Raw genomic sequence first — 144,179 nt, 5'->3', positions numbered from 1 at the left:
TCCATTTCTTGCATTTTTTGGAATTTTTTTCTTCCATTTTTTGAAGGATTTTCCTATATCCTCTTTTAGGGCCTCTATCATTTTCATGAAGTTGTTTTTAATGTCATTCTCTTCTGCTTCATTGCATTGGAATGTTGTAGTCCTGCTAGTGTGGAGTCTCTAGAATCTGACGGTGTCATATTTGTTTTTCTGTTGCTGAGTGCATTTTTCTTTTGTCTCTTTCCCATCCCTTCTTCTAGTGGGTGCAGAAAGAGCCCCTTTCTGGTCTGGTGGTTAGGGGACCAGAGTTCCCTTCTGGTGGGTGCTAGCAAGTCCAATACTCTGGTAGTTCTCCTCTTTCTGGTCCTAGTCCTGGTCCTGTGGGTGGAGAAGAAGACAGGGAAACTGGGGTGCATAGGCTCGTGCTGGGATGGAAGGCTCACTGGCAGTCTGCAGGCACTGGTCCAGTGGGTGGAGAAGAAGACCAGGAAACCGGGTGCATTGGCTCCTGCCAGGAGGGGAGACTCTATGGCAGTCCCCAGGCACTGTAAGGCAGGCCTGGATACAGGGCCTGGTTTACCTGGTCCCGTTGGTGGAAGAGAAGACCAGGAATCTGGAGTGCATGGCTCCTGCCAGGAGTGGAGGCTCTGTGGCCAGGTGGTCTTTAAAAGCACAAATGTTTTTAGGGGAGCAAAGAATTTAGAATCATCTCCACTTACTATACTATTCTAAGCAAGAAAACAAAATTGCTTCTAACTGAAAACTGGGAGGGCTTGGACACTTGGAATATGTAGAGTATCTATTTGTGTGCCTGTGGGGGGTGAAGGGTGAGGGGTAAGGGGCTGTTTCTCTTTAGCAGAGCCTGGACAGTGAAAGCCCTTGGGAGTTTTGGCAGGAAAGGCAGTGGATAACTCTCAAGGACTTCTCTGGCTTGGACAAGTCCTATAAGGAGATGTTTTTGTTTATTTTAATTATTTTTGAAGTTTTGCTTTAGTAATTTATTCGTTGTTTATTTGTATGTGTGCACGTGCATGCATCTGGAGGTCAAAGTACAACTTCACATGTCACCCTCAGGATTTCTGTCTACATCCTTTAAGACACAGGAGCTCATCAATGCAATTAGAGTAGACTGGCTGGCCAGTGAGCACCTGAGATCTTCCTGTCTCTGTCTCTCTAGAGCTGGGCTTACAAATGCACACCACTGTGTCTGGTTTTATTTTTATTTTTATTTTATTTTTAAACAGATGGCTATTCTTATCTTGTCACACCTTGACATGGCCAAGTCCTTCTAGCTCTGAAGAGCTGGCAAATGGTGCTGTTCTAGTGGAAGCTCCACCTCAGCCCCTGGCATCCACATACCCAAAGGGTCTGGAATGTTCTGGTGGAAGTTTCACCTCAATCCCCCTCCCCGATCTTTCTCTCCTCAAACCCTGCCCCATCCCAGAAAGCCCACCCAACAGGAATCCTCCCCTAGAGATGTTTAAGACCACTCCCACGGGTATTTAAATTGCCCCCCAGAAAACAGGCAGGTGGTTTTCTGTTCTGTCTTTTCTGTCTCCTCTCTGTGGGGCTGGAAAACCAAACCAGGAGTCTTTTATCCATTAATGTGGGTCTTTTCTAATTTCGTTTAATTTGTTCTGATTCAGCAGAGAGGCTTATCAGAGTATTTGTACTAAAGGCTTCTTTCCTAACTGCTTTTGACAAGACAACATGGAGGGCCAACCAGATACTTTCCTAACTACTAGCAAATTGATATAGGCATAGTGGAAAAGGGAGGGAAAGGCACTGATTGACTGAGAGTAATTAATACTTTTTCTTGTAAAGCAGAGCAGAAACTGAACTTTTTGCCTGAACCTATATAATTCAACACATAAATATAGAAACATCTGGCAGACTGCAAGCAGGGTAGTAGATGTTGAGGAAAGGAAGTTTGATGTGTAATGATTGAGTTTTGAACCAAGAATATGTATGGGTGTTTTATATAATTCAAAATGTAGTTTTCGGGGCTAACAGGATGGCTCAGTGGGTGAGGGAACCAGATGCTCAGGCTCAAAACCTGAGGTTAATCCCCAGGACCCATATGGTGGGAGGAGAGAATGAACTCCTGCAAGTTGTCCTCTGACCTCCCATGTCTAGACACGCGCACAATAAATAAGTAAAATATGATAAAAACACACTTTCACAATAGTGGAAAGCAGAACAATGTAATGACCTTTCTTGGTAGAAGGCAGGGGAAGAGCCCCAGGATTGGCTGAGACAGTGCAAAGGGGCTACCAAGGGCAGACTCAAATGTAGCTGATCTTGTTGACTAACCTGACCTGCAAGAAGCCGTGATCTTACTTCATTTTTTCCCCATGTAGGTCATCTTCTGGCCTGCCTGCAGATCTGTTTAGCAGTGTAACAACACCAGAATTTATGAAAGTTCGCAACTTAAGAATTAATTAAAGGCACATGAGGAGAAGAAAGAACCATTGCATCCTAGATCTGCCCTGGATTCGTCTCCTCAAGTATTCTGGCGAACAATATAAAGTCTGATATTTATGACTAGCTCGTGCTTTTATATCTAGTTTTGATTCCAAACACATCATAGTGTGTGCAGAATTAATTATGTTTTTCATGCCCTTTCTTTAGCTGGAAAAGCTTTAAAATTAAATTTTATTTCTTCTCTAGCTGCTTCTCTTTCGTGAAGTGCAGGAGAGATTTTAAAATTATTTTTAGTATGGTAATAAGCATTTAAGGATAAGGCTACTGAAGGGAAGCGTGTAGCCTGATGATCATTTCATTTGTAAATTGGAAGACATTGCTGGCTTACCGGAAGGCTGCAGCCTCCCCATGGCCTAGCAGTTACCTTAATAACTCAGCAAAATGGAGCTCTCTCCCTCCACCAAAGCTTTCTGCCCTTATCTGGAGAATGTCCCTGGGCCTGAAAGACCAACCTTATCTAAAAGCTGCCTCTAAAACCAGATGTCTGATTCATCTTTAGCTTGACCTTTGGCCCACTGTGCTAGGGGCTCTCCTATAGGACCCAACTGCCACATACTAAGCTTTTTGGTAAGAGTGTGACACTTAATGCAAATTAGGGTTTGTCCTTAGGCTCCCCAATCCTATATATTTCTTATACTCTGGAATAAAATTGAGCTGATTCAATGAAATCTTTCTTCCAGAGGGCTGTCACCTTCTTCATCTTTGCTCATGGGTCGCCCAAGTATTGTGACCCAATCTGCCTCTTTCCCCTCTCAACCTGGTGACCAACAGGCCAAGGGTGAAAGAAGACCCCTACAACTAACATTTGAGACCCCCAACCTGGTGGCACCTGGTAATGTTAACCTATAATGGTTTAGAGTCTATGCCCTTTAGTCTTTATCTTTCCATAATGTGACTCAGCTTTTTGCCCATTAAGCTGTGGTTTAGAAGACAGACCCAGTCAGCCATGATGAGACACTTCCTATTGTATTCAGATATTTTTATGTCTCCGACTCTTCCCATGTGACTTTTGTTGCACCTGCCATGATGCAGCATTCATACAATAATTGTTTGTTTAAGCAACAAAGATGCTGGTTGAGAATATTGGATAGCTCGCTAGATCTCTGTGGCCAGAAGTTCAATCTCAGGAAATGAAAGGAAAAGTAATCTACTGAGGAAAGGCACTAATGCTAATCCTGGACCACTGGGGATGCCATAGATTACAGTGTTGCTATAGTGCCACTGGATGCTGGAAACCTCTCTTCATCTCATGAGCTTCATCCTTAGCTCTTGATGCAGGGTCCTAGATGAGCAAATGCCTGGAGCACTTGTTTGAACCCAAGCTGTCAGAAAAATATGCAAAATAAGTAATTTTCTTGTTAGTCCTGGATCCACCTTTTACCAGAACCAAATAACTTCCCTCCTCATAAACAAGGAAGGAGCATTCAGAGGCTAAGAACACTGAAAACCCCAATGATGTCTGTCACAATAGGGATTAAAAGGCAGCATTTTTGAAGCCATGATTCTGAGAGACTTGTCAACAGCAACCCTCTAAATATTGACTTCAGTTTTCTTACCCTCGCATATTAGTTTTCTATTGTTGAATAACAATGTAGCCCTATATTGAGTAATTCAATACAAACATTTATTACTTCACACTGGTTGAGGAGTTCAGGAACTGCTTGAATCTGAACTGGATGATTCTGAGCTCCTTTATAAAATGGGCTTCAGGACTAGCTCTGAAGATGGCTCACTCACCTGCTGAGCAACAAGGAACTTCGCTCCCTCCCATGTGTTGTTCTTCACAGACACAAACGCTTTCAGGGCGTGGAAGCATTTCATGACCCAGTGGCGAGTAGAGCAGACGCTGCAATGTCTTCAACGATATATCTGCAATGTGCTCTGCTTATAGCTTAGTACTGACCAGTGCTGGACAGGACTGCATTGGAACATCATCAATGGGATTCAACATTGATAGAAACTTGGGTTTGAGGCAAGGCAGTGGTGCTGCATGCCTTTAATCCCAGCACTCTGGAAGCAGGATCTCTAAGTTTGAGGCTAGCCTGATTGCCAGAAAGAGTTCTGGGACAGGAAAAGTTACACTTAGAAACTCTGTCTTGAAACACAATGATGATGATGATGGTGGTGGTGATAATAACAGTAATAATAAATATTTGTTTAAAAGAAGAAACTTAGATTTGAGGAGTTAATTTCATAGTCATAGTGGAAAGTCAAATAGAGCTACCAGTTATGTGTTTCAGAGATATGTATGTTCACTTGGGATGAGGTAATCATTTGAAGTCCAAAAAAGGTTGCTGAATATGCTAAGTTTGAATTGTTAAACAAAGCCCAGAAATTCAAAGTATATCAAGTAGACTCAAGAATCGTTTTCAATTGAAGCCAATTTGGAATCTCTTCATTGAAAGATGCTTTTTATGACTCTTCCAGAGCTGTCAGAATGAAATGAAAAATTAGGAAATTAAGATTTGCAGCATTATTTGGCTGATCAATAAGCTTTAAAAAAGTGGGTTCTTTTTGATTAGGAAAAAGGAGTCATGCAGTTTGAGACACAGGTCATAAAGGACAAAGATCATTATTTTTTATACTCTTGACACATCTTCTCTTTTTTCCTATTTAACTCCATTGAGCTTAACTGAGTCACTATTAATTCTACTGCTGTCATAAAATCAGTGGAGAATGACGATATATTGGGTAAATTTTTCCTACCTAGTCCATTGGGCTGCTGTCACAGAATAGTCCTAGTTATTATAGTTCTGGGAGCCAAGGAGCTATCAGGAATCTCTGTCTCTCTGTCTGTCTGTCTCTGATAAGCTTTTCCTTTATGACTTAAGCAGTTTCTAAATGCTTTCTTCCTAACACCATCACCATTGGGGTTAAGATTTCAACATATGAAATGGGAGCAACACAATCTATAGTACACACCTCTTTGGGCCTAATTAAGTAATGTTGCATCTGATATAGGAAAAAAGAAACAACGAGGGAAAGAAAGAAAATGCTTCCCAATAATTAGTCTCTCGTGGACACAGACCATGGATACCAGTTGAAATGGCAAGTAGACTTGTTTTCTAGTCCAACAAAGGGAGGGGAATTTACTGAGAACAAGGGCATGCCAAACATTTCAGCACTTCCAATCAGTTATAAATTAGAGGTGTCCCTAATGTAGAAATCAGTGTGTACTAAAGTGTCTTGTGAAGTTTCGTGGTGGTTACAGAGTACACGGACACCCTTTTGAACCAAGAGAAGAAGGGCTTCACTGGAATTTGCATCAGCTGCATGCTACAAGGTACTCTTGCTAGTGTGTGAGGTTTATTATGAAGTATTTAGGTAAGTCTTGAACTTATTTTTAAATCATCAGTGGCTGAAAGTAGGGCATCGTGGCACTAATTGTATTACATAGGTAGCAGCCATCTCTAGCCATTTGTCTCGATAAAAGAGGCAGATAACCAATATGTCCTGTGAGATCCGGGCCTTTCATGATGGAAACTCCTAGAAATGTTCTACTATGGCAGAGTTCTCAGGAACTCCATGTTAACGGCAATGATGGGGGGAACATGAGCCTCATCCAGAGGCAGAGCCTGTTAGCCAGACTTTGAAGGCAATATTCTCAAAACAGAGAGAACAGGTCTAGTTAGACATCAGAGCCAAGGACACTCTTCCAAAATATGGCATGTGATCATAGACCAGAATTAGATGATCTACAACCTTAACAATTAATAAGGAAAAGGAGACAGAAGTCAATAATCATGGAGGTGCCCATTTCATATTTCTTAATCACCCCATTAAACTCATGAGACCAGGTAAAATGATTTTATCTATTTTAAATCAAGAACACTGAAGTTCCAATGAAAGTGGTAGAGAATGGACTGTAACACAGAATCTCCTCAAAATACTATTTTTTTCTAGATTTTCTTCTTCAAGAGAATTGGAAGGGGAGGAGGAGGAGGAAGTAGAATTGTTGAGGAATCAGAAATCTCTAGAAGGAACAGGAAAGTAACTTCACAATCAATGAAGAAAGAAAGGTCATAGATTATAAGACCACTTTCCTGAAGGCACAGCACACACCTTGAATGCTGGATACAGAGAAAGCTAGCTGGAGCTAAGGTGGAAGCTTCCTTCTTCCTGGCTAGTTTTCAGAGTCCTAGAAAATCTGCTGTGGGGTCATGGGGGAGAACTGCAATCTTGCAAGAATCAAAAGGAACATTTTTATGAACCACTATGTATAGTTGACAGGCTATATAGCTACTCTGCAGTATTATGAAGGGGCTCAAAGGAACTTGATGACAATTCGCCTTTGTTCTTGTTTGAGATAAGGGGGAAAGCATGCTCCTTTTCAAACTACACTTTATCCCTATGACCTCGCTTGAACCTCCAATTCTTTAAAATGGCAGTCTCCTGGCATGAAGGCAGAGAACCGAGGGATGGCATCACATGATCCAAGAGGAGAAAAATTGGCCCTCTTCTTTAGTATGTCTCATGACAGCCTGATGTGCAGGATGAACAACTACTTTTCAAATAAACATATTGCACAGGCATCTGCTAAAAATAGTTTGGCATTGGCTCTGTGAGTCCACCTCTGTGGTCTCATTGCAAGCATATGTTTCACATCTTAGGGTCATGTGGTCTGGCTTAATATTTCTAACAAACTGAAATGGAAAAGTGTAACCAAAAACCTTAAAGAATTGCAGAAAAACTGCAATTGAACACATGCAGGCTGCGATGTGATCAAACAGCAGATCCAAGGATAACTAGGTTTTATTCCATGAGGCTATGTAGCTCATGAGTCCACAGTAGACTCTTCTTTCTGTATTATTTGCCCACAGAGGAACTAAGACCACGTTGCCAAGTCTTGTTAGAGTGTCTAGCTTTTTTCTCCTTCATTTTTGCCCAAAAATTATGATGGTATCAAAGCCCATGTTGACTACCATCCCCATCTTTCTAGGAGTAGCCACAACTAATTATTTGTTGAAGTTTATGACACAGGTAAACCATTTAGTCCTTTATGCTGGCTAAGAAAAGTACTGGCAGACAAAACAAAATGACTAAGTCCAGTGTTCAAGTGCAGAAAACCAGGTTGCAAAAAATGTCAGTCAAAGGAGGGTTTAAAACCTTTCTATTGCTGAGAATGGCTTTTGACGGTCACAACAGTTCATGCCAACCTGTTTGCTTATCATACTTAGTAATACAATGCTATCTGTGTTACTTAACTTTCTACTTCAGTGACAAACTCCCTAAGAAAATCAACTTAATAGAGTAGTAGTTTGTTTTGACTCCCAGTACCAGAGGATTCTACAGTCATTGGTCCTGATGATTTGGGCTTATGACAGTATCATACATCTTGATAGTGGAACCATGTGGTGGAGGAAGATTGTGCTTTTATGTCAGCTAGGAAGTGTGTGGGTATGAATGAATGCAGGAATCCCTAGGAATTCCTCTTCAAGTACCCATTCTGTATCCACCATGGTCTACCTCTTAAATGTTACATCACCTCCCAATAGCACCACAGGCTGGGAATTAGGCATTTAGGCTATGAGCCTTTGAAGGTGTATTTAGATTCAAACCATATTTGACCATCCATGAAATACTTTCATACTTAGAAGGTGAACAGTAAGTATTTAAAATATATTATTTACCTCAGGATGTTTTAATCATTTTATTTTTCTCATGGCATAGTATAAATAAGAAGAAGATCCCTCAGTTTAACATGTGTAGTCTTGAATTTTTACAATTTATTGCCCTTTATAATATGAATAAAGAGATTGAAGTTTTGACAATGGTTTGATAGCAATTCTATGTTCTTTTCCTCTTAGTATATTATCAGGGAAAAGCATTATTATTTGTTTGTAAAAGCCGCATGGTCTAATGCAAAGAATTTCAACTGAAGTTCGAAGGCTGTTCTAGTTCCATGCTTCAGGGACACACCGAAATCACTTATTCTCTGAGGTTCTAGACGTCTGTGAAACCTGAATAAAATTAGCACATCTCAGATCATGTGTATTGGAGGAAAACATTCTAGAAGATTCACAATTAACCTTTGAGAAGGGGAGAGGTGTAGTCCAGGATAGCCTCAAATTCACTATCTTCCTACCCTGTGTGGAGATTATAAAGATGGATCACCATCTCCAGCTATAAAAATCAAATTTAAAACCCATTACCTCCTTTTGGTTCAGATTTTCCTTCGAGGAGGGTTAATGAAGAGGACTTAAACTTTATCTGTAGTACTAAAAGTTTTAATAAGAATGCATTCATGGTACCAATGAGATGTCTCTGTGGGTAAAGGCACTTGTTGCATGAGCCTGATGACCCAACTTTGATCCCCAGAATCTGTGTAAAAAGCTGTGTGTGTTGGTGCACATCTGTAATCCCAGCACACACAGCAAGATGGAAAAAAAGACAGAATTGCACAGAGGTTCATAGGTCACCTAGCACAACAGAAATGAGGGAGAATAGATGTTTGACCTCTACACAGGCGTCATGGCACACATGCAAATTCATTCTTTCTCAGACATTCTCTCTTTCTTCCCCACTCTCCATCTCTGAATAAATAAATAAACACACAGAAAGAATAAATACATAAAATTTTAAGAGAAACAAAAGAGTTGTGAAATTTGTCTGAAGACATCTCTTGACTTCAAGGCTGACACTTCCTTTTATTCTGTTATGACTTCTCTTGAAATGAAGACCTGAAGTTTCAAGACATGTCCAGATTCATTTATTGAGCCAGCTAAGATGTTGTCCAACATTTAATTTACTGAGCATCTGGTTCTATGCCACATTCTTTCATATATTCTTAAATCCTGTCAGAACTCTGAGTTATGACGCCTGCCTCTCAAATGAAGGGATAAAGTAGTCAGCTCCTGTCACCTCTCCAGGAAGTGGTAGAGTGAAAATTCAAGCCTATAACTTCCAGCTCAATCAATTGCCTTTCCTTTTAAGTTTGGAATTTTACCAACACCAAGAGTTGTTTTATTTCAGCAGACAATGAAGCCCTTGAACAAAGTTCACCCTCAGATAGACACACACCTTTCAGTCTGGGTTAACTGGTCTTAGGACATTTGTCAAGCAAATCACTATGGTTTCAGGTGTTTTTATATATGGCTGGGAGCCATATGGTCACATTATTAGCAAAATAAACTTTCTAAATAATGTCATATGTGAGCCAACAAGAGGTCCTTTCTTTTGCTTCATCTCAGCTCCGCCTCTAGCCTTTGCTGCTTCCCTTTTACTGACCTGAGTAATTTAATAATGTCTGAACATGCTGAGGTAATGGTCTCCCCACTTCACCACATGCTTTTAAGGAAGAAAACATCATGGCTAAATAAAACATACTTTTCTATTTTGATTTTTTTTAGTCCAGAAAGAACCAGAAAAAAAATGACTAGGCATTGCATAAAGGTGTGTATTTTCATAAGCTGCAGGAAAGCAAATTGAATGGAAATATTTAATAACAGGGTAAATATAAAAGTGGCAGATGTCTGGGAAATACAAAGCAAGGAATGCATCAGAACAGACTTTTGTAGGCTGGTGGTTTACAATAATCCTGACCTTGCTGTGCATAGCAGCTTCCTGCATATCAGGTGACTCACATGAGCAAACCAGTTCCATCCATATTCAAAAATTTCCCCCAGAAGGATTGTCTGTCAGTTTCCTTGAATAAACAAAGAATCAAAGGTTAAGACAGAATTCAAGCCCAAATCAACCCCCCCCCACCGTTTTGTTTTGTTTTTGGAATTGTGCTCCTCCCACTTCCAGAGAAGGTGGTACCTGGTCAGTAGGCTGCTGGGCAAGCAAAGCATAGGGTGGACCTCTGGGATGAAGAAAAACTATAGCCATTGTTTAACTTGGCTGCTCACAGTCTATTTCTAAGTTGTCTAGTGCCGACTACCATTGATACCCTCTGGGTAACACTGTCTGATTTGCACTGCTTCAAAAAGAGTGGTCAAGACCATGGGGGCAAAAAAGTTCTACCACTTTCCAGAAGTGATGGAATTAATAAATTAATTTGGTTATGGATCTCTGGTCTGCACTGGAAATGTGACAGTAGCTTAATTGTGACCGTCACTGGAGGTTGTAGGAGATTGTGTGTGAACAGTGCCTCCATTTTCAGTTAATGGTAGTTCATTGTGAACAGTGTGCTCAAATATAATCCTCACCCCACTGAAGAATGCTTTAACACGTTCCCATCTCATTCTCAAAGAAAAATATGCTCCATCATCAATTAATAGAAGCTCCTGAGGCGGGGAAGAGAGAGGGGACTAAAGATTTCTCTGAAAAGGTTCTGAAATCTGCCCTTCCTTCCTCAGATACCAAACAAAATTGTGTTTGACCAGGCTGCCCAGCTACATAAGAACATGGTGCGGTAGGATGGGCTATGAAGACCAGTAGATCTGGAAAATATAACCTGTTCCCTCTGAGGAGACAGAGAGCTAACCCTGGTTGCCCCTGGCAGAACATTTTGTTTGGCCACAATGTTTTTCAAAGCTACAGAGCACTCTAGTGCTTCTGTTGTATAAATGTGTTTTTCTTGGCTTTACTCCACTCTCTCTTAAAGCCTGCCTATTCCATAGACACCTCTAACACACACACACACAGACACACACACACGAGGAAGAGACAGACAGACAAACAGAGAAAGAGAGAGAGAGAGACCCAATATACACAGTAATGCTTAAATTGAGCTATTCTATAAAAAGAAACCAACTTTTTGCAAACTAGTCTAGGTTTTATTTTCATCTATGAACTACTAGGGTCTCCTGGGGATGCCAACTTCTAGAATTTCCAAAGTATGTGCCTAGTTTTCCTGACAATAACTCAAATCCTCTTTATATTAGGACTTTTTTTTTTGGCTTTTTGAGGCAAGGTTTCTCTGTGCAGCCTTGGCTGTCTTAGAACTCATTCTCTAGACCACTCGTCCTTGAAATTACAGAGATCCACCTGCCTCTGCCTCCCGAGTGCTGGGATAAAAGTAGTGTGCCACCACTACCGGCTCTGTTAAGAAGTTTTAATTCTCCTCTTTCATCTACCACTAACAGATAAATCTAAAATGGTCTTGGTGAGGCAGATACATGAAAAGGATCATGAAATACACAACTTAACCATTTGTGGACCCTGACATAGTCACCACCTCCCTCTGATCCTTGGGTTATTATATATAAGAGGAATCTGTGAACAGTAGCTGGAGACTAGAAAGTAGGGTCTGCTGCTGACTAGACCAAATTGAAGTGAAACATCAATAATACCCTATCAAAAAACAAATGGAACTTGAACTAAGGGATATAGCTCAACTGATAGAGTGCTTTCCTAGCATGCATGAGATGCATAACTGGAGCATTGGGATATATCAGAATTTAGGTTTCAGAGGGACCAACACAGTAGATGAATGTATCTAGTTAGGAGGTCATGTCACAGGTAACCTGTGCCCAGTGGCAAGGTAAGCAGCAGTATTTGGTGACCTCATTTTCCCTTCTCTGTGTAGACTGTAAACAAGCAGCAAGAGGGAAATGTGAGGTCCACCCAGTGCCAGGGACCCTGTCCCTCCTTCCCCTAGCTGCTATTTTTGCTGTTTTTGCAAATGCCACTGCTGCTTCTGGCACGAGCCAGGTAGACTAGGGCTTGTCTTTGGTTTGCTAACCCAGAATTATTGCTGACATTCTCCTGGAAGATGAGGGGTGGGGCAGAAAAAGGTCCCCTCAGATGTTTACTTCTCAGAAAAGCTTTGAGACCAGAATCCTGGCAGGCTAGGGTCATCTCCCACCAGGTGGACAGGGGTGAGTGGGCACATGGAAGAACTCAACAGGGAAGATGGCCATATCCAGCCTTAAGAGGCAACATGAGATCCCAAAGCTTTCCTACAGGATGCTGTCTTCCTGGTGAGTCTTCTACTGATAAGAAGGGAAAGCATTGGGAAATGATAAGAACAAGTGTCGCTAAGAACCGGCACAAGCACAATATTTCAAGTTCACTGTGCTGCAGAATACTCTATCTGTAGAGGTGTGTGAGACCCGAGAAGGCTGGGGTGGGGAATGTTTTAAAAGATCCTATTGTTTAGAGTTGAAATCCAGCACTTCAATCAATCATTGCCGTGCTTGAAGGAAGCTATTCAACACACATCTGGGTGTTTTGCTGAGACACCTTGACATATTTGTGTGTGTGTGCAGTATGCCTTCCTCTCTCCCACAGGAAGGGTTTGCTTGAATAGAGGAGAGGGTGTGGATACAGATGGCAAACATTACCAGCGGCAACGGTTCTTCCCCACTTGTGTCTGGGAGAACTGGGACTTTATGCAGGGAGTATATTAGGGAGGTGGGGAAGAAGTGAACATCCTTTAAGAAGGGCAGCTTCTGAACAGATGACAGATGTCTACAGCATGAAGTGACCTCAGGAGGAACAGGAAGCTGTATCTAAAGAGTCTAAACACTTACCCAGGCCTCTACCCCAGCTGTGACTTCTCTGTCTACACACACTATGGGGACACCTCAACAATGTTAATTGGGCAGAGTGTCTCAGAACCAATGCTTGACTTTATTGTGTTTCCAGAAATAGACTACTGGATTCTAGCTGGGGCCTGAGGGGCATCCTCCTCCCTCCCAATCCTTGGGTGGACCTAAAGAAGAAACCACATCTACATTGGAGATCCTGAAGACCAACCTTGACTGAGTACAATGTTGTAACTGTAGAGAGACAGGACACAGATTGAGTCAACATTTTCACAGGCTATCTGCACTAGTCATTTACTTCCAACATTAGCACCTGACCTCACATTCCTATGACAATTAAGCAACACTCTTGGAATGTGTTGCTAACCTTAGCAGACCTCTTGCATCCACCAACACAAAGGCTAGGATTCCTGTAGCATCTGGAACCTATAGAAGAGAGTCGCCCAATATTCTGTAGCTTACCCAGTGTCCCACCATTGTATTTTTGAATAAAAGTTCATGTTCCTTAATCCACAGTGAAGCTTGTTTTTCAAGGCTATCTGGATCTGCGTTCCAGATCTTTGATCATTCATATTTTACTCAGAATAAACAATCTCTTATTCCTTTGGAGTGAGAACTACGTTTTAGTGTTAACACAAGTAATGACAAGGTTGAATTCCTCTCTCACCTTAGTAGAGGCTTGTCCAAAAAGAAACTTAGCTTCAGTCTTGTGGACCTGCAAAACAAACTAGCAAAAAGAATTTCAAGATTTCACAGAAAAATGTTGCTTGAGGAGATGGCTGGAGTTTGGAATTAATATTCCATCTTTATAGGGGTGTGGGAGAGAAAAAAAGGGAATTAATGGGAAAGCAAACAAATCTTAGGAAAGCTAAGTGAACCCATAGAGAATAGATGGGGATGATGAGAATTTTGTAGGGATGTCTGTGGCGGGGTGGTGGTGGTGGTGGTTATTTGATGTCAGGTTCTCTCTGGTGTGGACAGACGGCAGGGTGGTTAAGAACACTGGCTGATCAAGACTCCAGTTCTAATTCCAACATTCATGTGGTGGCTAACAAGCATCTGTAACTCCCTATCTAAGGGATCCAGTGCTCTCTTCTGACCTCCGAGGGTACAGCACACACATAGTGTGCAGAAATCTTAGACTAAGCACCCATGCACATTTTTCAAAAATGACAGATTTGTGTGTTACAAAACCTTCAGAGAGAGAATTGTAACAGTTGAAATCTTTGGGGAAATTCTGCTATACAGTGAAGGCAATATGCTCCAAGTTTAGATATAAGTCCAATTTGAAGAGGACGAAGAAGTGATATACTTCTCTCAAGTGCAATTCACACGAACTTCAAATGTGAATGTCCAAAAATATGTAAATACATTGGCCTATTACCAATTGTTAACAATCTAGTACAACATTTTTTCATAGTGGGATCTGGGACATTTGGAAGATAAAACTGGGAAGATTTAGAAGGAATACCAAGGGACAAAAGCTTATTGGACCATGTTCGTGGGATGCCAGTATACGGCCCTTTTTGATCCACTATTCCCCAAAGTTTGTTCTTCAAAGCAAAGCCACCATTATCATCTGGAGCACAAATTACTGACTAGTATGTATATCTGTCTCCTCTCAAGATTCAAAGGACATAAAATGTACATAAAATTAATTTTTAGAAAAATAGATGTTGGGTGACCCCTTTATGATTTCTTTGACACTTCTTTTTTTCCCCATGAAAAGTATTTAGGATCTGCTGTCAAAACATGGCAGCAGATGAACATGTAGACCTCTTTACCACTGTGTGTGCATTCTAGATTTCTGGCAGTCTCTGAATGTAGCCTGTTTCTTCTTACTAACCTTAAGACATCTGCATTTCCCCAGTGCTAGAGACAAGACAGTTATTAAGCAAAAGTTTCTTTACCAAAACTCTGGTAGGGTAAAAAGGTATAATGTTTTCCACAGCATCTCTTCACCTTTCTTCCCTAAAGCCACACTTTGGCTATTCAGAGGAGGAGTGCCCTCCATTCTACAGTTCTTAAGCATAGTTTGGCTTCCTCTATTTTGATGAGTAATCCGGTGTTTCTATTAAACTTGCAGCAAGGCAAAGGTCCATAATGTCTGGGACTCTCTTCCCCATAGAGGGATGTTTAGCAAATAATTATTATTATTTGAAAATGGCTTAAATGTCTTGCTCTAACCTACATTCACCTCTGTCCTTTTCTCCACTACACAGCTAATTAAAGTGCCCATGAATATAAGCAATATCTTAGAAGAATGTTGGCCAACGGAACTGTTGTTGTTTTCCTGACCAATTACACATGAATTCAGCTAAAAGCACTTGCTGATCTAAATACCAGGATGTTGGAAATTTCAGGGGTCAAGTGCTTCAGAGAAGATGGTCTATCCTTGAGTGTAAGCAGAAACTTCAGATTTTCTTATATTCTGAGGCACTATAACTGAGCACACGACGAGGCTACACCTTGGTGAGTGAAAAGTCCAAAGCAAGTATGGAGATGGTTGATCATGCTGTTCGTACAACTACCCTGTGAGTAAACAAACATTCCTCAGTGGAAAGAGGTTTTAAATTTGCATTCAGAAGAGACAACCCTACAACCTCTTCTCTTGGCTGTATCTCCTTCACAATTATCCATCATTGCACTATAGGGGTTTCCCTGGAGAAATGTGACTTGGATTTCTAAAGATGCCAGTGGAAAGAGAATGCAGAGTTCTGATTACATACAGTATGTTTTCTTTAAGCTCTCAATTCTGTATAGAAATAGGAATGATTTTGTTTTGACTTGTGGATTTGAGGTAATTATGTGGGAATGGGTCATCTGTTCTACTAGTTTGGTCTCCTGAAGTCAAAGATAATCTTTAATCTGTGGGAATTCATATTAAATATGTTGCCCTATCATTAATTATCTTTCTTAAGCCATCTGAGAAAACCACAATTATCATGTTCACAGTTCTTGATAAACCCACTACACTGGGAGAATTGTATAAATTTGACAAATGTTTCTGCTTCATGCTACAAAGGTAGTCTCATTAGGTACTCATGGAAACACTCATTTTGTATTATTTAATTATAAGTAGACTCCACATATGTCCACAGAGAATACATATTTACTGGTAAAATACATGTCATTGTGCATTTTGTGAAAGTAAAGTGTTTATCTTCTAATGAAGAGACTTCAGAATTTCCTCTTCTATCATGTTCAAACTTCCGCATACAGAGGTCAACACTGTTTAATATTAGAATATTAGTGTCTTCCTAGAGATAATATAATTCCAAGTGACACTGAGCATACTGCTTATATCTCTGCATAACTGAGGGCTTGAAGTTTATTTAAGGGGGATCTTGGCTTCAGCACAGTGCAGAGGGATGGATACTGTATCTGGCATAGTTATGTGTCAGCCTTACAAAATAAACTTCTGATAAAGCTGCAATCCCTTTGCTGGCTTAACCACAATTAGACTGAAGACTCTGAAAATGTCTGCAAAGTATTTTCACATAACATGAACATGAACATATTCACAAGAAAACCAGGGGGAGATGTGTTGGTCTCTTTGCTAAGTGCACTTTGAAGCTGATTAGACCTGCCTCTAATTGATATAATTGATATTTTTACCATTCCTATTCCTCTGAGCATCAGATGTTTGTAGATGGCATATCAGTCAGAAAGAAGATATTTTCCATGTTAACCTGGATTAAGGGACAAGACATGAGACTTTCATGGTCATGGGTTATGGGAAAGCTTGACTTAACATCACACCAAGAAGCAAATAACAGTCCAAGAGGGGGCTTGGGTTTATCTCACTATGCCCACATATTTGGGCAGGTTTTAATAAGATAGGTGCTGTATGGAAGCTGGGACCATGGAAGAAGACCTGTGGGCATTCTCTGGGATCAAAAGAATACAATGCCAATGCTGGAGATACAACGTAAAAGAAAAGAAAGGAAGTAGGTGGAGTCCTCTGAATTCCCCTTTCCTTACTTTCTCTGATGATTACATCTAGCTGAAGCCATTTGATCACAGAATTTGGAAACATTTGCAGGCAAGAATGCAACATAAAATTGGAAAATGGACAGGTAAATGACCAGATCCTTGGATTATATAAAGACGTTTATTTTTTTCCACTTAATAAGGTAGACTCTTGTTTTTGTGCCTGTATAGGTTAGCCCTCAGTTACTGTAACAAAATGCCTGAGAAAATCCTCAGTATTTGAGCTTTGAGTCTGTGGTTGGTTGGTCCGTGACTTTAGGACCTGTGGTGAGTGTGGGGAGGGTATGAAGTCCTGAGTGGATGTGTGTTCTTGACAGGAGCTGTGTCAGGGACTCCAATGCAGCAGACTCATGGGACTGTGAAGTCTTCCCCTGGCCTGTGTGTGGATGTTGACAGAGTACAGGAAGTATGAACCATAGATTCCTCCTCCTGGATGTGTCCAGCCCCCAGGTACCCCTATAAAAACCTTGTCCTGTGACTCACTGAAAGTGCTTCCATGTTCAACTACATCTAATAATCCTGCCTCCTCCTTCAGTTGCATAAAACAAGAGATCTGAGTTTCTCTGCTGCTGCGGCTGCAGCTGCTGCTGCATCTCCATCATGTGTTTCTGTCTGTCTGTCGAGCTGTGCTGGCTGGAAAATAAAGAGGAAGAGGCTGACATCTCATCATCTCCTTTCAGGCATATCCCCAAAGACCCAACTTCTTTGTGCCAGATTCCTTGTCTTCAAGTTTCTAGTGCCTCCCAATGATGCCTAACTTTTGACAAAGGATCATTGGGGGGACATTAAAAATCCAAACTAGAGTGTTGTCCTTGAAGCAAAGATATGAGACCCTGTAATTCTCCTGCCCATTTCCTATGGCACTGGATGTGGCCCATCACTATGCCTATATTCCAGAGAGAAGCAAGAAGAAGGGACACACAACTGTGTATGTCTTCACCATTTTGATTGTGTGTCTATGACTCTGGGAATGCAAGTGCTTCAAATTCAGCCTAACAGGCATTGTTCTAGAAAGTTGAGACAAGGAAGCAAACAAAACCGCTAACAGTTTTTATTATATTTATTCTTCCTTCATACATTACACCCTGAGTAAATTTTTCCCTTCCTCTGCCTGTCCCAGTCCCTTCCCCATTCCTCCCCTCTTCCCTAGATCCACTCCTCTTCACCTATGTTCCTTTCCCTTTAGAAAAGAACAGGCCTCCCAGAGAGATCAACTCAACATAGCATAACAAGTTATCATAACGTTAGACACAAACACTCATATCATGACTGGATGAGGCAACCCAGTAGGAGGAAAAGGGTCTCAAGCACAGGCAAAAGGGTCAGAGACACTTTCTCACTCCCAGTGTTAGGAGTCCCACAAGAACACCAAGCTACACAGGCATATATGCAGAGGACCTAGCTCAAACCCATACAGGTTCCATGATTGTTGCTTCAGTCTCTGTGAACCTCTGTGATCCCTGTTTAATTGGTTGTGTAGGCTGTATTCTTATTGTGCCCTCAATCCTCCTGGCTCCTGCAATCTTTCCTTTCCCTCTTCCGTGGGGTTTCCTGAGCTCTGCCTAATGTTTCAGCCAACAGTTTTAAAACCTTCATGGTGCTGACATTCTAGTGAAGACCCACAGGCAACAGAAAATAATTAGTTTGTAGTAGGGAGGTGTTTATTATGAACAAAAAAAGCAGAGCAAAGTGGACAGAGTTAAGCTTCCTCCAAAGAGGCAACAATGTGTGTGATTTTACATGGAACAATCTGTATACAGAACTTTGACTTAGTTCTATACCTTCTATTAAATGTCAGGCTAGACTTTGCTTTATCAAGAGGCCATGTCACTTCCATATTGATCTGGTCAAATTAAATGTAAGGTTTCCCTATGTTTGAAGGACTAATAATCTTCTATCTATAAAGACAAATTTTGTATAATTACTTTATTCCAGACTGTAAATGAGAGCTTACTAAATCATAACTATTAATGAGAGCTAAATCATTCAGGAAAAAATTAAGTAAATAGCTATTTACAGTTTGGTTACTTTCCATGCATGTGTAGTTTCTTTAAACTTTAAGAAAATCATTAACAATTTCAAAAGTAGATATGTTAATGCAGAATAGACATGTAACTGAAGAATTTCCATCATCGACTTCATACTAATTTTATGCTTGAGCACATAATTCTACTTAAAATCTGATCTGGTGAATACTGTACAGTATTTTCTTCTTCAGAAAGGTGGTTATACATGAAGACAATGTCTGTTGCAAAGAGATCCTTTCAACCATGTACCTGGATGTCTGTCCCCACCTCTCATGCTCCCCTGACTTTCCAGGTGACTCTGCCACACTACAGCTCCCATCCTATTATTACCATTACCCACAACAGATCATGAGCGAGGCCAGCAGAGCTGCCCCACAGGTAAAACCCATGCATTTTTAGAAGGCTATCTAAGGTTGTGGGTAGCTGCTCTTTTCCCTGAAGCTCTAGAATGATCCTTACTTAAATCTAAGCCACAATGTTCCCCAGGTTCACTTAGATCTTAGAGAAGATCTAATCTCTTTTCAATTGTTTTAATTTTTTTCTTTATGTGTATGAGTGCTTTACCTAAATGTATACCACAGGCACACTTTATATCCATGGAGGTCAGGAGAGTGCATTAGATTCCCTGGAACTGAAGTTATGGGACTGTGAACTACCACACGAATACTAGAAACCAGCCAAATCCTTTGTAAAAACAGCAAGCAGATCTTAACCCCTGAACCATCCTTCCAGCCTGAGAACAACTAAGACACCACATCTTCCTAAGAATTGCATTAGTTAGCTCTGGAGACATGATTTAGCAGTTGGCACTTTTTGTCTTGCAGATAACCTTTGCAGAACCTACACAACAGCTTATGATCCTCTTTAATTCCATTTCTCGGGGATCCAAACCCCTCTTCTGGCCTCCACTGGCACCCAGGCAGGCATTTTATACACATACATACATCCAAGCAAACACTCTTACACATAAAATAAATTTAATAATAAATCGTATTAGTCATCTTTCACATCACTGTGACAGAATGCCTGAAAGAAGCAATTTAAAGAAGAAAGGATACATGCTGGTTCACAGTTTGAGGAGATATAAATCCATCATGGTCAGGAAAGTTCAGTAGTGTACCTTCCTGGGTGTAGGAGTCCATGTGGTGCACTTCAGAAGACAAGGAAATAGAGACCTTGAGGCAGAATTGCAGAAGCAGAACCAGGCAATGACCTCATGTCCTGGCCCCACAGTGACCCCTTCATCCAGTTAGGTAGCCCTCACCTAAAGGTCCCACAGTCACCCAAAGCAACATTACCGTCTGGGGCCCAAATGTCCAAACACATGAGCCCGTGGGGGACATTCCACATTAACAACATGACAGGAACATTCTTTCCATGATGCTAGTAGTAAGTCAGGAGGGATGCTTGTGCTCCTTGAAGGGATATGGAGAGAAAAACCAAGGCAGCACAGTAACCTATCCGCTGCTCAACTGTAGCTGTAACAATAAACAGCACACTTGTTGAGGGTATAGGTAACTGCTTATTGTAGAAATTACTTACAAGAGAATATAGGCAACCAAGATGAGTCAAGTAGCTTTCGCCACAAAAGCAGAAGCCGAAAAAAGATAGTGCGGCATTGCTGCACAGTCTTTTATTAGGGCCTCTGTACACGCCTCTAGCCACTCCCAAAAGTGGGCCTGGCTAGCGGCGTAGTTCACCGCCCTATCATTACCACATCCGTATGTCTCTAGTCATGCCCAAAGTAGGCACTTACTAATTAAGAGTGAGTTCTACCTGTCAACCGGTAATGCTGTGGTAAAGATGCTCTGAAGCGAAGGGAGCTCCAGGTGAACATGCTGGACTCTGCACCTTGGGTCTGGACTTGCTAAGGTTCCAGTAGGTTTGTGTAAATCTGGCACGGGGAAGAAAAGTACTTCTAATATCAATATATGATTCACTTCCATGCCCCTACCCTCTATGGGAAGTCAGAATTCTATCAGTCTTAGCTAATGGACTTTGATCATATAATCCTAACAAGCAACTGAGTAGAACAGATGAACTATGGGTATACCACTGCTCCACTTAATGGAAACAGCTAAGATAGAACCAACAAAGAAATCCAAAATGAAACCCCTACCGGAAAACACAAGTAACAGTTAGAATAAGCATGATTGGGTATCAAGACGGCAATAATTCTACTGTGTCTTTGAACCTGCAAGGTTCAGTTAATCTTCAGTTATCTGCGAATGTACATCTTTATTTAACCATAAGACAGATACTGAGCCAAGGTCCATCACCATGCTTACCTCATTTACCACTTAAAACTCTATAGAGTAACACCCTTTCTCTTTTGGCTAATAATATGTGTCAAAGAAGTCAAGTAGCTTATTTCAATTCATAGAAAATTAAGTGGAATACCTTCTGTGGCTCCAACTATATTATGCCTAAACCCTTGAATGTGATTATTTTTCCTTTAATCTCTGTGACTTGAATTTCTGTTCCTGCCTAACAACATCATCCTTCCACCTGTACCACAGATGTCTACTCAGTTCCCTCCCACTTGTCCTTTGCATCAGCAGCACTTTCTCTCACTTCCCCAAGGAGCCCTTCCTGTCCCACCCACCCTCCCACCTCCAGTTTCAGTTAACTGACCTCCCACATGCTTCCATTTCCCCATCCTTGTGTCTGTTATCTTACTGAAAGTGTCTATGTACTAGATGCGGTCTTTCCCTTAGCCATAATCTCCATGAGTCCAGAACAGTACCTTAATCTTAATTTTGTTTTTAGTAAGAGAGGCTGATTCATAGCAGAATTCCATAAAAGGTTTTGAGTTCCGTTGAGATTCAATGCTTATAACCAAAGGATAAAGTCTGAAATAGATTATAGTCTATAGTTATTGGGGCCAGCTTTAATATGGCTGGCAGGAACTGGCTTAAAATGTCCCCTTAGTCCCATCTCTTTTGGAACAAGTGAAGTCATTAGATGGGGATTGAGAGCATCTCATTTGGAGTCTATGGTGACTTTTATCCATCAAGATTGGGCTCCAGAAAAATCCAGATGGGTACATTCACTGTTATCAACTGGGTGTCTAAATAGGAAAGCTAAAATTCAGAACTGCCTCCTTGGAGTGCCAAGGGATGGAAGTAGATAAGAAGAGAGAGGCTAAAAGGAAAAACTGTACCAGAACCTTCCAAGTTGGACTCCAGAATCAGAAATCTCAGCTTCTTGTTATTTTGCTAATCATAGCCTCCTCCAACCTTGCTTACCCCATCCCATCCCAAACTCTACCTGCAGCGTCATCTTCAACTTTGCTGCTCTACTGGATGCTCCCTATGTAATTCATTCTTTCTGAGCAGCATCTTGCCTTGCCTCCTAAAGGTTCACCATTAGCATCAGTGCTCCCCAGTCTGTCCTACTTTCTAATCAATCCCAGTGCCTTAGTTTCCCATTTTTTGAAGCAGCTATTAGTTTGGCTTCAGGCTCTTCTGATCCCATGCTGCCATGCTGCCATGCTTCAGACCAGTTCTTCTGCAAAGGCTCCAGAGCCTCCAGTTTAGGATTTTAAAAAATCAGATTTCAAAGTGCCTCTTATCTTAGCTATTATTTGCCTTATAAAATAAAGACATTGTGTTGTAAATAACAGAGCTTTCAGCATTGGTGAAATATGAGAAGAGTAAAAATCCCTGTTCTCTCCTAACTACTTACTCAGCAACAGATGCATTCTGAGAACCTACTGGGTATAACTGGATTGGTCCACATAAAATTTACTAGGAAGAAAAAATAATATGAAGCCGGATGTTGTGGCACACACCTGTAATTCCACCTGCTGAGGAGTGAGGATTTAAGTTTGTGGCCAGAGTAGCTACTATGGATGCTGTCTCAAAAGAAAAGACTAAGGAAAAAGACTGGCAATATTTAAGGCTGAGCAATCTGTTAGTAAGTATGATGGTCGATCGTCACTGTCAACTTGATTGGATTTAGAGTCACCTGGGAGACACATTTCTGGATGTGTCTGTGAAGGTCTCCAAAGTTTTAACTCAGAAGAGAAGATCTCTGAATATTATGAAATTTGGGGGCACCATTTCATGAACTTGGGTCTTTGAATGAAGATATGAGGAAAAAAGAGAAAGCCAGTAGAGCAGTGTTTCTCAACCTGTGGATCGTGACCCCTGTGGGAGTTGAAGAACTCTCACAGGGGTCACATAACAAACATCCTGCATAACAGATATTTACAATTTATAGCAACAGCAAAATTGCAAGTATGAAATGGCAATGAAAGACTTGTATGGTTGGGGGTCACCACAACACAGGAAACTGTATTAAACAGTTACAGCATTAGGAAGGTTGAGAACCACTGCAGTAGAACGTAAGATTCACCTTCCTCCCAGTCCACTAAGGGCAAGCAGCCACATTACATCTGCTGCCACAAAGCCACCTTCCACCACACCTCAGTCAAGATGGACTGTACCCCCTAGAACTGTAACCCAAAATAAACTTGCCATCCATTAAGTAGCTTCTCAGGCATTTGATCACAGCAATGAGAAAAGCTACCAGTCTACAATGGCAATTTAAAACGCCCCCATAAAATTTTAGAAAAAGGACGCCTCATCTCTCCTGCTCCATCATTTCACATTAGGAGCGTATAGGTCCTCTGAACCCTAACCTTCTACAGAACTATCTTTCTATCTTCTGTTGCTTTAAAAACTCTGAGTGCGTAGCAGATAGTCTCCAGATCACAGTGCATAAGCATACAGGGACCAAGATGCATCACATGGTTGCCACCGACAGCCACTGTCTGTCCCTGTCTGGGTTTCCTTCTCTGCTGCTGTCATCCCTGAAATCTCTATACTTTCATGAGTCTCAGTGGATTTTCATTTCTAACAACTAGTAGTCTCTGTGCTTTGCTTTTGGAAGTAGACACTCGCCCTGTGTGAGGAACAACTCAGTGGTGGTTACAGAGCAGATAGTTTATTTACGTTCTGCTTTTAAGATTCAATGGACTTCTCTGAGTAAGATACACAGCCTACATACTTTTGCTGATGTATCTCTCTTTGAAGTTATTAAATTCTAGACCTAGATCTTAGATTTTTAGTAGCTCTTATACCTAGCATTAAAAAATGATTGATATTATTTTTGATACAGGGATTGGATTTTAGGGCCTTGTACATGCTAGTCTGATATGTTATCACTAGGTTATATATATTGTTCTCTTTTTACTTTTCCCAATAAAATTTAACAGTCTCACTAAGTTACAAAATAGGGTTTTGATTTACTGCAGCCCAGGCAGGCTTTTCATTTGCAATCTTCCTGCCCAAGCCTTCCCCCAAGCAGGGATTATAGGCCTGCTTACCAAGCCTGGCATTTTTTAGCATCTTTATGATGATATGAGTGCTAGAGTTTCCTCTGCAACTGTACTTAGTGTCCCTGGGAGCCCAAAACACATTTCTAACCTCCTCGAACATTCATCACACTTTGATACTAAACATTTATCATATGCCCAAGTCCTTTAGTGTCTATTGTTTAGGTGCTTACATCCTCTAATACCAACAGGCATCAGACCTAGAGCCCTCATAGGTAACTATTGTCTAGGGAAAATGTTACCAAGTTCAAAGACTAACGCAAACCCTCTCATTTATATTGTTCTTTAAACTATGGTAAGGGTGTTGACCACAAGAAAATTCTGAAAAAGGGATGTTCCATCTCTCTTGCTCCCTCATCTCACATTGACTGCTTCTAGGTCCTCAGAACCCTGGCCCTCTACAGAACCATCTTTTTCACAATTCTCTGCTTGGTCACATTGGCAGATATCATCTAGCAAAACCAGTAACTCCCAGAAGTAGAGATTCTCACCCAGGATCCCTAGGGAGCTAGAGGGTCAAGGCCTCTTACATCATGAGTCTGAAACCCTGAGAAAGCACTCTAGGCCATGTAGTCCATCTCGGGGTGAGTGTGACTCCTTTTTGATGAACTTTGTAGGACTTCGTGCTCTAGGGTATATAAGGGCACAGGCTGCTATGTTGGAAGCATATCAGAGAGCTGTTTCTCCACCCAACTTGGACAAAAGTCTCTCAGACTGATGATGTCAGTGGAATTTGAGGGGAGACTCGTTACAATCTGTGCTCTCAGTGGCAAAGAAAACATTTCCTGGAACCCTTCAGAACTGATTATGTGGATTTAGACTGTGTAGTCATTCTGGAGAGAAAATTGGCAGTACATGGTGAAATTATGAGAGCCTACACCCTGTGACCTAGCTACACTCTGTGATCTACACCCCAGAAGAGGTCAGGCATGGTCAATAAAGGGATATGTACAAGGCTGGTCACTGCAGTCCACACAAGGGAACAGTAGTCATGATGATGGTACTTAGGCTAGCTAACACCTACTAGATGTTTATGTTTTAAATATTTCACATGTCCTCAATATTGAAGTAGATACCCTTATGAACATTGCTGTAGAAATGAGAGAACCAAAGATTCACAGTACTGAAGAAATGGACTGAGTTAATCCAACTGAAAAGTGGGTTACAATGACAGGCAATCTGGATCTGAGGATGTGACATACACACAGAGAGAGAGAGAGAGAGAGAGAGAGAGAGAGAGAGAGAGAGAGAGAGAGAGGGTGAGGGAGAGAGAGAGAGAGAGAGAGAGAGAGATACTAACAACACAGAAGCAATATATAGAATTTTAAATGTATTACTAAACACAGACACCTAGCCTATTAGTGAGTCCTCATGAGCTGTCACAAGTGAGATCCAGAGATGACAAAGACATACATAGAACACAAAGAAATAAAACAAGAGGGTGTCTTGCATAGAAAGGAGATAATTGAGTGCCTGGAGTTAAGGCAGTACTTAATTCTGCTCACTTGTGACATTAAATTTCCCCTTCCTACATACAATTAGGGCCAAAGCTTAGTCGTCTAGCCTTTAGGAAGAATCAGGGGAGACACATTCACTCTCACCCCCTTCCTTGGGGTTTCGTCTGGTGAGCAGAGTCTTTAAGCTATGTACATGCTCCCTGGTGTTTACAGTGTAAGCCATTTCATCCCATTCCATAGGCGAGAAGAAAACAAGTTCAGAAAGGAAACAACCTTCATGTTATCAGCAGATCATAGCTTCAGCCCTGAGCTTTTCTTTTTATTCTATTGTTTTATTATTTTAATTTTAAATAGCTTGCTTCACGTGTCAATCCCAGTTCCCTCTCCCTCCCCTCCTCCTGCAACCCCGACCACCCCCCCCAGCTTCCCACACTATCATCACTTCCTTCCACATAGGGGAGATCTAGAATCTGTCATTTCACTCAGGGCAGGGTCCAGGCACTCCCCTAAGAGTCCAGATTGAGAGAGCATCCCTTTTTGTGTTATGGACACACGAAGTCCGTTTGTATGCCAGGGATAAACACTGATCTACTGCCCAGGGTCCCATAGGTTGCCCAGGCCTCCTCACTGACTCTCACACTCAGGGGGTCTGGATCAGTCCCATGCTGGCCTCTCAGCTGTCGGTCTGGGGTCCAAGAGCTCTCCCCTGTTCAGATCAGCTGTCTCTGTTGGTTTTGCCAGCCCATTCTTTGCCAATTTGGTCATCGCTCCTCTCTCTCTGTCACTGGGTTCCATGGGTTCAGTTCAGTGTTTAACTGTGGGTATTTGCCTCTGCTTCCATCAGTCACTGGATAAAGGCTCCAGGATGGTTGTAGACATCAAGTTCATTATCAGGAATGGGCATTCGAGGTGGTCTCTCCACTATTGCTTAGCTTGCGAGTTGGTGTCATCCCTTTAGATCACTAGAGGTCTCACTGGTGCCAGATCTGTCTTCTAACCTATGATTCCCTCTTCCCCCTATTCTACCCCCCACTCAACCTTCCTGTTCCCCCATGACCTACTCTTTCTTCCTCTTCTCCCCATCTCTTCTTCCCAGCTCCTACTCTCCCCCACCCCTCACCATGTTCCCAATCTATTCAGAAGATCTTGCCTCATTCCTCTTTTCTGGGGTACCATGCATATCTCTCTTAGGTTCTTTCCTGTTTCCCAGACTCTCTGTCAGTGGAAGTGCCGACTGGCACTATTCTGATCCATGTATAAAATTCATATATGAGTGAGTACATACCATGCTTGTCTTTTTGTGACTGGGTTACCTCACTCAGGATGGTTTCTTCTAGTGCCATCCATTTACCTGTGAATTTCGAGATTCCATTGGTTTTTTCTGCTGAGTAGTACTCCATTGTGTAAATGTACCACATTTTCTCTATCCACTCTTCAGTTGAGGGGCATCTAGGTTGCTTCCAGGTTCTGGCTATTACAAATAATGCTGCAGATATCCTTGTTGTATGAATTTGCCTCTTTTGGATATATGCCTCAGAGTGGAGTTGCTGGGTCTTGTGGTAGATTGATTCCCATTTTCCTGAGGAATCTCCATACTGATTTCCAAAATGGGTGTACGAGTTGGCACTCCCACAAGCAGTGGAGGAGTATTCCCCTCTCTCCACATCCTCTCCAGCATAAATTGTCTTCTTTATATGGAAAAACAAAAGACCCAGGATAGCCAAAACAACCCTATACAATAAAGGAACTTCAGGAGGCATCACCATCTCTGACTTCAAGCTCTATTATAGAGCTATAGTCCTGAAAACAGCTTGGTATTGGCACAAAAATAGACAGGTAGACCAATGGAACCGAATCGAAAGCCCTGATTTTAACCCACACACCTATGAACACTTGATTTTTGACAAAGAAGATAAAACTATACAATGGAAAAAAGAAAGCATCTTTAACAAATGGTGGTGGCATAACTGGGTATTGGCATGCAGAAGACTGAAGATAGATCCATGTTTATCGCCTTATACAAAACTTAAGTCCAAATGGATCAAAGATCTCAACATAAATCCAACCACACTGAAACTCTTAGAAGAGAAAGTTGGAGATACTCTTCAATGAGTTGGTACAGGAGACCACTTCCTGAACATAGCACCAGTGGCACAGACACTGAGATCGACAATTAACAAATGGGACCTCCTGAAGCTAAGAAGCTTCTGTAAGGCAAAGGACACAGTCAGCAAGACAAAAAGGCAGTCCACAGAATGGGAAAAGATATTCACTAACCCCACATCTGACAGAGGGCTAATCTCCAAAATTTACAAAGAACTCAAGAAGCAAGTCTCCAAAACACCAAAGGATCCAAATAAAAGGTGGGGTACAGAACTAAATAGAGAATTCTCAATAGAGGAGGCTAAAATGGCAAAGAAACACTTAAGAATGTGCTCAACATCTTTAGCCATCAGGGAAACGCAAATCTAAACAACTTTGAGATACCATCTTACTCCTGTCAGAATGGCTAAAATCAAAAACACCGAAGACAATTTATGCTGTGCTTTTCAACATAGCACAGCAAGGGGCCAGGCAGCCACTGGCTTCCCAGAAACAGAGACACTGTTCTAACAGTGGAGGATGAGACATCAAAACAAGGATGATACTTTTGTCTTCTAGAGCTGTTGGAAATAAAGTGTCATTGCAAAGTTTGGAGAACAATATTTATTTTAATGTCTTGTATTTCTAAGGGCAGTTGACTCCAACACTTAGCATTGTTTACGCTTTTGAACAATGTTCTTGGCCATAAATGAGCACCTCGATCTGTTCTTGCTTGCAAATCTAAAAAGAGGAATGATGACCAAGTATGTTCATTGTTCACCTACCTGCAGATGGTTGTTCCTCACGTAGGAGTAAAACTCACCTATAGTTAATGCTGACTATATGGGTTTCAAGGAATAGATCAATAGGACTTTCTTAAGGGCAAATGCCCAATGACTTCATGAAGTTTTTCTCTTCCCTCCCTTCATCTCACCTCTGCTATCCTATCCTTTCCTTCACAGTCCCTTTGTGCCTATAAGACATCCAGAGATGGAACGCTAGTAAGGCAGGAGCACCCCCATCTTCCCAACACTCAACTCCAGACCACTGACTTCTTAGTAGTGAGCAGCTCAGATCTTAGACCAGGAGCAGACCATCTTCATAACTAATAGAGTCAAATAATACACACCAGAACTTCAAAAATCAGTTTTCTGGTTTAAAAATTCAGATAATAACACAGTGGAATTCTGTTACTGATTCATGAAGTGGGCAGCCTCATATCTATAAAAATACAAAGGCTCTATGATGATCTGGCAGAAGAGTTGGGTTTTGTAAGAGAGCTTGAACAGGGTTATTAAACAACAGTAGATTGGTTAACATTTTTTTTTTGCCTTAGTTAACTTTCCTTGTCAGGGTTAGAGCAAAGAGAGCTTCCTCATGCTGCCTTGTTTAGGTAATTGGCAATGACCTCTCTTGTAATTGCTCACAGATCTTACAAACAAATAACCCAGGTTTCAGCCTGTGACCAGCATCTTAGATGCTCATTGTGAGTTGATCCTTTAGAGCTGAGTTCAGGAGCTCAGTCCAAATCAAGATTAATAGATGCAAAATAAAGTTTTCAGGGGTAATGCAGGAAGGTTCCTTGAGAGGAACTCTTAGGTAAGGTGATTAAAATATGGCCTGGTACACGAAAATACTTAGGGCAACGTTGTGTCTGGGGAGGGGGTTAGGAGAGTAGGAAGGTGTCTCAGAGAACAAGGTTGAGTCTGTTATTAACTCCATAGGATGGAGGATAGGAAACCTGGGGAGGAGGTGGGAAGACCCATTGTTGGAAGAGCCCCTCTAAGGACTGTTGCTACCTCTTCCTAAACCTGTTTCTGAGCTGACAGTGGTATCTCATGGTGAGGTCTTCCAAGTTACCTCCACATACACTATGGAGCTCTCTCCTACACTCTGTGATGAGAAACAAGAGCATAGCAGATAAACCAGAAGAGGAGAGTTAGGAGAGGATTCTGTGGCTTTAGCTCAGCTGTTCAACACCAAGCTGGCTGAGAGCAAGGCTGATGAAGTAACCACATAATAATTCCTTGCTCAATTTCAAGAGTTCTGAGAAGTGGATGTGGTTGAAATAGAGACTTCTTTTCTTTTATTGAAAATAGATTCTTTTTCTCATAGGACATATCCCGATTACAGTTTCTCCTCCCAGCTCCTCCACATCTCACCTCCCATCTGGATTCACTCCCTTTCTGTCTCTCATTAGAAAAGAATAGGATTTCAAGAGATAACAACCAAACATAACAAAATAAAATATAATAAAATGAAACAAAAGCCATCATATTGAGGCTGGACAAGGCAACCCAACAGAAGGAAAAGAGCCCCAAGAGAAGTCACAAGAATCAGAGACCCACCTGTCCACATACTCAGGAGTCCCATAAAAACCCTAAACTAAAAGCTATAATATATACAGAGAGGACCTGATGCAGACCTATGTATGCTCTGTGCTTGCTGCCTCATTCTCTTTGAGCTCAAATGAGGCTTGCTTAGTTGGTTCAGAGGGCCTTATTCTCCATCCCCTCTGGCTCTTACACTCTGTGCATGTCCTCTTTTGTGAGGTTCCTTGAGCTCTGTCAGGAGGGATTTGATGAAGACATTACATTTGGAGATGTGTATTACAAGGACATTCTCTCTGAGTAATCTCTTGGTATGGGGAAATAGACTCTTCTTTAGGAAAAGTTGATGTATTATTTGTAGTCAGTGTAATATGGGTGGTAACAAGTTTCCTCATGTTTTAAATGTGACTGCTTATCTAACTGAAAACTGTAGGTTATATCTATGTAAGATAGCCTTATGAATCTAAATATTCAAAAGCAGAAACTAACAATATTAGTATTTATTTAAGTCCAAGAAAGGAGCAGAGGTCTTAGTTTGCTCTAGACTTTTCTGAGGACAAGGGAACAGTCCATGACAATTAGACCTGAGGTAGCAATTGGGAAAATTTCAGTGGCAGGCAAATGTGTATGTAGGAAGTGGTGTGCTGGTAGTTGTAGTGGTAGTGTATATGAAATCACCCACCTTGTCCACCACTGCCCCACTCTGCCCTCTCAGCCTCCTTCAAACCTGAAGTGCCATCTAGTTCTCGCCTTGAATCCAAATCATTATCACAAAGATTGTCTTAGCCTTCCCAGGCAATTAAAACAGCACATTGGACTATTTTAAAGCAACAAAAAAATGTGTTGCTCACACTCATGGAAACTGAGCCATTGAAAGCCAAAGGGACCATGGATTAAGTGTTTGGTGAGAGGTTGTTCTTCAAAGAGGGCACCTTCTTTGTGGCCTCACTCAAAAACCCTTTAACCTTTGGTTGTTGTTTGTTATTTTGGTTGTGAACCTAGCCTTTAATGACTGATCCATCTTTCCAGTCTCCCTTAGTCCCTTTTTAAGGACAACTAATTCTATTTGTGAGATCCTTTCCCTCATCATCTAATCACCTTCTAAAGACCCCTACTCTTCAACCTTCATATTCAGGCTTAGAGGTCAACAGATGAATTGATTGAGGAGCACGGATAATTCATGCCATGCCACAGTTGTTTTTTCCTCCCCATCCTTCCTCCTCTTCCTCCCTTCCCTTTCCTTATTTTTTAAAGAATTTTGAAAAGATTTATTTATTTATTTGTGTTTATGTGTATGGGTGCCTTACCTAAATGTCTGCATGCATGTGTGAACCACGTGTGCATGCCTGGTGCCAGCAGAGGTCAGAAGTGGGTATCAGATGCTCTGGAACTGGAGTGACCAATGAGATGCCAAGTGAGGATTGGGAACCAAACCCGGGTTCTGTAGAAGAGTAGTCAGTACTCTTAACTACATACCACAATAAAAAAAAACAACTTGCAACTAATTATTGCCTTGTGGTTATTTTAAAGCTTGTGAAACTGTATCCACCTGGACTGAAACCAGTGGGAAGTCCAAAATAATCCTAACCTGCTTTTACTTACTTGCTTTGTCATCAACCCCCAGTTAAGCAATATATTCATATTAGTTCTGTTGCAGATGTAGAGATGATCCAAGTTCTTCAAGAACTTCACCAGACTTAAAACCACTTGAACCCACTCACCCTTCAACTGGGTTCTAAAGGAATCCAGTGGGTAACTACTTTGATATTCGAGGGCTCAGACTGTCCCCTCAGAGTGCAGTAACAGTGCTTTGAGGTATCTTATAAAGAGCCATATAAAGAAACGGGAATTTCTTTCCATTTTCTGGTGTCTTCTTTAATTTCTTTCTTTAAGGACTCAAAGGTCTTGTGATACAGGTCTTTCACTTGTTTGGTTAGCATTAGCCCAAGGTATTTTATCTTGTGTGTGGCGATTGTAAAGGGTGATGTTTCTCTGATTTCTTTCTCAGCCCTTTTATCATCTGTATATAGTAGGGCTACTGATTTTCTTGAGTTGGTATTCTATCTTGCCACTTTGCTGAAGGTATTTATCAGCTGTAGGAGTTCCTTGGTAGAGTTTATTTGGGTCGCTTATGTAAACTAAGTAAGATATCATCTTACTCCTGTCAGAATGTCTAAAATCAAAATCACCATTGACAGCTTATGCTGGAGAGGATGTGGAGAAAGGGGAACACTAGTCCATTGCTGGTGGGAGTGCAAACTTGTACAGCCACTTTGGAAATCAGTATGGAGATTTCTCAGGAAAATGGGAATCAGTCTATCACAAGACCCAGCAACTCCACTCTTAGGCATATACCCAAAAGATGCCCATTCACACAACAAGGATGTCTGTTCCACTATGTTCATAGCAGCATTATTTGTAATAGCCAGAACCTGGGAGCAACCTAGATGCCCCACAACTGAAGAGTGGATAGAGAAAATGTGGTACATTTACACAATGGAGTACTACTCAGTGGAAAAAAAAAAGCAATGGAATCTTGAAATTTGCAGGCAAACGGATGGCACTAGAAGAAACCATCCTGAGTGAGGTAACCCAGTCACAAAAAGACAAACATGGTATGTATTCACTTATACATGGATTTTAGACATGGATCAGGGGAGTGTCAGCCTACAATCCCAGGGCCAGCGAGTCTGGGAAACAGGGAGCTTCTCAAGAGATATGCATTACACCCCGGAGAAGTACAAAGAGGCAAGATCTCCTGAGCAGATTGGGAACATGGGGGCAGAAGAGAGGGAACCAGGAAAAAGAGAGGGGGATAAGAGGAGGGTAGAAGAAGACATGGGGGAGCAGGAAGGCTGAGTTGGGTAAGAATAGAGGAGACCAGGATGAGAGATACCATAATAGTTGGAGTCATTATAGTTTTGAGGAGAGAACTAACACTAGAGAGATTCCCAGAGATGTACAAGACAACACCAACTGGAAAACTAAGTAATAACGGAGAGACTACATTTATAGCCCCTGCCTGATGATAAGGCTGGTGACTACCTTATGTGACATCCTAGAACCTTCATCCTGTGACTGATGGAAGCAGAGACAGATACTCACAACTAAACACTGAACTAACCCCCTGGAACCCAGTAACAGAGTTGGAGGAGTGATGAGCAAGGCAGTCAAGACAGTGCTGGTGAAACCCACAAAGACAGCTGACTGGACAAGGGGGAGCTCTTGAACCCCAGACTGATGACTAAGAGGCCAACAGGGGACTGATGCAGACTCCCATGAAGGTAGTGTCAGTGAGGAGGCCTCAGAAATCCCTGGGGCTTTGGGTAGTAGACTAGTGTTCACCATGCTATACAAATGAACTTTGGGAGCCCATTCCACGTGGAGGGATGCTCTCTCAACCTGGACACATGAGGAAGGGCATAGGTCCTGCCCTGGATGTCATGATAGACTCTGGAGATCCCCCCAAGGAGGGCCTCACCCTCCCTGGGGAATGATGTGGGGATTGGGCTTGGAGTGGCGGGTGGGGGTGGGGCTGGTGGAGGGAGAAGGGGGGAGCCAGGATTGACATTTGAAGCATGCATGTTTCTAATTTAAATAAAAAACATACATAAAAAAGAATAATCCTATTTCATGAACCCATATTGGACTAATAATTGGTAAAATTATTGTAATCTTGTGTCAAGATCATTAAATAAAATTGCATTTTAAAAAAAGTAACGGGAATTTGATTATTTTAACACATTCTTCTCCGTTACCTTTCCCCATGCCTCAGATTACCAGGCTTTATTTCCATTAATACTCAAGCCATTTCCTCCAGCTTGTCTCTCCCTCTTCCTCACCTTTGACTGCCTTGTGAATAATGCTTCTTGGGCTGTGTGTGTGTCTGTGTGTGTGTGTGTGTGTGTGTGTGTGTGTGTGTGTGTGTGTGTGTGTGTGTGTCTGTGTGTGTTGCTATTTGATAAGAGCTATGAGGTAGGGCTCGCAGACATAGGAATGAATTGCCCTTTCTAGAGCAAGAGTGAGACACTACAGGAATATCAGAGGCTGGTAAAGGAGATTTGTGAAAGAAAGGCCAGAACTACAACCGAGAGTCTGAAGTCTGAATGGGGGAGCACAGTGAGAGATCTGGGAGTGTTAAGTCTCGAAGCCCATAACAGTGAAAATTCTGAAAATATTGTTAAAAATTAACATTGACCCCCCCCTGCAGCAGAGAGCTGTATGTAAAGCATCAGTGAATATTCTTCCAGTTACTCTGAGATGCGAAAGTGATTAGATTTATTGTTCAATTCCCATTTGGTAGGCATATTATCAAATTTAACGACTTTGTACATGGTCATACACTTAGAATTGTACTTGAATCCAGCTCTCTTTGACTCAAATGGTCATGTTCTTGTCACAAAATTCTAACTACTAAAATGGTTTCCAAACCACTAGGACTCTAGATAGGTGTGTTGCAGTGAGAAGTAAGTTCTTTTGCTCTATTTGGATGTCAACCATGAATAGACCAGAAGTAGCTCCTTTCCTTCAAGGAACAAAGAATTTCAACTGATGGTGTCCTCTGTCCTTAGCATTCCAGCTTGGGTTTTAAGAGCCAGCCTCCTAGAACCTATCAATTTGTATTACAGCTCTGGGTTTAGAGTGTCAGGACCCTCAACTCAGTATCATAGTTACTTGGATGGTGGAACTAGTGATTTTGGTGGCTTTCTGGTACTCTCTTAGGGCTTGTAGCATTTCTGCTATCTCAGCTTTATAGCTCTTTACTTTCTGCATCCTAAGCCCTCCTCCGTATTTCCCCTTTCCGGCCTTAATTTCAAGTTCTTGAAGTCTCTGCTCTTCAGCCATCTTCTAGCTATTATTGGTTGTAGTTGAATGACTCTAGCCCAGGGGCTGTCTGCTTTTCAGGATACAAGCTCAATCTGCTCCAGTAACAATACAGAACACAATAGGCAATAGAGCAATTCAGATGTGACATTATTGAAACATAATACTGCAGCACAGGAAGGTAACGTACAGGAGGAAGGTCTATAGGAGTGATGCTCGGGAAGGGAGAGCAAGGCTGGTTATATAGACAGCCACACACACACATAAGCCTCTCTCTTGCTGGCCATCCACTTGATACTCCATCATGCTATCCTGCAGGCACACTAGGCCCACTGCCTGGGCGATCATGGGTAGAGGAGGAACTCCTCCCTCACCATATTGACACCTGTAGAAATCCTAAAGAAGCAGTGAGTGTGATCTTGCGGAGTAGTTATGGCTATGGTAATATGGTAACTTTCTGAAGCTACAATGTGTGTGGAACTGAATTCTCCAGGGCTATTGCAAGGCATTTAGAGTGGCCATGACTGAAACAAAGTCACCCAAAGTAAACCCCAAGCTCACCAAAATAGCCATGGTATCTATGGAGCTTTCCATGGCTGTCATAAAGTTTCTTGAGAGTTTTTGATAGTAAGTGGAAGACTCTTAAGTAGCCATGAGGGGTTTAAAGCAGCCATGATGACAGCTAGAGACCACTTGCTTGATAAACATTCTTAAAGTCTGATGAAGAAGGGCAGAAGAAGAGTGTCACACAGAGCCAGGAAAAAGAAAGAAAACTAATGATGTCTTTGTTCTATCCACCCACACTGGAAGATCTCCCCATTCTGTCTACTGACTCACACACCACCATCCTTTGGAAACACCCTCATAGATTTCTCAAGAAACGCATTGCCAGTGCTAAAGGTATTACTTAATCCAACCGAGTATATCCACCCCAGATAGTAACTATCAAAACAACCAAACATTATAGCTTATTTAGGGGTATTGCTATAAATTCTCCAGAGGAAGGAAATGACTGAAACAAGGGTTCTTATACTCATGGAGGTTAAACAGTGGTCAGCAAAACAGCAACTGAAGAGCTATATACTGAAAGTACTGTAACAATAAAATCTAAGAAAATTCCGGGTGAGGAAAGAGCTACAAAAACAGGGAAATCAGGCTTAAGGTCAGAACTCTCATTCTTGGTTTTATTTTTCAACTGGCCTGTGTTCTCACCATGACCCTCTTCATATATGAATTGAAGTCATGGTCATCTTATTTCAACGATTTTCTGGGTGATTCTTGAGTGATTGGGATTTCATAATGACCACATATAAAGGTTATCTAAGGAAAACTCCTCTAAAACTTTTGTTTTGTGTCAGATTCACTGATAAGAAAATACTGGCATTGGTGGATGGGTGAAGCAAATGATACCAGGCTAGCATACATGAGCATGATAATATTTTTCCAAAACAGGGTTTCTCTATGTAGCCCTGGCTATCCTCAAACTCACTCTGCAGACCAGGCTGGCCTCAAACACATAGCTCCACCTGCCTCTGTCTCCCAATTGCTGAGAGTGCTAAGAGTGCATCACTACTGCCCGACCTGAACTTGCTAATTTTTGAAGATCCAATTCTGCCCTTAATAGTTATGCCATTAACTTCTACCATTCTCTACTCTTCCATAAATGTTATATTTTATAGGTTGCCTTCTGATAATTTTGTTCTGCCTGTGCAATTTTAGCATTGATTGAGAATAAGTAAGAAGTAGTGACAACCCTATTCTAGTATTATGCTGGGTGATTCTTGATATCATGAAGGAATGGCAGCAGAGATGATCCCTTTTCCTTGATACTCACTTGTTTCTCTAAAACTAAAAAGATTAGATATAAGATCCCTACTCAGGTCTGATCTATTGCAGATGAAATTACTAAATCTGAGGAAAATATACAGACTATCCTGAGTATGCACAACATTTGAGAATTTTGCCAAATTTTGTTATGTAAACATCAAAGCCCCATGTCATCCACACAAGGAATACTGTTACAGTTTCAGGAGTAATGGGGATGTTTAGTGTGTGTCTCAAAGGGAGAAAATGATTCTCATCTGGATTCGTAGCTCTTGTTTCTCTGACTTTGAAGAAAAACAATCCTAAGTAATGAGTCTTTAGGTGATACCTTGGAATCCTTCTGAGGTGCAAAAGAAGGCCAAAGAAGAATAATTGAGACTAAGGAAGACTTAAGAAACTTTTTGGAGACAAAAAGCATTGCTTTAGAAATAAGTACCACAAGGGTAGCTTCCCATCTGATATAACGCCAGAATGTAAATGCTATGGAAGTAGAGTATCCTTGGCTGGCAGAATCTGTGACCTAGAGATCAAAGGCAGCTGACCAATTAAAAGAGAATGGGGCGGGGATTTTGGTCCTAACAGCAGTAGGAGAAGCAATAAAGGGGACACCTTCCTCCAGCAAGACATGCAAGTGTAAGTCAGCATCTGAACCAAGACTGTAAACGAGCCTTACCCTGTGGGCACATCCACTCTTATTCCATTCTCTGAAACCTATGACCTTGGCTTCTGCCACAAGTTGGGCCTTGTATCAGGCCAGACACCACACAATAGGGTTCTCACTTTCTCCCTTCATTTCGCTTCCCTCTCTTTCCTCCCTTTCCTGCTGGGAATTCCCAAACAGCAAGCTCTCTACCCTGGCCTCATTTTTCCCCTGTGCCGGTAGAACCCTGTTCCTCTTAAGCCCTGCTTTCAAGCTTTATTCTCCCACAAACACAGGTAACAAATCTTTCCTAGTGTTTCTTACAAAATTGGGGACCATTAATACAGAAAATTTTAATGAACCATTTTCTCCTTTTTTTGTTTACCCCTTGCCTTTTAGAGATCATAGCACTGAGTCTGCTTATAAAATGGCAATGAATGTTCAGAAAAATAGAAAGAAAAAATGCATAGGTGCAATATCTGGAGAAAAAGAATGGAACTTGGGGTGAGGGAGAGGATTTGAGGCATTTTAAAACCCCTTCCTTTTTTATGGGTAGTATAAAGGACTTGTCTTAGTGAATTATCCATTAAATCCACATTGGCAGAAAGAGTAGGCAAAGTGCAGCGGCTTCTTTAGGTTGGAAGTGCTCTCAGGAAACCTGCCTGTGTTTCTCGGGTGGGAACAGTGAGTGTTTGCTGAAACCAAGACATTTCTCATCTTTGATCCTTTGTTGCCTGTCGGGAAGCCTTGGAGTACTGATTGCCTGCTATGGTGAAAGGCATGTTTTGAGTTCTACATCCACTTACCAATGTCTGGCCATGGGAATCAAAGGGAGTAGGAACCAGCCAAAATTCTGCTACATACCACATGGAATCATTTCAAAGAGATGGGGTTGGCATGCCTTAACTCTTGTCAGCTTCCTGTACTGTCATCTTTCATACGCTGGGTTCACACCAAAGGCAACGGAAATGATGGCATTTCCTTTAACTGTGGGATTTGAAGAGACACTTTTGTTGATGCTACAATTTTTAATATATGCTAAAAATGTGAGTGTCCAATAGCACGACAACATAAAGTCTGCAGCTGCACCGGTGTCTTTGATCAATTGCTTAAGAGTCAGTTATTAGATTACAGTTTAGAGGGCAGTCCTGTGGCTCATCTGTTTTCATAACACTGGCTCCAAGCTGGATTACTGCTTTATGAGAGAAACTCAATTTTTTCTTGACTTTGTGCTTCCCTCTTGCATTTTACTTAACTCTAGCATGCAGCAAGTCTAAACCCAAACAAATAAATCCAAAGGAAGTCCATGGTGTCGTGAGCAGTGCTCTTCCCTCCCCCAAAGGGGTGTCCATGTCAAAAGGCCATCCTGTATTATCCTTGGGCCTCAAAATTCAATAACACAAAGAGGAAGACAGAGGCTAGGCTGCAAATGATACATCTATACCAATGACTGCTCCCACCATCAAACACATGACTGGCACCAATTCACCCCATGTTTTATTTTCAAAATTGTAGCTTTCAGAATGGTGAAATAATGGAGTTTTGTTGCTTCACACCACAGAGTTTGTGACAATTAACTATGGCAGTCCCAGAATCAGGTATAAGATCTATATATTAAAAAGAATACTTGTGGATCCCTGGACATTTCCCCAGTGCCAGAATTTTTTTAAACCTGTAGTGGCTCCCTTTATTAAGGAATCTCTTTTCTTGTTCTCCTTCTCTACTCTTCCCCAACTCAATCTTCCTGATCCCTCATATTTTCCTGCCCCTTCTGCCTTCCTCTTTCTCCTACCTCCATCCCCACTCCCCCGTGCTCCCAATTTACTCAGGTGATCTTGTCTCTTTCCCCTTCTCCGGAGAACCTCCTTGTTTCCCAGTTTCTCTGGGGTTGTAGGTTATAGACTGGTTATCCCTTGCTCTATGTTGAGCATCTAGGGAAATGCCATCATAGAGTCTGTATCCCATAGCTAATGGAAGCAGAAGCAGAGATTCACAGCTAAGCACTGAGCCATACTCCTGAAATCCCAGTTGTAGAAAGGGAGGAGTGATGAGCAAAGAGGTCAAGACCAGGCTGAGGAAACCCACAGAAACAGTTGACCTGAGCAAGTGAGATCTCACAGACCCCAGTCTAATAGCTGGAGAATCAGCATAGGACTGAACCAGGCCCCCTGAATGTGGGTGTCAGTTGGGAGGCCTGGGCAGTCTTTGGGGCCTCTGGCAGTGGAACTAGTTCAATAGGCTTGGGAGACCATTCCCTATGGAAGAATACTCTCTCAGCCTAGATACATGGGGGGAGGGCCTAGGTCCTGTCCCAAATGATGTGTTAGACTTTGATGATCCCACATGGGATCCCTCACCCTCCCTGAGGGGTAGATGGGGGTGGGATGGGGGGGTTGATGGAGGACATGGGAGGACAGGAGAGAGAGGGAACTGGGTGGGATTGGTATGTAAAATAAGATTATTTTAATTTAAATACAAATTTATTTCTAAAAAATACAGCAAAAGCAATTCTCAGTTCACCTTGTATATGGGACTAGGTGTGGGGGGGGTAGGTGAAACATGAACCATATCTAATGCAGAATGATCTGCTATCCGGAAAATTCACTGAACCAGGAATTCCTGCTTCAAGTTACAATCCTGTGTCAGTATGGGTGAGTCCTGCTTTCTCCAGGGACTTCTATAGAAGGAAGATGCCCCCACATCCCTTCAGACAGGGTGGAGGGTAGTGAGCTTGGAGAAGGGGTGAATGTGGAGAGAATAACTCCAGTGCCACGATTCAAAACCTGACTAGTAGAACACAGAATAGCACAGAGTGTTTAGATCCAGTTAGTCTACAGTCCCTGTATCATTTTAGAGTTGGGACATTCAAATTACAGATAGAACTGGACTTCAGCTTGTATGTCATTAGATTTTTTATGAAGACTTAACAGTCTTCAGATGGTGACACAGCTGTGCCAACTGAGTGACTGTAGATGAATCAGTATAAAATGTGACCTAGAACATTGTAAGCTAGAAAAGGATTTGTGCTGAGAAAATACCAGTGCCAAGATGTGTGCTCATGTGGATGGTGGACCCTTGCCATCAGCCCCATGAACTGGGTTATTCTTGGTGTTCCTCAGCTAGCTCAGGTCCATGCAGCAGCCTTAGCATGTGACTGCAATGGTGTAGACATTTCCTTTACCTCATTATAAAAACTTATGTCAGAGACTGCCCTGTCTGTTCAGTGTGGTTGGTTCAGCTGTGAAGATGGGGCTCCCAAGATGGGCACAGACTAAGAAGTATCTAATACCCAAAGCCAACGATTCTGAGTCCCCAGGAGACTTTATTACTATCCTTGTCTGGTGACAGGAAGTTGTTCAGTAGTCAGACAGCCTATGAAGATTCTGTTAGTATATTTGATCCATGGGTAGACATTGTAAGTGCATCAAAGCTCAAGAAGGAGGTGGGGATGGTTTCATAGAGCCCTTCCTTAGCTGAGGATCTAGTCTCAGTGTCTACTTGTCTGGGTTGGAATATGTGATCTGTTGTTCTTAGTTGCTATGGAACTTGCTTGGTTTTTTTTTTAAGTCTCAGACTTTAAAATCTAAACTAAGTCTCAATTTCTTCACTTGTTAAATGGTGTTAGGTAGTATACAGGACCATTGCAAATGTAACAATTGCAAGAGACTTAATATAAAGGATAAAAGGACAAGCCAACACATAGTAGAAAATTTCAACTCTTTTTCTCATCTCTAGAGAAAAGAAAGTTCAATAAGTAGAAGATCTGAATAACACTGTGAACCAATACTTAAGTGACATTTATAAAACACTGCTTACAGTAGAATAGTCACATTATTTTCAAGTGCACATATTACAGCCTATTGTTTGATGATAAGATAGGCAGTTATAATCAAAGATAAAAGCACAAGGGAAATCAGAAAAGAGCGTTGAAGAAAACTACACTTTCAATGCTTACATTACAAAATATGCAGCTTCTTAATACAACGGTGTATTTTCCCAGCTGAGGGATCTCAAAAAACAAGAACAAAGCAAACTGAAGGAGAAAACAAAGCAATACAAAAACAACAACGTTAAAAATAAAGTTCAATGGATTAAACATTATTAGCAAGTAGACTCCAAAGACATAGAGAAAGACCTATTAGAGTATGGCTGCAGAGTTTTTGCCCTGAAATGCAACTCTAATTTGGTATTCAAAATAGAAATCAGTATCCTTTGCTGAGGAGAATAAAAATATTCTTTTGATGCCTACAGATAAAATATTTGAAGAATTCAACACTGTTTCATACACAAAAAAGCTAGAAATAGCAGTCAAGTTTCTTGAAGTGACATAGAATATTTTTATAAAGCATCTTGCAAGTTCTTGGCCACTGAGTAGTGTCAGTCATGGGTGGGAGCCACAGCTAGTGGGGTGAGCCTTATATCCAATCAGAGAGTGGTTGGTAACTCCCAGAACCATTGCAGCAGCATATCAGGTAGGCAGGTCACCACTGTAGATCACAGGGTTAGAAGCTGGGTTGGTGTTTACCTGTCTTCTCTGGTGGCGAGCAGAATACCTTCCAGTACCATGAATTCTGGTCAATAGAGTATGAAGCCTCTAGTTAGTACTAGCTTGACTTCTCTGTGTTCAATGAGATATGTAAGTGTTGTATTCAGCAATAAAGTCTTACCATCACTTTGTGGAGTACAACCAATAATTTTGGCAGTACCCTAAGATGTTTGACGATTTCCATGGGACCCCTTTGACCAACAACTCAACTAGATGAAGTTTCACCATGAGCCTAGGGGAAAACCAAATACTATTATTCTGATAAAGGAACATATAAACAAAATGACTTCTAATGATATTCTATCATACCCATTGATCTGCTCATACTTATTATATATGCCCCTATATACCCATACCTCACTCATCCATTATCAGCTTCTTCATGTAGTAGAAGAAAACCAACCCAGAATCCCACAGTTGGACAACGTGCACAGAGTTGAGAGACCTTAATGAGATGTCTCCACCAAACTCCTCCCCTCAGGGATCAAAGAACTATGCTGAAGGGGAGGCAGAAAGATTGTGAGAGCCAGTAGGGGTGGATGACGACAGCGACTACAAGAAAACTGCATTTTCCAGATACAACAGGGCTGATGCACGTGTGACCTCTCAGAGACTGTGACAGCATGTTCATGACCTGCACAGGTTCAAGATAGACAGGGTCCCAGCACTGGTATGGACTTCAAGGCAATCATTGCTGCTTGACAAAGTTCCAGCATTTCGAAATGGCAGTAGCATCCTTTTAAAAAAAAATGATTCTCACTATGTGTTATGGGGAACCATATAGTGTGATAACACTGCACAGGAGAATCTCCATTGTGCCCCTCTGATTACACCAAGAATAGAGAACTTAAAATTTACTAACTGGACACACCTGGTCCCAAGGATGAACACACACTTTCAAGGAAACAATGGGCCCAAATCCAACACCAGAGGCCATTAAGGCCAAGAGTTCAGTTAATGTGTGGTATACTAGAAAAAGAGTAAGACATCAGGACCTTCCTTTGGGAGCTATGAGGGGAGCAGGCCCATACAGTAAGACTAAGACACAAAGGAACACAATTACGGAACAGCTCAGAGCAAATGTTGCAGCCTGCCCCTTGACGAATGAAAATCATCTTAAGGGTTTTATTTCTCAGGACTTGATGTCTGACACCTCCTGACCACAAGGGTTGAGACAGAGCAGGAGGAAGTGTAAGAGGACACCTGGTGGGCTTACTGAACCTGAGAGAACAATAGGCTTTTAGATACTTACTGAACTTCCTGCTTTTGGCCTAAGGAAAAAAATGCTATATTAAAACTGATGACTGCTGTCATCCAGGAATCATCAAGTCTGCTTTCAATCTTGCTTGTGCCTAAACTATTGTGCAATCACGGAGTATAAAAGGTGTAGTCCATTTTCATTATGGTGGCAGCCATCCTGGTTCACCCAAAGGTCATGTCAGTCTCCTTCCTTCGCAGACTCCACACTTCCTCTTTGGGACATGAACCCCATTGGAGCTGGACTCTGGCACCTAACCAAGAAGCTATATCCAATGTGCATCTGCTTAGAAGGAAAAATTAGTTTCTCCAATGGAGTCTCACTCAGTACATTAACATTCAAGGGCAGGCCTCATGCCCAGCAATAGATGGTTTACGTAAAATAAACTCAAGGGTATTTTTGTAGACATTTTGTCTTATGTTGCTTTGTTTGTGAATTTTTTTGTCTTACTGGTCTTTTGTCTGTATATTATGGTTTCCCATTTTATATTTTCATGCTTTTTTTGATGTGTTTGTGTGTGTGTGCCTATGTGCATTCGTGCATGTACATGTGTGTGGATATCCAAACAAAGTCTGAAGTTTTGCTTACTTGTCTCTTAGTACAAGAAAAAGAATAAAGAAAAACATTTCTCTTTGTTTCACATTCAACTAGTTTGTTTTAGAACACAGCGCTTATTAATATTCAGTAAAATGGCTAAGCCTGTGCAGATAAACACAGCCACTGTTTCATTAAGAAACAAGCTAGCCAGGCGGTGGTGGAACATGCCTTTAATCCCAGCACTCAGGAGGCAGAACTCTATGTGAGTTGAAGGCCAGCCTGGTCTACACAAAGAAACTGTATCTCAAAAAAAGAAGAAAGAAAGGAAGGAAGGAAGGAAAATGAAGAAGAAAAGAAAAGAGAAAAAGAAATAAGCTCCTTGAAGTAAACATTTACTGTCCCCATTGCCCCAAGTGCCACTGCTTTCTCCACTGAGGATGAACCAGCAGAGAAGTTCTGCAGAGGCTGCCTATCTAAATATCTGCCTGTCATCACCTGTGTTTCTTACACATCTGACTGCCCTCCTACCACACATTAAAACAAGTTACAGATCTGACAGACTTCTCTGCTGTCGATAAAGAGAAAGATTCCCCTCTAGCAAGAAGCAATTTCTTATGATCTCTACTGTTATGATAGGTATATACATACTGTCTGCTCCATGCAAAGCCAGAGCCACATATAGATATTTTAACCTCAATTCATTAAAGTAAAATAATTCACTGCTTCAGCTGCACCAGTAACATTTCTGAAGACAGCTTGTTCAGCTTTTCCTACTGTCATATCTGCTAAGTTCACGGTCAAAAGCTACATAATTGTGTTTTATGAGCATATTACAGAATCGTCTTGTGATGTTTTCAGTAATCTCACAGTGTTGGGCTGTGCTGTATTTATAGCCATCCTGAGTGGGACATGCCGGCAAGGATTTAGTAGTTGTGTGTGTCTAGTGACTACTCTAGAAAGAAAGTTTCCTTCTCTGCAGGAAGTTCTATTGGACATCATGGGCCTGGAGGCTCAGCTGAGCCAAGCACCACGGAGGCCTTTTAAACTCCCGTGACTATAACTATTATGCCAGTTTTAAAATTGTTCTTGAGTAAAACTAAAATTTTGCAGATTATTTTTGCACCCAATAGTTTGCATGTTTTAATTGGTAACCCCTTCCAGAAAACCCTCTTAGACACATGTCTAAGTGTTCTATTGCTCTGAAGAGACACCATGACCATGGCAACTTAGAGAAGAAAGCACTCCTTGGAGGCTTGCTTACAGTTTCAGAGGCCTAGTCCATTAGCATCAGGGCAGGGAGTGTGTGGTACACATAGTATTAGAACAGTAGCTGGGAGCTACATCCTAGTCTGTGGGCAGAGACAGAGAGAGGCAGAGAGAAAGAGAGAGAGAGAGACAGAGAGAGAGAGAGAGAGAGAGAAGGAGGGAGGGAGGGAGGGAGGGAGGGAGGGAGGGAGGGAGGGAGGGAGGGAGGGAGGGAGGGAGGGAGGGAGAGAGAGGGAGATGCTGGCTGGCTTGGATTTGAAACCTCAAAGTCTAACCCCAGTGATATACTTCTTCCAAAAAGGCCAAACCTACTCCAACAAAGCCACACTATGTAATCCTTTCAAATAGTTCCACTCCCTGGTGACTAAGCATTCAAATATATTAGCCTACGGGGGCCATTTTTTTTTATCATTTTTTATTTTAATTTTAAATAGCTTGTTTTACATGTCAATCCCAGTTCCCTCTCCCTCCCCTCCTCCCACACTCCCCTTCCCCCCCACCCTCCCACCCTATTGCCAAATCCTTCCACATAGGGGATATCAGAGTCTTGCCATTTCACTCTGGGTAGGGTCCAGGCACTCTCCTAAGAGTCCAGGCTGAGAGAGCATCCCTCTTTGTGCTATAGGCACACGAAGACTGTTTGTATACCAGGGATAGACACTGATCCACAGCTCAGGGCCCCATAGGTTGCCCAGGCCTTCTCATTAACACTCACATTTGGGGGGTCCAGATCAGTCCCATGCTGGCCTCCCCACTGTCAGTCTGGGGTCCAAGAGCTCTCCCCTGTTCAGATCAGCTGTCTCTGCTGGTTTTGCCAGCCCATTCTTTGCCAATTTGCTCATCACTCCTCTCTCTCTGTCACTGGGTTCCTTGGGTTCAGTTCAGTGATTAATTGTGTGTTTGCCTCTGCTTCCATCAGTCACAGGATGAAGGCTCCCGGATGGTTATAGACATCAAGTTCATTATCAGGAATGGGCATTCGAGGAGGTGGTCCCTCCACTATTGCTTAGCTTGCCAATTGGTGTTATCCCTTTAGATCACTCGAGGACTCTCTCATACGGGGGCCATTCTTTATCAGACCACCATAATACATAATTAGGAGTAATGCTCCAAAGCAGATAGCCCTGGGTAGAATTTATATGCCTTCAGTATGACAGTTTGAGGAAGATCACCCCTGGGTCCCAAGCTAAAGCACCAGAGTTGGAGGGATGAAGCTCCTTCCTGTGTTAACAATTGTGGGAGAATTTTAAAGCTCTTGTAAATTAGTTTTCTACTTCATTTACTCACCAACTGACTTAGTCAGGGTTCCTATTGCTGTGAAGAGACAACATGACCACACAACTCATTTATACAGGAAAACATTAAATTGGGAACTAACTGTGTAATTCAGAGGTTTAGTCCATTGTCATAATGGCCAGGAAGCATGGCAGCATGCAGACAGATATGGTGCTGGAGAAGTAGCTGAGAGTTCTACATCCAGATCTGGAGGCAGCAGGAAGAGACAGTGAGCCACTAGGCCTGGCTTGAGCTTCTGGAACTTCAAAGCCTACCCCCAGTGACACACTTCCTCCAACAAGACCACACCTGCTTAACAAGGCCACACCTCCTAATAGTTCCACTCCCTATAGGCTTTATTTCAAACCATCACACCAACATTTGAGGGAGTGTATAAACCCTCATAATTCTAGAGTGTAGATTTTACCTTATAAAATAGAGTCAGTTATATTACTGCCTTGCTGTTTCATCATCAATAGGAAGGGGCATTGTTTTGTATCTTTTTTTTTCCTTTTTGACAGGGTGGAGACAGGATTTCTCCAGGTACTCTAGTCTGGCCTGGAATTCACTTTTTGCCTTAATCTCTGGCTTCTGGTTGCTGCTGGGTTGGAGGAATGTGGTGTACTCCTGTGGAACAATCCTTTTCTAAACCGTGAATGTATATTACTCTCATTGATTAGTAAAAAGTTGACAGACTGGTAGCTACACAGGAAGTTAGGTGGGAAAATCAAACTGAGAATGATAGGACGGAGGAGAGCAGAGTTGGGAGTGATGCCAGCCAGCTGCCAAACAAACAGGATGTGTAAAAATGAGGTAACAAGCCATGAGCCACGTGGCAAAGTATAAATAGAAACATGCGTTAATTTAAGTGTAAGAGTTAGCTGGTAACATGCCTGAGCTATTGGCTGAGCATTTACAATTAATATAAGCTTGTGGGTGGTAATTTGGAAGAGGTTCCTGGGACAGGAAAACACTTACAGTGTGCCATCCTGCCAAACTGTGTGTCTCAGCCTTGTAGTCTGTAAGCATAGAACAACTAGAAGTAAGGGCTAGCAGTGTAGTTTAAGTGGTGGAGCGCTTATCTAGGCTGTGTAAGTCCCTACACTGAAAATCAACAAAACCATGAGCACATTAGATAATATAGTGTAATACATGGCTGCTCTTCAATGCATGTTCATTGAGCTAGCCAATAAAATAATTCCCATGAATTCCCTTTGTAGCTTTAATCTGCTCTTCAATATATGCATTTATAACTGCACAGGGGATTTCACCTAATGATGTGTGAAGCAGGGAGAAGAAATGATAGATAATGAGTTTTTTTCAACTTTTATTTTTGAAATTACAACAAAATGGAGTAAATTCCTGAAAGCTTTTTGAGTCAAAGTGACATCATTTGACTATTACGCGTGACTGCCCCTGGTTGCAGAGCAAGTACACAAGGCTGCTTCTTACATGGACTACAATCACATGAGACACCAACTCAGCCCATATTTTAAAGGATCCTTCTTACATGGACTACACTCACATGAGACACCAAATCAGCCCATTTTTCAAAGGATCCTTTAAATGATTATCTTCTCCTGTTTTACTCTTCATCCCCCACAGGGTTCGGTGACTCAAAATCTGTAAACAACAGCAGTTTGAGTTTATAAAGCCACCCCCTGACCTGAAAGAATCTGCTGTCTTCACAGGTGTCACACATACAGCCACATGTTTTTAATGTTTTTATGAAAACTCACAAAAGTCATGACCAATAAAGCATATTAAAAGTCAGATTGTGTGTGTATGTGTGTGTGTGTGTGTATGTGTATATGTGTAATAGCTTTTGAATTAATACAGGAACAATGCAGTCAGCCAGATGGATGAGTGTTCAATAGAATTCCAGCCGAGAGACACAGAAGTCAGGCTGGATTTGGCAGTTTGGAGGGTTTGGATAGCTCTTGGAAAATCCTTCTGCAAAGAAGGACTGAATGTTCAAAACAGATACGCATATTGTCAGGCTGAAAATGGGGAGCTGAGAATCTTTGAGGCCAAAAGAACTGAAGATTACATGGTGCTTCATGAAGCCAGGGCCAGATGTCCAGCCCATGACTCAGCCTCCACTCTGTTTGAAGCCTGGAGGACACTGGTTTGGGGCTGGGCTATCTACACACCCTGACTGCCTTCACTTAGCTGGCTTCATGTGAATTTATTTTCATTCACGTTCCGCGGGTCTACATTCATTTGCATGCTTCACAAGAACTCCCTCCTATAGCAGAAGTTTACACTTTGTCTTCTTAGAATCACCCCCATTGTTTAATTTGTTGGGAGTATAAAGATGAGAGCATCCAAGGAAACCCTCCTTTTATATGTTCAGTATCACTTTAGATATCATACCGATCGAAGATATTCTCAACTACTGTTTAAAGATGATGAAATATAGAGGCTCCAAGTGTTATTTTTATCCAGCTATGATTCTGTGAGTTCAACTTAAATAAGAAACTAATGTTTCAAATTTCCTTCTGTCATTTTTTTTCTCTTCAGGGTGGTTCCAGATCTAAGTTTCTTAAGGATGTAAGAAGCTCTTTTGCAGACAGCTGGCAGAGTGGTTCAATGCATCTTCTTTCTGTGTTAGAATCTCCTATGTTCTTTGGCTCTTTAGTGCGTGTGGAAGCTTGGGTCCCTTCCACCTAATTGTGGCTATAGTTGCATAGTACGTGGTCAGTTTTGAGTCCTAGACATTGCCTCATTCTCCTGTCCCCAAATACATGCAAATGTAGCACATGCTAGGGGAGAATGACACTCAGGGACAGAGTATTGGAGGAAGAGAGAGTGCCTAGAGCAGCTAGTGGATCTCTCTACCCTGGTCTTCCTTAGTGCTGGTGCAGGTGATCATGAATGAAGCTTGGGAACGCTGGAGAATCCTAGTGCAAACAATGGTGGGGAAGACTTAACACAAAGTCTCAGCGTCTCCTTTTTGGCAGCAAAAGGAAGAAAAGTCTCAGCAGCAGCCTGCAGACTGTTGGTACTGCTCCTCTAGTTTGGAAAGAAGCCAGTAAATAAAAGATAACTTAAGAAAACACTTGTTCAGAACTGCTCCTTTTAATGAACTCTAAAAAAAAAAAAAGCCAAGTAAAAAAATATTTCTCTTATGCATTTCTCCAGAAAGCAGAGATTCTTGTTTCCCACATCCGATTCCAAGATCTAAGTTCTACAGGTTGCTGAATGTTCTCGAAGCCTGAACCCTCTGTATGAGATTACAGATGTTTATTTAGGGATATTTTCTTTATTCATATTAACATGAATTTGATGTCATTTGTGCAAATTATTTTTGGAATTTATACTGTACGAAAGGGTCAGTCTTCTACAAAGTGAACTTTACATTCTGTGAGTTATACCCACTGTTATGTTCTCTCTTCTTTTTCCTGGAACCCACATCTAATTCCTGCGCCATGTTGTTCTCCATTCTGACAGGCTGTATTTTCCATCCTTTGCCCCAGCAGGTTATGCACCCGTGTTAGGAGAAGCAGCATCTAGCTGTTGTCACCATTTACGCTCCTGGTAGAATTCCTATACAGCCTTCTGTATTAATGCTACAACCCTTAGTCCACTGACTGCGCTCATTTTAAGGCTATTTATATTTAATTTATTATATTTAAATATATAATTAATTTACATTTAGTTAAATATATTTATACGCACTCTTTGTTAGGCAGTGAAGATACAATAGTTTAAAAGATAAGGATGGGGTCATATGATCAAAATGTCTTCTAAGTGGTTATGCTTCTGCCAAAAGATTTGTGCTGCTCCCAACCTTGGAGAAAAGCTTCTTTTTGCAGTGCTCGTGGGTAGCCCAGATTCACAACTAGTCAAGTGCTGAGACAAGTGATGGTGAGTGTTCAGCTCTAAGTGATTCTTCTATAGAAAACTACCCTCTTCTGGGCTTGGGGAATGTAGCTGAAGAGTGATTAAGAAGAATGTAAGCACGAGAGGACAGGGAAAAGGCCTGTGAAATGTCATCTGGACATGACATGACATTGTGTACTCAAATTCACACTATCTATGGTTATCTGGACAAGACCCTCCTTCCCTCGCTGTCCCCTTCCTCCCTCTCCCCCCTCGTGTGTGTGTGTGTGTGTGTGTGTGTGTGTGTGTGTGTGTGTGTGTGTGTGTTTAGACAATGCCTTACTATGTCTTACTGTATCTCCCTGTCTGGCCTGGAACTCATTACACAGACCAGGTTGACCTTGAACTCACAGAGAGCCACTTGCCTCCACTTCCCTCTCCCTGAATACCTTGATTAAAGGTGTGTTCTACCATGCTCAGCTAGGGGATTAGTAGCTTTAAAAAGAGAGAAGTGTGGAGTTAGGGGAAAGATGCAGCTAGGGACCCAAGAGGTAATAGGGGGTAGATATGATCAAACTAAATTGTATATATGTATAAACCTTCATAGACTAAATAAACCATTATTTAATTAATAAAAATGAAGAAAGTCCCTATTCAAGTACAGCATATCACAGTGTGATGAGGGAAGTAGTTGTTAAACAAAAACTGTTTCTTCCATTACAAAGAAAATAATGCTACAAAAAAAGTCAGAAGCATAGAATGGTGGTCTTACTTCATTGGGGAATGTATTGATAAATTATTTGTGCTGACATCCCAGAGAAAATGATAGTTTCTTAGACTAAAGGAAGGTGAGGTCAAGTCCTCCAGTGAAAGATAGTGAGGGGGGTGTATGAATGGAATTGAGAATAAATCTCACAGTTTCTGATAAACAGTCTGCCATCTTTTTTTTCAGCTTTCTATTACTATCACGAAATACCTGAGATATTCAACTTAGAAGGAAGAAAGGTTTATTTTGTTTTGTGGTTTTGGTATTTCAGTTCATGCCCCAAGGTGATCCTTTGCGTTTGACTGGGAGCATATACATTTTAATGGGAATGGTATAACTGGGTAAAATTATTCACCACATGCCTGGGTACTGAGAGGGATCATAAAGTCCAAGGGTTCTACTATCACCTTTTAGAGCATGGCCCTAATAACCAGAAAACTCCCAGTAGGCCTTATACACTTAATATTTTCACCATCTCCCAGTGCCACTAATTTTGCAGTTAGCAGATGTACCTTAGAGGACATTTCCACTCAAAACTATGGCAAACAGTGAACTTAAGCTCAGGCCTTCAGTTTCTAATCCCTAACAACAACTCTGCCAAAACCCACATCTCAGGACATACTGCAACCTTTCAAACACAACATCTCTGGACTATTCATACAGTAAAACCTCCCAAGATAATAGTAATTCTCTCTAGGGATTCCTATTATAGATATTACTTTTTCCATATTCTTTAAAGCAATCACATATTATTTTTATAATGGAATATTTTATAAACAATGAATTTTATTTTTAAAGAAAAAAATCCAGGGAAGAATGATGTCTACACTGTGTGGCTGCCTGGTGTATATTGATTGGTGTATGATAAGTTGGTTGGAGTAATGCCTGGTACAACATAGACTCTTAAGTGTTTATTCCATTTTCTCAAATTCATCTCCAAATCCCAGGACTGGACATGATGCCTAGAATATTGCTCAACAACTATTTGTTGAATGAATCCATAAGCAAACTTCCAAATAAAATTATAGATATTAATTATAAGGTTACTGACCTTGGAAGCTACTACATTTAAAAAAGAGACAACATCTTTACATCTTTTAGGGTCTAGTAGCTCTTACTCAACCGGGCAAGTGATGAGGAAATGAGAGACACCAATTTCCTGTCTAGAGACAACTTTTAATCATGGTCCAATTAATTCTGGACCCACCAAGGTAAGTAGACATGGACAATTGCGACCTTTGAACACTTTAAAATCTTCATTAGGAATCCTATTGATTTCTTACAGAAAGACTCCTGGTCGCAAATATTTGTGTTACAGACTAAAACCTAAAAGAATAAATTCTGGTTGGCCTATCTGGTAAAACTAACATATTTACCACATAAAACCTATAATTCATGCTTTCATACCATCATTGCTAATGGTGAATTTATTTTCAGTCAAATGTATTTTCTTGGCTATGGAGACTGCAATACATCTCTGAAGCATTAGAGGAAGGGAACATAGGGTTGACTGAGATCCCAAAGTGCTCACATCTGTTTGTTTCCAAACTAATCCCAGACCTTGACCAACAACACATAAATCCTTTTGTTCATCACATAATTTACAGCATGAATTACTTTACTCTAGTTCAAGAAACCTGCTCTTGCTTCTTTTCTTTCTGGATTCTTTCCCTTGGCCCAGGAAATAGAAAATAAATCTCACACCATCTTCATCCATTTTTTTCTCTGCTGTAACTGAGAGTGCTTTTGTACTCCTGCCCACTAGGTACCACTTCTGGGCAAGGTGCTTCACCAACCAGCTCACCACTTCCTCCATCTCTTACCCTGCTATGGCCCCAGGATCTACAAACCTCTCCTCTTTTCACCTCATCTCACCGCTCCCATGTAACTAATCAAGATCACATGGTTTTAAGATGCTAATACTTCCAACTCCTGTCTAGGAGCATCTGGTGTTTTTATTAAGTTCACACACAGGATTTTAGGTCTTTGAGTTGAAAGAAGACTAACACAAAAGGACAGCTAATACTTTTTAAAATTCCCTTAGTGTTGTGGGTGGCAGAAAACTGGAGGACAGGAAAGAGTTGGAGAAATCCCCCAAACACTAAGAGGTTGTCCAGTTTTCTTGTTTTGGACTATGTCTAGTTTTACTTGGGAGTTGTTTTGTTCTGGTTTTCCTCTGTATGGGCACAGAAAATATAGTGTTTATGAAAGATCTTATTTTTAATCTTAGTTCTGTAAAAAAGCTTATATCTGGATGATGGTTTGAATTAATAGACAGCTCAAGGGACTGCAATCTTGAAAATTGGGGTATAATTATAATATTTAAAATACTCAATACCTGCACTCTCAGAAATTGGGAAGCTGAAGCAAAGAACTGTGAGTTTGAGGCCAGACTGAGCTATATATTTCATGACCTCATCTCAACAACACAAAATGAGATAATAAATAATAAATATCCCAATAGTCTTTAATAGTACTTATGGTCCTAAATTTTGCTTATATGTAAAATGGGGAAATTGCCATTCTGTCCCAGTCTTAATGAAGTACCCTATAGCTTCAAATTGAGGAAGTATGGAGGCTTTTATGAGAATGGTCCCCATGGGTCCATGTATTTCAATGCTTGGTTCTCAGTTGGTTGAACTGTTTGGTAAGGATTTGGAGGTATGGCCTTGTTGAAGGATGTGTGTAACTGGGGGTGGCCTTGGAGGTTTCAAAAGTCACAGCATCCCCTGTTAGCCCTCTCTCTGCCTTGTGCTAACAGCTAAGGATGTAAGCTCTCCGTTGTGACTCATGTCTGCCTGTTGCCATGCTCTCTTCCATGATGGTCATGAAATCACTCTCTAAAACTGTGAGTTTTCCGGGACACCTTTCTTCTATAAGTTACCTTTGTCATGGTGTTTTGCCACAACAGTAGAAAAGTAACTAAAACGACAGGTTTGATAAACTCCTTTACTAGTGTCAGAGATAATGGGCCATTGTATTGTTACAAAAACTATTATGTGAAACGTTGAGAGTATCTGCTATAAAGTACTATGAGAAAAGCAACTTTTTTGTAAACCATAAATTTAGGAGGTAATACAGATCTTGCAAATTGTACTGAGTTGCAACGTCTCAATGAAAATGTTGTGGCAATCTTGTAACCTTGTATTATCTGGCACCATCTAATGAGTCATCTTGTATTGTGCATCACTGAAATGTATAACTCTACATTTAAGATCCGTGGAAAAAATGAAGTCAACCATAACTGTTCAATCAGATTAAAGAGATTTCTTCCCAAATTCTCTAAGTATTTTCTGTCTTCTTTTGCACTTGCTCCCAAGGACCCACAAAAATGTGTTTATAGCTAGATAAAGATAAAAGTCCTCCAAATTACATAGTAGAGGCTTTGTAAAAGAGAGAGGAAGGCTGGGGAGGTAGTTCAATGACAGAAAACTTCATTAACATGTAAGAGGCTCTGGGTTCAACCTGTACTGTATGGGAGAGTATCTGGGAGGGGGAAAGAGACAGACAGAGAGACAGAGAGAGCACCATCCTGAGGGAGAGCAAATAGGACAATAGTGTTTCTATGTCAAACCATCCTAAGCTATATCAGCACAAGGGAAATCCACCATGTAGAAGAGGTAACAAATACTGTTACAGACTCAATCTTTTGGCATTTTTTATAAATGACCTGTTTTTTTCCAATAAGGCTAACATTGAGGTTCTTATGTTGACAATTCCCCTAAGAGGCATATGTATACACTTTGAACTATGGCTGGCTCTTTAGACTGTACATTTTCAGAGCTTTTATTTACCAAAACTCCCCTGTAGTACCAATTGCTATAATCAGACTAAATTTACAGGCTTCCATGTCTTGCCCAGCACCTGACTCCAAGCTGCAGCATGTTCTTTCGAGGCCTTTTGTTCAAGAGACTGCACCCTGCAATGTTTTCAGAGGTTTGATTCTTGCAAATCGGAATCAGTAGATAATCAGGAGATTTGAAACTTCTTCATTGGTTTCTTGTGTTTTCCTGTCTTACAACTTGAAGAAAGCTGGCCCTGGATGATCACAACATCAGCTAAACAACTAAAACCACAGTACCTAACAGGAAATTCTGCATTTCTCTCCAAACAATAAAGAACAAAATTGGGTGGCTATGGAAAACCTGCTGCAGGTTGGACTTTCATGCTGATTCACTGCCATCATTTTGTGGAGATTTTGATGGGAGATAGGTTCCTGAAAATTTGTTTGCTTGCTTTATGTGTTTTTAAATTTTCTAATTTACTGAGTTCTTGTCAGCTCTGATCATTTGTTTAAATGTGTTTCTGCTGCCAGAAGTCTTAAAAATATCTACTATCCGAAAAAGAAGCATGATTTTAATAAGGCTGTATAAGAAGATCAGTAAATGATTGACAATGAGGTTTTTAAAATCTATATAACTATATCCGAAAAAGAAGCATGATTTTAATAAGGCTGTATAAGAAGATCAGTAAATGATTGACAATGAGGTTTTTAAAATCTATATAACTCTACCGTTATATTCATCCTGGGAGATCCTGTGTAACAAAGTAATAAGGATAGAATTGGCAAGATTATATTCTAGGTCCAATAACCACATGATGACTCACAACCATCCATAATGAGAGCCGGTGCCGTCTTCTGACTGTAGGCATACATGCAGACAGAACATTGTATACATAATAAATAATTCTTTTTAAAAAAGCAAGCTACTTTAAGTTGTCAGTTCTACAGCTGAAAAATACTACACTTTTTTCTGTGTGCAGGTTCTAGGCATAGTTATTGTGACACCCAGCTGAAAAAAAAAAATCTAATCACAGTTCTCAACTCTGTGTAAGGTTTTTAGTGAAATGTAAATGGCCATGCCAGCAGCTTACAAATACTTTTATAAGACTGAGTAAGGAGATCTGCAACTAATTGAAATTGAAATCCTCAAAATCAGTTCTGAGTTGACTTTGAACTGAAATATGGTACAAATATGAACCAAATGTGAGCACACGAAGGAAAGAGAATGGGTTCCCGGGAAAGAGAGGTTCTTCACAATCAAGATCAGACTCACTTCTTAGAGACCCAAGTGGGGGAGACTTTATCCACCACTTTCACCATGCTTTTATGAAGCAGAAATGGCCCACCATGGAGACCATCAACTTTTGTCCACTAGGTTACATTGGTGTTCATCAGAAAACATGTATCTATGCTTTAAGATGAGATAAAGCTGCCTGTATTTGCCCCACATAGAGTAGAAGGTTGCATTAATATTTTTCTGGTGATAATATTATGTGCCTTTGAAATGGAAGCTGTGTCAGTGCCTGGGTATGCTTATAAGGCTACAATACACCAATGATGGGAGCTTTGAGCTCCCAGTTTTGTTCAGAGACCATTCTTCTAACTCTGCATGTATCTTAGTTATTGTTTACAACTTCTTGTATGACTCTGTGGTCTTAGCTCTCTTTCTTTCCCCCGATATTTGGGGTCTCTGATAGAGCCACATGTGGACTTCCCTTCTTGGTCAAAAGGTGGTATTACAGACTCATATGTGCAGAGCAGAGTTCTGAGTTAGATACTCATGTCATGTACTAGAAGCAGTTAATTCCCCCTCGAGGTACACACTTCAGGAAACTCTGAGATATTGAAACAAGATGTGTATTTTTGGCACCTTGTGTTGCTATAGCAGGAGGCTATAGTCAGTAGGCTTAGGAAACATCCTTCTGGTGCTTTCTAGAGTGGAAAGTTTGATCAAGGCTAGCAGCAATTCTTTTTGAACTGGAGGCTTGATGCAGCCCTGGGAGGATGATCTTTGCAGAAGTAAAAACCGTTTCTTAGAGGCCACATCCTGCCATTGAGAGTCAGACATCGCCTTCCACCAGAGAACATCTCCTTCCATCCTGCACTTGGAGGCACTAGGCATCAGCATCATGAGTTTGGTTTCTGCTTATGTTTTCTGCTTCATCATTACGGCAACACATTATTTCCTCTGACTGTCAGTCCTCAGAGTTCCATGATGATGCATTGACAAGTTGACCAAGCACGGAGCAGCAATAGAGACTGAAATAGAATCAACAAATTCTTACAGGACACATAATTGCCAAGATGGGACTTTATCTGTGTGACCTATCACAGTGCTATCTGTACCCTGAAGCCAACATCTGTCCTGATTGGCTGGTGCCTACAACTTGGCAGTTGTTCAGATTTTTGTGCATCCAATATGGGTGCAAAATTACCCTCTGAAGCTAAGTTGGTGAGATGCAAATGGATACTATGAGCTGCCTTCAGGGATAACCTGAAAGGATTCTGTAAATATGACCCCTCAGAAAGTATAACATCAACCAAGTTCAAGCTGCAAATGGAAGAAGGTAAGATTGAAATGTAATCAGAACTTAGGCAAATATGTGTGTGCATGTGTGTGTGTGTGGTCTTCTGATTAGAAAGTGCACTGGTTAGTTTTTGTCAAGCTGACACAAACCAGAGTAACCCAAAAGGAGGAAAACTCAGTTGAGAAATGTCTCCATTAGATTGTCTTGTGGGCAAGCCTGTGAGGGATTTTCTTAGTTGGTGACTGATATGAGAGTGCCCAGATCACTGTGGTCTGCGATATCCCTGGGCAGGTGGGTCTGGGATACATAAAAAATAAATCAACCAGGCAAGACATAGAGAACAAGTCAGGAGGCAGCCGCCCTCCATGACCTCTGCTTCAATTCCTGCCATCAGGTTCCTGCCTTGAGTTCCTGTCCTGACTTCTCTTCGTGATGTACTGTAAGCTGTAAATGAAATACATTTCTTTTCCCAGGTTGCTTTTGGTCAGTGTTTTAACACATTGACAGAGAAGAGACTAAGACAGGGGTATTGATTAGTTATTAGCACAACTTTAATACTTGCACTTCTATATTTAGTGGTTCCGTTTTAAAATTAACATCAGAGGACCCAGGTTCAATTCCCAGCACCCACATGGCAGTTCACAGTCATTTGTAAGTTCAGTTCCAGGATATCAGATGTCTTCTCTCTTCCATGGGGGCCAGGCACATACATGGTGCACAAGCATGCATCGAGGCAAAAAACTTATAAAAGTAAAAATAAACAAATCTTTAACAAAAAGAAAATTAATATCTATGTTGTATAAACTGATATTCTGAGGTATACAAATGTCCAAGTTATAAAAATTTGATATTTTCGGGACCTGGAGAGATGGCTCAGTGGTTAAGAGCACTGACTGTTTTTCCAGAGGTCCTGAGTTCAATTCCCAGCAACCACATGGTGGCTCACAACCACCTTGAATGAGATCTCATGCCCTCCGCTGGCATGCAGGCAGAAGACTGTATACACAATAAATAAATAAAAAATATATATATTTTTTAAAAATTTGAAATTTTCATAAAATTTTGACCACAGTAATAAGATGGTTGGATGTGTTACATGCATCTAATTTAAGCACTTGGGAGATTATGGGAGGATGATTAATATGAGAACTAATGAGACCACAATTTGGCAATAGCCTTTGCTACAAATCAAGACCTTGCCTCAAAAGATATTACATATATATATATATATGTATGTATATGAAGATTTATATCCTTGAAATTGATCAAGTAAATACCCCTGCCATAAAAGTAATTATCTGTTTGCTGCATTTTTTAAAAAAGTGATTGCTTTTATTTTCAAGCAATTGATTAGTGAATATAAATGTTAAAACAAAAATTGTGTGTTTTTAGAAAATTATATGTGTACAAGTGTTTGCCTGCCCACATGTATGTGCACCACATGTGTGCCTGGCGCACAGGGGGGCCAGAAGAGGACACTGGGTCCTTTGCAACTGGAATTAAACATGGTTGTGAACCTGCATGTAGGTGCTGAAAACTGAATGTAGGTCGTCTGCAAGTACAGCAAGTGCTCTTTACTGCTGAGCCATCTACCCAACCCCAGCTATATTTTAAACGTTGTTTTTAAACAAGAAGGAGACAGTGAGTGCGAACCTAGGGAACAATCTTGCTACAGCCAGCACTCTCCAAAATTCATGTGGGAAGCAAGCATGGAGCGCAAGACCAGAAATTCACGTTTGCTTCTGTGAATTTTTACCCCAATATGCAGTATTGTGACATGGTAAACCAGGCTAAGCAAGCAGAGGTCCCTGCTTCTAGGAATGAAACCCCACCACACCCCCATTGCCTTTTTGGGTTCAAATCAGAGCCTCTGATGTCACTGTTGTGTCATGCTGATGGCAAGGAAGGAAGACACAAAAGCCTGCCTGCCAAGGAAAGGGGAGAGCCACCCTGCAACGTCTTAAGTTATCTATGGGACACTGTTGTATCTAAATTGTCCACTTCATCAAGGCGTGCTCAGGGTGAGATAGGCCTCTATCGGCGACAGCTCCTAGCCGTGACTGTGCCATATGTGTAGAAGAAAGATTTTAAAGAAGCAAAGTAAGACAAGCAAACAAACAAAACCACCAGGAAAGAGACCACAGTCTTTGTGGGGTGACTCACTACAAACTCTTCTGGGAGTGCTTGAGTACTCATCTAAACTCACCTTTTAGATGAGTGGGTGGCAGCAATGTGAGGGAATCAGAGGCCTGGAGCTCCCCCTCGAGGTCAAATCTATTTTACCCTGACTGACCTAAACATGCTGTAGACACAAGGTGGGTGTTCTGCCAGCATTGCCCAGGAAAAAAAGAGAGAGGCACTGAATTCAGTGGACAGAGCTGGGTGCTTGAAAAGAGGTGCAGGTCCAGAATGTGTTAACAGTGCTTGAACTCAAGGCTGGCCCCGGAAGTTGCTTTGAGATTCACTGGACAACTGAATACTTTAGATTTCAGAACGTAATTTATTTGTGTGACTGTGTGTCTGTGTGTGTGCATGTGAGTGTGTGTGCATGTGTATGAGCAGTAGTGCTCAGAGGTAGAAGAGGACATCAGCTCCCCAGGGTCAAGTTTCCACGACTTTGCAGGAAGTCCGGATTGTTGACGGGAGATGACATTCCCACCTCTGTCATCACTGTTAGACAGCAAGCCTTTGTAAATTCTGAGTCATCTCTCCAGCCCCTCCAATGCTTTATCTCTCATGACAGATATATTCATGCTTTAGAATCTCAAGATAAAACCCAAATCCATCAAAGCTGTAATCTATTATAACAATCCAAGAGCATTGCAATGCACAGTACTGTAGACACATCATGATACATACTCCTTACTAGTAGTGGCATACATGACATGACCTGCTCATTTCTCCAAAATACTAAACTTCTGAACTCTGAACTGTGTCATGGCCCTAATCAGATAAGAGTCTGGTTGCCTGTGTTTCATGATGCTTCCTGTCACATAGACCTCAATGATAGTGCAACTATTTCTGTGCCGTGCAGCATTGAACGAGTGACCTATTATCTCGGAGGTTTGGTTTGTGCTGCAGTAAAATGGTCATATTACATATAAATCAAGGTTCATCTTACTTGGTAGCAACTGGACTGATGGATGGTACCTTAAAATTCATCTAACCACCAGCTACCAGAGCCTTAGCTATAAGGAAGCTGGAGTATTAGACACTGAAAATTTGTGGCATTTGACACTGAAAATTAGCTTTTATGTTGTTGATTATTCATTTTACAGCCATATTTGAGCATTTTAAAACCAACCCTAATCTCTTGAGTACCTATGACATTTAAATGAGTCCAAGAAGCTTCACTTTCAAGATCTATATATGGTTGTATATCTACAACCCAACTGGATACACAAGTTTTAGTCACAGACAACTAAGAGCATTTTGAAGTTGGAAAGTTACATCAAAAGTATCAAGACAAAAGATATCTTTTCCTGATATGAACCCTGTCATGTATGAGGGTCTTGGCCACTGATTTGTCAACAGTTTAAGAGCATAAGATTTTCTAAAGAATATTTACATCCAAAACTGGCACTACTGGGTATTGGTACATAAAATATCTCCTCAGTTTATTTTAAATTAAACCTTCCCTTCAGGGAACTTTTTTTTAAAAACCACAATATTGTTAGCTGGAGTATACTACAGAAGAATTGTTCCAGCTCCTGGTGACTAATATGTAGTTTTCAGCGGCTGGGTGATTCCAAGGCTGTTAAAAACCAACCTTTAAAAGGTAAAACCAACACACCCTTTTGTAATTCCAGGACTTGGGAAGCACAGGCAGATTTCTACAAGTTTGAGGGTAACCTAGTCTGCATAGTGAATTCTAGGCTAGCTGAAAAACAAACACGGGCATGGGCAATTGACAATACAAAAACTGAACTTGCTCACTTATGTAGAACATTTAATAGGTACCAGACAATGAAATGTAATAAAACCATCTCTTCTATAGTAAAATTCACACAAACAATTTGATTCATAGGCTGCCTAGCATGGGTGGTTGTGAACCTCTGGATTCAACTCCACCTCTTTGACAACAGGGCTTAGGACCTCCCACATGTACAGAAGACAGAAGAATCAAGGCAACGTAAGAAAAGAAAAGAGCCCAGCCAGCTCTTTAGTTGGCTAAGAGTCAAGAATTTCAACACAGCTGATGAAATTTCCTGCAAAGTGCTATCCCTTTTTCTCTGAGAAGGTTGCACAAACAGTTCTGACCATGTTAGTTACCAAATGTACGTCTTGACTCCTGGAAGATCTGGGTAGAGTAAGAACTCCTTTGACCTTTTGGACTAAGATTTTATCTTATCAGCCTTTTCCTCTTATCTGGAAATTTAAGCAATGAAGTCAATAAATCGCCTTATAATCTCACTTACAAGAAAACCCCACCTTCCTTAGATAAGCATACCAAAACATTGCTTTTTACTTAATCCATTATGTTTAGCTGTAGATTAGGTGCTTTTTTTTGTTTGTTTTGTTTTTAAGAGTGTAACTCAAAAGCCCAGCATCCTATTGCGAAATAGACACAACCATCGTTAAGACGCATCTCATTCTCTTTGTCTGTGCAGAAGCTGTACCTACCCTTTTGTGCACATTCTTGTCTTTTACTTCAGGTTTACCTTGAAGTTTGTGTGTGTGTGTGTGTGTGTGTGTGTGTGTGTGTGTGTGCGTGTGTGTGTAGATCCCGGCTACACCTGAGTGGTGGTCCTGGAAGTAACTCTGAAGGCTGCAGAGCTGGCAAAGTTGAACTGTGTTTCCTGCTGCAGACAGCTGGCTGAGGAGAAAATGAGCAGAGGCCTTAAGGAGCCTTCCTGACCATTTCACACTGTTTTATTCATCCCCTGCCCAGCCTGAGAAAGTATCAAATTTTATAAAAGTAAACATTTTAAATCTACATGTCCCTATCAATGTTTACAATTGATGATATGTAATAGTTTATGTTCATAAAGGTAATTAAAATGCTCATCAAATAGGAAAATGGCAAGCTTAGAAAAAGAGAAATTATTAAAAATAGTTGAGTAAGGCTATGAAAAAATCTAGAAACTTCCTTGGACTCCCAACACTTGCAAGGTTTTGTTGCTTTCACAGTAAACATTGTGAGCATACCGTAGATATCTGCTAAATAGCACTGTCTGAGGCCTGGGCCAGATCCCGAGGTTACGATTTATTGCTTAGATCAGAACCCTAGGGAATTTCCATGCTGAATTCAATATTTTCTGTCTACAGCTTGGTAGGATTTTTGTTGTTATACAAATTACCACCCAAATTCAGGAGCATGTGAATTTTTACCAGATGGGATTTCACCAGATGTGAATTATTTAAGGACTTGCTTACCTTGCAAGTAGTTGTTCCAACCATTTCTTGAGGCAGGTTTTTCCCTGCCTGGCTTTATAAACAGAAGGGTATCCTGCAGGAAAGTGCCTCAGGCACTGATGGGACATGTCCCTACAGTGCCTCTCCTTCCCAGGTGGCTTAGTTGGAAATGGTTGCTGCAGAGACAGGCCACCTCAGAAATCCCTGAATTCAGAGTTTGCACTTGAGACACCTGCTCTACCTTCATTTCTTATCCTGGTGTGGTGATTTGAATAGTAATGACCCCCATAGATTCGTATATCTGAAGACTAGACACCAGGAAGTGGAAGAAACTCTCTGAAAGCCTTAGAAGGATTAGAAAGTGTGGCCTTGCTGGAGGAAGTGTGTCACTGAGGTTCCAAAAGCAGACACAGGCCAGTCTCTCTTTCCCTCCTCACCCCTTTTTCCCTCCCCCCACTTCTCTGTTTGTCTCTCCCTACCTTTCTCCCTATGGATCAGGACGTAGAACTCTCAGCTCCCTCTCCACTACCGTGTCTGCCTGTGAGCTACCATGCTCCCCACAGTGATAACTCTGAAACTGTAAAGCAAACCTCCTGTTAAATGCTTTCTTTTGCAAGAGTTGTCTTGGTCACCGCGTCTCTTCACAATAATAGGACATTGTCTAAGACACACGGTAAGCAACAGGCATTAGAAGAAGGCTGAACAAGGAGTGTTCTGCAGTAGAAATGGGGACAGAACCCGTTAATGCTTAGATCTGGGTACCAGGTAGTCTCTATGCTGAATGTAGAATTTTCTATGAATGAATGAAGATGGATTTTTCTTTGGGCTCCCACTCACAACAATGACATGGAAACTTATTATTACTTATGAAAGTTCAGCCTTACCATAGACTTGTTCCTAACTAGTTCTTATAACTTAAATTAACCCATGTCTTTTAATCTACACTCTCTTACATGCCTCAGTTACTTCTTCTCTGTACTGCCCATCCTGCTTCCTCTGTATCTGGTTGGTGACTCTGCCTTCTTCCCAGCAGTCCCTCTCTGCCTGGAAGTCCCACCTACCTCTCCTGCTTAGCTATTGACTGTTCAGCATTTTATTACAATCACAGCAATACATCTTCACAGTGTACAAATATCCCACAATAAGTGAAGATTTTGCAGAAATAGTGTCAGATGCACCTCTCTCCAAGGTTTGGGAAGTCAAAGAGCAAAGGAAAAGCAATATTCTTATATGGATGAATTAGTGAATTTTCCTGTGCACAGCCCTAGGATGGCAGCCACACCATGGGGCTGTGTGAACCATGCCAGTTAGGAGTGTGGGACAAGAGCAATGTTTCCCCTTTAGCCATATTCAATTTCCGTCAAGGGTTGGCAACTTAAGAAGCTTTGTATAATTCCCATACGGCTGAAAGAGCTTTTGATATTAGTGGGTAGTATACTTTTATTAGCTAACCTTTAGAAGCCTTCTAGCCAATTAACCAGACAGAGAAACATAGAAACACACTCGTTGGTTATTATATGGGGTAAGATGCGAAAGTGACTGTATATTCATAAGATCAATTGAAGCCAACGTTTTAGGGAGAAAATAGTTGTCATATTTTAGTCAATTTCCACCTGTAGTCTGTAGTTCTCTTTTAAAAGATACTTTTTAATTTATGGTTTTGACAATCTCACACATGCATATATAAAACATTTTGATCACATTCATGGTCCATTACCTTTTCTTATTCCCCTCCCACTTCCTCTGAAACCCTTCTTTCCATCCTTCTTATATTTTCTTTTCTTTTTAAATGACTCCCTGGGTTTTTTTTTTCTTTTGGTTTTTCGAGACAGGGTTTCTCTGTATTGTTTTGGAGGCTGTCCTGGAACTCACTCTGTAGACCAGGCAGCCTCGAACTCACAGAGATCCGCCTGCCTCTGCCTCCCGAGTGCTGGGATTAATGGAGTCCCTGGGTTTTATTAGTATTGCTTGCATATTCAAGGGTGGGTGAGGGGTGATTTACTGAGTCACAGGCAACTTACTGGTGGATGGCTACCCTGCTGTAGAAAATGACTCCTCCTCCCCAAGCTACATTGATAGCCAATAGCTCCGTAGCTAGCTGAGGGGCTTCATATGCCCCTTCCCCATCCACGCTAGACTATTGACAGGCTAGATCCTTGGCACTATCTGCAATTCTCAATGTCTGATGACCATACTGAGCTCTTGAGCAATTCACAAAGATTACACAAAACAGGCATGGAGAAAGAAGGAGCATTTTTTTTCTACTCTATGTCTAGGTCTATTGATCCCTGACCTGATAACTTGGGGGAGGAAAAGAAAGAACTTGACTTGATTAATTATCTGCTGTTATTACAAATAAGGACTCAAAAAAATCACAAAAATTTATGTAAAGTTACAGAACAAACTCTTCTCATACTCCTGAGTTAGGTGTTCAGTTGTAACAGAGAAACTTTACATATTTAAAAACAACATAGGAAAAAACAACCCTGGGAAGGAGTTTAAAAAATATTTCAAGAAACAAATGCACTAGAAGCCAATGTCAAGTTATTAATGTGTAGGGAAAGTGACTCAGAGGAAGGAGTGATGAAATCTAAGAGTAGCAACAACTGACTCTCCTCAAACCCACTAACTACTGGCTGTTTTGATGGCCTTTTTGGGAATTAATAATACACCAGCCAAAGAAATCTGGAGAACATTGCTGGTGGATTTGAAGTCAGGATACAAGTTGAAGGTTTTGGAAGAGAAAGGGGCATCAGGGAAGTGAGTCATTGGCTACAGAAAAGGTTTTAAAGTGTTTCAGACCATGGCTTCCACACCAGAACTTCAAAGCTATGGCAAGGGCGAAGGTGGAGAATATTCTCATGGGAGAATAAAGTATGTTTGACAAAAGAATCCCTAACGTGTTCAAAAGGGGTTTAATCTGAAGCACGGAGAACAAAATGGGGGCGTGGAATAATCTGAAGCATGGAGGAGAACAAAATGGGGGCGTGGAATAATCTGAAGCATGGAGGAGAACAAAATGGGGGCGTGGAACACAAAGATAGAGCTGTAAGAGAAGTCTGCTGAGTGACTGATACAACACTGGGAGAAATTATCACAAAGAAAGGAAGCGCCTATTCCAACAAAAAGAATATAAAGGAAGGAATCAGCATGCACATTCATGGTCCTCTTTACTGTATGTTCTTTCACGTGGAAGATAGATACACAGACTAGAGCTTGACTTAAACATAGGTAGTGACTGGCGGTGGTGGCACACACCTTTAATCCCAGCACTCGGGAGGCAGAGGCAGGCAGATCTCTGTGAGTTCAAGGCCAGGCTGGACCGACAGCCTCCTAAACAATACAGAGAAACCCTGTATCGTAAAACAAAACAAAAAACAAAAACAAAACAAAAAACATAGGTAGTTGTAGGGATTTTGTGAAAACAAAAGGGTGAGGTTTTTGGTGTGAAAGAGAGGACTAAAATAAGACTACTTTGGCCTGTGCTGACACAGTGGAGAGGAAAGTGACAGCTCTTGGTTATATGTATTATGTGTGTGTCAACACCCAGAAATGTGGCTTTTGGGGTGTCTGTCTCAGTGAGAGCAAAACATAGTAGTTAGAACCAATGTGGTAACCTCATGCATGGATGAAGTTGCAGATGATAGTGAAACAAAACAAACAAGATATTAGATGAAAAATGCATAACATGATATCCATTGCAGTATTCTAAAAATATATCCACATGGGAAACCACGATTTGGAAAGTACACTTATTATGTAAATAAATCCACTATGCGTGTAAGAATATGAAATCCAGCCAATTCCATTTCTTAACATAAGACTCCTTTCTCTTGGACGTCAGCTGGCTTGTTTAATTTGTAAGAAGTACTATAGTTTTTAGTGGCTACAGTCAGCTCTGCCCAATTCTCTCTAGCCACACCCACAGGCAAGGCTCAACCACACAGAAAGCTGGGTTTTAATCAGAAGCAGCTGGACAGTGGAAGGAAGGGGCTGACTAGAGCAATCAGGTTCTTTTTTTTTTTTAACTCAGTGTTCGTTTGTGTCTCTGACACAAGAAAGGAAACAACCTCTTTACAGTAATCCAAATTCATCAGAGAAAAGTGATTAAGTGATTGAATGGTGGCTTGCTACAGAGGGAGGCCTCTTTGTTGGCAGCTTCAGGTCTAAGAGCAATGTAAAGCCTTGGCTGAGGACTTTGGGGAGAAAAATGCCTTACTTCTGGGAGGAGGGAACACACCATTTGAGCATTTGTTTGGCACCAGATTTGATGGATAATAAAAGATGTAAAGCCTTATGTTTTCTCTCACTTAAGGTTCCAAATCTGCCATTGCAGCATGATTCAGAAAGAGGGCAGACTTAATTTTGACGGCCTTATTACATTTCTCTTTAGATCTTCTGTGTTTGTCTGTGTACTTATTTGTGTGTGCACTGTGTGTGTGTGTGTGTGTTTGTGCGTGCATGCGTGTGTGTGCTCGTGAATTGTGGGTGAGGATGCCCTTGGCCAAAGAGTGTCAGATCCCTTGGAGCTGGAATTACATAACATTGTGTGATACTTAATGCAGGTCTCTTGGAAGAGGAAGGACTGTTAATTGTTGAATCATCTCTCCAGCCCCCAGATTTTGTACTTAATTTTTTTACATCTATCCATCATCTCTCTCTCTCTCTCTCTCTCTCTCTCTCTCTCTCTCTCTCTCTCTCTCTCTCTCTCTCTCTCGTATTTGTATATGTGTATGGGCACGTGTGGAGGTCAGAGGACAAGCTGTAGAAGCCAGTTCTCTCCTTCCACCGTGTGGGTACAGGGATCCAACTCAGACTGTCCATCTTAGTGGCAAATGTCTTTACTCACTGAGTCATCACCAAGCCCCAGATTTCTGTACTCTTTAAACTGTTGTTCTTATTCCACATTTTGTAACTTATCAGGAAGTTTCAAGTCCTTAGTCTCTTCCTCTCCTCCCCCTCTACTCTTCCCCTCAATTCCCTTTTTATTTCCTCCCATCCTCATCTTCCTCTTTCTTCTTCTCTTCCACTTCCTCACTTCTTACCTCCCCCAAACACCTCATTTTGTTTATTGCCTACCATACTGCAAGTTAGTAGGGAATGCATTTTGCATTTTCCCACCTTTCTCATCCTTCATCGTCCATTTTAACAAAGTGTTTTGCATACAACTTTTCCCAGTAAATATTTGGCAAGCTGACACACCCATGGATACATTTATTAGCCAGCTATGATCACTAATCTGTTTGTTGCTAACACACTAGAGAAAAGCCATTGTCTCAGCTAGCTGCCAAGAGAGGGGAACAATTAAACAGAACTACCCAGCCGCAATAGCCATGATCCATGACAATTACCAGCAAGGCAAGAAATGCACAAAGTTGTAATAATTGGCACTTACATGCCGGTGGCTACCAACAGCTGTCTGATTGGACTTAAGACCTAGTCAGCAGGAGGGAAATCATGCCTGGTACTGGAAATCTGGCCAGCTTCCCGGGGCTAGTGAGGTCATGGGCCTTAGGAAACAATCTACTTTTAACACTTTTGCTAGACCAGCATGTATCTTTACTGCATCCTACATCTTATCCCTACCCACAGATAAGTGTAGCTACCACCCCTTATCGAAGAAGTCTTACAGAAAACCACAACTGGACACAAGATGTCAAGAGACCTTGGGGGTTACATCAACCTCCCCGCTGCTGCATCTATGGCTCAGGGAACATCTCAGGAGAGGCAGGCGCAAAAGGGGAAGAGCCAGAATACGAAGGGGTCCACAAGACCAGAAAAATGGAGTCTCGGGGAGACATATTCCTGTGGAAGTGGAAAATTTCTGAGGGCTCCCACCACTAGACAACAAAACAGTGAGTGTTAGGTTTCAAGTCCTGGCTGATGTGCCTGTTTAACATGTCAAAGCTGACCTGGCCTCTGGGTTCTCCCAGCATCCCTCCCTCTTCCCCTACCTGTTATAGGGTCTTCCTGGCTGGCCCATCCCTTCCCCTATCCTAAACTCTCCAGCCCAGGGACTGGGCTGCCCTTCCCTATGTAATCCAACCATTTTGGGTAACAGTTCTCTTAGAATTTTGGGGCCTCCTGGCTGCTGCACCTGGTTCCCTTCTTCCTCCCCCTCTCTCCCCACATGGCCCAGCTCAGTCTGTTCACGACCACTCTGGACTTTCTCAGAGGTCCCTGCACTTGGCTATCCATATCCATATATCTACAATTAACCTTCTCCTCCACCATACCTAGGAGCAGTCATATTTCCTTTTCTTTCCCTTTTTATGTCTTTTTTTTTTCACGCAAATAATGATTCCTTGGAATTAGAGAATTAACATCTCAGGGATGAAACCCCTTCCTTATTGGTTGTCCAATACAGCCATCAGCCTGGTGACCATATGTATACGAAAACAACAAAAATCTATTCAACAGGTCGTGTGTGCGTGTGTGTGTGTGTGTGTGTGTGTGTATGCACGCCCACACGTGCACATGTGTGTATACGTATCTTTATAACTTCCCTGTACACACACACAGACACACACACACACAGGTATGTATGTATGAAAAGAGACTAGCCACCTTGAGGAAACATGAGAAGGATTCAAGGGAGGGTATCTGGGGTTGGCTGGAGAGAGGAAAGGGAAGGGGAAAGTGGTATGATTCTACTTCAACTAAAAACACATTTTTAAAAAATGGGCCATTGCCTCTCATTATTGCATTGGTCAATATTATTTCATGACTGTTTTTTTTTCCATTCTCTGGAAATTGTCTCTCAGATCTGTTATGTAAGGCTGAAAAGGAATTCTTTCTCTCATTGAAATAGGTCAGAATATCTTTTAATTAATTCATTTCACAAAATTATTTATTAAGAGGTGTTCTCACTGTATAGCCCAGACTGGCCTCCACCTCAGCTTCAGGAATGTTAGGTTTATAAGATGTGTCACTATGCCTGGCTTTCCTCTAAGAAGAACTTTATTCTTTCCTTCATTTACTTTCTTTCTTTTCTATTTTTTTAAGTTTTGTGCAAGATTCAGCTCTTTGTGTTTCAAAGAAAAAGAATAGTTGGTTTTAGTAAGAGATACCCAGACTATCAATACCTTTAATATAATATGGGTCTTTCTTACATAGTTATTGGACCAACCCTTTCTTTAGCAGTGACTGTCTAGGCTAGATTTGATTCCTTTTTATTGGCACTGAGATGAAATGTTCTTCTCTTTTAATTAGGGTGGGAGTGAGATGGGGTGGGGCCAATTGCAGGGGTGAAGGAAGCCAGCCTTGGCTCTGGGAGATTGGTTTGATGCCAGTTGGTAGAAACCTGAGCAGTATTAGTTCTTTTTGACGTGATTGCACACTGAGGAGAAAAATGTCTAAACTAGGTAGCACAGATATACTTTCTCTCACACCATATAATAAAACAAACAAGACAAAAAGACTTCAAGAAGCATTTTTCCCTTTACCACAGAACAGGGAATGTCTTTAAAAGGCTTGAATGCACTCATAAGAACTCACTGGAACTTAGATGATCCATAAAAAATGTGCAAAATGGGGATTACCTCATGCATTTTCAAATACAAAAGTACTCATGCTTCCAGTGAGAGTCTAGACAGCATCATTTATTAGACAAAATGCCTTTGCACTAACCTAGGAGCCATCTTTGAAACGATAACCAGTAAATGGATGGCAACTCCCCTTCCTGTACTTTCTCTGGGTGTGAATCTCCTACAAGGCAGGCATGTGTCTGAAGATTTTGACACTTCTCCCAAAATGCATCTTGGTCTCCTTTACACTCTAGACCACACATATCATGGACGTCCATCTTTTTGGAATGTGTTTGGGGTTGGACAGCCTTAGGGAACATTCACTTATCCCAGTTTCATACTCGCCCCTCATGCATTCAATATTATCATAGGTCACTGCAACATTTTGAATGCTTCTGGTTCTTGGCTAGAAAATTTCTCCACTGGGACCAAGGTATCTAACAGTGCATAGCATTAATGGTTTACTTTAGGAGGCCTGTGTAGAGTGAGTAAGTCAACTGTGAAAAAAGTTGTTACAATGGTGTATTTCTATCTCCAACAGTGTATAGAATGCCCTGCAAATTTCTACTAGATTTTCTGAAGTTTTCAGTTTGATTTTGGGGTGGGGGAGGGGAATATCTATACCTCTTGGATTCCACATTGCTGATGTCATCTTTTTTTTTTCAAGATAGGGTAACAGTCCTCGCCGTCCTGGAACTCGCTCTGTAGACCAAACTGGCCTCAAACTCACAGAGATCCGCCTGCCTCTGCCTCTACCTCCTGAGTTTTGGGATTAAAGGTGTGAACCACCACCCGGCTAATGTCATCCTTTTAGACCTCCTTTTCCTCCTGACCACATCACTGGATTGTATTTTCCAGCCCCTTTGCAGTTATGTGTGACTATTTCATTGAGCTTTGGCCCATAAAATTGGGTATAGTTATCTGATCACTTTTTATGGTCTTCTACGACCCTTGAAGTTTTTATTTCAACTAATGTTCTTAAATGCAGGGTGGTTTTGATACCTCCCCCCTTCCCATCCTCAGAAAATTATGACTGTCACAACTGAAAGAGGGCTACTGGCATCTAATGAGTAGAGACCAGGATTACTGCTAAATATCTCATAATGGAATAAAGAATGCTCCAGCCCAAAATATAAATATTAGTCAGACAGAGCTTCTGTCAGATATGCATAGGTAGATGCATGCAAGAAGGGATTTAAAGAGGATTGGCTCACTTAGTTCTAGATTGAGAAGTCTCACAAATGCTAGGTGTTACGTGGGAACTCAGGAATCCTGGGCATGATTTGGCCCAGTTATAAAGACCTGAAAGCCAAAAGAGATGCTCAGACACTGAGAGAGAGGGAGTCATGCAGCAGAAGATGGGTGGCCCAGCTCATGTAGGGACGGGGAAGAGAGAGGAAACGAGGAGAGGGAGGGGAAGAGAGAGTGAATTTGCATTTCTACCAGGTTGTCATATTTGAACCTTCAGTTGTATTGGGGCCCTATTCAGTGGTTGTATGAGGACCACCCACGCTGAGGGGAGTGGATCTCCTTCACTTGGCCTACAAATTCAAGTGCTAATGTTTCCCAGGAACATCTTCACCAACACACCCAGAAATCCTGTTTTACCAGCTATTTGAGAATCCTTTATCCCAGTCACGTTGACATATCAAATTAGTCATCACAAATTCTGAAGTTGAGAAATGCTGCTTTAAACCTTGTTCTGTCTGCTGCCTAGATACAAAATGTCCACAAGAGAATTCTGAGAACCTCAAAGTTGGCTGAGGCACTGGGTTGAAGGTTCCTGGAGTTCTTAAGGCCCATACAGTGGTTTTTTACTGAATATCTGCTAGCCTCTGTCTTTAAAAAAGAGATATCTTTCTCTGTGTTAAATTATTGAACTCTGACAGCTATTTGCAAAGCTATTAAGAAATTAACATTGACAAACAGAAACTCAGTTCTTGGGTAAACTGTTTAATCTATCTTAATTTTCTGATCTACTAATGAAGTTAATGATATACATCATAGGGTTCTATGAGGATTGAGTGAATTTGTATTTATGTAACACTTAGAACAGCACTGATCTAACTGGTTAGTTATTTAGCCACAATGGCTTTTCATTATGCCATACATGTTTTACAGTGAACCGACCACCACATGAAGAATATTGAGTTCTGTGTTACAGAGACCAGCTCAATGAATCCCTGTGAAGTACTGCTACTGCCATTGTCTTTATTAAGAAACTGATACCTGGCTGAATCTTCTCAACTAGTTCAATGTAAGACAGAGATTTGAGTACATTTTAACTCCAGACCAATGCCTTTTCTATTATTCCATTACCTTGGGAGGCAGAGAACTCAGTGCTCAAGGCCAGCCTGGTCTATGTAATGAGGTCCAGGACAATCAGGGCTATGTAGAGAGACCCTGTCTGAGAAAAACAACAAAAGAAAAGAATAATGGTTTGTGATGCTTCTATTTTCCAAAAACAATTAACTCAACAGTGTTAGTTAGTTAGTTAGTTCTAACAATAGTGGGAGACTGAAAACAAAGACTTTTATAGGTTATAAGACATTTCTTGGTGGTTCTACTGAACAGAACTTTCTGTATTCATAGAATATGGTCTATGTCAATACTGACTAGTGCAGTAGCTAGTGTCAGATATGGCCACACCATCTTGTAAAGTTCTTCCCCTTTAATAATTCCCCAAATTTCCAACAGCTAAGTAACTGTTTTCTCCATTTTTGCGTTCCCTGCCCTATTGGTCCACCCCTCACCCCAGTAAAAGCCAGTCAGAAGAGTTCAATAGACCACTGAACATTCTTTAGCTTACCACTCACTGGATACCCCTAGTAATGGCCATTTGTGACCGAAAAAGAAAGAAAGAAAGAAGGAGAGGAAGGAAGGAAAGAAGAAAAGAAACATTTCAACTTCCTTCACACCAGCCTCTTTCTGCCCTGTTTCCACCCTGTCATGCAATCTGACACTGGGCTGATTCTCAAACCAGAGCCCCCTTCTCCCTAATAAAAATCTGTACTGTCATCCAGGTGCTCATTTTCCTGGTCTGTATTTCCTTCTTGTCTACCTTATAACATGCAGCAATGGAGGACTTAAAATACGGCTACTTCAATGGGACTGAAATTTAGATTTTATTTTTATTGTATTTAAGCAGTTGCAAGTTGCTGTTGCTGTTGCAGTGAACAGTGTGGTTCTACAACATAAATGCCATCAGATTGAGCAGGTATTTTAATTTGTTCATTGTGTCCTATGTGCTCAGAAATATTCCCAAGACATAGTAGCTGCTTAATTGGTATGTAATAAATCAATTTTGGCCGATGGGGAGATTGTTTTTAAGGGAACCATGTATATACATAATTAATATGAGCAAAACTATTAGTATATGTTTATACCAAACCATAATTTGTTTTGACTTAGCCTGTGTAAGCATGCATGATGCATGTTATTTAATTGCTTTTTTGGATTCAAAGGGCGTTCTACTTAATATGGGTGTACCTAAATAAAGCTATACTCTACTTACTATCATGTGTGAGCCCCCTCTTCCAATGGGGTATCCTGGAGATAGGCTCCACTAATCTGTTTCTTTCCCCCATGGCACCCTAACATCAGTGCCAAGGAGATAATGAAAACATATTCACTGTTTCCCTGCAAGAAGCCTTCTGGTCCAACCTGAGCAGCCTCCGTGAAGTTATCTGGCCTCATCTAACACCAGTAGAAATCCAGGCTGAAGTCACTTGTCTATACTTGCCTATAGCATTAGGGGTAAAGCAGAGGGAGGACCTTTGCAACCTAGGTAAACAATGTAGTCACACTGAAAGCTCTGAAACTCAGGTTAATATGTGGAAGTAACGGAGACATGGGGACAACTGTGGTATACACAGTTCAAGCCCAGGCTGTTCAACCAGCTCTCAATGGAGGGCACATACATTTCCTTTTCTTGTCTGTGGAAGCTGAATTTTCAGGCTGCCTTTCAGTGTACTGGGAAGGTTGTGGCTGTCTGCCTCAAGGATGACAGCAGTGCATGCCGATCCCCAAATATAAATGAACAAGGTCAATGAGTATCTATGGCAACTGTCCAAAATGTCCATGTAATCAGAGCAAACCAGATGAGCTCAGCATCTCAGTCTGATAGAAAGCAAGTGCAGAAGCAATCATCTCGAGGCTAGTGATGAAGCTGCCTCTGCTCTGCTCTGCTCTGCTCTACTCTCTTTCTCTGTTGCTCTAGAGATTCTCCTCATGGGTTTTGCTGCTCCATACACCCAGGGCAGAAATCGTTTCTTTCATTCTTAAATAGCAGCTTCTTTGGGACAGTAGACTTTACCCAAATCTCATTGTTTCCCTTCTCTGAGATTCTCGATTATTCTGAAACCAAAGTCAAATCAAGGGAAGCCAGTCCAGCTCCTGATTTCAGTTAGAACCTCACTGTGTCTTCAAATATACTGGTAACTTTATAAAAGTAAGAGAACCAAGCTGCGTCCCCCCCAAAGCTTGGGATCCACTGGCAACATGTCAAGCCAGGCTTCAGACTACTAATGTAGGCTCTCTTTTTATAAATATAACCAGACAATCAAGAATCACTTACCATTTAGAAATATCAACAGCAAGTGGGGAGATATAAAAAAAGAGATTAACCAAACTCTTAGTAAACAAACTCTTTTGGAGCAGACAGATCATTAAAGTATACACATGGGGACTATGGAGGGGGCTCTGTCCATGAAGTGTTCACTGTACAAGAGAAGGCAGAGACAGCATGATCCTGGGGCTTGCTGGCCAGTCAGTGTGGCTGAATTGGTGAGATCTAAGTTCACTGAGAGAGCCTGTCTTGAAAAATAAAGATGTGAGACCAGGTGACTCATGCTTTGTCTCTGAAAGTGATATGGCTTTCAGGACAGAAACAAAACTACTGTATTCTCAACATTCTGGTCACATATGATGTGAACTCTAGCAGCTCTGGACATTGAGCTATTTTATCTCAATGACTCTCTTTCTGGATAAATTCCGCTAGGGCAATTTTGATCCATTTTTCAAGGTTTCAGATCAGTCATGTGATTTTCACACTTGGAGATCAGTGACTTTTTTCACAATCAGAGTCTGAGAAATACACTCATCTGTTAAAGCCAGGTTCTAACTTAGAACGTGTAGATATGCATTAGGACAGAGAAGTGTAGATGATTGCTGGAGCGCTCGAGTAGGTAAGTGGATGAGAAGAGTCCCATTCTTCTTATCTGCTTTGAACATTCTTCTATGTGTTCTTCCCTGTGTCCTCTAGTGTAGATGTTTATTTCTCACAGGCTCACTTTTATCTCCGTAGATACTGTTATTCAAACCCTAACAATGTCTTGGCGAGAGCACACCTGAAGAAAGGCGTAGGAAAAGCCTGGAGTCACGTCAATCTACACGTTATCTTTGGATCATTCTACAAGAAGTGTCAGCCAGACCCAGAACATGATAAACCTACCTGAGAACCATGAGAAAGGGTGGTTTATCATCACAGAAGCAGGGAATTAAGTGTGAAATGGAACATGCAGTTCTGAGCCCACTTGCTGCTACACCCTGGGGACCATAGAGACCAAGTGCAGCAGAGCCAAGGTGTGTGTGTGTGTGTGTGTGTGTGTGTGCGCGCGCGCGTGTGTGTGTGTGTGTGTGTGTGTGTGTGTGTGTGTGTGTGTGTGCATGTAGCATCAAACAGAGTGCAAGCTGGTTGGTAGACATCAACTATTGGTAGCTATACTAAAATGGTTGCTAAAAGGACCTTCCCTGGTGCTCTACACTCCGGCTTTGAACTCTGGCTTTGGCTATAACTTTTTGAGGTTTGTTTGTGGCCTCAACATCTGGTCTACATTTTATGAACCAAATATAGACACTTGTCTCTTTTACTCAAACCACATATGGGGCCCTTGTATCCTGGGGTTTTCCTGTGCCTCATATGACCCAGGTCCTGTTGGCCCTACAATTCTAGTTTGGTGCTTGTATCGGTGGACCTGTTTCTGGAGATGTAGCTGCTTAGCTTTGACAATTAGGATGCTAAGAAGTAGGAAGGGAAGATGTAGGTGAAATTAATTTTTAAAAAAATGAAGAATGAATACTCCAGAATTAGAAAAATCACACAATGAAAGAAGAAAAACCACTGATTTAGTAACAACAAAGACTGCACAGGGAGGTGTGAAAATAAACCAAGGGTTTCTTCCCCTGACACCTACACAGCTGTCTACGCTCAGTGCTGGAGGGAAACCGCCATAGGTCAGGAACCTTGAACGAGTCAGGAGTCTACACCAAAGGAACCCTTTGAAGCATGGTAAGCTGCTGTGACCAGAGAGTAAACTGCTTGCCCACTGTGGGCAAGAGCCCGCAGCACTGCAGAAAGAGTCTCAGTATTTGCCTTGTCAACACATGGGTGTGAAAGCCACCGGGGACAAACCCTCCTCTCTTGCTGTACTGGCCCTCCTGCCAATACCAACACGCAAATGCTCTTAAGGGAAAATCCGCCCATTTCAAGTTGGCTTTGCAGTCTTCAGCTACCGTCGGTGGCGTTGAGAATGAACCTCTTCCTCCATACAGGGGTGAGCTGGTGGGCTGAGGGCTTTGAGAGAGAACAGGAGACTCAGAGACAATTACTGAATGCTTTCTCTCATGTAGATCAACCTATCACTTACCAATACCTACATATCTATTACCTATCTATACTCTATTGAAAGTAGATGGGGACCATGAGAGGGGAAGACGATGTCTAAAAGTAAGAAAGAACAGGGAGGGTAATGAAATACAGGTATGAAAGCAGAAGTTGGGCAGCTACTTGGGGCAAGAAAGAGGACCAGTGAGTGGAGGTAGGGGAGATGAAGAAGTATATGGTATATATGTATGAAAATGTTACTCTGAAAGCCATCTCTCTGCACGCTGATCAACAACGTAATTTTAAAATTATTCATGTAAAACTGCAGGCTCAGAATGTTTCCTTTGATGGAAGTACTTGGTAAGAAGTTGTTATACCACCAAGGTTGCAAAAGAGAGGCTATCAACAAAAAAGCTAGTGACAAACACTCTGTGCCACCTACATGCCCATGGTCAGAGCCTTTGCTTCACTGAATTGATACACAAAACTAATTTGTTTAATTTGTACTCATTTTTTAAATGTTTTTTTTTCATGACAGGGTTTCTCTGTATAACAGTCTCGGTTGTCCTGGAACTCATTTTGTAGACCAGGCTGGCCTTGAACTCTCTGAGATCTGCCCGCCTCTGCCTCCTCCTCCTCTGTACTGGGATTAAAGGTGTACACCACCACTATCTGGCTGTACACACTTTAATAAGAGTAAAACACTGGTTTTGTTGCTGGGTATGAACTTTATTGTTGCCACTAGTCTCCAATTGCAAAGGAGACAGCTTCCTGCCTTCCCTGTTCCCAGAGAGCCTAGGAATAGAGAGAAATTCTGGAGGTGAGAGAAAGGCAAATGGGGGGCTTCAATAAATGCAGACCAAATGGGGCAAATGGCTAACCATGATGTCTATTAGCAAATCAAAGTGCATGCCGGCCTCCAGGCTGGCTCTGTGTCTGTGGCTCTTCTCAGCTCTTCTCAGCCCACTTCCTTCTACCCCAAACTTCTTCAGCTCATAGGCTCTTTTCCCTTCCCTCAGCTTCTCAACGCAATCTAGCTTTGACATTTTGGCTTCCTTAGTCTCCTCTCCTTTGCCCTCTGCTTCTTTGGTCTTCCTCTCTATCCCTCCCTTGTTCCTCCCCATCTTCTCTCATGGCCCAGCTCAGTACGCTGACCATGTCTCGTCTACTGCTTTCTCTCTCTGCGCTGGACTCTTACAGATGCCTCTGACTGTACTCTCCATCATGTCTACAATAAAAACCTCCCCTTAACCATACCTTGGAGCAGGCATGTCCTCACTTTATACGTCTGGCTATTAACCCTCAACTTGCACCCTCTATGGAATGTGTCACAGGACGGTTCTTGGTACAACTTGAAAGAAGCTTTCCTGTTTCAGCTTAGCTGGGGTCTAGTTGCTGTACTGCCCAGCAAGGCAGCCCCTGGAGGGAGATGTAGGCAGAATTCCTATGCTCCCGACTTGCTTCCTTCATTAGTTTAACCCCATCCTGCTTCTGATTTGTGACCTTCCTTGGATGTCTGGCTCATCTTGGTTTCATTGCTAGTCTTGTCATAGTCAATTAAACCTATTCTTTGTATTCTTTCCTCTAGCTCCAATGAGTTCTCTCATGATGGAAGAAGGCATTGGGGTGTGGGGGGAGGGTTTAGGACAAGCAGAGAGAAATCCACAACTGTTTTTACTCAGTTGTCTTTATTGGACGTCAGCAGCTAAGACTCCAGATGAGCTGTAAATAGCTTCCCACTCTCACATGTGTTTGGGTTCTGTCTACTGAGTTATTACTGTGTGCCAGGCATGGTACAGGGGCCTTAATTTACTAATTCTCACAGCAGCCCTATAAGGAGAAAAATTATTCATGCTACTCTAAAACTGAAATTGAAGACATTGAACACTTCTCCAGGCTTACAGAGCCAGAAGCCTACAAATAGGATTTTACTCGAAGGCTAACTCCTGCCCTCTGGCCTTGACCTTCCAAGCTGTATTCTTCTGGTCTCCAGGGCATTGCACTCTGTAATATTTGAATGTGTGTAGACTAGGACTGTTTGTTCTAAGGTGCATGGCAGCCCTAGCTTGGTGAGGGGCAAGTATGGAATGGGTCCATATGACATGATAAATAAGTCATATCCCAGGATTCTGTCTCTGGGCATTAGTCTGGGAGGTGACTAACTACTTTGTTTTTCTGGTCTCTTTCAAATAGTACCTCAGGAGGTCACATTTAGGTGTGACTACCATGCAAGGAACAAATGCCTGAGGAGGGGATCTTGAGAAGCATTTGGAAAGTTTCAAGGGACAGATGTCTCCTATTGCCAGTTAGAGCCCAGGACTTGTCCCAAAGCTGTTAGGTCTGGGTTTTACTTGAAACCAACTAATTGCTTGTGGGACATTCTATTTGGCAAGGCCTCTATCTCAGTTTGCAGCATATTCTCTGGCCATTACTCAGCATCTCTGGGAAACTTTCCACCCATCTGAGTTTGCAATAACCTCTTGTTTGGTTGAATTGCTATTCAAAACACCCTACTTCCTGGACCAATTTTTATTTTCAGAATAAAGGGGAAGAAAAACATGGTAAAGTCATTAGTATGGGATCATGTGGGAGATAAATAGGAGATTATGGAAAGCCAAATCATCCTAGGAATGCTGGTAGGACTCTTGCCCTCTATGTAGGAAACTCTCTATTGTCAAGGAAAGAAAGACACCTCCCAGTGAAGCAAAGGCCTGGACAATTGCTTTCCCAGCCATTTTATTGTCTATGTCTGCAAAACTAAGCCTTGTTGCTCTAGGATAGTGCTCTTGTAATTCAGTTATTGTCTAGACACCTAAGCCCCACAAGTTTTGCTGAGTTTGTGACTCCACAGTGATGTAGCCTCTGTCAGTCCCTAGGCAGATGACTCTCTGGTTTACAAGAGAAGGCTGGTCTTCACTGCTGTGCTCTAATACTGTGTGAGCTGGAGAAGGTCCATGGGAGGAGGAACATTTATGTTTGACCTATACTTTGCTTTCTTGAGCAAACCCAAAGGGTAGAGAGGAAGGGACACCATAGTAATAGTCACTATTGTGCCAGTATTTTGCAGAAAACAGTTTCAGGATATAAGTTATTTTATGTACCATTTAGCTCCCTAACCTGCTTTAGATTAAAAAAACAAGTGACCGTGAACAAAAATGATCACAAAAATAATTTGTTATAAAAAATGTAAAAAGTTTCTGATACATATCAGTTAATCAGACATTGATAAGAATGGTTCCAAAGAGTCAATGTACTTAAAATGTATGTGAATTATCTGTAATATACTGTGCTTAATAATAGGCTTTAATTTATTATGACAGGGTAAGAAAAGAGGTATCTAATCTGGTATAAAACAGTAAAGTAACATAAAAAGTACTCAATACACAGATATGTATATAAGGAACTACTGTACAATTTTGCTTAATGTTCTATTAAATTCATTTTTGGAGGTGTGTGTGTGTCTGTGTCTGTCTGTCTGTCGGTGTGCTGCATATATACAGAGGACAGATATTAGCATCTGTCTTCTCCATCTTACTTTTGAGGCAAGGTCTCTCATTGAACCTCAAACTCAAAGCTTTGCTAGACGAGCAGGCCAGAGAGGCCCCAGAATTCTTCAGTCTCTGCCTGCCAGAGCTGTAATTTCCGGGGCGTGACACCAGGGCAGCATTGTACATGGATGCTTGTGATCCATACTCAGGTCCCCATGCTTGCACAATGATCACTTTGATCTTCCCAGCTTTTCAAAGGTGCTTTGAAAGAATCTAAAAAGAGGTCGAGTGTCCCATCATGAGAAACTCAGAATCTGGTTTAATTTTCTTGTTTCTGTGTAGTGAAAACAGAATCTCTGTAAATTCTCTGTCCTGATCATGATCACACAGCATGCCAAAGGAGGAACTTACAGACTGGTTTATGCACCAAAACAATCTATTTATGTTTTCTATTTCCCCTTTCTCTACAGACTCCAAATCCAGCTTTCAACATCACTGGCTTGTCCTAGACATTTCCTCAGGTAGCTCTAGATCAAGCTTTGAGTCAGATGCACCTGATGATAATTGGGTGGGCCACTTTTATAAATCCCTGTATCTAAAGTAAAGGAAAGCCCACTGTAAAACATCTGAAGATGTTTACAGGGGCCAGGGAACATGATTGTACTATGGGGCAGAGTAAAGACTTCAGAGGGAAAAGGATGCTTTATTGTTCAAATTTTAGCCCAGCTAGTGAAATGGTTATTGACTGGATGTCATACAGAAAGATTAAAACTAAAAAGAAAAGAAAAAACCCCTCTACCATTAGAAATGCAAGCACCTCTTCCTAGCTGATTTGAATTTCATAAAACAGCTTCTACAAAGTAGTGTAAGCATAGACATAGCAGTCCCATCAACCTGCAGAGTTGGGACAGGGGTTCCTTCCACTGCAACAGAGAAGTGAAGACAATCTTCAAATTATCAGTCAAACTGTTTGTGGTCTTGGGCAGGAAGCTCCTAGGTGAACCAAGCTCACCCTCTCTTGCTATGCAAGTTCACTTAGCTTCAAAAGAATTCCCATCCTACCTGGATGGAAATTTGACGGAAGTCAGAGTCATCTTGCACCTAGGCCTGGTATGCTCACTTGTCAATATCAATAAACTGCAAATGTTGTAAATAAAATGAAATGCATTTCCTAATATAGTGGAATAAAATGGGAAATCAATTAGCTCATGGGGGCTCTGTCCTTATGAATGGGATTAATTTTCTTACAAGGTAGGTCAGAGGCAAGACTGGGCATCAATACCCTATTGTGGAAAAGGGAGGGACTCATGGGCCCTCTTCTCTCTGAAGATTTATATGCAGTTAATAGCTGATAGGGGCATTTTCTTCAGAACTGTAGCTGCCGGTAAGGTGTCCATGCTCCTTTAAAAGTCCCCAGACAGGGGCTGGAGCAAAGGCTCAGCAGTCAGAGCAGTTAGTGTTCTTGCAGAAGACCCATGTTTGGTTACCAGCAATCATACCAAGCTGCTCACAACTGCCTATAGCTCCACTTCCAGGAAATCAGGTGCCCTGTGGCTTCTGTGGGCTCACATGCATATGCATAAATAAAAAATAAATATTTTAAAAGAATCCTCACCTATGATCCTGTAAACAACCGTAATGAAACTTACTGGACACATACCATACCATACCATATCATACACAGAGAGAGAGAGAGAGAGAGAGAGAGAGAGAGAGAGAGAGAGAGAGAGAGAGAGAGAGAAGGGACCTCACTGAGAGGAAGGTTAGCACTGTGAGTAGGAGGGGTTAAGAGATAGTGAGGGGGTGGATATGATCAAAATGCATTGTGTACATGTATAAAGATACCATAAAGAAACCCATTGCAAATAATTAATATGTGCTAATAAAAGATTTCAATAGAGAAGTGAGGGGCTCATTTGCTCTTCCTACTTTGTTTGGCCCCTACAAGAAATGAGAAGGCTCCTGTTTCTCTCTTCTCTAACCCTCTTCTCTTTCAATCCTTTATGTATCCTACCAACATAGAAGCTGACTCATGGTATTATTATGAAAACAAAATGAGTTGATATTCTAGAACACCTTTAGACAGAGCCCATCCAGGTAGGTGCAATTCTATTGATCCTCTGTCTAGCTGCTACCTTGGCTTCTTCAATTCTCCTCACACAAAACACATTTGCATTTGCCTCACTGCCCTTGAAAATTCACTTTGTGTCTATCCCACGCTAAGAGAGACACCCACAAGGTTTCTTCTCTCATCTTATTAAGCTTATCAGTATTACCAGATGAATTGAAAATTCCAGAAAAAAAAAGCAAATCAGAAATGCTTCCAACCAAATCAATCAAATTCATGCAAAAAAAAAAGTCAACCAGAAAGAAAAGAAAGCTGTTGATTGAATAACTAAAGAAAATAGATGGAAAAAGTGAAATTGTCTCAACATTCATTTAAGATATAGTTTATGGAAAAGAGAACATAAGACCAATAGATTATTGGAGGAAAACTTGGGATAAATACCCCAAAAAACTAACATGTGTGGGGTTTTTTTAATTAGTTTCATACCTAGAGCATACAAGAGACATCAACTAGCCCACAAGACCAACTCTTAGTACTGTGTTTCTGACTGAACAGCACAACAAATTTGTCATCATCCATCTTCCTACCCTTTGCTGAATTCTGCTTCTTTGTCTAGACCTGGCAGGGCTTTCTCACCTGGTCATGTGACCATCTGACTCCCTTACCTGTTTCTATGTCAGGCTGAGTGAGATACTGCTATCACTAAGCCTCTTCCCTTTCAGCAGCCAGTCATGGTTCATGGAAAACCCTGATCCCTCTCCATCTTCATCCTTCCCAGAGCATCTCTGGGCCCTATCCCGTCCCTCTCCTTCTGAAAAGGATCACACTGTATCTATTTCTACTTGAAATGTGGGAGGTTATTGTTTCCATTCATCAGTGAAGAATTATTTGAAGCAATTAAGTATTTATTTTTCCCCAAGAACCCTAAACAGGTTACTTTTTCTTATTTTCTAGAACATTCTAAACAGTTGTCAATTGAGATCTCAATATGAATAAATAAATAACACATAGGAGACAAGGAAAAGACACCATCCACTTTCTCCTTTTGTTTCAAGGATGGGCACGGTTATATGTAGGTAGCCTGGAAATTATTCAAAACTCTTGGTCCACTCTACCCTTAGCCTTGGCCATTTGGGCATCCTGATGCTGTAGAGCTGTATAGAGAGACCTTATCCAAAGAGTGTGTGGCAGTAGATACAATATCTCACTCCTGGCAAAATTCTGCTTCCTTGTGTGAAGCTAAAGAGGTAGAGTCGACCTCGCCAAATTGGAATCAGAACGACATAAGTTTCCAAAGGAATGAAAATGAATGTCATATGATTGAAAGATTTAAAAAAATAAACTTAGTGTGGGCAGAGGAACCAAAAAAAAAAAAAATACAAGGCACCCCTCACCCCCAATCTCTAACTAGATGCCTGGATTCTGTTTGATGTTTGAATTAGAGCTGGAGGAAGAGTCGAGAAGACAGAGTTATTGGCTCTTTTCTTGGAAACTTTTAAAAAGGGATTTATGGAACTCAGATGTTGATTCTTCTCTCTTTTCAGGAAGCTTGCCTGGTGCAGTCCTCGCCCAAGTCCGGTCAGCTCCTGCAGATGAGATCATTGTTTATCTAACATGTCTTGGGATGGGAAAGAGTTCCGTGAGTTTGCTCCAGGATAGATAGTGTCAGTTTGACGGAGGCTCGCTCTCACTCCAGTTTTCCTCCCACATTCGGCTACATCCAACATCTTTTCCCTCTGCCCCTTCTGCTGTCAGCAGTGCTCTGTGACCAGCGTGGGGAGCAGTTGAACTGGCTCCACATCCCCACCCGCTTGGGAGCTCAGTGAGCACAGAGGGGAGCTGATGCAGCTGGACCACCACCTCTGGCAGCATCTGACTCTGGCAGAAGGAGGAAGGACCCAGAAACAGCACCGAGGAGAAGGGCAGTTCTGAGACCAAATATCACATTCATGAATTTTGAAATTGAAATGGATGTTCACACACAAATTTCAATGCTACAGCCACAAATTTCATCCCAGCAGTAGGGAGGCAGACGCAGGTGGATCTCTGTGAGTTCGAGGTCAGTGTGGTTTACAAAGTGAGTTCCAAGACAGTCAGAACTACATAGAGAAACCTTGTCTTGAACCACCCCCCCAAAGAAAGATAACACCTAATTTGTACATTTTCACAATTGAAAAATCATATCATAATTAAATTGGATGGTCACTCTTGCACCACTCTCTTGTTTCCCATTAACTCTAGTTCAGCTGTGCCTCAGGGTTTCTTTTGCAGTGAAGAGACACCATGACCACAGAAACTCTTATAAAGAAAAACATATAATTGACTCGGCAGCTTACAGTTTCATCGTGGTGGGAGCATGGCAATGTGCAGGCACACTTGGTGCTGGAGAAGGAGCTGAGGATTCTATATCTTGACCCAAAGGCAACAGGAAGTGGCTTGAGCATATGTGAGGCCTCAAGCCCACCTCTACAGTGACACACTTCCTCCAACAAGTACACTCCTCTTAATAGTGCCACTTCTTTGGGGATCATTTTCTTTAATACCACCATAGGCTGTGACAGTGAGTCTGCATTGTTTGAATTTTTATGTTTACAAATGCATACATGTCTGTAAATAGAAACTTATCTTTTACACAATATTGGGAGGACAGAGGATACAAATTGGATCTAGGAGAAGTTAGGGGGAGAGTGGAGAGTGAATATGATCAAAATATATTATATTCGTGTATGAAATTCTCAGAGAGTTAATGAAAAATTGTGTTTTTTAAAAGAAAATGAAAATAAATTGTCTTAAAACTCAGAGGTGAGCCGGGCAGTGGTGGCACACGCCTTTAATCCCAGCACTCGGGAGGCAGAAACAGGCAGGTCTCTATGAGTTTGAGGCCAGGCTGGACCGACAGCCTCCAAAACAATACAGAGAAACCCTGTCTCGTAAAAACCAAAAAAGAAAAAAGAAAAAAAAAAGCTGAAAGGTGAATGCCTTTCAAGTTAATGCCTGCGTTGAGAATGACAGGGTCTGGGGACATTTTTGTGTATGTTCCTTCCCTTCAGACTTCGCCTTTTGCCTGTGTCCACTCTTGCCTAGCTGTGATCTCTGCTGCTGTGCCTGCAGAAGGCCTGGCTGTTGTTCACATGTTCTAAGGTATGTAGGATTTAAAGAGTTAACACCAAGTACTGATGGCAGACTTCTGGAGACCATCATGGGTGCTTCTTAGCTGTGTGGCTCTGATTAAGTTTCAATTCTCCAACATAAGGGATAATTAATACTCAAAAGAATATTGCAAGAAATGAAATAATTAAGGTGTACAACTTGCCTGTTTGTATTGATTACAGCCAAGTACTGTTACTTTACAGAAACCACGGAACTGGAGTTGTTGATGGTTGTGAACTGCCACATGGGTGCTGAGAGTAAAACCTGGGTACTCTTAACTTCTAGACCATCTCTTCAGCTCCTGCCTAGTTCACTTTTGTTACTAGCACTCTTTCCCACCAGCCTGGTCCCACAGCTGCGTCAGTCCCAAATGAACACTCAGAGACTGATATTAATTATAATTCTGTGGACCAATAACTTGGGCTTCTTATTGGCTAGCTCTGTCTTTAATTATTAACCCATAACTACTAATCTATGTATTTCCATGTGGTCTTGGCTTACTGAAGAATACCGAATCTGCAACTCCTTTGCCTGCTATGTTGTGACTGTTCTGGCAGGCCCTCCTGCCTACCTTTCCCAGACTTCTTCTCCTAGTCCTGTCTATCTTCCTGCCTCATTGGCAGTTGGCCCAACAGTGTTTTATTCATTAACCAATAAGAGAAACATATACAAAAGGACATCCCCCATCATCTCTTCTTTTTTGTCTAAATAAAAAGAAAGGTTTTAACTTTAACATAGTAAAATTATATATAACAAAACAGTTATCAAGTAAGAACTATAGTTACAATATTTAGTCCATTAACATTTAGCAAGATTTAAAGAAAATATTCTATTATCTATCCTATCTTTGTGAGTCTAAAGTCTTATATATAACTTATCTATTGTCATAACTAAGGAAAACCATAACTATCTGTCTTCAACTCCATCAAAGGCCACAGAAGCATAACATATAAACTCTACAATTGACAGAGACATTTCACTGCCTGGACAGTCATCCAAAGTTCCTCTGTAATGTTGGAGTATCTATCTTCAGCCAAAGGCAACATTGTGTCTGACAGACTTCTCAGTGAAGCAGGAAATTTTAAACTGTTCGCCTGTATTGGCAGTTTGTCAGTCATTTTTCTGTGTCCTACAGAATGTCTATCAGAATCTTTCATGAATAGGAACCCTTCAGGACTGTCCCATCTTGTTTTGGAGCAGTCACTTTCCTGTGGGTCCCGCATGTCCACTTTGTACAGCATACAGTCAAACAGTCCAGGCAAGAGCATTTTCTTGCCCAAATGGCTAGTCTTGCCATGTCAAAGGCATATTCCATAATGAGTTTCTTCAATGCCTGTCTTCCTCTCTGAAGTAATTGGTGTTGCCAAGAATAATTGTGTCTCACTGTCATGAAAATTCCTAAACCATTTTAAATGCTATATTCTGTAAGTCTTTGAAAGGTTTGAAGACTATCCATCCATCTCATATATATCTCTATATATCTAGAAAACTTAAATAACATAACTGTAAGTTTTTACTATTATAGGTGACTATATATAATATGTATTTAATTATATATTACATTTTTAGATGAGCTATATAAACACAATACCTAAACAAGAGGAGAAATATACATATAACAAATCAACCTTAAATTTGTATCAATAAATAAAAATCCATACCAATACAAAGTATTTATTTCTATACCATATTCACCTTTTTTTTCTTTAGAAAGAGATTAGCAGTGATCATTAATCATTTATAATCAATCCCATTTCAATGAAAACAAACATTTATAAACAATATTTGGGAATTTGGGCATTGTTCTTTCCAAACTGCTTCCTGCTGTATGGGGGCAATGTTAAAACTATGGGGATCATGAAAATATACAGAAACCTGTCCAAGACCTGGCTGTAGTAGTCTGCATGGCTGCATCTTCCCAGGTGTCTTGGAGGTTGGGTCACTGCTTCATGGGGTCTTGCTTCATCAAAGCATATTAGTTTGGAAGGAATACACAGCTCCTCATCTTCTGTAGAAACAAAAATAGAATCTCTTTTACAAAGTAACATGTTCTTAGACTTAAATTTTGAAGTCAAAGCATTTTTAAATATATAAATTGGATTAATTCAGCAGCATTGATAATCAAAAGTCTTTTAGCAGTTGTTACTCCTTTCCCAGCAATTAAGCAATTCAAAGACAAGACAATAACATACAGTATCCAGACTATCTGTGTATTTTCCTTCTTTGCATGGCTTTTTTACTCTATTTCTTTTTTAACCATGTTATTCTTTTTTCTTTTTCTCCCGCAAGCCTACGTACATATTTAAACACACTGTAAACCCTTTAGAGGTTTTACTTCATCTGAATCTGTGTTTACTATGTATATCTACTTTTGTTCTAGCTATGAGTCTTTTATCTGCTAAATAACATTGCTGAAATTAAAGCTGTGGCTGTTTAAGCCACTGGCTTTCCAAGATGGTGGGGGTACTTTAACCAAGAGCACTGGGAGCTATGTTTACTCCTCGACTCTTAAACCTTTATAAGTAAAAGCTAAATCTGCCATGCTGCATGTTGGTCATTGCTGCCACCAGCTTCTCGTACACACAATTTTTGTTTGGCAGAGAGGCCTCTTAAAAGAGCCCTGTGGTTTTTTGCTGCTTGTGCAGAGTCAGGAAACCTCCCTTAAAGAGTCCCTACTTGACTCTAGCAAAACAGAGTCCACCCGAGAAAATGTGATTGACTTTGTTCTTTTGTGTTTAGAATCCCTTTTTTAAGTTTTTGTTAGGTTCTATGTGGAAGTTCCTGTAACCCATGTTGCTGGCATCATTTTGTAAGCATGAGTTTTCTGGCCTGGCAGGTCCCCGGGGCCCTTGAGCCCAAAATCAACATACAGACACTATATTAATTATAATACTGTTGGCCAATGGCTTGAGCTTCTTATTGGCTAGCTCTGTCTTAATTATTAACCCAAAGCTACTAATCTATGTATTTCCACATGGTCTTGGCCTACTGGAAAATACTGGACCTGCAACTACCTTGCCTGCTACATGGCGACTATTCTGGCAGGTTCTCCTGCCTACCTTTCCCAGTCTTCTCCTCCTCTTCTAGTCCTGCCTATCTTCCTGCCTCATTGACCATTGACCCAACAGTGTTTTATTCATTAACCAATAAGAGAAACATATACAAAGGGACATCCTCCATCACACTTTTACTCAACAGAGGTCAGTTATACTATCTACCCCTCATGTTACTTCCCTTAAAGTCCTGGTTTGATGAAGTTGCTTCACATTTTTGTTCCTTCCTTTAAAACTAAGGAACAGTAAAAATTGTATTCATGAGTATTCTAGGTGACAGAGCACAAAATATATTGAAATGGAAACAACTATTATTTACTCTTAGATCAAACTTGTTTCTTATAGAGAAAAACAATGACCGTTAGTAGAAAATGATCCTCTACCTTCTAAGAGCACATCCCTTTTCTCATTGCACAGTGATGCTCTTGAACGTGGTTTTGGTAACTAAAAACTACTGATTCTCAGTTGCTTCAGATGTCTGAAATGAACAGGGAGAAATATTTAGGTTGAGTTAAGAAAGTTCTTGGGTGATTTTGTTTTTGTTTTGTTTTTTGCTTTTTATAGAATTGTAGCAATTAGAGTTATACAAAACAAAAACAGAAGATGATTTAAAGGCAATTCATGGGAATATGATGGTGTGGTGGAAAAATACATGGTATCCATGGTCCTGAGAGTTGGGTTTCCATTCCAACTTCTCTCTCTCTCTCTCTCTCTCTCTCTCTCTCTCTCTCTCTCTCTCTCTCTCTCTCTCTCTCTCTCTCTCTCTCTCTGTCTCTGTCTCTCTCTCCACACACACAGAAGGACCATATGCCTTGGAAACATTTCTTTAGTTGTGAAATAAAGATGCTACCTCTACCTGTGGTGAGATTCAACTATTACACTGAGCCATTGCCTGTTTCATAGCACTGACTGAGTCACTCATAAACACTGGAAATACAACAGTAAAAAATGAACACAGCTCCTTCACTCATCAGTACAGCAGACAACGTATGCAGTAATAATGAGGCAAATGATTTCATCTAAAGAGGAGCTATTTTCCCTTTCTGTCACCTTACTTGTCATAAAAAGAATACCTTTTATGGGACTTAAGAATATAGATCTGCTTTGTATATCTACAGCCCTTTACTGTGTTTACTTATTACTGTGTTTTTAAAAGGGCTTACCAAATGTGTACTACTTAGATGGGTCTAGGGAAAGTAGAAAGATTAACCAGACAGCCCTGCCTGCCATTGATGGAGGAAGAAGGGAAAAGGGGACACTGAAAGTTGTTCTTCTGGGTGAAAATACCAGCAAGTCTTGGACCTCAGACCAACAGCTGGGAGGCCAGCCTGGGACTGATCCACACCCCCTGAATGTGAGAGTCAGTGAGGAGGCCTGGGCAACCTATGGGGCCCTGAGCAGTGGATCAGTGTTTATCCCTGGCATACAAACAGACATCGTGTGTCCATAACACAAAGAGGGATGCTCTCTCAGCTTGGACTCTTAGAGGAGTGCCTGGACCCTACCCTGAGTGAAATGACAGACTCTGGATATCCCCTATGTGGAAGGAATTGGCAATAGGGTGGGAGGCTGGGGGGGGATGGTGGGGGGGATAAGGGAGGAGGGGAGGGAGAGGGAACTGGGATTGACATGTGAAACAAGCTATTTAAAATTAAAATAATAAAAAAAACTAAAAAAAAAAAGAAAATACCAGCAAGTGCTTTGAGAGATCAATGAGAAAGGGATTGGAAATCTGGAGGAAGCCAAAAGTTTGAAGTGTTCAGGGAGACTTTTAAGAGGCAGACACCTTTGAACTGGGTCTGGACAACCAGGGTGCGTTTGGAACTGAAATCAGTGAAGAGGAAAAGTGATGGTGATATTAAACCAGTGCACCGAGCCACACACTCACTCATAAACTGTAAACACAGATAATGCCAGAGAACAAATAGCAAAGCAAACCACAAGCAGTGGCATTAAGTTAGACTGCAAGAGGCACGGATAGCAGCACTTTGCTATCAAAGTCTGAGGACAAACCACAGAGGATCTTGAATGCTGCCTTGATGAATGGGAGCTGTTTTCAACAGCTGTGAGCTGGCGACAATGACACAACGGAAACTGCAGGTCAGGAGGAGGACTCTACAACGCGGTGTCAGAGGGGCTTCCATGACTCACACTATACCCGTGATGATGGCTTTCATACAGTGAACTCTTAGTGTTCTAACTTGGCCCTTGTGCAAGCCAGAGTCACAAACTGCCACGGCTGTGGTGGTCTTGGGAACTTGAAGAAGTTTTGAATTCGGGAGTACTGAAACATGCAGAAGACAACCTCCCTCTTCCAAATAGTATGGGACTCCTAAACTGGATCCAACATTTTATTTTCCCTGGCGAAAATAAAGCACTTAACAGCTGCAGCACAGTCTGGTTTATCTGTAGTTTCAGATCACAGAAATGGGGAAGAAAGAAAAACAGTTTCTGAAAACATAATCTGCAATGTCTCAAAAGCCCAGTAAGAGCAAGCCAGACCTTCTAACTGCTTCTCACCCACTCAGGGCTGGGCCTTTAGCATTTGGTAACAGCTGAACAGAGCAGATTCATGTAATATTGGCACTTCTGGTACTCCCAAGGGCTCAATAGAACAGGCTGATCCAGACCCTTTCCCAATCCAGGAGCTCTGAGAACCAAAAAAGCTGTGGGGAGATGAGGGGCAGCTGGTAAGCCAATGGAGAAGTAGCTGATGGAGAAGTAGCAGGCTGTGTCAATGACCCACAGAGATGCTGAAGAAAGACAAGTTGCCCTGCCCAGCTGTTCTCTAGCTTTAGAACTAAGAGCAAAACACAGATGTTCATTTAAAAAAATGAAAAACCAACTACAAATGCAAAACATAATTTTACTACACCAATGCATACCAGAGAGCACTTGCAGAATCAGAACATATTTTTTTTGCTATCTCTCACAGGGTGTCTGAATGACAAATATAGAGAACAGCGCATGTTTCTCGTCTGCCTCATACTTTCATGCTGCACTCCAGGGAGTCTGAGACGCTGTCTTGGTATTTCCCACAGGGCAGCTTAGTCCTTGTGCATCATTTGTTTAGAGCAAGGAGAAAACAGGAATGGCCTACTTTTTCCCAAGGCAAGGAGAACGAATTAAGTAATAGCAAGAGACGTAGCTAAAGACAATGCTCTATTACCTCATAGAAGAGTCATCACACAAAAACAAACAAACAAAACAAAGAAACAATCAGACACAAATGTGCCAACATAGAGGAAAATGCTAGGAAGTCATCCAGATAAGCTTTGGAAATATTTCAAGTACAGGGTTTCAAATTTTCTTCATCCAAATAAGTAACCGACTCCTGGGGTTGGGCCTTTGGGTATGAAGGCAATAAGTGAAGCAGCCAGGGGTTAAATCCTTTCTCCCACTGATGAACAAGTAAGTGGGGGAGAATATACCTCAGGGCTTTTCTTCAAAAGCTTTGCTCTACAGAGTTTACTTTGTGTTAATACACTGGGTGGATATTTTTTATATGTACACATAAAAAGTTTTATAAATCTCTTAAAAATTAAAAAATATTTTTGTGCTCTTTTGTTATATTTCTCTATGGCTACCTATAAGAATTGCAAATTCAGATATCTTAGATTGCATTGGTTAAATGAAAATAGCCTCAGAGGCACCCAAATGCATCAGTGTCATATTAAGGGAGAAAAATCTCAGCACTTCTGGAATTTGACTGAGAGTGAGGCCAAGTTTAAAATCTTCATTTCTTTCTTTGAGTCTTAATCACTGTTCTATTGCTGTGAAGAGACACCACGACCATGGTAACTTATAAAAGAAAGCATTTAATTGGGACCAGCTTACTGTTTCAGAGATTTAGTCTATTATCATCATGGTGGCACGCAGACAGTCATGGTGCTGAAGAAACAGCTGAGAGTTTTTTCTGGATCTGCAGGCAGCAAGAAGAGAGAGAGATTAGGACTGCCTTGGGCTTTCAAACCTTCAAAGACCAATACCAGTGACATACTTCCTCCAACAAGGCCAGACCTTCTAATCATTTTAAATAATGCCACTCCCCGATGACTGAACATTCAAACGTGTGAGCCTATGGGGGCCATTCTTGTTCAAACCACCACACCCTGTGTCTTCTTTCTGTCTGGAGTTTCAGTTTCTGGCTTGTCTATAGTCTGTTCAACATATGTCTATTTATGCCTGCCTGATGTTGTGACTGTGAATCTGCCAGACTGTCCCACACAAAAGGCTTTGATCTGTATTTATTGAATAGTAAAACAAGCATCACATGGGGAAAAAAGGAGGAATGTCTTACAGGAATCCTTAACAGAGTTTTATAAGGAATTAAGCTATTTACTCCAATGAACCCCAGTGCATTCATAACTGCAAACTTATCTTTATTGAGCAATATTCATATTCTGCTTTCAACCTTTATGGTGATATATCTGTTGCATTGGTTTTTGCAATGGTTGGTTTTTGACCTGTTTGCTTCTTTTTAAGAAATGAAGACCACAACACACATACAGACACACATGCATTGTTCCCTACAAGAGAACATAGTTTAAAATTAAATCAATGCATTAATTGGGATGTAAATGCTGATTACATGGAAATACAAGGCAAGAAAGGCTGGTAGTTTCATTGTTCTCTTAAAACAGTGGTTCCCAACCTGTAGATTATGGATCCTTTGTGGGTCAAATGACCCTTTCACATGGGTGGCCTAAGACCATTCGAAAATACAGGTACTTACACTATGATTTGTAACAACAGCAAAATTATAGTTATGAAGTACCAATGAAAATAATTTTATGATTGGAATCACCACAACATGAGGAACTGTACTAAAAGGGTCACAGCATTAGGGAGGTTGAGAACCACTGTCCTAAAGAAAGGTTAATCAAATAGTCTGAGTATACATCCGGATATCTGGCTACAGTCTTTTTTTTTTTTTTTTTTTTTGGTTTTTCGAGACAGGGTTTCTCTGTATTGCTTTGGAGCCTGTCCTAGAACTCATGCTGTAGACTAGGCTGGCTTCAAACTCACAGAGATCCCCCTGCCTCTGCCACCCAAGTGCTAGAATTGAAGGTGGGTGCCACCAACGTCAGCTAACTACAGTCTTAAGTGACCTCCATATGTATTATTAACTTACCTGTGAGGCTCAGCAAAAGTTCCAGTCTCTTGATGATCCCCCATGGAAGGCCTCACCCTCCCTGGAGAGTGAAAGGGGGGCGTGGGATGGAGGGTGGGGGGACATGGGAGGACAGAAGGGAGAGGGAACTGGGTTTGATATAGAAAATATGATTGTTTTTAATTTATATTTTAAAAAGTTCCAGTCTCTTAGAATGTAAAAGGTATTTCCACAAAAACAGTTATCACTACACAGGACCACCATGAATAGATGACCATGAACTATGCCGTCATTAGTCATCCATTTTGAGAAACCATCAAGTTAAAAATAAAATTGAAGCCAGTCTTTTCTAAATAAGCTATTTTGTTTCTAAAAATAGAAATTCAAACCACAATCTTCTTCCTGATTGAAAAATAAATTATTCATTCTTAAAAATAAAATTTTGAACCAGAATCTTCTTCCTGCCCCAAACAAACAAAGCAGCAAGTTTTATGTTTAACTTAGACCACCATGGTAATACAAGTTTAGATTCATGCAAAGTGTTTTACAACCGCGTTAAAAATTCCTTATCAATGGAGTCCTTGCTATTCCGTTTCCAAATCATCCCACTTAGCTCTGTGGTATGCTGTCCCTTCATATATGGGGATAGTCACTATTCTATATTTTATATATTCTATATTTTGTTGTGGAATATCCTTTTATACTGTGTGAAGATGTGTCCCTGTGGTTGGTTTAATAAAGAGCAATATGGCCTACAGCTAGGCAGGAAGAGATTAGACAGGACTTCTGGGGTCAGAGAGGACTCAGGGAAAAAGGAAGGCCGGTTACCATCCAGACACAGAGAAAGCAGTGTGAACAGTATGGGGAGATGAGGTAGTGAATCATGTGGCAGAACATAGATTAAAATAAATGTATTAATTCAAGTGGTAAGAGCTACTGGGGCCAGGCAATGGTGGCACATACCTTTAATCCCAGCACTCAGTAGGCAGAAGCAGGTGGATCTCTGAGTTCGAGTCCAGCCTGGTCTACAGAGTGAATTCCAGGACAGCCAGGGCTACACAGAGAGAACTTGTGTCAAAAAAAAGCTAAGGCCAAGCTTTTATAATTACTTATAAGTCTCTGTGACATTATTTGGGAGCTAGACATAGCCATACAGAGAAAGACTTGCTACAATATATAAAATATATTATATAATTTTATATATGCAGTATATATTTATTTACTTATTTATTTATGGCTTTTTCAAGATAGGGTTTCTCTGTATTGTTTTAGAGGCTGTTCTGGCACTTGCTCTGGAGACCAGTCTGGCCTCTAACTCAAAGAGATCCACCTGCCTCTGCCTCCCGAGTGCTGGGATTAAAGGCATGTGCCACCAACACCTGGCACAGTATACATTTATATTTTAGTACAGTTCATAGTTATACTTTATAGTTTTTTACATTTTATGTAATTATTCACTGTAGACAATCTGCAAGGGGATGGAAAGATGGGTCAGATGTTAGGAGCGCTGACTGGTTTTCCTGGGTACATGGTTCCAATTTTCAGCACCTCTCAAGTCACAACTTCTGAAACTCCATTTCCAGGAGATCTACACTTTTCTCTGGCCTCGAAGGGCACCAGGCATACACAGGGTACCCATGTCTATAAAGAGAAGGTGTTTGAGTCCCAGGAAGAAACAATGGAAAACACAGAAAAATACATAATTGAATTCAACTTTTGAATCTCACTTGCACAATATTTTGGACAAGAAACTTTATTATTTTAGTTTTCTAAAACCTTTACAGAATATGTGAAACTTGCATAATAACATCTACCTGTAACAAAGTAAGTAATTTATGCAAAGTACTTAATCCAGTTGCTTAGTACACAGACTTTTGTAAAACCTGTTATACTGTAAGATAAATATATGCTAATTTATCTAAAAGGTTGCTTTTAGATACATAATAAACTTGGACCATATTTACCCACTAATACCCTCTTATATCTTCCCTTCTTGTCCCCTTGTCTCCTTCTCTTTACTAATAGTCCTCTTTCCTGATCTTTTTCATTCTAATTATCACATATGAGAGAAAACAAGTGATATTTATTTTATTATGTGTCAATTAATTTGATTATGATTATTTGCAGTCTCATCCATTTTCTTTTAAGTGTGCATATATTCTACTTTTTGCCATATTATCTGTTGATGGGTGCTACTCTATCCATAGCTCCATGACTTCATAAACATAAAGCATACTTAAATGAGACTAACTTTGGAAGAAGTTTCCAAATTTAAACACTTAGATATAATCAGAGATTCTTAGACATACATTGGGTGATTGTCAATTATTGTTTAACCACTGATTTTCATTTTCTGATTAAAGTAGAAAACAAATCTTGGTTCATTCTGAAATATTGTTTTAAATGGGAAGCTTATCGATTTTTATGTTTTTGTTACATCGCTCATTCATTTAGCGGGTTTTGACTGACACTTTACCGATTTAGATCCTGAGGACATAGTCTTTGCTTTGTGTAATTGGTTAGTGTTTATGGTAAGGGGACAGACCCTTTGGGTTTTCAAATAGGTACAGAGAAAGACTCTAACTTCAGTCTGTTTGGAGATGAGTTGGACAATTCTTCCAAATAGTATGATACTACATTTGAGCAGAGTCAGGAGTGCGGTATAATTACACAAGCAGGTGCAGAGAGAAGAGAGGGGACCTTACCAGAGGAAAGAATTCAGCAATCTTAGATTCCAAGACATACATGGGGATGATGCTATTTGCTGTGGATGGTTGGAGCTCTAGTCAGCAGAGTTGGCACACAAAGCCCGAGGAAGCAATGCCATGTGTGTAGTCAGAACATGGAAGGTGAGCCTCATTCACAGGCTGAAATCTAACTTGTGGACAGTGAGGACACTGCTAAAGAATTTATGGCAAGGATATAATACTGACATTTCAGAGAAGGTATAGAATGGCCATTGGAGAAAAGTTGGGAAGGATGGGTCCACAACCCAGAGAGCATCTGCAAGACAGCTAAAGTCCTGAAGCTGAGGGCTAACACAAGACAATGTGTGTGATCTGCTCTGCTTCGGACTTACATGACAAATAGGCATTGCAGTGCTTCAGGAGAGTTTCTTTTTTCTAATATTAATCTTTGTGTTTGGTGCTTAGTCCCCCTGCCCGTCTCCTTCAGGTACTGTCTTTTGCTTTAGGCTGCTGGTGACTGAAGTCTTGTGTGACTATTTTCCAAGTGGCTTGAGTTTTTAGCGTGGTTATGGACCTATTTCTCAAACAATAAATATAACCATTCCTAGTCAAATTAAAAGGTACATAAAGCACTAAGGGAAGAGAAGACGCAGAGGGTTAGTGTTTAATGGACACAGACTTTCAGTTTATGATAATGAAAACTGTGTAGATAAGCAGCCGCAGTGGCTGCACAGCAGGGCAATGAACTGTACATGTAAAAGCTTAAATGGTAGATTTTACAACATATACATGTTACTACATTAAGAACACAAAAACATAATGGAGCTTCTAAGACAAATCTATGAAGAATCCTACCAAACAGCACAACATTTGAGTCTGATAAACTGACCAATTCCTAGTTGCTTACTCCAGTGAGATGTGTTTTTTTCTGTTTTTCAAACCATGTGGCACTCTAACAAAACAACCTTAGTGGGAAAAAATAGCTCTACTGTATATGCAATACTTTTTTTCCTTTTCCTTTTTTTGAGACAGAGGCTCACTATGTAGTCCTGGCTGGTCTCAAACCTGTGATGATCTTACCTCCTGGGCTTCCCAAGCACTGGGATTAGAAATATGTACCACCACATCTGGTGAAAACATCATATTTTTAGAGATGAATAAACTGGGAGTCAGGGATATTAACAAACCATATATTGCTTTCTCATAGACAACACAATTCCCAGCCAGTAAATGAATGGATTCTCTAAATAGGAAAGGGATATTCAAATATGGTGGTAGGGGCTCTCTAGTTAGGACATGTTTTTCAGTATAATTTGTTTCTCTTATCTTTGGTGAGGTTACTTATGTTTATTGGCACCAACTCTGAATTTTTCTAATACTTTATGCATTCTGATGATCATATTATATTTGATCTTTATTTTGAAATTTTTATTTTTTTATTCTGAAATTTTTGCAATAGACTTTTTGTTAAAAAGCATTTTAAATTATAATATAACGTGTTTTTTTTCCAGTAAAACTCTATCAGCGAATTAGCCAGTATATCCTTAAGAAAATAACAGAGCCCGACTTCAAAGCAACCATTTCGAGAGACTGACTAGAGATAGTGATGTTCAAAGTGTTCATTTACTGGGACACTTATCCTGTGGCAGAAACTCAAAGCATATTTGAAATTCTTTCCGAGAATTTTCTCCAACATTAGTTAATGAGCTATGTAGGAAATTTATTGTATAAGCATATGTGGACTCTAAACAGAATTAAACAATTTGATCACTTTTCAGACAATGACTGAAACGCATCTCAAACTTTAAAGACTGACAACTAACCTAACAGAAGCTGCCCTAAGACGTTTTTGCAAGCTAGATGCTGGTTGGCTTCCCATCACTGGGCGAACTACCCAAGATGATTAACCTATAAAGAGGAAAGACAGTTCAGTTGACAGTCTTAAATGCTTCAGCCTGTGGTCACCTGGCCCCACTGCTTCAGGCCTGTGGTCTGCAGAACATCATGGCTGGGAGTGTAGTAGAACAAAGTTGCTCTTCTCATCATAGCCAGCAAACAAAGAAACAGAGCAAAGATCTGAGGCTCCAGTATACTCTTCAAGGCAAACCTCCTCAAACTAGACCCCACAACCTAAAGTTTCTACCATTTCCCAGTAGTAATGTCAGCTGGGGATTGAACTTTCAACACTGGAGTTTTTGGAAAACACTAGAGATCTGAGCAGTAACAAGATGCATGTGCTCCAACAGGGCTCAGTACTATCTAATCCTGGCCCTGTCTTCTGCTATATTTCCCGGAGTTGCTTCAGAGTGCTGATCAGTAAGGAATGTACTTACACCAAGACACAGCCTCTATCCACTGGTCTGTGTCTATATTCACAACACTAGAACAAATTCCAGTGCATACCTAGTCTGTGAATGCATAATACATGGGTAAAATCAAAACTTACACTACTTTCTTGAGCATCACGCATACAACACACACACACACACACACACACACACACACACACACACACTAAAAAAAACAAAACTTTCTTTAGAAGCTAGGAATCAAGGAAGGCCCAAAGAGGGACATGTGGGTTTCCCTGGGAATAGGAAATAGACAAGATCTCCTGAATAAACTGGGGGTGGGTGGGGGGAGGGAACTTGAGGGATAAGGTTGGGGGTGAGGTAGAGGGAGAGAGTAATGAAAGAGATGCCATTAAAGGTTAAGGTAGAGACCTGGTCCAGGGGAAATTCCCATAAATCTACAAGGATGACCCCAGCTAAGACGCCTAGAAATAGTGGATAGGTTGCCTGAACTGGCTGGCCATCTTCTGTAATCAGATGGGTGACTACCCTAATTGTCATCAGAGAGCCTTCATCCAGTAACTGACGGAAGAATGTGCAGAGATCCACAGCCAAGCACTGGGCTGAGTTCTATATTCCTGTTGAAGAAAGAGAGGAGGGATTATATGAGCCAGGCAGGTTGTCGATGTCACCACATGGGAACCCACAGAGATAACTCTGGTCTCATAAGGAACCCAGAGACTCTGGACCTACAGCCAAAGAGTCTGCATGGAATGGACTAAGACCTCTACATATGTGTGACAGTTGTATAATTTGCTGTACATGTGAAGCTCCTAGCAGTGGGGGCAGCTTCTGTCGTTGAAGCTGGGCAGGCTTTTGGGAACCTATTTTTCACACTAGGTTGCCTTTCCAAGCCTTAATATGAGGGGAGGAGCTTATACCAACTTGATATGCCACACTTTGTTAACACCCATGGGAGGCCTGCCCCTTTCTGAACAGAAACAGAGAAGTACTGGATGGAGAGGGGTAGAGGGGAGGTGGGGGGAGGTAATGGGAGGAGAGGAGGGAGGGGAAACTGATCAGGATGTAAATTAACTGAATAAATTTAATATAAAAAGAAATAAATTGTAGGAGTAAATAAATGAAACTTTCTTTAAAAGAAAATATTCACTTTAATTTTGATGGTTGGCAGTGCTGCATCTTCTGTTTTTGCCACTGCTATTTAATAATTATGGAGATAAAGAGACCCTTTGTTTCAACAGTAGTAAAGACATTTTTCTTCTCTTCTGTTTATTTTGGGGGGTTGCCATCTTCCTCCAACTGTATTTGATTGACAGAGACTTGCAATGTTTGTAGCAGAGCGCTACAGAGTGATAAGAATGATGCACATCAAAGGGAAGGGAACTTCATGTCCTCAGAAGTTAAATGTCTGCTTCAGAAGGACAAGGGAGTACAGCAGCTGCAACTCAATCTCCAGCTGAGAGAGGAAGAGAGGGGAGAGGGAGAGAGGGGGAAGGAGAGACACAGAAAGAGAGGAATAGAGAGAAAGAGAGAGAGAGGGAGGTAGAGAGAAAAAGACAAAGGAGGGAAGAAGAAAGAGACAAAGACAGAGGGGTGAGGGGGGAGACAGACACAGAGAAAGACAGAGAGAGAGGGAGGGAGGCAGAGTCAGAGAGAGACAGAGGGGGAGAGAGACAGAGAGAAAGAAGGAGGGAGAGAGACAGAGAGAGAGGGAGGGAGGCAGAGTCAGAGAGAGACAGAGGGGGAGAGAGACAGAGAGAAAGAAGGAGGGAGAGAGACAGAGAGAGAGGGAGGGAGGCAGAGTCAGAGAGAGACAGAGGGGGAGAGAGACAGAGAGAGAAAGAGGGAGAGAGACAGAGAAAGAGGGAGGGAGACAGAGTCAGAGAGAGACAGAGGGGGAGAGAGACAGAGAGAAAGAAGGAGGGAGAGAGACAGAGAAAGAGGGAGGGAGACAGAGTCAGAGAGAGACAGAGGGGGAGAGAGAGGGAGGGAAAAAACACACACAGAGAGAGAGAGAGACAGAGAGAGGGAGGGAGGCAGAGTCAGAGAGAGACAGAGGGGGAGAGAGACAGAGAGAAAGAAGGAGGGAGAGAGACAGAGAAAGAGGGAGGGAGACAGAGTCAGAGAGAGACAGAGGGGGAGAGGGAGGGAAAACACAGAGAGAGAGAGAGAGAGAGAGAGAGAGAGAGAGAGAGAGAGAGAGAGAGAGGGAGGGAGGGAGGGAGGGAGGGAGGGAGGGAGGGAGGGAGGGAGGGAGGGAGGGAGGGAGGGAGGGAGGGAAAGAACTAGGTGAGTGGGGAGCCTTAGAAACATCGCCAGAGAAGAAACAGTCCAGAGAGAAGCATCTGGGAAATTCTGAGGGAAGCTCATCCAGCCTAGACACAGATGTTCAACTGAAGGTGGACACGGGGAATAAAAGTCAGAGTAAAGGAGCCCAAGTTGTGATGTGTCTAAACTAAGGGACTCTAAGAGAATACATGCTCCTGCCTTCCCCCCACCACATTCACCCTCTGTTTATCAAGTCAAAAGCATTCATCTTTCTATTAAAGGATCCCCATGTTTAGCATGGGGGATATACTGGATAAAGAGATGCTTCATCCTTAGGAAGGAAAGAACAGGAGAGTGTAAGGCTTAATCCCGTTCCTCAGAATTGCATGGGACTAAATATTGTACGCAGCTGTTTTCAGATTTTGCTTGCCCACAGATAACCGGGACATCAGAGAACAAAACCCCTTATAAGAGAGGGCTACTACACTTATTCTCATCCTTATGAGCCGTTTGTCTTCACTAATGGCATGTCCATACTCCCAGTGATGATAGCAATGCCTGACATTTGGAAAATACATGTAGAAGAAATGAACTTACTTTCCTGGTTCCCAGTTTCTGATAAGATGATAGTCTAAGGTCTTTTGATGTGCTCAGTAAAGTGAAGTTATCAAAGAGAGAGGGGGTCAATCCTGCCTAAAAAAGCAGGTGCAGGAGGCAGAGCCAAGTTGCCGACTGGAGGAATGGAGGACAAGAGGGCAGTCCAACGCAGCCTGCCAGAGTATCTGGAGTTCATGCATGCTAAGGTCAAGCAAGATGGATCAGATGCGATGTGGATGTTCGCTGAGTTCTCAATGCAAAGCCTGTTCCAGGAAACAAAGAAGCAGTGCCCGCCATGGGAGTGGACACTGCAGTTGGCTGCAGCCTTCATTGGCACTGGGATTTACATGAAGAGAAAGTTGGCAGTAGTGCTGTGGAGACTGTAGTGTTTGCCTGTCTTCTCTGACAGGCTGTAAGCTTCTAGGGAAAGATGCTGTCTAGTTGGTTGTTAATCCTGGTGCAAAATCTGCTCTTTGGGGAGAGGGGGAGGAATGGAGTTAAAAAAAATTCCAACACACACACACACACACACACACACACACACACACCAAAGCTAAAACTAAATATCAAACCAAATAAACAAAAAGGTAAGAAAGATATTAGATCTTTTCCATCTTGAATATACCATAGGGATACAGAAAGAAACAACTAGAATGTTCCCCTTCAAATGTGACTGATAGAAATCTTTCATATGCACTGATTGGCTAGTGGCAAAGGCTTTGAAACCACATCTCTCTGATGTTGGATGGATTCTACAAGCAACAGACTCATACTCAGATAGGATAATTCCTCTCACTCAGAACAGTAAAGATTTGAACTTTAAATCAGAGCAGTGAGGATTTACGAAGAGTTATTAGGAGCTGGAGAGATGACACAGTGTTTAAGAGCATTTGCTATTCTTGCAGAAGACCCATTTTTTTTGTTCCCAAGATTGACACAGCAGCTCACAACTGTACTGTAACTCCAATTCCAGGAGATCCAACTCCCACTTCTGGCCTCTGAAGTCACTTGGACTGCATATGGTGTGTATACATACATGCAGAAAAACACTCATATACATCAAACAAAAAGAAATAAACTCAAATAAATAAGTATAAGGAGCCAATGGCTTCAATTTCTGCTAGGGTAAGAGCCTTTAATGTTCTCTAATTGTAAGATCAATGTATTCCTAATTAAACAACCTTCTAAAGTACTTTGAAACATCCCCTAACAAACTCTGAAGTGCTTATGTCAACTTTAAAAAAATAGAAAATGAGTAACAGTTCTTGAGAGTTTGGGCCATTAGCTCATTAGGCAATTTTATACATATATTCCTGTAGATTTTATTTTTAAATTTTTAATTAAAATATATTTACATCATTTTCCCCTCCAACCCCTCCTAGATACCTGCCTTGATTTGTCTTAAAATCATGGCCTCTTTTTATTTAATTGCTATTACATACAAGCATATATTACACACACATACACACACACACACACACACACACACACACACACACACATACACCCCTAACTATATAAACAACAACCTTCCCAATCACTGTGGTATTAATTGTAAATTGTATGTATCTGAGGTCAGGGCTGACCACTTGGGATTGGACAGCCAATTAGGGGTCTCATCCTTGGGGAAAGCTAATTCTACTGCTCTCAACATCTTTTGGTTCCCTATAGTTCTTTGTCTAGGGATGGGGCACTGTACAATTTCCCTCTTTCATATCAGCATGTCTATTGCTAATGTATTTCTTCGGTTTTTCTTTAGGTGGTCATTTATTTGTTTTTGAAAAGGTATTTTCAAGTTAAAATTAGGTATGTGGCAACTGGTTGATAGTTTGAGACCAGTTTCAAGTATTTATTTGCTTTGGGGTTATCTTTTCTCAGAACTTTTCTGGGTTTCCTCTGCATCCTGAGTTAAAGTCATGGTGGGGTTTCCTCTTGACCTTTTATCTATTTTTTTAAATTTCCACTGTAGTTCCTTCCATAGTGTGAGTAACAAGAAAGAAGAATTCATTTGCATGCTGAAGAACATGAAGTGGTCAAAGGAGAACATTTGATTAAGGTCTGAGGGTGGAAAGAAAAGCCACAGCAATATCTACTGTGTGAGTGTTTGATGTCTACCTCAGTATGTGATCAAATGGCTCTGCTAGCCTTCCTGCTGGAGAGAATGTAATCCTGGAGCCTGGGAGGTGGCTCCCCTGCCCTGTGACATTGGAATGCCAGCTTGTTTTTTTCCCCTTTGCTTCCTGTCCCATGACACTGAAATATTGGATTTCCTCCCACTTGTTTTCTGTTTCCTTCTAAACAGGTGATCTTCTAGGCAATAGAAGAGTGTTTTGAATCCAGCTCAGTTGCATCTACTGAATGTTACTTTGTGCAAGAGAGCTATCTGCAGGTGATGGGCAGCCTGGGCTCTCTGGTGTGCCTAGGACAGAACATTTCTATGAATGTGGGTCTGGCCAGCTAGTTTTCACCTTCCTGGATGTCTACCTCTTTATATCCACTTTGACTTTCATCAGATAGCTACCTCCCATCCCCATTTCTCTAAATCAATCCTGATAACCACACACCCCACACTCAACTACTATGCAATCAACACCAGGTAGTTACCTGTCACATAATCCCCACGTTGGCATTTATAAAACATTTACTCTTGGCTGGGAAGAGGTGGTGCACACCTTTGATCCCTGAACTAAGGAGGCAGAGGCAGACATATCTTTATGAATAGTGAGTTCCAGCACACCTAAGGCTATGTGAGGAGACCCTGTCTCAAACAAAACAAAACAATCCCCCAAATTAATTCATACATAATTTTACGTTTGGCTGAGTACATGTCAACTTGGCTCCAGTCTCTCCTCTAGATCTGCCTCATCCCCATACTAAATTATTTCTTTCTTAGGTTGCTGGAAAATAGGCTGATCTAAATGGGGGACTTTTTAAAACATAGAAATTCAGATTCGTGCAAGCCACAAATCATTATAAGTCTATAAAGGGGTGAATGTGAACTTGTCCCTTAAATTCTGTCTGCTCATGTGTTTAGTCCGCCATCTACTGGCCCAGTGTTACAGAAGGAAGGAGAGCCTGAGATTCCAGGAAGAGAAAGGCAGCTCAGGCTGAGGTGACTTCCTCTCAGCTCCATGATGTAACTATATCTCAGTTTTACTCCCTCACAGGTTGGACACTGGTCCCCAATGTTGTGCACATGGTTGGGGAGCTAGTGGAATACATGAGAATTTGGGGGAAAGAGTGAGATTTTAAAGGACCCACTGAGAAAGGCAGAAGGTAAGCTGCACAATTACTTCAGAAAGCAGAACTCGGAAAGGATAAGCGCTCCAGTTGAACAAATCAAGGAGACTCTTTTATGAAAATGGGAAATGAACTGAGAGTATATGTTAAAAAAGGAAAAGTGTGGGCAGAAAATGAAAGATGAAGGCAGGACACCACCCGGCATAACACCAGGTCTAAATGTCAAGAGATTTATTGAAACACGCCTCTGTCCAGCTATAAAGTGGGGACTCATCCTATTACCTCCCAGGTATGTTAACTAACAATATATAAAAGCACTAAAGATCATGAAAATGCCTGACAAACTGGTAGATGTTGTCAGTAGGGGAAAAAAGAAGAAAACAGTGGCAATAAATAAGAGAAGGGAGAAGACTCCGGGAGGGTAATGAGGAACACATCTGCAAATAATGAAAACAGCATTTAGACTTATTACTGGGCAAGGAGCATTGATCCACTCTACAGTTTTGAACTGAAATCGGACAGATTTTTATGTATTCCCAGTGGTACCCAGCGGACAGAGAACCTTGCCACTTGGTCCCCTCTGTACTCTAGACAATGAGATAAGAGTGCTACATCTGAAGCCCCCTACAGAAATTTCCTCAACTCTCTGTTAAGAGCTTTGTATGCAGTTAAGGCACATATATGTGGGAGAGATGGAGCTGACCGAAGGATGCAACTAGGAATGAGAATTTTCCACTGAGAGAAGCTTTGGTGAACCCCGGGGATGCCACTGTTGGTGGCAGTCCCAAGAGCAACTAATCCTCTTAACCAGTGAGTCTGTCCACCCCCTCCACCTTGCTTTTGTGAGACAGGCTCTCTCACTGAACCTGCAGCTTGTTGTTTCAGCTAGACTGGCTAGCCAGTGAGCTTCAGGGACCCAAGGCCCTCTGCTCCTTCTCCCCAGTGGTGGGGTTACAGCCATGGTGCTCAATTTCTATGTCAGTGCTGGAATTTTGGACTCAGGTCCTCAAACACTTAAGAGACTGAGGCGTTTTCCCAGTCCCTCACACAACTACTTCTTGGGACTGTAAAAAGATTCTAGATTCCTAGAGCATCTGGAGAGCTGAATATCGTGAAACACACACGCACACACACACACTGTATTCACCATCGCGACAGAAGCTGGGAGCCAAGATGCCCATTCCCTGATGTAATGTCCAACTGCAGTCTCAGGAGACAACAGCCTTTGCCTGCATTGCTAACCTTTTACCAGCTTCCACCCATCCCAAGGAGAAATAAGGACCAAGAACACAGTAACATGAGCCCCAATTAACATAACATAAAAACAACTTAGTCATGTTTTCCATGGGCTTTTCCAACCCCAAACTCAAAGCATACAGCAAGCAGAAAGAGATAAAAATACATGCATGGAACTATAAATAGATCCGTGCCGTCTGGATATGCACGGCCAAGTTCTGTGGCCCAAATGAGCAGCTGTCTCCAGGAAAACCAGCCAGGTGGAGAAACCTGAGGATTTCCCCCTTTCAAAGCACAGTATGAGAATGGACAGGAAGGGAAACTACCCTGATGGTTTGGTGTGGAAGGGGTTAAGTCCTCAGTCATCCTATTCTGGAGTGATTTACGATGATGTGTAGAGTTTCAAAACTTTTCCCAGCCCAAGCACAGCCCTCTCCCTTCCCACCAGGTTCACTGACTCTCCGAGTACCGAAATGAGAAGGAGGCGTGTTTTGCTGATCTGTTAAATTCTTAGTGAAGTTTTCTTGATTTCCAGTGGCTGCTGTTGTTTGAGTTTGGTTGAAGCAAACCTGAGGGAGTCCTGACATTTCTGGAATGGAATTCAGATGAGGAAGAAGAAATAGAAGAAGTCAAAAAAAAAAAGGAGAAATAAAGGGAGGAGAGACGCAAGGAAAGGGGGGAAGTGTCCCCTTTTTTCACGTTCACATTCCTCTGTTTTCCCTCAGCCTGGAAAACATATTAATCCCAGTGCTTTTGCACTCGGAAACAAAGGGACTCAGCCAGACCGTGTGGGGAAAGGGTGATAAGAACGATCTTGGAACTCCACAGAGGGCAAGAGTGAGATTCAGAAATCACTAGGACTTCACTTTAAGGAAAATCCTTGTGGCAGCAAAGAACCAGCTCATACAGACCCAGGAGAAACTGCAGACAAATGGAGATACGGCCAGTCCCACAGACAGCGACTTTCACCTCATCTCACTGGACCAGAAGGTAAAAAGACATAGCCTGGAGAAAAAAAAGCAATCAGCCAGGCTGGACAGGCTGAGCTTCCTGGGTCTGCTTTTACAAACAGGAGCTGCAGCACACCCTTTGGTATTGCTCAGCCTCCACAAGGAGACAGAGGGCTGGAAGGAAACCATTTCATCTAGGAAACCGTCCTAGGAACCAAGCCTTTCCATTTCTTTTGAAAGCCTCTGCATCCCATCTCCATGAGTGACGATGTAAGTGTTCAATCTTTGCTTTTTGCTGTTTGCTTTGCTGTTGCTTGCTTGAAGAAATGAAGTGTGAATGTTGTCATAATTACAATGCCTGGTTTACGTGGTCTCTGGTGCATCCAGAGCACAGCTGAGGCAGTACAAGCGTGCCTGGCACCCGTGAAGCAAGGTTGCATTTCCTGCTTAAAGACTGACCCTGCTAAGCACTGACAATCACAGCAGCTTGAAAGCACGGTGTCTCACCCTGCTTTGTCTCCTCTACCCTCGCTCCTGTTTCTTCTCTAGCTACCCCTTCCCCTTGGCCAAGATAGAGAAAGAGATAATTCTCAGCTTTGTGTGCAATTAATGATTTTTTTCTTCTTCTCTCTCTCGTATTATGACCCCTCTGCATTCCCAAGTGAATAACCCAATGACGTGGAAAATGGGACCCCATTTCACCATGCTGTTGGCCATGTGGCTGGTGTGTGGATCCGAATCTCATTCCCCTGTCTTGGATAGAGACAGCCACACGGGGCGGAAAGTCCCTTTGGCCTCTCCAATCAGCGCTAGGTCAGCTCGGTATCTGAAGCACACCGGGAGGTCTGGTGGAACTGAGAAATCCATTCAGGAAGAACCAAATCTTCAGCCTCCCCAAAGGAGGAAGAGTGTACCCGTGTTGAGATTAGCTCACCCGACCGTGAGGCCAACCCCCTTGGGTATCAATGGAGTCCCAGTCAGACCTGAGTTGAGACCAATAGCTAGGAGCTCTCCGCGTGAGATGGTCCGAGATGAGGGGTCCACTGCACGGTCGAGAATGTTGCGGTTCCCTTCTGGGTCCAGCTCTCCTAATATCCTGGCCAGTTTTGCAGGGAAGAACAGGGTGTGGGTCATCTCAGCCCCTCACGCCTCAGAGGGCTACTACCGCCTAATGATGAGCCTCCTGAAGGACGATGTGTATTGTGAGCTGGCAGAGAGGCACATCCAACAGATCGTGCTGTTCCACCAGGCAGGGGAGGAAGGAGGCAAGGTACGGAGGATCACCAGTGAAGGCCAGATCCTCGAGGAGCCGCTGGACCCTAGTCTCATCCCAAAGCTGATGAGCTTTCTAAAACTGGAGAAGGGCAAGTTTAGCATGGTGCTGCTGGCGAAGACTCTGCAGGTGGAGGAGCGCTACCCTTATCCCGTCAGGCTGGAGGCCATGTATGAGGTCATTGACCAAGGCCCCATCCGCAGGATCGAAAAGATCAGACAGAAGGGTTTTGTCCAAAAGTGTAAGGCCTCGGGCTTAGAGGGCCATGTGGTCCAGGAAGGGAACAACGGCGGCGGAGGAGCAGGAAGCACAGGCCTGGGCAGTGAGAAGAAGAAGAAAGAGGACCCAAGGAGAGCACAAGTTCACCCCACCAGACAGCCTCAGAGAAAGCTGACCACCACCAAGGCAGCCACTCCACAACCTCCCCCAACCCCAAGGGTCACCACCCTTCCTCCTGCTCCAGTCACAACAGCCACTCGGGCCACATCCCGGATGGTGACAGTAGCTGCAAGACCTACAACCACGACTGCCTTTCCGACCACCCAAAGGCCCTGGACATCCCGGCTGCACCCCTTCTCAGTCGCGCACAGGCCCCCAGCAACGGCTGAGGTGACCACTGTCAGGGGCACTTCCGTCTCAGAACAGCTCTACCCTCTACCTCGGAAGGAACAACAGAGAGAGAAGCCACAGGCTACCAGAAGGCCCAGTAAAGCCAACTATGGGAGTTTCACAGCAGCCCCACCCACCAGCCTCTGGGAGAGCAGCACAAGAGCTGTGGGCACAAGTCGTTTCCGCGACAACCGCACAGACAGACGAGAACATGGCCATCAGGACCCAAATGTGGTGCCAGTTCTTCACAAGCCAGCAAAAGGGAAGCTGCCCAAAAAGAAGGACAAAATTCTTAGCAATGAGTACGAAGCTAAGTACGACCCCAGCCGACCCACCGCCTCTCAAGGGGAAGAGGAGTTGCAGGTGGACAGTGTTCCCTCCCAGAACGCGAAGGAGTCGAAGAAGCACGAAAAACTCGGGAAACCCGAGAAGGAGAAGAAAAAAAAAGGGAAGGGTGTGAAACCAGACAAGTTACTCAAGAGTGACAAGCAAACGAAGAAAGCCGAGAAAAAGAACAAGCAGGAGAGAGAAAAGAATAAGAAGAAGAAGGCGGGTAAAACAGAACAGGATGGCTATCAGAAGCCTACACCGAAACAGCTCGCTCCAAGTCCCAAGAAGTCAGTGAGCGACCTGCTGGGGTCATTTGAAGGCAAACGACGACTTCTTGTAAGTAATCTTTTAGGCACTTTTCCCTCATGCGCTGAGGTGGGGCATTCATGTGTTTGTTATGTGCATTTTTTTATTTTGGTTTTTCAAAACAGGGTTTCTCTGTGGCTTTGGAGGCTGTCCTGGGACTTGGCCTTGTAGAGAGATCCACCTGCCTCTGCCTCCCAAGTGTTGGGGTTAAAGGTATGCACCACCACTGCCCGGCTGTTATGTGCATTTTATAAAGTCTCATCTTGGATGACAAAGGGGCTGAGCCCACCTCATGTTTAGGAAGGTTGGGGGCAGGGTGTGGTGCCTCATACGTTTGATACCAGCACTTGGGAGGCAGACTGTGAGTTCTAGGTCAGTCTGATCTATGTAGTGAGTTGACTGTTGTGATGCTCACGGGCACTTTTCAAACTGGTGGGCAGATATCCTGTCTTCAGGAAGGCTACCTCCTCCATCACTGTCCCAATTACTAGGAAGAGCAGGGAGAATCCCAGGATGGCACGTGGCTGAGTTCTTCCATTTGGTTTCCAGAGCCTCAGAGGTGTGTCTGAATTTGGAATCAGCTGTCAGTCTCTCCAGGCCTTATTGGCCATGGGTATGTGTGCCCACACTGGGGAAGGGAGGCAATTCTGCTTCTGTCTGCTGTTCTGAGTACCACTAGTGTTGAGTGTGCACATCCATCCCAGGAACCTTCTCTGTGAGCAATACTGTCTGTAAAACGGTAAAAGGATTTAGATAAATTGAAAGAAGGCTTTGGGTAGGAACAAGCCAACGCTACAGGGAAGGTCTTTTCTCATCAGGGACAGGACATGATTCTTGTTTGTGACTCCTCCTGTGTGCACCCATTTTTCAGAACTTCTTAACACCATGATTTTTAGCCCAGGCTGCCAATGTTTTCCTTAGATATCCATGGAGGGAGCCATGGCAGGCCATTGCGATCTCGCCCATCCTCCTGAACTCAGGACCTGACTCCTGGCCTGCTTTCACCTTGCACGACAGACAGGCACCCTTCTCTAAGGCATTTCTCAAGAGTCTTTCAGTTTGTCCAAAGCAGCCTAAATTTGGATTAATGATCTGAGCAAAGAGACTCTGATGGCCATGTATCTTTAGTGGTTTCAAACTTTTTAAATGCACATTTGAAGTGCTAACCAGAGCAGATGCCCTTGTGGTATTTACTCTGGGTGGAGCATGTCCTGAATTATTTTGTTTTCATTTCCATTAATAGTGGTGTTAGGGATTAGAAAACAACCTAAGGTCTAGCTGACTTTGAGAGAGAGAGAGAGAGAGAGAGACAGAGAGAGACAGAGAGAGACAGAGAGAGAGAGAGAAGCTCTCTTTCATACTTCCTGTAAGTTGATGGCATTTTAAACCAGATTTTTCAAGTGAATGTACACATTTAGGCAATCAGATGATAGGCTATTTGTTAAAGTAGTTTAACTGCTGTTTCTATATTCCCAGAATCCATAAACTGTTCCAATTAGAGCCATAAGAATCACTGATTCAAAGTAGAACTTTAGTTGGTACCTGGATGTTTGTCCAGGATCCATGGAGCCAAGCTGCTCTCTTGGGGCGTGGGAAAGCATTTCCACTTGGGCTGCTTAGCTCACTGAGTACCTGGGACTTTGTCCAGCCCACTAAAACACCCTGTCACCCAGTTCTGTCCGTTTAGACAACAAGGCAGGCAGAGTGAGCCTCATGGCTAGATTTTAAACACAGAAAGAAGTAATCAAGGGTAAAATGTCAGGATTGTAATTGTGCACCGCCTGACAAATACTCTCATTGCCCCAAGCGGGTAAGTTAAAAGAAAGGGGTTTTCATGCTTGATCCTGGTGTTAGCTGTGCCTTCAACTTCCCTTGCCTGCTCCCTGCTCTGTGTGTTAGGGATCAGAATGCTCAGCTGGGACTTCTCAGCTTTTAACAGCATCTATGCTCATAAACTGTTATCAAATGAAACTCAAAGGACGGCTTCTGCTGATGTCGTACGAAGCAAAGCAGAAAACCGCTGGAATCACGTCTGCCTATGCTGGCTTTTTGCAGCTAGCCAGAGAATGAGGTTTGTTATTAGAAAGAAAATCCCAACCGGACACAGCTCAGTCTGTCGGTCCCGTGTGTGACCAGACGATCATATCGAGGATGTGTTTTCTGAAGTGCTAATGATGTATGAAGGGAGAATGGAGTAGAGAAGAGAGATGGAGCTACCATGATATTAAAACAATGCTCCTGGGCGAAAGGCATTACTCGCTCATGAATCCCTCCCCACTCACTTTTTCCATGTTACTCAGGAAGTATGGTGATTCAATTAGCATTCATTAAGGCTGAGCAGTTAGTTTTGAGCTGTTAAAGTATGGTGGAGAACATTTACTTGTAGCCTCAACTTAACTTGGAATGTTCAACCTAGGGGTGGGTTTGCAATCCAAGAAATGGTGTGGACTTTCTGGCTCATTTCTCCAGCTTTTCAGTAACTGGGTCCCTGACTCTAATTTATTGTAAAACTCACAGTGCTTTGTATTCATGCATACCACTCTGTAGATGGGAAAACATCCCATAACTGCTCTTTAACTGATTACTCAGGGAAACGCTAGCAGCAATAGTGTAAGTTGTGGTTGAGCAAATGGCTTTCTCGAGGCCTTCAAGCACATTGCAGACAGAGCCAGGTACTGTGCTTTTTTTTTTTTTTTTTTTTTTGGTTTTACGAGACAGGGTTTCTCTGTATTGTTTTGGAGGTTGTTGGTCCAGCCCGGCCTCAAACTCACAGAGATCCACCTGCCTCTGCCTCCCGAGTGCGGGGATTAAAGGCGTGTGCCACCACCGCCGGGCTGGTACTGTGCTTTTAAGCCAAGAGCACTCCTGTAAAAGCCCTCTGCCTCTCAGATTGTTAAAAAGAGCAGATTCTAAGTGTAAGATGCTTTGTTGAAACTTCATGGTTTTGTTCTCACAATTCCTACAAGGAATGACTTATTAACCTTCTTTCCCAGACCTGAAAACACAAGTTTATATTCCTTGAGATGTCTGCCCAAGGCATGTAGCTGTTAATGTAACAAAGACCTTGTATCTGTTCAACTTCAACCTCCCTTCCACTGAGTCTTGGGAGGTATACACCACAAAGTAACTGGGTAATTGGAGAAGAAAACTATCCCCTCATAGAGAATAACATTTAACACTTCATTTTGGGGTTAGTAAGATGACCAAGCAAGCTTTACAACCTGAGTTCAATCCCCACAACCCACATGGTGAAAGGAGAGAACCATCTCCCAAAGGTTGCCCTCTGACCTCCCAGTGCACTCTGACCTCTCGGTGCTTCACACACCCACATGGCCCACATGCATAAATACATAATATATTTCCTAAAACTTCATTTTGTACTTGGAGTTTTAAAGACAAGTGAAGAAACTGTCCCGTTTTATGGTAAGTGCAAGCGAGGAGTCACTGCCTTTGCCACAGAGCTCAACTCTGGCTTTCCAGGCGGTTGGAGAACAGTTGACTGAATCCACTTTCTCTTCCTTCAGTTTACTGGATGCCCATTTGGTCTTGGCTACAGTTCATCACTAAACCATTGGTCCTTGTAGAGGATAGCTAACAAGCAGTCATTTGGTGGCTCTGAGATCCACCTGAGATCCACCTGATGTCAGCTCGTGGGAGCTTTGATATGTTGAACTACAGCTTTCTTTGGCAATGGGATCTCCTACACTCCAAGACGGGTTAATATTTTCAAGTCTGCCACAGAGACTTGGGAATGGAGATAGCTATTTACTTACTTGGTTTAGTTTTAGAAAAGGACTTAAAGTTCTGTTTTACAAGGCAGCCTCCAAGATAAAAGCTAGTTTATGGAATCCTTTAAAAATCTAGAGCCTCACACAGTACTTAGACCAAGCGAAGACTACAAACATTTCAAAACTTCCCCAGAATCTTGTGATCTCTGTTTTACGCCCTTTGCTTATACAATCAGTTTCATTCTCTTCTGGGACTCATTGACCCAAAACACCATTGGAACAGAAACACAAATAAGATCACTGCAGAACTGTAAATTCCGGACACATGCTCCAAGTTACCGCCATCAGGCTGGCAAGAGGCCAAACCGACGGGACCCTTCCCTGAAAAGTACTGTGGTGTTACTTCTAGGAAGAGAAAACTGGAAACAGTTTCCATTTTAAGCACTGTTAGAAATGCTGCCAAGCTAGAATATAGATGTGACAGAGATGTCAGCACATAGGGAAACGGCTCTGACATGTCAGTTGGCCATCTCCCCTCTCCCCTCCTTTCCCCATGCAAACTCCATCAGCAGACTGAATGTAAGGAAAAGGTTTTCCATCTGGCTTACGGGCTCATAATCAGGGATCCTCATGTTTCTGGGTCCCTCCTGCCCCTGGTTTGGATAGACTGATCCCTAGCTTGTGGAATGCTGACCAGCCAGCATGGATCACGGGATAGCTTCAGGTTCTGAGATCTCAGTGCCTTAAGGAACTTGACGTCAACATAAAATATATATAAAGGAGATACAAAATTTCCATTCAAGCTGTGCAGACATGTGGAACTGTAATTAAAAGGAGTGAGTGTATGAGATATGGAAGTAGGGGAGAGTCTAGAGGACATGGATAAACACAGATTTAGGAAACTAGTCAGAGGCAACACACATGTGTGTGTTTGGATGCATGGCCCTGTATAAGTATCTATGTATACTGTTCAATTCCTGAGAGTTTATGAGTTTTGCATAGAGGTTGTTCCAGGTAAAGATGACAGAGGTGAAAGGCCACAGCCTATCCAGGGGTTGAAGAAAGACAAAAATGCCAGGCTTCCCAATTTGATGGTGGACATCACCCTTTCCTCTGTGCCATTCCGCCTCAATGTTGAGAGTGGTCTGATAACACTGCTAAGTAGAGAGAGCATCTAAGCCTGGGGAGAGAGCCTGCAAGGCCAGAAGGCAGGAGGTGAATCATGCCACATGAATATCCCATTCCTGTCGAGTTAAAGCATCCCTGGGCAAAAAGCTCCAGGTGAAAATAAGCCTGGGAGGATTCCGTTTGTCTGGGATTCACGCTGGGCCTCCATGGCCTGATGCTGCTGTGTATACACGTGGGAGAAGCTGGCATGCAGGCGAGGAAGGGCATCTCTGAGATTACAGATTGTCTGAAATTCTTAATTATACATGCCCCAAAGGAGAAGACTGGAGGAAGCTTTGAGAATGCTTAAAATATGGCCATGGACCGCAGGGCTCCATGATTGAGAATGAGACAGTGACCTGAAGCCTGGGTATGGATATGGACTGAGAGGACAGTAATTATCATTCATCTAGTGTCTGGAAGCTGTGCCTTGGAACGCCTTAGAAAATATTCTAAATATGGGCTAGGAGTTCAAAATCATGAACAGCCCATCATTTTATCTTTGTTTTCACTGTTTTATGTTCTCACTTAAACAACATTTTGTTCATTCCAAAAGGGTCTGTTTATGAGCAAAGACATGCCAAAAAGAAAAAAGAAAAATCTAGACTATGTCAAGTTAAAATAAATTTTTAAAATGTTTCCTTCCCTACTAAAACACATATAGCTAAATTAAAAACAAACTAACATCAGAAAATACGATCACTGCATCTTTCTAGAACCACCCTCCTTTTTTTTCTTAAGGCTAAGTCTGAATCAAGGAATAAATTTTAGATAGTATGTGTAATTTTGACACTTTACCTCATGGAGATTACATCTTTTCAAACATATTTTCTAGCCACTATGTTTATAGGCATCAATAAACCACTCTACTGGATAAAAATATAAACAGCAAGATCAATTTGGAGTCAAATTTACTGGCCATTTTTGATAAAAAAAATGTTTGACAGAGGTTAACAACATAGTAACTTTTCCCACCAAAAATGCTAACCTGATAGACACAGACTTTAGAAAGAGTTTAAGTTTTGGGTGGGTAGATAGAAAAGTGTCTGTTAAATTTTAATATGGCAAAATGCAAGAAAATGTTTACAGAAAATAATAAATACATATAGGGGCTTACTCCAAAGTCCCATGGTGAGCCAACAAAGGTTGCCTGCTCAGGGCTCACTAGTGACACGGGCCATGCAAGTTCTCCTGACTCCAGGAGACCAACAAGACCTGGTCTTCAAAGGAATACATCTTCATGTCCTTCTACTTCCAAGACAAGCAAAGTATTGCTGCCCATTCTTGGCACATGGGAAATAGTTTTGGTTTCAGCTTAGAAGTTTCCAAAAAAGCCAACTAAAATGATCAAAGGATCAGAGAAGCTTTTCTGTTAGGATAGACTCAAAACACTGAGACATTCTTAGAGGATACAAAAGAACCTAGATAATTAACTAAACACATACACATACACAGGCATACACACAACCATACATGCATACTCATACAAAGAAACATACAAACATTCATAATATAACCAAGGCATTCTCATTTTAACCAAAACAAAATGTAATACAGCTCCCCAGATGGTTAGAGATCAAAATATCTCTGCTGTACCTTTTCTTCACAAGTCAAGAGTAATAAAACATGGATGAAATCCCAGGTCTGGTTTAGAGAGAAGGCCAAAGTGAAACAGTTAAATCCATCCTGATGGGGTAGGGCTGGGCTCTAGTATCAGAATCCCCATCCTTGGGCCCAGTGTGACAATGAATGTCATCTGTGCAGCAAAATATATCCCTCAAAGCCATCGTAAAACTGTTTGTAAGGCTGACTGATAAAAATTCTGATCCACAATGTGCAGTACTGGCTGTGAAACTCTTTCAACATCATGGAAATGAAACAAAAATGACTGAATTATCCTGATTAGTTAGTTAGGATGATGAAGACCAAAATATGAAGGCAAATAATTATTCCACATCAGATATTCATAGAATGTGACAGATTTGAAGAATGAATATTTCCGTGTGCCCACAACTAGGAAAACCATAGATAGTACAGATGAAATGAAGGCAAATTAGAGAACTGAGGAAAGGCATCTACAGTATCTAGACTAGTTTTTATTTTACTGTAAAAGAAAAGAAAAATGAAAAAAGAAAGAGAGAAAGAGAAAGAAAGAAGGAAGGAAAAAGAAAGAAAGATCATCTAATTGGTATTTTGGGTATTGATTATGCAACTGTCTAAGAAAGCAGTTCACAGTTTTGATGCCCTCTGCTCTTCGATGTCTCGGGATTTAGCCTCATAGTGACTTGAGCACTATGAACTAATACTTACTTGTTTGTCCTCCCATGCCTCTAGCTGATCACCACTCCCAAGTCTGAGAACAACATGTATGTGCAGCAGCGCGATGAGTATCTGGAGAACTTCTGCAAGATGGCCACCAGGAGGATCTCTGTGGTCACCATCTTTGGTCCTGTCAATAACAGCTCCTTGAAAATTGACCACTTCCAGCTAGGTGCTCTAAATTATTTTATAGTTTTGTTTTTGTTTGTTTGTTTGTTTTGTCTCTTATCTGTGGTGGGCCAGTTGCTATGGGAGAGACCTTGGGTGGGGGTTGGACCAAAAGAAACATTGGAATGTCTGGAGATACTCTGGTTGTGACGGTGTCCGTCTGTCTGTCTGTCTGTCTGTCTGTCTATCTAATCAACCTACGTACCCACCCACCCATCCATCCATCCATCCATCCATCCATCCATCCATCCATCCATCCATCCATCCATCTATCCATGCAGCCAGCCAGGAACACTCTGGCTTAAGATATTAGCATTTTAAAACAGAGATATATAGTACTCTTTTTTTTAAGTCAGAAGGGTGGTGGAAATGAGAGAGTATGCAGCCCTTTCTCTTGGATCCTGGGTCCTCTTGCCTGTGAGAAGCACCAGTCAATATGCCTACATACTTTGTGCTCCAAATGATTCATCAAACATGGGGACCCGCCAGACACCTAGATGCTGGCAAGCCTGGAATGGGAATTAGCTAGAGTTAGAAACTGTTAGACTTAATCAAAAGTCACTGAAAATATGGATTGAACTTCATCCAAATCTTTCTGGAAAGAAGAAGATTTGGCTGAATTTAAGAGTTCTCACAATTTTTCATATTGATGATGTATGTGAGGTACATGGAACCCAGCTCGCTTCAGGCATCTGAGTTGCAATTCACAGCAGTTCCCATGGTCATGGTGTGAAGAGTCACTGATTGGTTAAGCCTCACACTTAGAAGGCTGGAACCAGAGGCAATGGCTTCTTTTATAAGTCTTTACACATAAAACATTTTATATAACAGTGTGTGTGTGTGTGTGTGTGTGTGTGTGTGTGTGTGTGCATGTGTGTGACTTTGGTCATTTTTACCCCCATTACTCTCTCTCTCATATACCTCCCTCTCCCACTGAGCCCCTTATTCCTGATAAAAGTTTTATTTTTTGGAAAATCTTTTCTTTTCTCATTTTTACCTCAAATCCATGTCTCCCCATTCACAATACAGACCAGGCACAATGGCCTAGGCTGAGCTGTACATGCAGTACATTCTGCCTCCTCTCCTTATATAGTCTATGTAAGAACACAGCCTGTGGTAAGCACAAGGAGGCCGGAAAATATTTTCTTAAACATTAGTTCACTGCTTTTGTTGTTTAACTGTAATTAAAGTTCTTTGGCTTATTCTTTATATTTCGTTATCCTCTATATTTTGTCACAGAATATATTTCTTCTGAAAGTATAAGAAAATATTAGCATTTGCACAAAATAATATATCATAGCTCAGATTTTTCGGATGCAAGCTCTTGTTACAAATGACACATCTGTCACACTTATGGTGCCAACTTGATTTGCACATGGGCTAGTTTTCTAAACTATGCACTTTCAATTGTAGCAACAACATTAACATAAGATCTATTGTCATAACAAATGTTTTGCTGTAAAGTATAGTAGTCTAAGTATAGGCACAGTGCTACCCAACAGTTCTCTAGAATATAGCTGTACATTTTTAGCTATGTATTCCCTTTCATTATCTCACTATCCTCTGAGGTGGCTACAAAAACCAAATAAATACCATCCCCCATCATAATCACATGGATTGGTAACTGATTTGTGAACTCTTTCCCTCTGCTATGTGAATAATGCCTTTAGTCAACAACAACAGCCAGATGTGGTGACACACACCTTTAGTGTCAGATGTATCTTTGTGAGGCAAAGCCAGATGTATCTTTGTAAGGGCAGCCTGGTCTATATGGTGAGACTGTGCCTCAAAATACTAAAAATAACAACAATTAAATAATACCAAGAAACAAAAAAAGGTAGCTCTGGAGGCCTGTAAGTTCACAGTCAGAGTTACAATCTATTTGTTGTGTGATCTTGGGCAGGTCAGCTCTTAAGTCCTTAAAGAAATCAAACCTACTTTGCAGACTATGGTGAAGATGAAATAAGATTGTGCATATACACCCCTGCTTATAATAGGCACTATTCTTGTGGCCATCCTTATCAGGTAGTAGTGTCGGAGTTGTCACAGCTGTCACCAGGGAAACAAATGCCATTGCTTTCTGCGAATTATAGACTGTTGACTTGCAACTGCTCTTTCAGGTCAGATTGCATTAGTCCTCTTGATGGTAAATGAGCAGCCCAAGAGAGTAATAACAGAACGGCACATTTAGTGGTTAACAGGGACTCAAACTATTTGTTTCCTGGGGTTTCACATGGTCACTTGAGCCAGCAGGCTTCGTGATACTCCAGATGTCTGGAGAGGAAATAGACATTTAGTCCAGCACAGACTGGTGCTGGCAGGTGATAAAAGTCCTTCTCAGCCAGGTGTTCTCAGTGTCAAATGTGCTACTTACTAATTCTTCCACCCAGTGTTCCCATTCCTTAGTTCAGAGGAGTTTGGAAAAGTCATTACATCTTCTACTTCAATCTTGGCATAGCCGTATTGTTAGCATCTGGTACCGCCTTGGAAAATTTTTAGCATTATTCTGTGTTTTCTAGAAATCTGGATTGAATGTGAGCTGTAGGGGGCTGAGATTTTGTTGTTGTTGCTTTGTTTTTCTGAGTTATTGGAAGTCAGATCTTATAGTTTGCATTTCTGTCGCAAAGAGTGACAGCACTGGCCTGATTTGGAGGTAGGGGAGGTTCTCTCACCTAATTCCTGGAAGGCCTTCCCCTCCCTGTGTTGTGACCCAGGTTACCCCTATAAGAAAGGCTTGTAGCTCTTCCAGCCAAGGCTGGGAGTCAGTGATGGGAAAAGAAAACTTGGCATGCACCAGGGTCTCAGTGAACCAAATCCCAGCTTTGTCTGATTTTCAGCTGGAAGGCTGTCCAGTGGCTTTACTTCTCCTTAAATATGAAGGGAGTAGTGTGTGTTTTTCCAGAATTTTGCTAGGCCCTGAAAGCAGATGCTGACAACCAGACACAGTGTAGGCTGCCCTCACCGGCTGGTCCATCTTGCTAAAGGTAGTTGTAATATCTGTTGTGGGCCTACAAACACTAGGAAACTTAACTTAGGGTTTCAGACATTAGTATACAAACTCTAGGAAACTTAATGTTTCAAACTTTAGTCTAAAGAAAGTTATGAGACTATGTCAAATTCCAATGCCCTATGGGTTTGCCAGCACAGATGTATGAAATGCTAAAATGCATTCACATATAAAGACATTATTGTTATTATGTAAAATGTCACTATAGCATAAGAATATTCCTGTATATGTTGAGTGGGAAGAACATAGACAGATTGGTCAGATAGGAAGAAGTTGCTGGGTAATAGTACTTTATTAAAAGATGAAATGAGGTAGAACATAGCAGATAAGAATTTTTTACTTCCAGAAAAATATAAACTTGAAAAATACTTTGACATGGGTAGGGATCCCCAAATATTAAGGGCTAAAACACAAGGAATACTTTAAACTCTCTTCCTCCTTCATCTCCCTCCCCAAGCTGTGCAAGTGTGTGTGTGTGTGTGTGTATGTGTGTGTGTGTGTGTTATGTACAGATGCCTCACCTTCCCCGAGTGTGACTATATTCAGAGATGACTCTCTACCTTATTCTTTTGAGAAAGGGTCTCTGGAGGAATGTGAGAATGTTGTTTCCACCAAAGGTCCCAGTATCTGTCCACTCCACCCACTAACACTCATGTGACAGGTTTTTACATGAGTTCTAAGGATTTGAACTTAGGTCTTCAGACTTGTACAAGTGCTCTTGCTTACTGGTCTACCTCCCAGCCCTGATAACTTCTTCTGAAGGTATGAATGTTTAAGGGTAATAAATAAAAAGGAGGTAGAAAATTGATGGGTGTGGAATACAATGACAAGAAGAGACAATGTATAAATAATTTATACAAGTAAAGAATACACACAGATGAATTTTAAACTAACTTTTACAAATAAGAATGACAGAATACATCCCAGCCTAAAACATTTTTGCCTTCAATTTTATTGAAGAGAATTATGTTATACAGTGAAACTTACAATCATCAGTATCCATCCCCAACCTGCTTTAGTCTTGAGGCAGTCCAGAAAAATTGATCCTCTGGCTCCAACTGTCATTTTTATCTGTGGTGACAGCACCTGGCAACTGCCTTTTCTAGACCTCACCATCCTTAGTAAGGCAGAGGATCTGGGTGAGTGGATTTCCAGCTTCTAGATGTTTCCCTTGTGTTTGTGCAGTCTCTAATTATCAGCAATATATTTATATAGGCTACCAGCTACAAAGCCTAACACCCATTCACTCATCTTATTCCACCACTCTCTGCCTTTAAGATCAAATGTACCAGTGTCAAGAGCAACCCCTTGTAATCAAGAGGGATAAAAATACATAAGTCAAATCTGTAAAACAAGTCAGTGGAGAATGTGGTGGAAAGGTAAGTTATTCTCTGTCAAAAGATGAGCTGATAAAGAAAACATGGCATAAAAATACCTGAAGGAATTGTAGTAACCATTAAGAAAAATGAAATTTGCAGAAATACATTGGAAATCACACTAAGCAAAATAAATCAGACTCAGAAAGATAACTAAACATTTTCTCTCATATGCAGAAGCTAAATTTAAACTTTTATGTGTATGTGTGTATGTATATACATAAAAAGATAGACTCTTACAACCTCCATAAACAGAGATAACAGAAAAAAATTAATAGTGATGTTATTAATGGAGAAACCTTAGGAAGCCAAATTTATATCCTGTTAGTTTTGGAAACTGAGGTGTTTTATCTGTATCTAACTTTTGGAGGAGTTGATATATTTTATATAATTTATGTAAGAAGTTATACATTGATGGTTCTTGAATATATGAATGATTCTTTCACCCTATTATTCCCTGGCCTCTGCGGGCAACTATGTGTACAATTTTTTCTTTACTAATCTTATATTTCTTAATGAAACTACAAACTAGTATAAATATCTATTTTCTATTCATTAAATATAAATATATATTGGATATATAACACACATATGTAGAGATACATATATATGCATATATATATACATATATATGTAGAGAGAGACAGACAGAGTCACTAAATTGTCCAGGGTATCCTGGAACTCACTCTCTAATCCAGATTGACCTTGAATTTACCATCCTGCTGCCTCAATTCCCTATGTCCATGATCAATGTGTTGAGGGAAGCCATAGTTCTGATATCAAAAATAAAGAGCTGGAGCATAGTGTATGGAGGAAGTCTTAATAGATTTACTAGTTAAGATACACTGAATCCATAACACTAATGGCCTTATATGTTATGGTAAGAATTCAGGTTCTCCTCTGTGAGATATCTTTCTGTCCTTTAAATCATTACAGTTAGGTAGGAGATCTGATAAATGCAGCCGCTTGGCCTTACTATGAGAGATTCTAATTTGATTGGTCGGGATCCAAAGATTGTAATGGTAAGCTTCCAGGAACTGTGATGACAGTAGGTGATGCGTTCTACATATCAAGAAACAGCTAACGAAGAGAGGGGAGTGCTGCAACCATAGTAAACAGTGAAATGGTCCTGCCATTGGTGAAAGTGCAACTCTTGCCTCAAAAGAAATAATGAAGTCCATGATGGTAAAAAATGAGAGATCATGGCCTGTGAAATAGATTCCGGTCACCTTGAATGTCATGCTGTAATGTGATTTCCTCTTTACTCATCCCCTTTGCTTTTCTTCTTTTTAAGACAGGGTCTCAGTATGTAGCCCTGACTGGCCTACTCATAGGCCAGGCGGGCCTCAAACTCACATAAATCTATCTGCCTTTGCCTTTAGAGTGCTTGGATTAAAGGTGTGCACCTCCATGCCTGGCCTCCCCACCTCATTTTTGAGACAGTCTCTCATGGAACCTTGCTTGCTGATTGGTTAGACTGGTGAGCTAGGACACCCTCATGCTCAGCTTTTTATGTGGGAACCAGAGATCCAAATCCAAGTCCTTATGCCTGCGTGGCAAGTACTGTACCAGATGAGTCATCGCCTCAGCGCCAGATGTTATCTTTTAACATTCTTAACTTTAGGGTTGGTGCAAGCCCGAGATCTGCTGAGTAACACATTCCAAAAGCTTTGCTAATAGTCAGAAAGATGTTAGGTCAAGTACATTTGGGAGTAAGTGGATATGAAGGAAACTAAAGATAGTCTGAGACAATTTTGTCTCTGAAACTGCAACAGTCCATTTCTCCACAAGGACAACATTCTAGTCGCTCATCAGTCATCAGTCAGTCAGTCAGAAACGGCATACTTTCCTGCATGGATATGGCTTCCTTAGAAAACTTCAGTTCATAGCTTGAACTTAGGAGGTGAGAGGAAGAGAAACCATGGATGCCACAGGGAGGAAGCAGTCAGAGGTAATGCCAAGCATACAATCACTTAATAGCTTATAATTGAAGCTAATTGTTTTAGTTCCATGGTGCTATCTATAGTCAATCAAATACGTGAAGAAACTTACTATAACACAACTGGCTTTTGGGATGGGGATTCTTAAAGGGCAAGGAACCAGACAAACAAACAATTTCTAAACTAATGGTAATAATGTGAGGCAAAGTTCACCTCCTCTGCCTGGCCCTTCCCTTGACAATCCTAGTCCAAATATCACGAAGCAGACGTGGATCTGTGAGTCATTTTAGCTGGACTCGGAGAACGTGAATGGTTTACAGGACTTCCTTAAAAAGTGTCTACTTGTGGGTTTCATGGAACTTCATAAGGATTAGAGAGCTTAGACAGATATCGACAAATTTAAAAATCTATACTTTCTGTGTTGTTTCCCTGACTGAAGAGCATTATTAGCCCAGCTCTGATTTGCATAGATTTGAATAGAAGAGATCCATGGGTAGAACAGGCAGACACAGACAAGAGGTGGCCTCATATGCACCTTCCTCAGAATTTGACCTGGGGTGGGCTCTGCCCTGCTGTACAGCTGTCTCCTCCTCCTCCTCCTCCTCCTCCTCCTCCTCCTCCTCCTCCTCCTCCTCCTCCTCCTCCTCCTCCTCTTTCGACCCAGTGTGGATCAGAGCCTTCATTGTTTTCCTTGGGCATATTTTTCTCCTCAGGCTAAACATGTAGACATTTCAGTAGCCCAAGAGTGCAAAAATGTTTTGGTTCTAATGTTTGCCTGGATTATTTCTGAAAGCATTTTGCTGGAGAGAAGAAACCAGATTGTGAAATCGGCTTCTTGCCAGTTATAACCAAGCTTGTCTTAGATCTTGAACCAGTGCCCTCTTTACTGACGACTGTGAGGTGTTTGTGTAGCAGAGTGGGCTGTGTAAGAAAAAGTTGTGTTGTCTGAAACCTACCCTCATTTTACTTCTAGTTAGCAGTGTGAACTTAAGTAAGTCAGTCCTCTTTTCTTTCTCAGAGTCTGTAAGAGTGTGGTCCCTGAAAGAGACCCCGACTTTCTAAGTTTTGAATGTAAGGAGGTGGATAGAGTTAATTCTGTTCCTTCATTCCCATGAGGGAAAGTAAAACAAGAATGGACAAAGGGTGAACTTTTGTTTGTTTGTTTGTTTTTGAGACATGGTTTCTCTGTGTATCCCTGACTGTCCTGGAACTCATTCTGTAGATGAGGCTAGGCTCAAACTCACAGAGATTTGCCTGCCTCTGCCTCTTGAGTGCTGGGATTAAAGGCATGTGTCACCACTTGCCCAGCTCAAACGGTGAATTCTGAGCTCTAAGTGTTTGACACTCAGGGCTGTCCATTTTGAGGTGAGGAGAATGCCTTTTATATCTGCTATGCCCACCCAACCTCACACCCCATTGCACTTGAGCCGTGCCTTGGCAGGAGTGTGACTTGGGGAAAGGTGACTCTTCCTTAAGAAGAGCAACTCTCAGAGAGGGGGAATTAAGTTACAAATATAGAGAACTCGGTTCTGAAAGTAGATAGAAATAAACAGTACCCAATACTGTTCCTTAGATTCATCCTCAGTGATAAAATGGAGCCAAGATGCATAAACCTCAGCAGCATATTATATAAAAAAAATCCACTTGGTGACAAATGTTCATCTATAATGTTCAGCTGATCTGAGTTGGTCAGGTTTATGTAATACCTGTACTCACATAGCAGTTGGGTGAGTCTGCTGACCTCATCTGGGATGCTCTTATCCTCAAGGTGAAGGAAGTGATTGTAGGATAAGCTGGGATGACCTTAGCTGAAATGGTACTAGGCTGAGTTGCTTGATTTACACTTAGTAGGCTAGTGTGAACATGTCCTCATGTCCATGGTAGAGGCAAGAACCATCAAATACAAGCTTGCTTCATGTCAGCTGTATTAACAATCTACTGGTACACATGAGCTCATAATCACAGGCAAGGATAGTTCAACTGACTCACCGTAAGGGATGGAGGGGTTGCAGTTTGGGCAAGGATACAGACAGTATAGAGAGGGTAAAGAATTGGGACCATTGAAAAAAAATCTATTACATTCTCCACCTTTCTTTTCCTGTAGCCACTTCAACTTTATCTGTTAGGTATTAATGATCTGGTTTTGGTTCTGCTTAGAGCTTAGACTCTCAAACTCTACCCAAGCTACTGGTTTCTGAACCTAGCACAAGCACAGGAACAACTCAGAACTAGTGGTAAACATTTTATTGGATAAATAAAATCCAAAATGAGCATATGTACAAGGTCAAGCCAGTGACATGGCTCATCATGCAAAGACACTTGCCACTCAAAGACTTTAATCCCCACAGCCCATGGAAAGGTAGAAATAGAGAGAAAATAGCACAAACTTGTCCTCTGACTTCCAAATATGCACCACAGTGTAAATACCCACTCATGCACATCATGGAACACACACACACAATGCTATTACTGTTACTATTACTACTACTATTGATGATGATAATGATGATGATGATTATGATAAACTTTTAAAGAGTTCAAGCCCATTTTCAGCTATCGAATAAACTCAAAACAAACCTAGGCTACTTGAGACCCTTTTATTTATAAAAATAAATAAGACAAAATAACAACAAAACCCCTCAAAATTATAATTGCTAGGTGAAGAGTAAAACCTGTTTGTAAAGATTTGGAATATTAACTGCAAAGAACATTTTTATTTTTCATAGTTTTACTAACATATTAATTATGCATAGTAACATGTGTTCCAATCACTAGTGCTCTTTACAGATAAATGGGTGCAAGTTTGTTTGTAGAAGCATGAGAACGTTATAAATATCTACATTGAAGAAAATGGTTTCTCTCTTGTCCCTCACCATTAACCACAATAAATCTTGATAGAGTATCAGAACCCATAATTCTCTCCCCATTAGGTGACTAGGTGTTCATGGGCACAATCTTGGGTAGGCAAACATCCTAGCATTTTCTTTTCTCTTAATAGTTTTTAACCAAGACTAGCATCATACTGCATATTTAATTCTGCAACTTACTTTCTATGCTGAGGAAAATATACTCAAAACAAACAAAACTACTACATCAACATAACACATTTTAATTAGTATATATTTTGTCAACAACAACAACAAATTGTATAATTGAAAAATAGATATGTGGTCTATGCAATATATCCTATCATTCCCCTTTTCACTTTTTCAGACAGTTCTTGGTCCTCATACAGCTCCTTAGGCCCTAGGGTATATGGATCACCTCCATGAAGCACTGTTACTACTTTGGAAAAGAAAATAGATTCTTTTCTACTTGTACTTTCTGTTGGAGACATCAAGCTACTCATTTATATTTTTCAAGTAGCCTAATAACATGAATCAAAGTAGCAGTTTAACTGTAATTGTCCTCTTACTAGGAAGGTAAGGGATATTATGTTCAGCTTTAACCTCATATTTGCATGATAGTCTCTAGTGCAGCATAGTACTTTGGTACTACTCCTTGTGTGAACACGTTGATATCTGAGACTCTTTGTGCTAATATTTATGTTGTCACATATTCACTAATTTCATTTATTTCTGATTTATCCTTAATATGGGGGATTATTTTGAAGACCATTCAGGCAGAGGGAAACACTGGTCTGTTTTGAAGAGGAAGTAAATGTAGAAACTTTTTAATTTACTATGGGATTGAATACTGATAAACCCATGGTGACCTGGAATATTATAATAGAAGCACACATCTAGGTAGGGCATACAACATGTCACAACAGATTGAGACTCTTGTATGAAGACCTGAATTCATTTCCTTGACTTCACAGGTAGCAGGAGAGAACTGACTTGTGAGAACCAACTCCCGAGAGTCACCCTTCATATCCAGCCTATGTCATGCACACATGACACCTGTATACACACACACACACACACACACACACACACACACACACACACATTAAAATAAGAAATTCATTTAACATACTGTTTTTCTAAGCTTTGATGCACAGTAGAGTAACACATTATGCTACAGATATAGCTGTTATCCATGATCAAATGGATTCTGGAACCTTGACATCATGAAAGAATATTAGGAAAAGACAAAAATTCAAAGCAATGCTTCTTAATGGGTATCACTTTCACTCTATCGTAGAAAAAAAACTTTAAATTAAACCACAAGTTAGTGACAGTCTGTAAATCTGTCCTGTCCTTAGTAATGTTTAAATACTTTCTAGATATGTAACTTGCATGTTAAGCCACAAATACCCTCGGTTTTGTCTTCTGACTGGTTTTATATCATCTTGACATAGCTACAGCCATTTTGGAAGAGTGAACCTCAATTGAGAAAATGCCCCCTCCAGATTGCCTCTGAGAAACAGTTTCTCGGTTGATGATTGATGTGTGTGGCACTACTGTGCTCCTTGTAGTGCCACCCCTGGCCTGGTGGTCCTGGGCGCTATAAGAAAGCTGGAAGAGCAAATCAGGAAGAGCAAGCCAGTAAGCAGCATTCTTCCATGGCTTCAGTATCAGTTCCCGTCTCCAGATACCTGCCCTGTTTGAATCCCCTTTGAATTTCTTCCCTGACTGCTCTCAGGGAAGCTGTGGAGCTGTAAGCTGAAATTGACCCTTTCCTCCCCAAGATGCTTTTGGCCACAGTGTTTTATCACAGCAATAGAAACCCTAACTAAGTAAGACTGATTTTCATGTTTCCCATTTACTCAGAAACTATTCTGAATTATAATGGTTTCTTTGACCAAAAACTTGCATAATGCTTAGTCTTCCAAATACTCTTAAATTATGCTTGAGATCGTGTTCCTTTGTGAAATTTGTATATTGAAGAGTTTAACTTTTTCTGGAGTCAAAAGGAACCTGGGACCAGTTTGGGGCATGAACTATTTTTTTCTAAGGTTCATGTTTACTGAACTCCAAAGTTAATTATATGCTAAAAGAGGAACAGACACAGGCTTCAGACTCAGAATTGTCTATAGTGGAAGTGAACCTTAGCAAACATGTCTGGTCTAGTTTTATGGCAATTTAGGTAGAGACTCACACTCTGGCAGGATGGACAGTTTTCTAGGAATGTCAGGCGGCCTTAAAGCTAACACTTCTGATTCACATGAACAGGGTGGGCCAAGATGAGTTTGCTGTCTTAGGAGAAGTCATTTTCAATACTATTTTATGTATTTCTTTGGTTGCTTTATGTCCATCAATTCGCCATAAAACTGTTGTAATTTAATTTAATTTACTATAGTACTGTTCACACATATTGAGAGTTAAGTATATATATCTGACTTGAGCTGGATAAAAGTTCAGTGTCTCCACCCAGTGTCCTCTCAGTGTTTTCTGTTTTGCCATACTCAATGTTATTCACATTTATTTGCCTTAAGATAATGAGAAACCTATGCGTGTGGTGGATGATGAGGACCTGGTAGACCAACATCTCATTGGAGAGCTAAGGAAAGAGTACGGAATGACCTACAATGACTTCTTCATGGTTCTGACAGATGTGGATCTAAGAGTCAAGGTACAGGTTCTTGCTGTGGGTGATGTGGTACAATTCTTTGGAATACAAACTATGATTTCCATGGTCGATGAGTTCACTAGATATATAACTCAGCACACCATATGCCTTCGTAGTAAGGTTTTGAAATGGCCCTAGTATTTCAGTTGTCTTATGAATTTGCATTCAAAAATGATGTCTTCAGGAAAAGACTAGGTTGAGCTGAACTTAGACAACTAAGACAGCTACGTGACTCAAACTGAATCCTTCCATCACACCAATGCTGGAAAATGATCAGACATGAGATAAATGAATGTGGTGATCCAAGTCCTGGGAATAAAAGAGAAGGAGGAATTCTTTCCTTCAAGAAACCTGCACTTACCTTAGGTACCATTATGGAAAGCGATGATTTATGATTTTTTTTAAAAAGACTGCAAGGATTTTTCATCTCCTTTCTTTCTGTAGGGACAAAGTTTCTAACCCATCAGAAACTGAGTTATGCAGTCATAATAATAGCAAAATATTTTTGTTGGCACTTTCCTTGCACCAAGCACCTTGCTCAAACCTAAGCAATCCTTGTCTTAAAGATATAAAATAAATATCAGTATCTTTCTCGCTTCACATAGGGAAAAATAACATAGTCCCAGAATGGGTAAGTGGCTTGTCCAAGTTGATCCAGCTAGGATTAGATTTCATTCCCACAAAGGCTAGCTACAGATTTCATTGTCTTCCTCATTCTTGGATACTGACATTATAACAAGTTCTTTGCGGAGGGGTGCTGTCTGCACCATCATAACAGATGACTTGACCTGTAGTGTTTTTGTGGTTTGGGGAAGAGATCACTCCATTAATGTGTTCTGCACAAGTGTTGCATCATTTCCTACAGGAGAAGTTGGACTAGATCTCTAAAATAAAACCCCATTGGGACAAAGTTGCAAGCCACACTCAGATAGTCCCTCATATTGGTTCTGCTTGTCAGGGCCCATATCCATATCAGGTGACTTTTAAAAGTATAGGTAGCTGGGATCCAAGTAAATGAATTTCATTGTCTTTAAGTTGCATCCAAACCTGTTTCTGAGAACATGTGAGTAAACATGTTCAATAAATGACTCAATAAAACAGGACTGAATGGGAAAGTCAAGTTAAAACTCTAGCATGCTATGTCATTTGCTTCTCAATGTTAGTATACTTCTCACATCTCTGGTTGTGTCATAAACAAGATACATGCTGGGTATATGGGAGTGAATGTAGGGTTTGTATGGTAAGGAAGATTTTAGTAAAAGAAGGCAAGAACAGTTTTTTATAAACATATCAATTGCTTCCTGGAGACCTAATTTCAAGCATTTGGAAGAGAGTATTCTTGCAAAAGAGCCTTTAGAAACCATAAAACCCTCTAGGTTCCAAATAAAAAGATTTCCCCAGACCTTGGTAGAAGGTATAAATTATATGTACCCTATGCTTTCTTAAACAGCAATACTATGAAGTGCCAATAGCAATGAAGTCTGTGTTTGATCTCATCGATACCTTCCAATCCCGAATCAAAGACATGGAGAAGCAGAAGAAGGAGGGCATTACCTGCAAGGAGGACAAGAAACAGTCCCTGGAGAATTTCCTATCCAGGTACATAACTTTGCATCCCCAGGAGAGGATAGTACAATTTTGCCTGGAATGGGCTCAGATCCAAAGAAAAATATTTCACATGTGCTTATAGGAGGGTGCTCATCTGTTTCTGGGCGCCCTGTCTGCTGGGCTTAGTTGTGTATGTCTGGAAATAGTTCTGGTTGCAAGGTTTCAACTCTGAAGGTTGATTTGGTGATATAGGATGGGTCTCTTCAGTTCCTTTTATTGGTACAGAGAATAGAATTCAGAACTTCCACAAGTATTGCTTCATGCAGTGAGTCTAAGAAGCTGTGACCATGACATTGTGTTTTACATGAGTCTACTTCCATTTCCAAATGGGATTTGATACACTGTTTAATTTCCCACTTCCTTACAACAAAACAGTAAATCCTCACAAAGACCCTAAAAGCAGGAATCCTCTTGACTTAGCTCCAGCATTCTCTGGGGGAATATTGTATGTTTAAGGCCTTTGACTCAAGGGGGCAGGGAATCCCCCAGAGAAGAGAGTAAGGAAAATAAAATGGCAGTTTCTTCTTTGCTTTATGCCTTTCCCAATGTTGGGTGAAAATTTCACAGGCACTTTGAGGCCCTAAGTGAGACAAATTTAAAAATACACTCACAACAATGAAAATCACAGAGACCTCAATATAAACGCCACTCCAACTGTACCTCATGACTCAGGGTCTCCAGAAATGAAGCAAACATTTGCTGGAGGCTCAGTGTTAAATGTGTGTCACATGGGCTAAATCTTTGCACAATACCTCATGTTAGTCAGGGTAGTCAATGATTAGTAAGTGAATAGCTTGAATTCCTGCAGACTCCAGAGACTCAGGGCTCTTAGGGCACAGATTTCATCTAAAATGGCCCGATTCATGATTCATATGAGGTTTCAGTCTGCAACACATCCATTGTGTTGACAATAATGGCAGCAGGGGTCCTTCCTCCATCTGAGTTGCTGTATACTCATCCATGTTGGTACCAAGAACTTCACCTGTTGTCCATAGGTTCATGTGTTTGAATATTTTCAAATTTGCCTCCCCCAAAATTGTCTTCACTTAGATTTCAACTTGTGCTGTACTTCCTAATTATTGTTACTCATGTGTAATTGCAAGTTTGTCATCTGTCAAACTTCTCTTAAAGTTCAGAAGAACATGTACGTATGTATGTATGTATGAGGGCAAATCTGGGGGAGTTGGAGGGTAGAGAATTTGATCAAAATATACTATATGAAATACTCATAGAATTAATAAGATATCATCTTAAATGTTTAAACAGAATAATGTATTTCTCAAAGACAGGAATGATATGACCCTGTGTTGGAATTCTGCCTTTTTTCTCACTCATTGTTCGTGACATTTTGGGCTGATATTTTTAACTGCCTCAGACTTAAGTTTTCTAATTTACAAAATGATAATAATAAGTGTTCTTGTTCTTAAAATCAAAGTGAAAGGGTAACTGAATACTAGAGATAACGAGGGTCCAGGATCTAGCACAAAGCAAATGACCAATAAATGTATTTCCAGCATGTTGGTCAAGCCCTATACCATTGTTTGTCAGCAAAAGAAACTCAGTAGAATTGAATTCAGAATTGAAACTCAGGCAAAGAGAAATAGGAAAAACCCTGAAACTGGAAAAAAAGAAAAGGGAAGGAAAAGAAAGAAAGAAAAGTTCTGTGACTAAGCCAGTCCCTAAATGGGAATTTTCCTTAAATTTGCTGACTTGTTGATGAGACAGCACAGCCTGGTTTCAACTGACCAGACCCTGAAGCCAGTCTGGTCTTTAACACTGCATTTTATTTTATAATTACCCGTCCCTGAGACAGAAGCCCCAAAGAGTGGGCAAATACACACTAATTTGGTATGCCAGCTAAAAAGAAGCAAACACATGCAGACCTTGCAGGGTTTCATTGACTGAGAAGTTGAAGTGACAGAAAAAACAATTTGCCCCAAATGGAGACCTAAGCAAGGTCACAAGTCTTGTCACAGACAGACCTTGGGCATTATTTCTTTAGTGCCTTGAGCTGGGCACTAAAGGCACAGCTTTGGATCCCTGTGTGGGACATCCAATCGTTCCTTATGGGAAGCACTGTGCTCGGGTCATGTCTGAGACTGGGCGTCTCATCCCTCTCCCATCAAAACCTCATTCAGTGGTACATACAGGTAAACAAATTGAGACAGACATCACTAAAACAGCTCAATGGCTCCATGTAGGCCAGAGAGGCTAGCCTGGTTAGATCCTGGCTGGAGGCCAGCTCTGGCCTGGCACTCCTCCTAAGGAAGCAGGGAAATCCAGAGACCAGCCGTGCTTGTGACCCAGCAGCTGCCACTGTTCCCTTTCCCAGGAACCTCTGGACCGTCTCATGTGTTCCTTTCCCTCGATCTGTGCCAAAACACTCATCTCCTTATCCTCAGTGGAGACTTGTTTTTCTTTCCCTTTGAAGAAAAACAAGCAGAGGAAGTGAATGTAATGTCATAGCGCAAGCAATTCTTGGCAAGTCTTAGGAGACAGGCATCCATTCAGAGCTTGTGTTTCATTAGTCTATTATTTTCCCTCATTCACCAAAACCACTATTGCTTCCAAGGGGCCATTTTCTTTGGGGTTGAAAACACTCGTGTTCAGTTTGAAGCTAGATAGGGCATAGGGAGAGAACCACGCGCTCCGGGATTGTTAATACCTGCTGGCTGCCTACACCTGAGGCAGAAAGCAACTCCCCCTTTCCAGGTTGAGACAACTCTATTCAGCTTCGCCTTGGAAGCATACTGTATGTATTTCACACCACACTGGGGATCCAGAGAGCATGTCTAAAGCATCAGCATCCTTAAGCCCATATTTTGGTACCACCTTAGATTTACTAGTTGTGCAAACCACTCACTTCTTTGTGTCTCTCTCATCATGCATCATCTGGGGGAAATAAAGCTTACTTTCTTGAGCCTTAGTGAGGAACACAGCCTATGTAGTGGAAGTGAGCTTTAAAGTAGCACACTGGCGCAGGAATCAAATAGGTTGTCATGTGGCATGGTGATGGGTGACGTCCAAGGTGTGTTAGTGGCAGGATTTTAAAGTGGGAACCTGCACATTAAGACACAATTTCCCAGATCGATGCCATCATATGGGTTTGGAATTTAATTTAATTTAATACTGATGGGTTTTGGAATTTAAATTTGTAACACCCTTTTGAAGTAGACACTGATATTTTCAATTCTGGAATAAGGGAAAGTGAGACTTAGTGACATGCTTGAAGACACCCAAAAAGCAGTGATGGCAAACTTGAATTCAAGTTTCCACATACAAGATAAAGGTACCATGACAGTCATACTAACAGTAGAAGCCAGGTTTGCCAAAATACCATGATTTTCCTCTTCATAGAGGCAGTTGTATTGACTTTCACTAACGATAATAGGATAAGAATCAGAACTTACATTTGCCTCTAGAATAACAACTGGCTACTAAGGAAAGAACACAGGTTTTTATTCTTCTGAAACTCTCTTTAACTCTTTTAGTGATTTTCTATTTTCTTTCTTGCTGCCAAAAATTTAATGGTCTTTTTCTAGCCTTTTGTGTATGTGTGTATTCTCATCTCCCAATGCATGCTGAACTCCACAGGGAGCTCTGCTGTGACCTCAGTTCTCTTCAGCACTCTTCTTAGTCTTGGTTTTTCTGCCTCCTTTAAAATTTGGTTAGTCTTCATTATAACTGAGAGCTTCACTTCACCTTAAGTGACCTCATCAGACATGGTGACCATGACCCAACACATCATGCAGGCATACTGAAGTCACAACAGAGAAAGTTATCAGTATGTGGCAATGCAGTCTAACGGCTTTCAGGAACTGTGGGAGAGTTCTATGGACTAGGGATTTTTATTTTGGGAATGGAAAAACCCAACCACCAATGTTTCAATGCTTTCTCACACTGGCCTCTGTTGTTTGAAGCAGTCACAGCAGCCTCATGTGTCTTTTCCAGGTTCCGATGGAGGAGGCGGTTGCTGGTGATCTCTGCCCCTAATGATGAAGACTGGGCCTATTCACAACAGCTCTCTGCCCTCAGTGGTCAAGCATGCAATTTTGGTGAGTAAGAGGCACATCATTTTTGCTTTCCCATACCACTTTCTGGATGATTCTAAAATGAAACACACAGCCTTAGCTCATCCAAATATACCCCAATCCAGATGTAGATTCTCAGATACACATTCTATTTATTGAATGGGAAGTTGTTTTCAAAGCACTGTTTTGGTCAACTATAGGTCCTTCTTCCTTTCACATTTTACACTGAAGCATTTACAAGTACCTACTTTTAATTAATTACTTTTATCAATTACTTTTTTCATTTCTGATTTAAATTAGAAACAAGCTTGCTTCACATGTCAGTCCCAGCTCCCTCTCCCTCCCCTCCTCCCCCACCTCCCACCAGGCCCCCAGGCCCCCACCCAATCCCCACTCCATTCCCCAGGGAGGGTGAGGCCCTCCATGGGGGATCTCCAGAGTCTGTCATTTCATTCAGGACAGGGCCTAGGACCTCCCCCAAGAGTTCAGGGTGAAAGAGCATCCCTCATTATGAGATGGACATCCAAAGTCCATTTGCATGCCAGGGATAAATACTGATCTACTATCCAAGGCCCCATAGATTGCCTAGGCCTCCTCACTGACACCCACATTCAGGGGGTCTGGATCAGTACCATGCTGGCCTCCTAGCCATCAATCTGGGGTCCAAGAGCTCCCTCTTGTTCAGTTCAGCAGTTAAACCAGCCCAGTCTTGACTCCTTTGCTCATCAGTCCTCCCTCTGTGTCACTGGATTCCAGGAGTTCAGTTCAGTGTTAAGTTGTGAGTATCTGCCTCTGCTTCCATCAGTCACTGGATGAAGGTTCTGTTTCCCAGATTCTCTGGCAGTGGGATTATAGGCTGGCACTCCCATGATACAAGTCTAAAATCCATAAATGAGTGAGTACATACCATGTTTGTCTTTTTGTGACTAGGTTATTTCACTCAGGATGGTTTTTTCTAGTGCCATCCATTTGCCTGCAAATTTCAAGATTCCATTGTTTTTTTTTCCTGCTGAATAGTACTCCATTAAGTAAATTCTACCACATTTTCTCTATCCACCTTTAAATTGAGGGGCATCTAGGTTGCTTCCAGGTTCTGGTTATCACAAATAATGCTGTTATGAATATAGTGGAACAGACATCCTTGTTATATGAATGTGCATCCCTCTCCCTCCCCCTCCTCCCCCACACCTCCCACCAGGCCCCCAGCCACCCCCAATCCTCACTCCATTCCTCATATGCCCATATACCGATTGGATATATGCCTAAGAGTGGAATTGCTGGGCCTTGTTATAGACTGATTCCCATTTTCCTGAGGAATCGCCATACTGATTTCCAAAGTGGCTGTACAAGTTAGCACTCCCACCAGCAATGGACCAGTGTTCCCCTTTCTCCACATCCTTTCCAGCATAAACTGTCATTGGTGTTTTTGATTTTAGCTATTCTGACTGGAGTAAGATGGTATCTCAGAGTTGTTTTGATTTGCATTTCCCTGATAACTAGGGATGTTGAGCACTTTCTTAAGTGTCTCTCAGTCATTTTAGACTCTTCTATTGAGTAATCTCTATTTAGTTCTGTACCCCACTTTTTAATTGGATCCCTTGGTATTTTGGAGACTTGCTTGTTGAGTTCTTTGTAAATTTTGGAGATCAGTCCTCTGTCAGATGTGGGGTTAGTGAATATTTTTTCCCATTCTGTGGGCTACCTTTTTGTCTTGCTGACTGTGTCCTTTGCCTTACAGAAGCTTCTCAGTTTCAGGAGGTCCCATGTATTAATTGTTGATCTCCCTGTCTGTGCTACTGGTGTTATGTTCAGGAAGCTGTCTCCTGTACCAATTCGTTCAAGGGTACCACCCACTTTCTCTTCTAAGAGGTTCAGTGTGGTTGGATTTATGTTGAGGTCTTTGATCGATTTTTTTTTCTTTAAAGATTCAAAGTTCTTGTGATACATGTCTTTCACTTGTCTAGTTATCGCTACCTCCAAGGTATTTTATGTTATCTTTGGCAATTGTAAAGGGTGATGTTTCTTTGATTTCTTTCTCAGCCCTTTTGTTGTCTGTATATAGTAGGGCTACTGATTTTCTTGAGTTGACCTTGTATCCTGCCACTTTGCTGAAGGTATCAGTTGTAAAAGTTCCTTGGTAGAGATTTTTGGGTCACTTATGTAAACTATCATATCATCTGCAAATAGTGAAAATTACTTTAATTATTTCTTTTTATTTCTTTTTAAAGATGTCTTAAAAATGCTTATCTGACACCTGGGTACTGGCTACTAACATTGAGTACTTCTTTATAAATTGATCTTACTCTGAGAATTAATGAACCAGAACCTTATTTTATTTTATTTTTAGAGACAGAATGTCCACTATGTAACTCGAAATCCTCCTGCCTTATCCTCCTGTGTGCTGGAATTATGGGTGTGTGTCAGTGTGCCTGGTTCTGAATCTTATTAAGTCAAGTCAAAAAGAAAAAAAATGTTTCTTCTCTCCTTGTTGCAAATCCCTCAATATTTTCAAAAATAACAGGGCACCTAACTTACTAAACATTAGGAAACTGAAAGCACTATTATCATTTTTAATGTGACCACAGAAACATGCACAGTACATAGAGCTTTTCCCAGGTTCAGTGTGGAATGGAATGATGGTAAAGTCAATAGTGTCAATGTCCTAGGTGACATCCATGAGCTCTGGAGCTGGGGAGAGAGCACCTTGAGTCATTAGAGGTATGGAGGGTTGGTTTCTGGTCATCAATTTAAAACTTACAACATTACAAATCAAGACCATCTTGATTCTCCCAGTAGAAGAATCATGAGGTCTATACTAATGGTGCAGCTATAAAACTGTACTTGAGTTTTGAAGGAATGGTGATCATATTTTGTGAAGCATTATCAGGACCTGGTTCTGTGGTACGGCCCAGTGCCTCTAAATTATAAGATTGTAAGATGTGAAGTAATTCAAAATAAGGCAGAAAGCAAGCTCCAAATGGTAAGACAATTTAAGAACTCACTTATCCTCCATTTATCAAGGCTAACAATTTATAACTATCAACACAGAATATCTGATTGTGTCAATATTTTGAGTTGCAGTTAAAAGTCTTCAGAATCATCAGTGGTGCTAATTATGAAAGGTATTCTTAGAGCAACCACAAATTCATCACAGTACAGATGTAAGTCAAAACATACCCTGTTTTGGTGGCACATATCTATAATCTCAGCACCAGGAGGCTCAGCCCAGGGGTTTGTGAGTTCCAGGCCATCCTGAGCTGTATTGTGCCACCCATGTCAAAAAACAATGATGACAAATAAAATCATGGCTTGCTACTGTTTTATAGATGCCTTTTCAAAAGCTAAGAGGTGTTTATTTTATTTTTTTATTCTGGCACAGAAAGCCTGTGCCACACAGATATAAGCAAATTCTTTTGTTAAACGCAGGAAATGTGAACAAAGCATGCTTTCCAGGAGTCATTAAATTCATGACCTTCACTTCTGAAAATATGACTCACTAGTGTTTGGAATAGAATGCTTCACCTTTGGGGAAAGATAAAGGTGGAAAACAAAACAAAACTCTGGGAAATAGCACGGTGCCTTGATTTTAGTGGCCTTCTCACAGGAGCCCTCCCACATAGAAGCATTTAATTCCACCCCCCCCCAGGGGCAACATACTCTGCTGATCTTATCATTAGCTCCAAGCTATTACCCCTGCTAGATGTTTCATCCTGATGTTTTCTTTCTGAATCCCTTCACATGCTTTTCATCTTCAAAAGAATTCCAACAAGCTATCAAGGCATGACCTTCCCTCCTCTGCTGAAACTTGAGCTGAAGATGGGAGGCTAGCTGTGCTTGCCTGGGCTTCCCCTGGGACCCTCTGCATGAGTAAGAACCTGCCAGTCAAGGGGCATCTATCCTATGACTGACCCTTTAAACATCGCTCACATGCTTTGTGTGGTTTTTCTCTCTGAGGGGAAGTTATCCATAACAGGTGTGAAAACTTCAGCCTTAAGCTTTTTTTTTTTTAATGCCAATCATTGTGCCTAGCTCATGTTAGGTATTTTAGTATTTTACTATCAGTAGTTTCATATTTCGGTATTTTATAGTGAGAGTCATTTTAAGAGCAAATTCTTCATCTGTTTCAGTCCAGCCTCCTCACACACAAAGCCACCTGATTCTTGCTAATCCTAAAATATGCAACCAGTCTTTTTAGTTTTAAAAGCACTTCCTATCTTTTGGAAACAATGTAAACAGATTATTCTACTTGACTTTTTATGTTTTGTATCCTTTTCAAATTTTAATTGACTTGAAAAATCACCAGTTGTCAGGGTTTGGGAAGTGGAAGAAGTTTTCCGATTGTCTCCTCTAATTTTGTGGTTGTCTTCTCTTGTGTCAGGTCTGCGGCACATAACTCTTCTGAAGCTTTTGGGCGTTGGAGAAGAGGTTGGAGGCGTCCTGGAACTGTTCCCAATTAACGGTAATGTTTTATTATTTTAAAACATTGTGAATTAGCATTAAGTCTAATTAAATTGTGTTAAGCTATATGCAAGCAGTAGGTATACCTTAAAGAATAGTGTGTGTGCATGGACATGCTTGTGTGTCCGTCACGTACATGGGGCAGAGGCTGGACGAAGGGCTTATCTTGGTTTTGATAAAAAATTTATTCAAACAGTAAAAAGTATCTGTTTTCAAAATCAAAATCATGCTTTTTGTCTATAAGAAGCTTTAAGGTTTTCACAGTATGTCATGTTCTATCATTTAATCTCATGATTGTTTTATGAAGTTGTACCAACTTGATTTCCTTTCAAGAGATTATGAAATGAAGTAAAAGGCTCAAAGAAGCTAAAGAAACTGACTACAGACTGAAGGCTGCAGAAGGCACATCCACTCCTTCCTCTTATTGAAATAAATGCTACTGTGTGAAATAGTAGGCAGAATACCAGAGAAGACCACCCCACTGCCTGCCACACTTTGTTCCCCTCTTTTCCTTCTTTGCACATATACTACTAGTTTAGATCCAGTCATTGGTTCTCAGTTTAACTGGTATTTTTCACCCTAGACAACAAGCTTTCCATTGTCACTTGAAAGGAAAACTGGAATGCAAAGAAGTAAGCTAATTGGAAACAGGCTTAGAAATAAAAACATCATTGTTTGCCAGTAACAGGTTGTAAAGACGTTGCTGTTGCAGAACTAAGGCATGTGTTCTGTATTTTGCAACATTCTCAAAAGAGATGTCACGTGTATTATAGTTTCACACTAACACCCTTGCACAACCTAGTGTAGAACTTGTAGTTGGATGTTCCCAGCAGACAACTGTACTTGAGCTAAAGAGAACAGGTTCATGGGTCTTCTGCTCTCATAGTGATCTCATCTAGCTTTGACATGTCTATGAACTCTTGACTCTTTAGTCCACTAACAACCATTCCAATACTATTCCAGGTAGCTCCACTGTTGAGCGGGAAGATGTACCAGCCCACTTGGTGAAAGACATTCGCAACTATTTCCAAGTGAGCCCAGAGTATTTTTCCATGCTTCTAGTTGGAAAAGATGGGAATGTTAAATCTTGGTATCCGTCTCCTATGTGGTCAATGGTCATCGTGTATGACTTAATTGATTCCATGCAACTTCGGAGACAGGAAATGGCCATTCAGCAGTCACTGGGGATGCGCTGCCCAGAAGATGAATATGCAGGATATGGTTACCATAATTACCACCAAGGCTACCAGGATGGCTACCAGGATGACTACCGTCATCATGAAAGTTACCACCATGGATACCCTTACTGAACAGAAATATGTAACCCTATTCCCATTCAGTTTCCTCTTCATCTGCTAAAGCTGTGTGTGGCCAGCTACACAAGGGAAGTACTCCATACTCTACATTGCCTGCCCTTTTCTTTCAGTGTTCTTCCAAGATTAAAGAAATAGTCAACTTTCCCCTATTCATGAGTGGTTATTGAGACATTTAAAAGAAATCTGGTGCTAAATAATTGTACTGAAAAAATAGGTAGTGTCTCTATTTTATATGCAAATTTCTATAAAGTATTTGTTTATCTCTTCATCATTTTTATACCAGTTTGCAATTGAAAACTAAGTTAAAGAAAATAAATAGCAAGGTGCATATGTTTTCAGAAAACACCTGGATAGAAGCAGAACACAACAGATGGTCTTATTTTCTTTTGAGACAGGGTCTCTCTTTGGTCTAGCTCTGACTTATCTAGAACTCACATGTAGATCAGGCTGGCCTCAGCCTCACAAGATCCACTCGCTTCTGCCCAAATGGTGGGATTAAATGCATGAATCACCATGTCTGGCTTCTTAACACTTGAAATGTCAGCCTAAAAATATTTACAATAGTTCTTTGCCATATTGAATTCTTTTATGAAACATGGTAACACCAGAGTAGTAATACTGGCCATCAACTCTAAACCAATATTTATTATGAAAATGCAATTTCTAAATTCCTGTCTAACTCAGTGACTTTTATGATCTTTTCAGGTTTGGGGGTAAAATACTAAATACAAAGGTTCTGTATTGACTGATTGCCTTTCTTGCCTCTGGTAGCCTTAACCTAGAGGACAAAGGTGCCAGATAGCCATCAGAGTCACCTCTCAAATTTGCTGAAAGGAGTAAAATGAAAGCAGGCTTATTAAGAAAAAGTGAGAAAGATTCCTGAAAGTGGGATGGGTCCCAAGAGGCAGAAAATTGTTTTGGCTTTATGGAATATTGTTAATGGCAGCTCTGAAAATCTACTTTGAGAAATAAATTTTATTATTATTAAAAGGTTGAGCTGTGAGTAGGGGCTTTTTAAAGGTCTTGGGGCAGAAACTAGACACAACCTGGACATGCTGAGGCTGAGCCAATGGGAGCTCACATGCTCTGTTGACTTGGGACATGATCATGTACTATTTGCCCAATCTGGGAGTGTCTTGAACTTCAGCCACCGTTATTCATTCTATTTTAACCTTTGCTTGGTTTGCCAGACATCTGCCTTGGCTGGGTCTACCAGCTGCTAGTCAAACCATACTCATTGTGTTCCCAGGTTTTGCGACTAACTTGTAGTTTACCATGAGCCCTTTCACTGCCTATGGGAGCTAAATCCTCCCACATCTACAAAATGAGCTGTAGTTATTCATAGCTCTTTTGACTTGTTTTTCTCCATGGACTGCCTTCAGAAAGACAAAAGAGGACAAGGGTGGGCTCGGTTCAAGAGATATGCCTCAATCTGAGAAGACCAAGTCAGGAGTGATTGGAAGACTTGACTGATACAAGGAATGATTTGACGTTGCCATTCTTAATCATAGTACCTTGAAGGCTAGACTTTACTTAGTATAAATGATTCAAAGAATGTGTTATTTTCTATATACTCTGCTAGAGTCCGGAACACAAAACTGGAAGACTTTTCTCTTTACACACAAACTCAGACAAGCAGACAACAGTTGCAAAGATCACTAATTGTAACAGGAGGTGTAGCAATGGAAAGAAAGGAGAGGAAGCAGCAGCAAGGGAGAAATGAGGAGAAACTGTGCTCTGTAGCCATCTGAGTGATTACACGGTTTTCCCTTCAAGTTCCTTGTGACCTTAGCAGGTGTCTTCCACTGGCTCCATCATTACCACGGTCAATGGTCAATGGATTTTGGATCATTACAGTTTGGACACAGCTTCCCTGGGGATGTCATATCTTTCTCAGCTTTAAGAAGTTTTTGGGTATTCATGAAAGATGGCGGCACTAGCACTAGTTCATTTATAAACAAACACTTCATTTCTACTGAACTAAACACAAAAGAATAGTGAGTTCATTGAATCATTTCGTCAAAGTTGAATCTAAGGAAGTCTCAATCTTTCTTTTTGAGAAATATGTGCCTGTTCACCATCCATAACTAAGGCAAAAGTCATTGCTTGAAATTATTTTTTTTACTCTGTGGATCTTTAGGCTTTTTGAGAGATCCTCCACCCAGCTCCCAAATGAATCACACACAGAGGCTTATGAATGTCCAACCTTAACTTGGCTTGTTTCTAGTCAGCTTTTCTTAACTTAACCCATCTATCTACCTTTTCCCTCTGGGCTTTTACCTTTCTTACTTCTGTATATCTTACTTTCCTTCTTCCTCCATGGCTGGCTGGGTGGCTGATCCCTGACATCCTCCTCTCCTTGTTCTCTGGCGGTTCCTCCTCCTCCTCCTTTCTCCTTCTATTTATCCTCTCTGCCTGCCAGCCCCACCTATCCTTGCTCCTGCCTTGCTATTGGACGTTCAGATCTTTATTAGAACATAAGGTGATTTAGACAGGCACAGTAACACAGCTTCACAGAGTTAAACAAATGCAGTGTAAACAAAAGTCACACGCCTGAAAATAATATTCCCCAACAATTAACATACTTGTAGTCTACTGTCCATGGCATGAAAAGCCTCTGTGGCTGAGGCCAAAGACAAGAGACAGAGCTACATGGAAGAGAGGGGATATGGAGGCTATGTTTAAAGTTAGAGCATCAAAGTCCTGTATCATCACTGGAACAGTCAAGCTGGTATCTCTGGGAATACCAGAATACTTAGTTTTTTGACTCTTGGCCAGGATAGACAGTGGAATTTACAATGTGTTGTTTCCAGTCCGAAACGACTGGGGTTAGGTGGTTTCCAGTTGGCATAAGAGTGCTGCCTGTTGCCGAGTCCAATGACCTGAGTTTGATTTTCAGAACTTACACTATTGGAGAGAACTGACTCCTACAAGTTGTTCCTGACCTGTCTACCCTGCCACTAAGTAATTGTAATAAAAAATAAAAAGTAAACATGCTACTTAAGATTTTTGCTTTGAGCTTTTTTAAAGTCAAGATACACACATCTTGGTGGTTCAAATTGAAGACAGTAGACGGAGTGTAGTTCTAGAAAGCTTACAGATATAATTTCCCTTGAGTCCTCATAATGTTCCTTGAGTCCTCATAATTCCCCTTGAGTCCCCAATGACTGTATTCTCATTTCCTTGCTGCTCTGTCCTTTGACTTTAAATGCAAGTCTTATATGAGTATGTTCTGTGAAGTCTGGGGAACACTTTCAAATGCATGAACTTGGAGGACTTGGAGTAGGCTCATTGGCTATGAACTTGCCCAGGATGCTGTGGGTTTCTTTAACCCCTAGTACTATAAACAAACAAAAACAGTATATAAATTGGGAAATCTTTGCATGGTAGAATATTTTTACATATAAAACATACTTTGTATATGATATTAAAAGTGCATACATAATAACTACTAAAAGCTATAAAATATAAGTCTAGAAGGAATGAAAACTCTAGTAGTCATCTTTACAGCTGTGAATAGAAATGAGCTGTTCAGAGGCATTTCATTTCACCTGACTTTTTATTGAAGCAGGGGGTTTACTCTGAATCAGGTGAACAAAGTAAAACCCAGCTGCCACCTCTCATATAGTAGATTATATTACTCCTATCTTTGTGGAACTGGCCCTTAAAGGCAATACAGCCAGTACAGAGGAAAACTACACAACCACTGTTCCTTCAATGCAAAGTTGTACAGAACTTTCCTAGAGAGTTTCTCTTTCTCCTTGAGGCAGCTCCAAGACCATCAGCCAGTATTCATGCAAAGAGGGACAAAGTGAGGGATAGTCTCCCTGCATGACTTTATAACAGGCTCAATTGGAATGTGAAGCTCTGTATACAGATGAGTACACAGAACACATAAGGTAACTGTTAAAAAATGCATCTAAGCAGCAGGGTAAAATACCCTACCTTCAAGGAAAAGGCATGTTTATTTATATACACACAAACTCATATGTTTGTATATTTTCGTTGTAGAAGAAAGCCTTTACCTTTATTCCTTATTTTCATGTTTTAATTAACATAAACAAATTCATTATGTATTTTTAAACACAATTGCTAATTTTCCTCCCTACTCTTCCCCATCCCCCATGGCCTCCCCTTTCACTCTTCCACCTCCCCATCGCATCGCTTCCTTCCTTTCCTATTTCAT

General features: G+C 41.3%; 1 protein-coding gene, 1 long non-coding RNA gene and 1 other non-coding gene across 3 annotated transcripts; 2 read left to right on the top strand and 1 right to left on the bottom strand.

Annotated features, from left to right (window-relative positions):
• Positions 1–76,475: 76,475 nt before the first annotated feature.
• Positions 76,476–84,453, top strand: LOC121141941. The gene is made up of 2 exons (XR_005878919.1): positions 76,476–76,634; positions 83,785–84,453. It is a non-coding gene; the product is annotated as an uncharacterized LOC121141941 (long non-coding RNA).
• A 21,636-nt stretch (positions 84,454–106,089) lies between these two features.
• Positions 106,090–140,142, top strand: Ccdc80 (coiled-coil domain containing 80). Its single transcript, XM_005074758.4, has 8 exons — positions 106,090–107,113; positions 107,506–109,391; positions 116,591–116,747; positions 128,447–128,583; positions 130,031–130,179; positions 134,140–134,243; positions 138,598–138,678; positions 139,641–140,142. The coding sequence occupies exons 2-8, from the start codon at positions 107,517–107,519 to the stop codon at positions 139,985–139,987; spliced, it is 2,850 nt and encodes a 949-aa protein (XP_005074815.1). The 5' UTR covers positions 106,090–107,113; positions 107,506–107,516; the 3' UTR covers positions 139,988–140,142.
• On the bottom strand, positions 117,748–117,876 carry LOC121142075. Its single transcript, XR_005879088.1, has one exon. It is a non-coding gene; the product is annotated as a small nucleolar RNA SNORA51 (small nucleolar RNA).
• Positions 140,143–144,179: the final 4,037 nt, after the last annotated feature.

The sequence above is a fragment of the Mesocricetus auratus genome, unplaced genomic scaffold (assembly GCF_017639785.1).
Source record: "Mesocricetus auratus isolate SY011 unplaced genomic scaffold, BCM_Maur_2.0 Super-Scaffold_100008, whole genome shotgun sequence".
Taxonomy (NCBI): Eukaryota; Metazoa; Chordata; class Mammalia; order Rodentia; family Cricetidae; genus Mesocricetus; species Mesocricetus auratus.
The sequence above is the reverse complement of the archived record's forward strand: the minus strand, read 5'-3'. Positions and strand labels throughout refer to the sequence as shown.

What these genes read in the sequence shown, in the direction of transcription:
- Ccdc80 (XM_005074758.4), top strand. Translation starts at nt 107,517, where the DNA reads ATGACGTGGAAAATGGGACCCCATTTCACCATGCTGTTGGCCATGTGG. An exon ending in AAGGCAAACGACGACTTCTT is followed by an intron (nt 109,392 to 116,590) that starts GTAAGTAATCTT and finishes CCATGCCTCTAG; the next exon opens with CTGATCACCACTCCCAAGTC. An exon ending in GGAACTGTTCCCAATTAACG is followed by an intron (nt 138,679 to 139,640) that starts GTAATGTTTTAT and finishes ATACTATTCCAG; the next exon opens with GTAGCTCCACTGTTGAGCGG.